General features: G+C 45.3%; 3 protein-coding genes across 4 annotated transcripts; 1 reads left to right on the top strand and 2 right to left on the bottom strand.

Moving 5' to 3' along the window:
• Window positions 1-422: 422 nt before the first annotated feature.
• On the bottom strand, window positions 423-32,497 carry Aqp9 (aquaporin 9). Its single transcript, XM_048332593.1, has 6 exons — window positions 32,337-32,497; window positions 16,825-16,951; window positions 11,221-11,358; window positions 9,170-9,288; window positions 5,592-5,809; window positions 423-990 (listed from the first exon to the last, which is right to left on the bottom strand). The coding sequence occupies exons 1-6, from the start codon at window positions 32,445-32,447 to the stop codon at window positions 816-818; spliced, it is 888 nt and encodes a 295-aa protein (XP_048188550.1). The 5' UTR covers window positions 32,448-32,497; the 3' UTR covers window positions 423-815.
• A 20,287-nt stretch (window positions 32,498-52,784) lies between these two features.
• Aldh1a2 (aldehyde dehydrogenase 1 family member A2) lies at window positions 52,785-112,500 on the top strand. 2 transcript variants are annotated; one of them, XM_048332768.1, is made up of 14 exons: window positions 52,785-52,921; window positions 83,973-84,077; window positions 84,244-84,384; window positions 87,061-87,190; window positions 92,440-92,501; window positions 94,857-94,985; window positions 95,095-95,208; window positions 103,611-103,713; window positions 105,663-105,847; window positions 105,940-106,104; window positions 107,000-107,157; window positions 108,122-108,196; window positions 110,756-110,844; window positions 111,849-112,500. In XM_048332768.1, the coding sequence occupies exons 1-13, from the start codon at window positions 52,805-52,807 to the stop codon at window positions 110,826-110,828; spliced, it is 1,557 nt and encodes a 518-aa protein (XP_048188725.1). In that variant the 5' UTR covers window positions 52,785-52,804; the 3' UTR covers window positions 110,829-110,844; window positions 111,849-112,500. The 2 variants fall into 2 exon arrangements, with proteins under 2 accessions (XP_048188725.1, XP_048188726.1); XM_048332769.1 differs by lacking the exon at window positions 111,849-112,500 and having other exon boundaries at window positions 52,805-52,921; window positions 110,756-110,889.
• On the bottom strand, window positions 60,963-61,342 carry LOC125340883 (60S ribosomal protein L39-like). Its single transcript, XM_048332770.1, has one exon. The coding sequence runs from the start codon at window positions 61,277-61,279 to the stop codon at window positions 61,124-61,126; it is 156 nt and encodes a 51-aa protein (XP_048188727.1). The 5' UTR covers window positions 61,280-61,342; the 3' UTR covers window positions 60,963-61,123.
• Window positions 112,501-143,364: the final 30,864 nt, after the last annotated feature.

Consider the following 143,364-nt stretch of genomic DNA (forward strand, 5'->3'; position numbering starts at 1 on the left):
TTTCACTTGTCAAATGCCTGTCCTCTAGTGTGCAATTAGGAAAACACATTTGAGCTAAAAAGTCAGAGAGATGTATTTTTCATAAGTGAGGTTACAGGTTTTTTTAGGTTATTATATACTAATGACTAGGAAATTAATTGATGTGCCCCCCCCAACATAAAGAAGAGCAAGAGATTAATATGACAAATGGTTTCCATTTAAAAATTCCATTTGGCTTCCCAAATTTATCTTGTGTCTTGAGGCTTCTCAATGCTACAGTGTCCTTTCCCTGGGCTTTCAGTAGCATTCCCTTGCCTTCCATATTTCCTTGGCTTGGAGAATATCAGTTTTTATGCAAGGACAATAGGACAGCTTAGCTCTAGAGTTAACCCTTTAGCTCCCTAGTTCATGGGTGTTAACTAAAACAACTATTTGCTTTTTATTTTCAGTTTTGGTTTATATTTAGAATGCAATATTTGAAGACATTGAGGATGAAGGGATTTTTGTGACATTATTTCATACAGGTAATGCAGCTGGGATAAAGTAAGGCCATGGTCAAAGTATTAGCAATCACCTATAAATAAGAATTCTCACCAGGGATTCAGTAAACAAGGCAGGAGAGAAAGCTGTCAGGACAGTCAGTGCTATTCTGGGGGAGGGAGGTGGCCGGTACAGAGGAAGTCAGTGTTTCTAAACCTTCACACAGGTATCTTCTTACTCTAAACTTTTCCACCAGGAAATTGGGTGGATTCCCTGTCTCACAAAAATACAAGACACTTAGACACCATCTTTCCTGAAGAGTACCAGAGGGTGATTCCTGAAGCAAGCCCCTCCCACTACATGATGACACTCAGTTCATATTTCTCTGGCTTGTCCTCAGATTGTTCTTCCTCGAAGTCTGGGTCGGGGTTGGGATGGTGGATTTCGATGAACAAAACATAGATAAGACCTCCAAGGACGGCACCAACCATAGGGCCCACGACAGGGATCCACCAGAAGTTATTTCCAACTCTGAAATCCAGAAAAAGAATCAGTGAGACATTTGTTGGCCTTCCTCTTGCTTTTTGCTGTCACATTATTCACTCACCAGCTGAGGTTTCTCGTGTTCATAGCTGCCTTTAATGTAGCAGAAGCTAAGTGGTGTTAGGGCACTTGGTGTATCATGGAAACGATCACCCTAGACTTTGCAGCGTACCTGACTCCACATGTTTTATTCCTGTTCTGTGCTAGTGTTAACACCAGTGAGAGAGTAAGTCCTGTTAGTTTTCTTTTTAGAAAAGACAGTGCTGGAACCCATGGTTGAGGACCTCTATGGAAAAGTTCAGATCAGTGATTCAGAAACTGCCTTTCTCTTCCCTAAAAGAATGAAGCCTGGGGCTGATGAAAGAAAGGAGAACTCAGAATGTAGAGAGCTTGTAGAGCAAGCAAAGTAAATGACGAAGGCCCAGGATGGGGGCTCAGGCCAGTAATCCCACATACCTGGAAGGTAGAGATTGAGAGGAGCACGGTCTGAGGCCAGCCCATGCAAAAAAAAGGTAGCCAGTCCCTGTCTCAACAAGTAAGACGAGTATAATGGCATATGCCTGCAGTCCCACTGCCTGGGAGGCATAGAAAGGAGTGTATGGTCCCAGGCTGGCCCTGGACAAAAATGTCAGACTTTATTTGAAAAAATAACAACTCTTCCCCCCACCCCCCCACCAAAAAGGACTGGGACATGGATCAAGTAGTAGAGCATTTGCCTAAGAAGAGAGAGGCCTTGAATTCAAATCCAATAATAAAAGTTAAAAAAATTGAAATCAAAGGTGGATTTCTAAGTTATTACTAAATAGAGGTTAAGTTAGTGCTTATTTTTTGAGGTCATAACCCAAAGGCAATTTTCTGTGATGAGACTCTCTTCCCTCTAAAAATCCTCAACTGGGACCTTCTGCTAAAGGTGGAGTTGAGAGAGAGAGAGAGAGAGAGAGAGAGAGAGAGAGAGAGAGAGAGGCTGGTGAATTATCCATTTGGACAATCCCATACAGTGGCCCGTTTTTATGAGCTTCTAAGCAAATAGAACATACACACTATTATTTGAGGATATACACATACAAGAAAAAATATTTTAAAATCTAGGGGAAATGATTAACACAAAGTGAGAGTGATCCAGGACGGGGCACGCAGGTGCATGTGAAGACTTTGCCGTGCTCAGCTTGGTGTCTAACAGCCTGGTTTTTTTCCCCCCACAATTGTTCCATGTGACTTTCTTCCTTTCTTTAATAGCAAGGATAATGAAGTAAGCAGAAAAAAGAGCCCTGTCCTGGACTCCAGGAGACCCCATTCTGATTGCAGGGAGGTCTTTGGCGGAGGCACCCTCTCTCTGAGCTCAGGTTTCCCCTTTTGTGTAATCCCTTCCACCTGGGTCACTGAAGAACATTGCTGTGTTTTCCGTCTCCAGTGTGGGCTTGAGGGAAGGCTGAACACAGCAGCCACCAGATGTCACCCTCACCGAGTGGGAGAGAGGGGATTGCGGGCTCCCGCTGTCCTGCTAGGAGTGGCCTTGAAGAACTAGAACCTTCTCCACGTGTTGTAACAGTGAAGGTGTTTAGACGCATTACCTGCCTGGACCTGTCTCCAGTACACACAGTGTAGTGATTGCTTCTACTCTTAGTTAGGGGCTCTCACAAACATGTCTGTGTTATCCACTTAAAAGACCATCTTTAAAGATTCTTTACTTGGGGTGAGCTATTTTGTAAATTTAATTATACTTCAAAGATCCTTACTAAGTCATTAACATCCTAGTTTGAAATGCTGGTGAGAACTTTGATGGGGAACTTTTGTGTGTGTGTGTGTGTGTGTGTGTGTGTGTGTGTGTGTGTGTGTGTGTGCCAGTCCTGGGGCTTGGACTTGGCCTGGGCATTGTCCCTGAGCTCCTTTTGCTCACTCTACCACTTGAGTTACAGTGCCACTTCTGACTTTCTTCTGTGAGTAAGTGGAGCTAAGTCTCAGAGGGAGTTTCTTGCCAGTGGCATCAAACCTCAATCCTCAGATCTCAGCCTCCTGAGTAGTTAGGCTTATAGGTGTGAGCCACCAGCTCTTGGTGGGAAACATCTTAATATTTCCTTCCTAAAAGGACTCAGAGACTCTACTTTCTCCTTTTTCAGTTTCATTGTTTATGGTAAATGCCAGGTTAATTTTGCTGAGTACACCGAGCTCTACCTTTGCGGAGTGACCCCCATAATCTGCAGAATAGAGAACCGAAGCCCCCACTGCTCTCATTGTGGGGGCTCCATTGTGGGGTTCACATTATGCTTGATGGGGTGATTGTACTTTCTGACTGCACTACATCACTTGTTAATTTAACGTTCTATCTTCAAATACAGAATCCTTTCAGCATGTTCCACATTCAAGAATACCTCAACACTATAAAATGCTCCTCTTTTTTTTGCCAGTCCTGGGCTTGGACTCAGGGCCTGAGCACTGTCCCTGGCTGCTTTTTTGCTCAAGGCTAGCACTCTACCTCTTGAGCCACACACAGCGCCACTTCTGGCTTTTCCTATATATGTGGTGCTGAGGAATCGAACCCAGGGCTTCATGTATACAAGGCAAGCACTCTACCACTAGGCCATATTCATAACCCCAAATGCTCGCCTCTTTTATCCCCTATCTTCCACATTTGCAGCTGTCAACCCCTTCTCATCTCCTTGGCATTTGCCAAGTCTCAAGTAGAACATAAGTAGTTGAAAGTCATCCACTGGGCTCCTGGCTTTCATTCAGCATGTGACCTTTTGAATGCTAAATGTCCACATGAATGAGTAAGTGAGTATGCAAAGGGAGGAAAGTCCTGATGCTAATGAGAACCAGGGGCTCAGGGGGCTCCAGCATCCTCCCAAAGACTCGGGTTCTGTAAGGCCGGGTGTGATCTCTGTTCTTAGTGCTGTGGTTGAGTCACCAAGGAGAGCCCGCGGGGGGGGGGGGGTGAGGAGGGGAGGGGGGTCGTAGAGGAGGGGAGGGTTTGGGAGGGGAGCAGTGTGATTCCCCAGGCCCCCGCAGGTGGGATTAAAGGAAACAGGCTAATTTGGGGCTCAGAGAATGAAGAGACCTTTTCATGCTCCATTGCAAGAGTACAAAGAAGCCTTCCTAATTGGGGCCTTAGTGTGCTCTACCCTGACCATGATAGGAGTTTCTCAACCACAACCCTGTTAACATCGTGGGCTGCTTGCTTGTTCCTTGTTGTGGGACGTGTCCTGGGTGTTGGAGGATATTTAGCAGCTACTAGATGCCAGCAGCAGTCAGTCCCTTGTGTCCAGATTTCCACATGTCCTTGGGACAAAATTGCCTACCTTTCATTGAGAACCACTGCTCTAGAAACTCCAAATGCAGTAGATCAAGGATAAAGGAACGTCGTCTGATTCTCTGTGTCCTCCAACTCCAAAAAAGATGTCGGGCACATAGAATCTATTCCTCCCTCTAATAGTGTTTCTTTGAGCCTTTACATTCATGAGTCATGCTGTGTTGTAAACATGGTGGTTACAGCAAGGGAAATGCTGGTACTGAGTCTTTCAGGGTCCTCTTGGTACTTAAGACTCTAGAGACTCTTAGTATCTGTGGTGGCAGTCTTGAACAGTGTCAGTTATTGTAAGAGTTTGTTCCTTACACTGGTGATAGGCCCCTCTATCACACTTAACTGAAGTCATGATGTAATCGGGCTCTCTGGCCAGCATCTAATTATGGATGCCATCTGACTATAGGTCAGGTATTAGAAACACAAGTCCTTTATTCTCATGGCAGGCAATCAATTGAGATTTGCTCACTTGTTTTTCCTTTCATCTGTTTCTTCATGAAGCAATGTGAATTCCTTGCCCTTGCCCATGGTGGGGAGGGGGAGGGGGCGCAAGCATGAGTGGGGATGGGGCCCTGTGGTTTCTGAAGAAAAGTCGGAGAGAGTAATTGGACTGTTTGTCCTCAGAGATTGGTGCCAACAGCTAATGCATTCTGGAGTAGACAGTACAGGGTCTTGTCACATCCTGGGAGCGGGCTCTGTTTTTCTGAGTGTTCTGTCAGGAATTTCCTTCTCATACCTCAGCACCTAACTCAGCTAGCTCTCACTTCTTCAGACATGTCTTTCCCAACTTCCCTGGCAGAGTTAGCCAGTCCCTTCTGCCAATTCCCTAAGCATGTTAAGGTTGAAAGAGAACTTCTTAGATTGCTCAGGGCTAGTCTTTGAAATTTCCTTGCTTAGTACAGTGACTACAGAACAAATAGTACCCAATAAAGATGTAAATTACCAATTTAAGGATTATTGCATGGGACAAACCTACCACTACTGAATTTACCTAGAGCCCATCTCCCTTCCCTCTCCCTCCTTCTCCTTTCTTTCCCTCTCTCTCATGGGTCTCCTCCCCTCTCTTCTCCTACTCACCCCATCTTCCTCCTTCTCTCCCTCTCCCTCACTCTCTCCCCCATACATTCACATTGTGTCATAAAACACCAGTGGTGTGTTCCACACTCATGACTAGTGTGTATTAAGCCCTGTCCTCTTAATGTTCCCTCCTGGATTTCCAATTATGGTGCACCCCTACCCCCAGTGAGGGACAGCATGAACCCCTCCTCCTGCTCCCACCATTGGCACTTACGTGAACACCTCAAACCCCCATCCTGCCAAAGCGGTGAAAAGTCTAGGGCTCAGGTCACGAGCTGGGTTCATGGCACAGCCACTGTTGAGTCCCAGAGAAGAAGACAGGACAATGATCAGGAGGCCAATGGCAACAGGCTCCAGGCCTCTGGGGACGCCCATGTTTCTGGAGTCAAATATGGCAAAGACAACCATGAGGAGGAACATGGTGGACAGTACCTAGAGAAGAAGATAAGTGGTAGGTGAGTTTGTGTTCTGCCTATCCACCCACTGCAAAATCCACTCTTCCTTTTCAAAAATAGACCTGGAAATAAGCATCATATATTGGAGGAGCACACAGTGTTTTTTTAATAGAGAAATCCTGGAAATCAATGCTAACAGTGTCCTTCACAGATCATTTAGGGGCCCAGGCCACATACTAAGTGGCAGTAGCCACAGGCCCAGGGGATTCATCTCTAGAGACTGTTACTTGAACTGTTATTATACTATCCTGCCACGCTGCTTGGAAAGGTGAGTTGCAGGCAGGATAAAAAGAACAAAGGGCTCAAATGGGTGAGCAAAACAATGTGAGATAGCCATAGGTAAATGTGCAAAGGAAATGAGCAGAAAATTACTAAGAAAAAAGTCAGATTAGCAAACAAGGGGTAAGAAAAATCCAACTTGTAATTAGAGAGATTGAAAGAAGTGTCAGAGAAGACCAGTCAGTTCCTTCAGGGATTATGGTAGAACTAAGCACACACTACACTGCAGCGACTGGACACTGTAGTGACTTAGCACTATGTTTTGGTTTTTTTTTTGGCCAGTCCTGGGGCTTGAACTCAGGGCCTGAGCACTGTTCCTGGCTTCTTTTTGCTCAAGGCTAGCACTCTGCCACTTGAGCCACAGTGCCACTTCTGGCCATTTTCTGTATATGTGGTGCTGGGGAATTGAACCCAGGGCCTCATGTATAGGAGGCAAGCACTCTTGCCACTAGGCCATATCCCCAGCCCAGCACTATGTGTTTAACACATAAGCCTATGCATATACTTTGATACTGCCGGATGTTGTGCTTTCACTTATACGTTATTTGTAGATTGAAAACTGGAAATCCCCTAAATACGTATTTGGTAAGAGCAGTTCCAGTTAGATGACATTAAAGGAAAGAAAAAGAGTTGCATGTACATTTTTTCATATTTTAAAACACACATAAAAGGAAAACTTTAAGAGATTATACAAAATGGTAACAAGTATTCTGAAGTGGTATGTTATAGCTGATACTTTTCCTCTCTATGTTTTCTTGGCTTTCTAAACTATTATTTTACCTAAATAGCTAAATGATACATATTATGATTATTGGTTGTTGTTTTTTTCCAGTTCTAGGGCTTGAACTCAAGGACCTCCCACTCTTTCTAAGCTTGCTGGTACACAGATGGTGTTCTACCACGTGAACCATGTCCCCATCCTGGCTTTTTGCTTGACTGGTTATTTTGGAGGTGGAATCTTGCAGACTTTTTCATGAACTCTGGCCTAGAACTTCAATGTTCTACATATTAGTTTCCTGAGTAGCTAGGATCACAGGTCAAAGCCACCTGTGCCCAGCTAATGGTGGCTGTTATTCCTTCCTTCCTCCCTCCCTTTCTGACTTCCTTCCTTCCTTCCTCTCTCTCTCTCTCTCTCTCTCTCTCTCTCTCTCTCTCTCTCTCTCTCTCTCTCTCTCTCTCTCTCTCTCTTTCTGCCAGTCCTCAGGCTTGAACTCAGCACCTAATCACTGTCCCTGAGCTTCTTTTGCTCAAGGCTAGCACTTTACCACTTGAGCCACAGCGCCCCTTCAGCATTTTCTTTTCTTTCTTTTTTTTTTTTTTGCCAGTCCTGGGCCTTGGACTCAGGGCCTGAGCACTGTCCCTGGCTTCTTCCTGCTCAAGGCTAGCACTCTGCCACTTGAGCCACAGCGCCGCTTCTGGCCGTTTTCTGTATATGTGGTGCTGGGGAATCGAACCTAGGGCCTCGTGTATCCGAGGCAGGCACTCTTGCCACTAGGCTATATCCCCAGCCCAAGCATTTTCTGTTTATGTGGTACTGAGGAATAAACCCCAGGACTTCATGCATGCTAGGCAAGCACTCTATCACTAATCCATTTTCCCAGCCCAGTGGCTATTATTTACTGAACACTTAAGATGTTTCATATGCACTAAATAGACAACTTGTCTACTTCACCCACAAGCATTCATATGCTTTATCTCATTAAAACATCATAGTTAATCCTGTGAGGTAAATTCTGTTATTGTTCTCAACTTATCCACGAGGAAAGACATTAAGACAGTTGGTCAAGGACTACCTAGCTACCTAAAGCTCATAAGCTGAAGAGTCAGAATGGGAACTGGGTAGTTGATTTTAGCATTTACTCTTTGCTATTCCATCAGCTTTCCAATATAATATTAAGAGAGTTTGTATTCAGAAGGACATTTCTTCCCAAGAGCACCCTTCTCTGCAAACTCTTTCTGGGCAGGGTAGAAACTTCTGCATTCCCATTGCATTCGGTCTTGCATTCTTGTCCTTGCTCTTATCGCCTTTCAAAAGAACTATCTGTTTACTTGTCAAGGCGAACATCTGACCCTGGACTTGAAGTAAGAACAGCTTGGAGCTGTAACAGCCTCCGGAGGTTCCCAATAAATATTTATTGGCTACATGGACAATTGGCTAACTTATTAAATATGTTGGAATAATACTTAGAGCAAATACAATGATCTGGAGATTATGTGGCCCAGAAATATAGTCATAATAGCCAACAGTTGCCCTTTCCCCTCCCTCCCTCCCACCCTTCTGTTTTTCCTTCCTTCTCTTCTTCCTTCCTTTCCTCCCTCCCTCTTTCTCTTTTCCTTCTTCCTTTTCTTCTCTCCCTTCTTTCCTTCCTTTTTTTTTGCTTACCAGCCTATCTCCTTTTTTCTTCTCTCCCATCTTTCCTTCCTTCCTACTTTTTTCCCTAATTGCCTCTGTTTCCTTCTCCCCTACCTGCCTCCCTCCTTCCTTCCTTCCTCCCTATCTGTCTCCTTCCTTTCCTTTCCTTCCATCTTTCTTTTCCTGCCTTTCTTCCCTCCCTCCAGCCTGACAGATGACCAGTCGCCTTCTCAGGACACAACAAGAGAGGAGGAGTCCCCTTGGTAACACTGATCTCACCACAAACTAACCAGCTATTGGCTACATCATCAGTGCTTAGGTACCTACAGCTAGCTAGTTTAGCTGTCTTGAGGGTTTGAGTAAAGCTAGGCTAATAATGTCTCAGGCTCACCTACCATACTTCAGTCTTTGAATTGAAACAGAAATGTTTCACTTGCAGCCTGTACATGCCCAAAAGGGACAACAATAGTGAGGGAAACAACTGTTGCTTCTGTATATTAAAGAGGAAGCAGAATATTCTAGTGACATCTCCTGCTGCAGAGGCAAAATATTGTTTAGAAAAGTTTATTTTAGGTCATACCTCAGTGACCTCTGACTGGCAACATAACCCTTGCTTTCTGCTAGGGCAATAATGTCCCAATATATTTCCCTTCTTCAAAAATCATATCAAAGACCAAGCCAGGCCTTTACTGAATCCACACTTACTTGGTCTGCAAATGCATTCACCAGAGAGAGATACGGAGCTGGGTATGTTGCAAAAATGAATGCTGTTGCATTTTCTCCCATGATGATCAGTTTTCCTCCAGCAAAGGACATGAGTCCATCTATGGAAGACAGAGATTTGACCCATTAGTATTGTTTGGGGAGCATCATGGGAAGCCTAGGCCAGGACTTAGGCTAAACATATCTTGTCCCTCTCCACTTTGGAGTACAATAGTCTTCAAGATGCCCCCAGAAATCCTATGATAGTATGTCATAGGTAAAGTTTGGCTGCCCTGATTGTCCACGTCAAACCTGGATTGATCCTTAGTCAGGGGAGTCTCAAGAATCAATCATTTTTTAGAATTTAGAATTTTCTAAAAAAAGAAAAGAAAAAGAATCAACCCTAGGGGCTAGAGCCATGGTTCAGCTGGTTGAGCGCCTGCAATGGGCAAAACCATCAGACTACTGAGTTCAAGTCCTGGTCTTAGACTGGAAAGAAAAAGAATTTTCAAAATCATCCTAAAGCCAAAGGGGGTGGGATAGGGAGGGATAGACTCGCTCTAGAAAAAGAACAATACATAGTTCCTAGGGGTTTCTTAATAGCTACTTACCAGCATTTAAGAGTGTCTGTAGTGGCTGGGAAGGTAGCTTAGTGGTAGAGTGCTTGCCTGGCATGCATGAAGCCCTAGGTTCTATTCCTTGGTATGACATAAACAGAAAAGGCTGGAAATGGTGCCTGTGACTCAAGTGATAGAGTGCTGGCCTTGAGCAAAAGCAGCTCAGGGACCATGCCCAAGCCCTGAGTTCAAGCCCCAGGACTGACAAAAAGGAGGAAGGGAGGGAGGGAAGGAGGGAAGGAGGGAGGGAGGGAGGGAGGGAGGCAGGCAGGCAGACTCTGTGAGCTGTCTCTTCCCACACCTATTATTCCCAGTTCCAGTTTCTGAGGTCTTCAGTTGAACAGTCATCGTTCATTAAAACTGATTTCATGCAACCCCAAGACTTCTTAGTTTGGAGAGCCTTGGTTGGGGGTGAGCTGGTTCAAGTCCTTCATTTTTCAGAGGAGGAAACAGTGGTCTCTCAGGTCAGATGACCTATTTAAATCACACAGCTCCTGAATGATGCAGCCAGAACTCAAGTCAGAGTCTTTGATCATCAGTACCATGTACCATGTTTCACTGAAGACCTGTGCAGATTGGAAACCCTGGGTGCTGGGTAGAGGTTAGCGAGGCTTCCCGCTCAGCCCCTTTCTCTCTCTGTGCCACTCCTAGGGTTTGGCCTCAGGGCCTTGGCACTGTCCCTGAGCTTCTCAGGTGGTAGCACTCTACCACTTGAGCCACAGCACCACTTCTGGCCTTTTCTATATATGTGGTGCTGAGGAATCGAACCCAGGGCTTCATGCATGCTAGGCAAGCACTCTGCCACTAAGCCACATTCCTAGCCCTTGGCCCCTTTCTCTACATGCTCCTTCCTTTAAAGACCTGGTCCCAAGTTCTAAGTGCCTTTTGGGCATAGTCTTTGCCAGTAGGGAACAGCTCCCTTTTCAAAGCCAATCATAGGGAGCAGCAGAAAAGGCATTGGCCAGTTGCTTGTTTTGTGCGTATTCACAATGTAGTGTAGGTTGTGTTTAAAGATAGGCTTCCTTAAGCAACTCCAACCCCATTTAAGATGCCACTACTTCCTTTTTCTTTTTTCTTCTCTACCAGCAGCTGGATTTTAACTCAAGGCTTGGCATTTGCTTGGCATGCTTGTTCAGATGAGAAAAGTGTCTTGGGCTGTCCTACCTAGGCTAGCTTTGAACTGTGATCATCAGCTCTCAGTCTCCTGAGTAGCTAGGATTATAGAAGTGAGTCACTAGCACCTGGTAGATGTCACCATTTTCGTTAAGAGTCTTCATAAATTTGCTCACCAGATGTTAGCCTGATTACTTAAAAGTTTTCTATTGATTATAGAATGCTTCCTGTTCTTGCTTTACCTCACTTCTTCCTACCAAGTGATTCTGGCTTTCAGATTTAACACCCAGCTCTCCATACCTTTGGGGTAAGGGTCCTACTCACCATAGTAAACACCGAAGACAGTTGCGGACCCCACAAAGGCTCCCAAAAACTGGGCTCCCACGTAAAATGGAAATTTGAACCATCTCATCCTCCCAAAGACACACATTGCAAAAGACACAGCTGGGTTGATGTGACCTCCTGAAAGAGAAAATGGTTAGGGATGTCAGAGGGCAGGCCAGAAACAAGAACATGTTTATCTCTTACACAAAAGCTACAAGTGGAGCTGTGGCTCAAGTGGTAGAGAGCTGCCCTTGAGCACAAAAAACTCAAAAGACAGTGCCCGGGCCCTGAGTTCAAGCCCCAGCAACAACACAAAAACTAAAACCAAAACCAAAAACAACGAAAAAAAAAAACAGTGTTAGCAATGGAAGTCTCTGGAAGCCAAGCCCCAGGTTGCTGCTCTTCACCTCTCCTGAGGTGAGGCCTCTTTTGTTTGGAGCTGGTGGCAGTGTGTGACTGTATTCTCCACTGTGCTTCTACATAGCAAGGCCTTTGTGTCACACAGAAACATAGCCATATTTCCCTCATCCAACCCATATGGCAGCTAGCAAAAGCAGCTACTCATTCTCAGCAGTTCATCAAATCCAGTTGTCTGTGCTCCCCAGAGAAGAGCACCAGTGTCCCCAGTTGGCTTTGGGTGTAATAGCAATGCTTACTGAACACTTGCCATCAAGGGGGAAATATGTGCATTTGATCCACTGAAGAATCTAAGGAAGCTGGGTGGGCGCAACTATTTGGTAGGCAGAGGTAAGATTCCAGAGGCCACCTTTGAATTGAGGTTCAAGGCCAGCCCAGGCAGTTAGCTAGAGATCCTATCTGAAAAGGAAACTAAAACCTAAAGGACTGGGGATGTGGCCCGAGTGGTACAGTGCAATGGCCCAAGGACCTGTGAGTGCCACCCTTAGTATCATTTAAACAAATAAAACGTTCAGGTCCTTGTTACCATGTCTATGAAGCCTTCTCTGTCTTGTGAGCAGGGAAAATAATTTTTAAAACATTTTCTTAGCATTCTTATTTCCTAAAAGAGAAAGCTATTCTTCTGAGGAATACCAGAGGATGCTCTATCTGGAGGGGAACTTGGGGTCCCTCGATGGTGACCACATGAAATGAAATGTAGAACTTCAGGATGTGGGCATAGTCATAAAACAAGCGAGGTGACAAGTGGCCATGACAGTGCTGGTGACTGTTGTGATGGCCACCACAATCCTGTGTCATTTGCTCTTCTCAGAGGGCTGGTGACTTTACATCTGGAAGCCCTTCCCTCATGGAGGAAGCCATGCGTTTCCCTAAATTTCCAAGCCAGAGTGGGCTTGTTAGTGGGTTCTGGCTGCTGGCTAAACCACAAGGGTCCTTTCTTTGCCTGCCTCTGCCATCTTGACAGGCAGTAATTAGTCTAGAGCAATGGAGATTTGCTGCAAAGAGAACCAAAAATGAAGGATTCTTCAAGGCCTCCAGCACTTGGGGATGGATGCGCTTAGGGTAAACATAAGCCACGAGTCAAGGAAATAGAAGAGGGGAAGGGTTACCAAGGCCCACTCTCCAAGCTCCAGCCCAAACTGGTTGGAGTGATCCAAAGTTACTCTTTGGGTCATTAACATGTCATTTTTATCTAGTGGTGATTGTGGGGTTTCTTCTCTCCCTGTGGGTGAGCCTTTCTTAGGTGGTCATGGGAAATCACGTTTGCAGAGTGTTTCTTGAGCCTAGAAATTCTTTCACGACCTTCCTGTCAATCACTCTCTGTGGGCTGGTCTGAGGGCGGGACTTGAAGCCCCAAGCCCATTAATTATGCTTCATTCAAACCTGTGCTGAGCATTCTGAGATGACCCACTTTCACCTCAGAGTATTGTCCTGTTCTTACTCAACGTGACCATTTTCAATAAACTGTGCTTTACTACGCTGTCACACACATCTTGCCTGAAGTCTGGCAAGATTCAGGACAGCTGAATGGACTTTCTGCTAACAACAATAGTGCCTAGATGACTTTCTAGAGCTTCACTGACACCCCGACTGCTTTGGTTTGCTTTTAAATCCAAGACAGCTTCAATTCTGAAGAGTGGTGGGAGACATCTTACTAGCAAAGCTGGAAACACTGGCTAGGACAGGGACACAGTTCCTCTTCTCCTAGGTGAGCCCAGAGGCGGCCCCCATCACTAAAGCCTGAGGCAGGAGGCCCTAGGAAGGCATCTTCAATAGAAGTGGACTCACACCTCCACTGAGTCCTCTTCTAAAACCAAATTGCCATTAGGTAGGTTTCAGTTATGTAGACCCTCCCAAGCACCCCAGGCTAGAAACATTCTTCACACAACGCATGGGACTTCTTAGTACTCCTTTAAGATAAGAAAGTTTGAGGAATAGCTAGGGGCCTTATTTTAGGTAACTTGTAAGGGAAAGGAAAGTTGTTGGGTGGTTTATAAGGGTGGGCCTGAGAGGAAGCTTAGAGGGGCCACCAGGAATGGATCTGATAGTAGAAGGGCTCGGAAAAGGAGACCAACCAAGTAGTATTCTACCCCCTTCTGGCTGGGGGCCAAGTGGTTTCTAGAAATTTCTGCCTGGAGGCTTTCCACGGGGACCTAGCAGAGCAGTGTGGTAGAAAGAACATGAGCACAAGAAGGTCATGTTGATGATCACATTATTCAAATACAGTGTCCCAGGGGGTATAGCTGGATAAAAGTCTTGGGTGAGTAGAATGAACTCTTTGAAGATTCTTTTCTAAGCTCCAAGCAGATCTTCTCCACCCTACTACCCATAGATAATTAAGTGATAGAGGTACCTTATGTTTTATTGACTATAAGCAAAGGCCTTTTTGCTTTTGTGATGAACTTTACTTGCAAAAGTCTGGATCAAAAGAAACTGCCACTACATAATCTACATAAGCATCTAAGCTGTGAGTAATTGCTTCAGATGAACACATTCACAAGAGACTAGGGGCTGAGCTTCTTTACAGTAAGGTGATGTCTTATATTTAAAAACCCAAAGCCTGGAGAAGGGAATGTGGCTTAGTGGTAGAGTGCTTGCCTATCGTGCATGAGGCCTTGAATTCGATTGCTCAGTACCACAAAAATAGAAAAAGCCAGAAGTGGCGCTGTGGCTCAAGTGGTGAAGTACTAGCCTTGAGCAAAAAGAATCTCAGGAACAGGGCCCAGCCCCTGAGTTCAAGTCCCAGAACTGGCAAAACAAAGCAAAAAAAAAAATGCCAGCTGGGCAGTGGTTCAACTATTAGAGCACTTGTCTAACAAGTATGGAATTTTGAGTTCAAATCCCAGTACTATCAAAAGAAAAAGGATCTTAATATATCTGTGTATGCAAATATCACAATGAATTTAACTTCTGTAGTTAATTCAGTCTAACAACAACAACAGTAACAACAACAACAACAACAAAAAACAGATAGAAATGACAGTTGACTTTCCCAGTCAAAATGGATCACATTTCTATTTCTGCATGGTGTATTGGATGTCTCTGTTTTCTCTACGTATTTCTAAGCTACTGGTCCTTAATTAAGGCCAGGTGCTGGTGGCTCACGCCTGTAAGTCTAGCTACTCAGGAGGCTGACATCTGAGGGTTGTTTGAAGCCAGCCAGGGCAGGAAAGACCTTGAATGCTCTTATCTCCAGATAACCACCCAAAGTCCAAAGAGTGCTAGCCTTGAGAGAACAAAAGAAAAAAGCTCAACACCCAGACCTTGAGTTCAATCCCCAGGACCAACAACAACAACACCACACACACACACACACACACTAGGTTCCAAACAGAAATGGGGTGACAGGTGCTCCTGCTCCCATTCCAACTCAATGCTATCTTTTCTTCAGCCAACCTCAGACACTGCCCCCCAAATAGGGGGGTCTCATAGTCTCCGAAGCCACTTGCTCATGCCATCACTCTCATCTCAAAATGCAACCTGTTGTGAACAGTCCCCTTCATGCTGGCCCTCATCCCTCGATCCTGGATTGAAATTCCAGCTCAGTCACAGGTGAGAAGGCTCCATGCCATCGTCTCACTCCTTTATCTTTCCCGCAGTGTCCCACATTTTTCCCTCATGATGACTCCTGAATCTTTAAATACAGCAATGAATGAAAGCAGGTGGTGGTGAAAAATGTTTAGCTGCATTGAAGAGTCTGGTGCCAATGAATCTTAGCCAATTACATGACAGGGCTCAATTCAGATTGTCATTCAGGTAAATTACTCTAAACTCATAAATCAATACCGATGTATATATATATATATATATATATATATATATATATATATATATATGACCATCTCCACACTGCACAGTTTGCAGAAACCACACTTAACTGAGCTAGTAGGAGATAGCACTGGAGCACCCTGCCTGCTAGTTTTCAGACAAGAATGTGTTTTATCTTATGTTCAAGGCCTGCACTCCAATCCAGCCTGGGTATATTCAGAAAAGATCCCTGGTTATCTTGTGCCCAACCTCAAGTTTGCTATTGTGCTGGATTTTATTTCAGAACATAACTCAACAAGGGCTTGTGTGGAGACCGCTCATGCCAGCTCAATAGCATACACTGCAAACTCTTACTGGACCATCCCACTTAGGAGCCTGACTGTGATGTGGGAAGGATGCCAGCCAGAAAAAGAGCATCTGAGGTATCATGCCTCAGGAGGCTCAGGGAGTCCAAACAATCACCACACAGCCCAGGGTAGCCAGCTCACCTGCTCCATCTCTGTCTGGGCCTTTTAAACCACAATAGACCATTGGGAATGTTATGTAAGAATGCAAGCTTTATCATCATGCTGACCTGGGTCAAATCTTTGCTGTGTTTCTTCCTCCCCACCCCACCCCTTACGGGACTGGAGCAATTTACTGATCTCTCAGCCCTAGTAGATATATTTTTTCTTCTGTTGAATGAAGACGGTAATACCTGCCTCAGAGTGCAATTATGAAGGAGAAGGGAGATGAAGGACATCTAGGACCCAGCCCAGTGCCCAGGCAGCATCGGTTTCTTGGTGCCCTTTCTTCCCCTGTCACCAGGAGTCTCAGCACTCAGTATCCACATCAGGCTGTTGAAGGATTCAGAGCTCCTTCTACATTCTCTGCTTCAGTTTCTGGGCTGCATTAAATGTCAACATTTCATTTTGCTTCTCAGAACCTCACAAAAGGCTCTTACTCAGCCTACCCCTCAGGGAAGAATTTGATGAAGACTTTCTAGATCAGATTTACACTTTCATTTTACAAGATTCTGGATTCTCTGGGTTGGGCAATAAAGGTCCAGGGACTTGCCTCTGTTTGCATAACCTTCACAAGCTATTTACAAGGTTTCTGGGAAATGGCTTTACAAGTATAAGATAGAGTGAGTTAAAGACCACATTGACTCCTAAAGACACTGACGCAGTGGTTAGGCTTAGGAACTGATCAATTGTAGGTTCTCACTTCTATTTCTGTCTCTTGCTAAGTGTTGGCTTTATATACAATCATTTATCAATTTCTGGCCATTTTAACTTAACTGCTTGTGAAAAAGGGATCAAATACGTTCTCGTTCTGGACTGTTGTGATAGCTATCAATAAAGGTAAGTGTACTCAGCCCTGTGCCAGCAGATTGGGAAGTGTTGAGTTGATGGATACTACTGTAATTTTGCTGCTTACCTGACACACCTCCAGTCACATAAATGGCCATGACGACTGCCATAGAAAATCCAACATTGATTGTGACAATTCCGCCCAAAGCACCTCGACTGAGGACGGCTTGGGCAACACAGCCACATCCGAGGACCTGGAAGGCAGGAGAGGAGCGCTTACCTCAGCGGGGTGGCCACTGTCAAAGACAACAGACATTCACACTACCAGGAATTCTTTAAGCACATTCATGGTCTGGGCTGCCTCCAATTTTATCCACAGATAGCAAAATGGTAGACCCAAGGCATCTAACATCAGATGTTTTGCTGGGTATGAAAGTCTTCCCTGTGATTTTAAAAAATCGGCCATTTTTGCACAATAATTTAGGTTTCAGGTTTAAAAATTGAACTCTTTGAGATAATTGCAAATTGATGTGAGATTGTAAGAAATAATTCAGAAAGAACCTTATGTCCCCTTGATCTACTGGTCCATTGGTCTCTGAATTAATCAGAAGGTCTGATAGCTTCCAGGGAAATTATCCCCTAGACCACAGGAGCTGTTGGCTTCTCCCTGTAAACAGAGTTTGGCCTTCCGGGTTGGCTTGCCTCTCCTTTATATCATTTCAGACAGTTCTCTGCCTATGGGCATACGAGTTTTGGGTCTCTGCCGCAGTGGTTCCTATTAGAAACAAGATCAGGCATACAAATGTGTGTGTGTGTGTGTGTGTGTGTGTGTGTGTGTGTGTGTGTGTGTGTGTCTGTGTGTCTGTGTATTTGGTGCTGGTCCTGTGGCTTGAACTTAGGGCCTTGTTCCTGAACTTTTGTGCTCAAAGCTAGTGCTCTACCACTTGAAAAAGCCACAACTTCATTTCTAGATTTTTTGGTGGTTGATTGGAGATAAGGGTCTCATGGGCTTTCCTGCCTAGGATGGTTTCAAACCTCAATCCTCAGATCTGTTTCCTGAGTAGCTAGGATTACAGGCATGAGCCACCCAGCACCCAGCCAGACACTTGTATGTAAATCCAGTAGGTAAAGAGGCCATTTGCAGCTTGTATTTAGAGAGACTGTCTGATGGCAAAGAAACTAAAGGAAAACTGTAAGAGGATAGATTTGGCAGCCAGGCCCTCTTTGCCCTTATGTCTTTTGTCCCTAATGAGACTGCAGCGTTGTAGAGAGCCAAGGCTGACAAATGCACTGCTTCTTGTATGTGCTGGGGCACCATACAGTGCCCCTCTCATAGTGGATCTGTGAGCACTTGCCCAGGAAGTACAACAATGATCACTCTGCAATTGCCAGCTGATGGAGGGCATTTGGGAGAATGGAATCAGTATTCAGAAAAGCTTGCATATATTATGGCACATCCATTCAGTAGACTGCTAGACAGCCATACAATAAGAGAGATAGATATGTGCATCACAAAGATGACTCCGAGGTTTAAAAAATATGAAATGGACTGTTAAAAGATGGAGCAGTCACACACAAGTTTGGCAGTGAAATAAGGTAGCAGATGACCATGATGTAGTTTGAAAAGCTACTGTGGTAGTTCTGGCCTGTAGGAATCATTAGATGATTGCTTTTTATGTGTCAAGTTGGCCACCCTGTTCCTTGAACACAGAGTCCAGTTGAAGAGCAACAATCTTAGGCCTTCCCACTTATCTGCAGCGTACACACCAAGACCCACAGTGGATGTCCGGAACCATGGGCTGTACCCAAATTCTATATGTACTGTTTTTATACAGCCTGTGAAAACGTTTAACTTATAAATCAGGAAAGGAAAAGATTATATTATTATAAGGAAGGCTGAGTATAGAACACTATTATATAAGGACAGGAAAATACAAGGTAGAAGAATACTTTCACACACAAATTTTAGGTATGTGAATTTTAGAATGTGAGGTTGTTTTTTTTAATCAAGAGGATCCTAATCAATCATCATGTTTTTTCACATATGGGATGAAAAGGGAAGAGTCCAAGATTAACTATAAAAGTTTGCAGACAATGTAACAGCCCCCCCAAGGGGTTCATCTTGAGTCCCCTCAGAGAAACCAATGTGCAGCTATATAATACATAAAGAAGGATTTCAGTTTATTGCTTCCTGAAGGCCAGGGACATATGACACAAGGACTGATCACCTTTGGATGTCCATCTACCACACAGTTCTGTGACACATCCCCTTCTCTTACTTCCAACTGCTGCAAGAGGAAGTAGGAACTTGGTCTAGAGATTACTTTTACTGGTCTAAGGGTTTAGGAGTCCTTTCATGTATGAAGTTGACAGTTTGCTTCCTATGACTTCCAGGTCTACTTTCGGGGATATGGGGGAACATGGACTCTCCCACCTACCAGGCATCCAGTAAATGGAAATAGCATATTGTCCTCCCTGAGTCCTCTTTTGGACATCTGTGCCTTCATCCCTGGAGGTCCTCAGACTTCCAGTGAGTCTTATCTAGATAAGCTCTAGGTTGTCAAAAATGGACATTAGTGCATCACATTATGACCCATCAACGAATCCGATGTCTCTCATTTATATTTTGCTTATCTTCTGCCAGTCCTTGGGCTTGAACTCAGGGTTGAGCCCTGTCTTGTAGCTTTTTTGCTCAAGTCTAGGCCCCTATCACTTGGACCACAGCTCCATTTCCAGCATTTTAGTAGTCTATTGGAGGTAAGAGTCTCTCAGGCTTCCCTACCCGGGATGGCTTTAAACTGTAATGCTCAGATCTCAGTCTCCTGAGTAGGTAGGATTACAGGTGTGAGCCACCAGCACCCAGCTGATTTATACTTTCTATTGCTATCATGTAGGGAATTTAGCCTGAGGATATACTTTAGTTGTTCACATATTTATTCCTGGCCTTTATAATTTTATAAGGAAACATTTAACATGGTCTAGCCTATTTCCTTGTCTTTGTCATAATTTCTAGTATATTTGAGGGAGTGAAAAAATCAGGTTATAGGGCTGGGAATATGGCCTAGTGGTAGTGTGCTTGCCTTACATACATGAAGCCCTGGGTTCAATTCCCCAGCACCACATATATAGAAAATGGCCAGAAGTGGTGCTATGGCTCAAGTGGCAGAGTGCTAGCCTTGAGCAAAAAGAAGCCAGGGACAGTGCTCAGGCCCTGAGTCCAAGCCCCAGGACTGACAAAAACAAACAAGCAGAAAATCAGGTTATACATATGATGTTTTATCCAGGTATGAAAATATTCTTGGTGACTGGTAAGTGAATATGCTGCTTCTCTATTAAAGAAGTCTCAGATTGCTCTTCTATGAAATGGAAATATATATATATATATATGTATATGTATATGTATGTATGTATGTCAGACTAGCTCTATGGGCCTTTTCAATCAGTGTTCAACTGAGGTAATATTAACAGAGGTACTATTTAAACAGAAACGGGAGCTAATAAGTGCAGGATATTATTGTTTAGAGTGTAAACTCAAAAGAAAAGCTTCAGTTCAGCTTGAGTAACTTTAGAAAATTGCACCCCTGATGAACTTAACCACTAAACTCACTTCCTGGGAATACACATAGGAGATACAAATATAACCATGACAGACAGTAGCCATAGTTACTGCTCCATTCCTGCTGTGGAGGGAGAGGGGAAGTGGGAAAGTGATAAGACCATGGGGCTGTCTTGCCTCTTTGTAATTATTTTCCAAATATGACATATGTTTTATACTTGGTGGAGTTTTGATACTTTGGGTAGTGAAACAACAGAAGAGGGCAGTTACTGTGTTTAATATTGGGTTCCTTGAACTTCAGAGGAAAAGAAAGAAAACGTATAATGCCAGGCACCAGTGGCTCACACCTGTAATCCTAGCTACTCAGGAGACTGAGATCTGAGGATCATGGTTTAAAGTCAGCCAGGGCAGGAAAGTCTGTGATGTTCTTATCTGCAATTAACCACCAGAAGACCAAAAGTGGTACTGTGGCTTGCTTAAGTGGTATGGTAGAGTGCTAGCCTTGAGCTGAAGAGCTCAGAGACAGCCCCCAGGCCCAGAGTTCAAGACCCATGACCAACAAGAAAAAGAAAGAAAAGAAAGAAAGAAAAAGAAAAGGCAGAAATAATGGATCAATCTGCAATGGACATCCCACCATTTCTGATCCCCCAGGCCAAATATTCCAGAGTCATCTGATACCCCTTTCCTGCCTTTTCCTTGGTTGCTCATGTAGCCAGTGTTCCCATGTCTTGCTGAACCTTCTATCTAACCTGTATCCTTACCTCCACTCCATTGCCATCTTTAGACCACACCTGGTTGTCATGACATGAATCATCAGCCAGGTTAAATGCCAGTCACTTGAGTCCTTTGAGCTGCTGTTTGTCATTCCCACCTCTGCCTGTCTGCTCACACTGTCTTTCACTCAGACATATAACAACAACAAATATTTATTGAGTGTTTTTTGTGAGCTAAATACATTCCATACACTAGCCCAAATAGAGACGGTGAGAAAAGCCCTCCTACTGTCTTCACTTTACAGATATGGAAAGGAAGGCTTTCAAACAAGTAGCAAGCAATGGGGTCAAAGTTTGACTGATATCATTTTAACCACTGGGTGGACAAAAGAAGAACCCCAACAGCCTGGCTACCCTGGGCCAGACAGTTCCTCTCCTACATTCCTTCTCATCTCTCCCAATTCTTCACAACCAATGGAAAACTGAAAGCCTGAGTGACTTCACAAAAAGCACATCCAAGGGACATATCTTAAGTGACAGCACTCAAACGCAAGGCAAGTCCTCTGATTCCCGGCGCTGTGCAACTTCCTGGCACTGGGGTTCTACCTGTTCCCGTTACAAGGACATAACGTGTATTTACGCACCGCTTTCCAAGCAGTTAGTTTCCAATCGGAGAATAAAACTTTCTCAGTCAGAACAAAAATAATCACAAAAGAACTGCAAAGACAGCAACTTGGACATTCTGGTGGAAGGTAAATAGTTGGTGGTTGCAACCTGAGGGAAGATTAGGATGTGATCAGTCACCCCTCAAGAACCAGCTGTGCTTGACAGGAGACCATGGTGATCCAGGGTCATAAAGAGGGAAAAATCTGCAGTTTGGAAGCCAGGTAGCTGGGGCTAACAGCCCAGTGCCCCTTCTCCAAAGCAGTATCACAAACTAACACAAGCTCCAGATCTGAGAGGTGGTTAAACTCTATTATCTCTATTATACTGAAAGGAACTATATGCCCTATTTTGACCTGCCTTGGGCCTTCACATCCCTCAAATGCTTAGCTGGACAAAAAGATTTATTGTGATCCTAGGAACCAGAATAACAAACTCATAATTATTTTTAAAGGAGTGTGTGTTTGCATCAGGATGACCACGGGTCTGAGTGGGCACTGTGCAGATGACGTTGCTGAGGGTAGTTTTCTACCCACAGTGCCCAGCAAAACCAAGTACCCCTTGGATCAGACTGAGTCTGGAAGACCCCTGAAAATTAATCAGCACACATAAACCAAACTAATAATAACCAATTAAAACATAATTTTAAGAAGACACCATTCAGGTGGAAAAAAGAGAGCCTTTGCACACTGGAGGGACTGTAAATTAATTATGGAAAGCAGTATGGAGAATTTTCATAGAAATGTAATATATGATCCAACAATGGCACCAGTTGTACTCCTTTGTTTATTGAAGCAATGTTATCAATAGTAAAGATGTAGAGCTAATCTGTCCATAACAGATGAAAAGGACAAATAAAATATGCTACTAAGTCATAAAAAAGAAGGACATTGTGTCATGGTGCCACTCACTGGCAAAAACCTAAGCTATCTATATGTCTACCAAAAGATATATGTGACTAACACAACGTCATAAAACTTTACATAACAAGAAAATCTACTGAGGAAATTAAAAATTCTAAAAATAGGGGCTGGGAATAGGGCCTAGTGGTAAAGTGCTCACCTTGAATACATGAAGCCCTGGGCTCGATTCCTCAGCACCACATATATAGAAAAAGCCAGAAGTGGCGCTGTGGCTCAAGTGGTAGAGTGCTAGTCTTGAGCAAAGAGAAGCCAGGGACAGTGCTCAGGCCCTGAGTTCAAAGCCCCAGGACTGGCAAACAAAGCAAAACAAAACAAAAATTCTAAAAATATCAGCTCTACCCAGAATAATATATAAATGCAATACAATTCCAGCCAATCTTTCTGTGGTGTCCTTTCAGAACTTCATAAACTTATAGTTTACACGGAGGGATTAAAGGCTAAAAACAGCCAAAACAATGTTGAAAGAAATGACAACAAAATATGAGGGGGGAAAAGACATTTAGAAAGTGATATTCAAAAAATATGCATTGCTAAATTAGATCATTGAAACGGAATGTTCTAGATGTAGAAACCCCACATACAAAACTGAACAGTAGAGATGCATTGCAGAGATGAGACAGTGAGTCAGAAACAGGTGACCAGACAATTGTCTATTTCCAGATATAACAGGTACACATTTCATATCATCCATCAAAATAAAGTCTAATGAGTTAAAGTTCTAAATTAAAAAAAGCAAAATACTAAACCCTGAAACACAGTATTTTTTAGCATTTGTTATCTACAAGAAACCTCTACTGTCCTATAACTATTCAGAAAAATGACAAAATAGTGAAGAGAATTCTGTCTAGGGCATGAGTGTAGGCAATCTACAGAGAGAAACCCTAATGATTCAGTGTAACATAGAAAAGAGTTTGTCTGGGGCTGGGAATATGGCCTAGTGGCAAGAGCGCTTGCCTCCTACACATGAAGCTCTCAGTTTGATTCCCCAGCACCACATATATGGAAAACGGCCAGAAGGGGCGCTGTGGCTTAGGTGGCAGAGTGCTAGCCTTGAGCGGGAAGAAGCCAGGGATGGTGCTCAGGCCTTGAGTCCAAGGCCCAGGACTGGTAAAAAAAAAAAAAAAAAGAAAGAAAGAAAGAAAGAAAAGAATTTGTCTGTCAAACAAGCAAAAATAATACAAAAGTTGAGAATACCAAAAGCAGTTGGATGTGTGATAGAAACACTATGTGACTATTGAAACCACATTGGAAAGCAATTATAGATTGTACAGACCAGAAGACCTACATACCTACTCTAGGACCATGAGGCCCAGTTCTAGGGATAATCTCAAGAGAAGCTCTCTTGATTTTTTTTTTTTTTCTCCTCAGCAGTACAGAGGTTTGAATTCCGGGCCTTCAACTTGCTCAGCTTTCTTGCACATGGCTGGTACTTTATCCCTGAAGCCATTCTTCCAGCCTGGCTTTTTACTTAATGGAGATAGTGTTACCAGGGATTTTCTTCCCAGAAAGACTTCAAGCCATGATCATCTAGATCTCAGCCTCCTGAGTAGCTAGGATTGCAAGTGGGAACCCCTGACATCTCCCTGAGAAACTCTTGAACATGCATACAGAGAGACATGCAAAGAGGCACATTGTAGCAATGTAGTTTTTTGTGACCATCAGCTTCCAACATAACAGTTCACCAAGGGGTACGGCTTTACAAACCAGCTACAGCCATACTGCAGGACAGCAGCAATGAATCAACACCTTGTGTGGGTAAATCCCCACATGTGTCTTTGAGGGAAAATCTCGAGAGGTAGAAGATACACAGGGTATATGAAGCCAAGAATGTAAGATTCAAGACAGTAGTGCCAGTGCAGAAGCATACGTGAGAATGTTGACTTCAGCTTTGCAAAGAGAAGCTGGAGAGATTAGATCCCAGCATTGCTGCACACTAGCTGTAGGCAAGTGACTGAACCATACTGACCCTTAATGTCCTCATGCATAAAATGAGAACAATTCCCTTGCCTGTGTTGGTGGTTTTTCTTTAAGGATTAAAGAGTATCTGGTAGAGTATGCTCCATAAATCCACACCTCCTTATCACCACATTTGAAGAAAGACAGCCTGAAACCTTTAACTGCCTGCTTCAGGCTTCCTAACACCCACCACAGCCCTCACCCACCAAAAAAAAATCAGGGCAAAGCTCTTCCACACATTTTTATTTAGATCTTTGGAGTTCTTCTTAAAGGTAAAGAACACCCACAGGCAAAAGGTGCTTATCTCTGGAGGACTTAAGCATGGGACAGAAATTAGGAATACAAAGTAGGTAGGATTGGCCATGGAGGTTCTCACTGAGGTTCTGCTAGGGAGCTGAAGAATATCTGACAGAATTCTGTGAGACTGTGGGGTCTCTTCCTTCATCTGCAAGACGGCAACAGAGCTTGCTGCTGCCCTTCAAAGCCCTCGTGCGAGAATCAGAGCACAATGGAGCCTATCTGTGTCAGTCAGCTTTGAATGATCATAATCCAGAGGCCTATGGTAAATTACTCAAAGGGAGAAAACTTTATCTTGGCTCACAGTTGCAGAGATTCTACCTGGCTTGGGTTGCCTTTGAGCCTGTGGCGAGACAGTACACCATGGTGGGGAGGAGTAGATGGGAGAGGAAGCTGCTCCCCTCATGGCAACCAGGAACCAAATTGAGGAGTGTTCCCCAAGGGCATACCCCCAATGACCTCACTTCCTCCTTAAAGGTTCTACCACCACTGGCACCACAGGCCGAGAACTAAACCCATACAAACACATAGGCCTTGATGTGACATTCAGTATTCAGAAGCCCTGCCTCTGGCGCTGCTGATGGCAGAGGCTTCTGACTCATTATCTATAGGCCAAACCCAAGGTCTTGATCATCCTAGACTTACTTAGAGTAGGAAACGGTTTTGGGAAGCAGTGAAAACTAGGAAACCCAAGCAAAGAAGAAACAAAGAGCAGGGAATTATTGAATCATAAAAGTCTCAGGATCTCTTGATGCCCACTGTCTTATTGGTGCTTTATTCCCGTCCCAAAGGGCAGTCTCTAGGAAAAGAAATCTAGAATATAGCAGCACTAGAAGAAGAAAAAAAAAAAAACAGTGCTATGCAGGGCAGTGTGTTCATCAGGTCCATGAAGTGATGGCTGGACCACCTTAGAATCCTGGTGCTTACAAGAAGCTTGAATACATTTTCAGGCAGCAAGGAGATTGAAATAAAGCACTAAACTGCTAGCCGGTCCCCTAGTAATTAATGTAGTTAATGTCCTTGCCCCGATTATGACTGCTCTATGTAACCATCTCAGCAGCTGTAATACATTTTAGGCTACAAACATGGATCACAGTTCTTGGGCTTCCACATGGGAGGGTTAATTCTCAGCAATGATCACACATTTAGACTCAGACTGGGGTCAGGATATCGTCTAGTGCTTGGGGTCAAGGGCTGGGTGATCTTGGACAAGTCTCTTAAGTATGTTATACCTGTTTCCCTATCTGGAAGAATGGAGTTGGTCAGCAGCTTTTCCCTCTCTTCCAGGAAAGGTATGAACAAAAGCTGAATTTAGATGAGTACCTGCTGTGTTCTCTGGCAGAAAAGCACAGAGGAAGACCAAGAGCCTAAGGCAGGACAGCTGTGCTCTGGGCTAGTTCAGAGGACATAGGATTGCATCAGCCTGAGCCTTGGCTCCTCTATCAATAAAATGAGCCAGTGACATCTGCCCACCCCTATCTCAGGGTTGCCCTACTAGCACCTGGGGACTCAAATAATGAAGTAGACAATTTATGTGTAGCTCAGATCACACCCTACACAAAGCAGATGCCTCTCTTGACTTTAAATGTTGCATATATATTCTCTTTGGATCAGAATGAATGAAATCAAGATTTTTTAAAGACCATAAAATGTCCATAGTTACTATATCTGAGATTCCTTCCAGACTGGAACTGTGAACTCTGTGACCCGGCTAAGGGGAACCTGGTCATGAAGTCTAGGAGGAGAACAAGAACAGGAAGCACAAAATACTGCAGTGTCAGATATACCATCCCCCTCTCTCTTTCCCTCCCTTCTTCTCCTTCCCTTGCTCCCATACCCCCCATTCCCTATCTTCTCTATTCTGCAGTTCCTTTTATTTTTAGTTATTTATTTTTGGTACCAGTACTGGGGCTTGAACTCAGGGCCTGGGCACTGTCCCATTGTTGTTGTTTTTTGCTCAGGGGTAGTACTCTACCACTTGAGACATAGGTTCATTTCTGGCTTTTTAAGAGTCTCATGAACATTCCTGCCCAGGCTGGCTTCAAACCTTGGTCCTCAGATCTCAGCTTCCTGAGGAGCTAGGATGACAGGTACAAGCCATAAGTAACCAAAAACTTCTTGTCAAATAGTATTTCCCACAGGTTTGGGTCAGTGACCCTACATTATGTAACTAAAACCAAACAACTACTCAACATATAAAGGTCAAAAATTGACCTCAGTGGATCACAATAGCTCAAAAGCTATGTATGTACGTTCATATAAGACTATTGTCGACATGTTGTCTATTGTCGACATTACATTTAAAGCCCTAAGTGAATTTTCTTCAGCATAGGCCATGTGGCTATTGTATATGTTCTTGGTACATTGTGTATTGTATATATGTCTACCTGATCTAGGGAAGGGAAAGAAAAACAGGGTGTAAGATATCACAAGAAATGTACACACTGCCTTACTATGTAACTGTACCCTTTTTGCACAACATCTTGTCAAAAAAAACCTTTTCTTTAATTAATAAATAAATTAAAAAAAAAAAAAACAAAACCACCAAGCCATAAGTAGCTGACTCAGAACAGTTCCTTACTCTTCTGTGTCTCTTCAGGACATAGATCAGTGGTCTTGCTCACTTCATAAGATGTTACCTACTTGCAATTCCCACACAGAAGGGTGCTATGCATCTCAGTGGGCTATCCACCCCAGCATTTTCAATATAATGAGCCATGTACGAGAGAGGAACATATATAAAATAAAGAGTGGACATAATCCCTATGAAAAATGACTCAAAATGAGAGGTTCTGGAAAGTTCAGCCCAAGGGAGATATTTGAATTCTGTGCGCATTTTAGGGGGTCGCATTTGTGTTGCCCACAACTCCATGGCAGATGCTGGGGAAAGATACCTTGAGATGGCCAGGAAAAAAGCAGCTGCTGTTTTCAGGTACTAGAATAGAAGGACTCTCACAAGGACAGGGAAAGGCACTAGGAAGCATTTACTAAGCATCTTTTGTCAAAACCTTTGCATGTAACAGGTATTCTCTTACCACAAAGTCACTGTGAAGTGTGAGCTGCTTTTGAGGAATCAAGACACCTAAGGAGAGCTCCATTCATTGCTCAAAGCCATAATTCAGTCAAGTAACATAGGAGCAGGGAAGCGACAGTGTTACTTCCCCTGGGGAAGCTGTCTCAGTGTTAGTTCAGCTTCTATGTCTGCTATCCATCAAGCCCCTGCCAGGTTCTACTCTCCATCTCAACACCTCACACTTTCCCACCCTGCTCCACAGGAAGTGACAGCACTGGTCTCTCCAGCAGGACTTCCAGCACCCGCAGCCACAGGCAAGTTACCAGCTACTTATTTCTCACCTCCCTTCGGTGGCAGGCTGGAGCAGAGGGAGTCTGGCTTGTTCCAGCAATGCATGGGAAATGGGAAGGAATGTGTACATCCTAAATTTAAAAAGAAATCTAATTTGGTGCTTTCTTGGTTTGAGCCAGTTACTTTTATCTCTTTGAACCTTCATTTGTTTTTCATTACAGTTGTTTATGATAATAAAGAAGTCAATGGTCATTTGCTATTATTACTAGTGTAATTATTAGTAGTACAGCCATCACAGAGACTAAACAAACATATTTAAAGAGCCGGGCATATGTTAGATATTTAATCCATGCTCCCTCCCCTGGCATCTCATCCCTTTGAAACTTTCCTATGTGATAAAGGGGAGCCATTGTAGACTTTCTCCCTGACATGAGCACACCCTATCTATTCCAGCATCTGAAAGGCCAGACTAGAGCTAGTGTTTATTGGCCTGTGACTTAATTCTTGTCAGTTTTAGTTGTAGCTTCCAAAGGATTGTTCATGGGCTTTCTCTTCCTTTAGAGACACTAATAACCCACATCAGCCATTTATATCAGAGTGTGAGTGAGGTCTGATGTATTTGCCCCACAAGCTGAGCAAATGAGGAAAACAACATCCTGTCAGGCTTCCAGCATCTGGGGAGAAACTAACCCCATCAACTTAAGGGCATATCCTGGGTCACTGGCTTTCTCCAAGCAGAGAAAGCTTTTGTGCAAGGTGAAATGAACATTCTCAATAAACCAAGGATAACTACTATGGATATCCTCTGAGAAAAACCATGTGGATTAATTGGTTAAATATATATATATCTCCTGCCAAGTACTAGTGGCTCATGCTTGTCCTCGTAGCTACTCAGGAGGCTGAGATATGAGGATCATGGTGTTCAAAGCCAGCCCAAGAGGAAAGTCTATGAGACTCTGCTCTCCAGTTAACTACCAGAAATCCAAAAGTGGAGCTATGACTCAACTCGCCCAGTGAAAAAGTTCAGGGACAGTGCCTAGACCCTGAGTTCAAGCTTAAGACTGACAAATGCAAGCATTGTGTGCACACACACACATACATGCGCGCACACACACACACACACATCTTGTGCTTGTGCAGAAACTTGTCTGTATATCCCCAGAAACCATAACACAATTAAAGATAATAATGACAATTAGAGTTTTCATTAAGGTGCACTTTAGAAAGAGGTACATGCTATAAATAGAAATGAAGCCTTTTATGAAATGATTGATTTATCCAGAGAGTCGAAAGATTAATTTTTCAACAGATAAATATTAAGATTCTGTGTCTTGAACTCCTCCACTTTTGTGTAAGAAAAACCTCTTTCTCTTCTGCTCTCATACTACCATCACCAACACAGAAGATTTGTGACCCCCCCAAAGGTATGGAGTTTTCTCCCTACTAGCAACAACTCTGACAAAATCTACCTGGAGAGCATACCAGGTCTCTAAGCTTGCCTTCTACTTTACACGCCACTAGTAAGCTCCATGTTGTCTTACCCATGCTCTCAGCACATTAGCTACAAAACAGGGTTCCTATAACCCCTTCTATGGGTTTGATTAACTTGCAGTGCAGTTCACAGAACTCAAGGAAGAACAGGTTTATTATAAAGATGAAGAGTTGTCTAGGGAGAGACATAGAGGGCGGGGCCTAAGCTTAGCTTCCAGGACCTCTCTGGACGCACCATCTCCAGAATCTTCCCTTGAGATTTCTGGAGACTTCACGGCATGGACATAGTTGAAGCAAGGACAATCGCGTGCAAAATGTGATTGGAGAAAGACTATGACTTAAGGCTTAAAGACTTCATGAGGCTGTGAGGGTTAGGTTAGTGGGAGAGCACATTTAGCTTACCAGGGCCCCTGGGTTGGCTATTTAGCACCAGAAACAAGAATTAGAAAAGATAGGGTGGGAAAGCCAGAAGCCTACGGCCCACAGCTGGCATCTTAGCTACTCAGGAGGCTGAGATCCGAGGATCAGGTTGGAAGCCAGTCTAGCTAGACAAATGTGTGAGGTTCTTATCGCCAATTAATCAACAAAAAGCTGGAAGCAGGGCTGTGGTTTCAAGTGGTAGAGCACTCTAGTCTTGAGCAAAAAATAAAAATAAAGCTCAGGAACAGGGCCCATGCTCTGAGTTCAAGCCCCCCGAACCACATACATGCACGCGCGCACCTGTACATACACACACACACACACACACACACACACACACACACACACACACACACGGTGGAGGAAAAACAATCAGGCCTGTCTGCTCAGCTTCTTCTAGACCTTTCCATAAAGGATTCCTTCCTACAGAGTAGGCCAGGACCCTTCTAAAATGTGAGTCTTATGACCTTTTATCTGCAGTTTTAGAAACAGCTTGAAGATAAAGGTAGAGAGATTAGAATTTCTAAGACCTGTCTTAGGGAGGGAGAGGTGAGAATAGAGGAGATACCAAAACAACAACAACAGACCAAGTATCATACTCTAAACTGAGGGAGAGCCACCACTAGTCACAGAAATGGAACAGTAATTGGCTGAAAGAAACCTTCAATTTTAAATAGAATGGGATTATGAAAGACATTCTTGTTAAGAAATAAGGCTTTACCTTTTCCAGTTGCAAAAGGATTAGTCTACTTCTTCTTTGCTTTCTGAGGAACACTAAAAATTCACACCAAAATTGCTTCATTTCTTTACAGGTCATCAGAGGACTCAATTTAGGCCAGGGTGACAACTAAGTTCCTTCTTTGGGGCTAGATTATCAAGTATCTTGTCACAGAGTCTCTATGCCACTGAAGGGGACTTTCCAGTAAGCCTACAGTTAGAAGACCCACTGACCTTTATTTCCTCTCTTTCTTTCCTAACTCCCTCTACTTAAGTTCTGAGCGTGTCTGTGATTAGAAACGCTCAGGACTCCTTCAGAGGATGCTGAGGAATAAAAGCAATGATCTATAGCTCTCCCCACCCTCCCCAAAGAAATAGTTGAGCAAATGAAAGGAAAAGAGTCTCTCAGAGATCCAAAAATCCATGAGCCTCTATGTTCTCTATGGCAATTTTTTACTTAGCTGACAAATTCTAAGTTTATTCTTTTAACTTAAAGCAAGAAACTTTTCAATGTATAAAATTTTATGGCCAGCCTCAACAATCTTAAAGAAATGAAATTACTGAAGTAGGAAACCTTTGCTTATTAAAAATAAGTTGAAATCAGCAATTGACACAAGACAGCAATTTTTCCATTCACAGATGGCCAGACTCCAAAATTCAGGATTCAGGGAATGTTAGAATATGCAGAAGCGGTGAAAGACCCTGCTACTTACACAAAGATGCTAGAATTGGCCCCTTCTAGCTAGAAAGTTTTTGCTTTGGTTTTGTCTCAGTACTCAACTTAGCGCCTAGGAGTTGTCCTTAGTTTTTCTGCTCCAGGCTAACGCTAGACCATTTGAGCCATAGCCCCACTTCCACCTTTTTGGTGGTAAATTGGAGATAAGTGTTTCACAGACTTTCCTACCTAGCCTGGCTGCAAACCATAGTCCTCAGATCTCAGCATCCTGAGTAGCTAAGATGATAGCATGAATCACCAGCGCTTGGCTCTCTAGAAAGTTATTTTAAGTGCCTGTTTAACCCTTTAGAGATTTGTTTGAGTTGAATAAAGGGCAAAATGACACAAGACTAAAGCTGGGCTACACCAACCCTACACCTGGCATAATTTCTAATTTATTAAAAGTTTTGTGCTCTAGCAGCATAGTTGCTGTCAAGCCCTCTCCTAGTGAGCTGAGTCAAATTTAGGTAAGGCCACATCAGTCCTTACTCCAAATGACCCCAAGTCACCTCAATGCTTGTGGAAAGCAAGCAGGGTACTGATCAATTATTTCACAAGCAAAATGTCTTAACAATTCACTTTCCATTCCAAAGCCATTTTAGGTTCTGAGTAAGTCAGTCCCCTTAGTGAAGAAAGCACTGGCTCACTTCTTTTATACCCATCCACTATTATGGGGAAAAACAAAACTGCCACAAGTAAATGAAAACTTAATGTATGGCCACTAACTATCCGAACATCCTAGAAGTAATGTATGGCTTCTTGGAAGAGATGAATTGGATAATTTATAAAGAATCGGAGACAAAACTCTTCTCAATAAGTGTGGCGGGGGTGGCGGCTGGGGAAACAGCCCTGGGTCAAAACTCAGGAAAGTAGGAAATACTCACGATCATGATAAACGTGCCCAGGAACTCAGAGAGCGTCTCCTTAGCCAGGCTGCTTTTCAAGGCCAGTCTCTGTGTCAAGCTCTTCCTCTTCTGTTCCTTATCCGGCTGCATCTTGGGGCTTCCCTGAGCCGAACGCTCCGCACTGGTACCTGCTGCTCTGGCTCTTCGCCGTCACTAGCACATGGAAACAGAGGCTTCAGACAATCTCAACAACTCCTCACAGATCCCCTGATTATTCCAAATGCCTTCCCCGTTAAGATTGTGACTTAATCCTCTCCTGGTGACACCTTCATCCCTTCTTCTCTGCTGTTGGTTTCAATTAGAGAGTTCTAACCTGAAGTCCTTAAAACAATCTTTGTGTGTGCCCGTGTGTGTGTGTGTGTGTGTGTGTGTGTGTGTGTGTGTGTGTGTCCAGTAGATTAATGATTACCTTTATTCTCTAGGTAGTTTTTCTTTGCTGGCTTTTTTTTTTTGTTTGTTTCCAGGAGATGAGAAAAGAGATGTTGTGCAGGTTATGTTGCCAAACCACAGCGATGGGCCCTGGTCCAGAAGAGATTTACATGTTACACAATTGCAAGGCTTCTGCTTTTTTCTTTTGGTCCTGTTCAGAAGTGGGCGGTTGGGGTGTCATTTGGAATTTTCAAATGAGATATGGATACCTCCAGTGTAATGATTCTTTACAAGAGAAGAGTTTGATTGTTTTTTAATCCAAGCCAGAGAAAACGAAGAAAACATAAATTCATTGTTCTATCAAAGTTAATCCCTGTCATAGGTGAGAGGTGGTAGTGCTGATCTTGGGGGATCTTGGGGCTTGAACTCGGGGCCTGGGAACATCCCCTGAGCTTCCCCCCCCCCCCTCAAGGCTGGTGTTCTATCCCCTTCAACCACAGCCCACTTAGAGCTTTTTGGTGGTTAATTGGAGATAAGAGTCTCATGGACTACTTTGCTGCCCTGGCTGACTTTGAGCTGTAATCTTCAGATCTCGGCCTTCTGAGTAGCTCAGAGGACGGGCAGGTGTACCAGTGCTTAATGTCCTTAAAGACAAGGCATGTATTTAGGACTAGCTTCCTGTCCAGCCAAATACTCAAGCCTTGTTTTGCAAAGCTGGTGTGTGTGAAGAAAGAGAACCCAGCAGTAGTTTCTGAATACCAAGGCAATCCCATGAAATGAATACCCACACCAAGAACTCCCTTCCAACCCTCCCGCAGAGACTCGGCCATGCCAGGCCCTCCCCTACCTTTGCAGGAGGCCCTCAGTCATTTCCAGCCGAGGAGGCAGGTCGCAAGGAGGGAGAGGAAGATGTAGAGAAAATTCCTGGGAAGATCTCAATGGCAGGAGACACCACCAAATCTGCAGGTAAAATGTAGAATATAGATCTCAAAAATGTTATCAAACTTTCTGGAATCTATCCTGTTAGAGAATCAGGAGACAGCCCAGCACTCCTGCTTAAATGATCATGGCCACTACTGTGCTTGAGGAGTTTCCTCTGACCACACAGCTCCCCATATCCCAGCGGACAGACCAGAGAAACAGGACTTCACTACTGCAACTCAGCTAGCAATACACAAGGGTTGTTCTTAGTTCTATTGTTCACTCATCTGACAAATATTTATGGCATAATCATGGTGTGCCGAGCACTGCCATTTAGCAAAAGCACACAAAATTCTCATTCTTCTCAGTGCCCAGGGGAAAGAGAAAGAGAAGGAGAGGAGATAGAGGGAGAGGAAAGAGAAAGAAGAGAGAGTGAAAGAGCTGAGAGAGAATGAGAACGAAATATAAGAGAACTAGTCATGTAGGTGCAGAGGTACCGTCACCAGTGAGATTCAGTCTATAGAGAAGGTGCCAGATTTCTATGAGCAAATATATAAGAAAGTATTTTACCTTGGCAATGAGATCTCTGAAGGTGTATTCAAGGAAATCCTGTCAGAACTGAAATCAGCTCAGGCAGGATAGATAGGAGCTGAAATGGGGAAGGAAGTGTATGTACAAAGGTTTTGAGGGGCAGGGTGGGGACAGCCTGATACTTATCACAGAATGAAAGCAACACCTACTCCCGTGCGTGCGGGAGCAGAATGAGCCTGGAGCTGTGGGAGGGAGAGGACGGATCAGACTACACTGAGCCTTGTAAATTGAGTTTAGGGTAAGACGTAAGCATCTTAAATCCTTGGAATTGATTTGTCAGGAAGATGACATCACCAGGTCCTTGAGTTTTAAAGAGATTGGCTTAGAGGGCCTTGGAGGGAATCCCAGATGGGTATCGTAGAATCCGAGTATCATAGAATCGCAGAACTGAGTGTCAGCTCCAACAGCAGAGCTGTACAAGGATTGTAGAATCCTTGAATCCTGAAATGGGTGGGTTAGATGTGGAACAGGAGAAGAGACTCAAGGAAGGTGGCACTGAGCCCGGGGAAAGAAACCTCTGGAAGAGGACCAGGATTACAATGGAGGGCCATTAAATTGTTTTTGCATCAAGTTGAGCCTCAGGCAAATAAGAAGGGATGTGGATCCAACTACAGTGAAAATGCTCATGTCATCCTAGAGGTGACAATTGAAGGCATGAGGACAGATTAGAGTCCATCTACAGAGTCTGAAGAGAGCTTGAGCTACCAAATATGCTTTTCATGCTTGAGGAGGGGAGGTAGAATGTATTATTTATTTTCTTTTACCTTCAACCCGTGGTCTTACTTTCTACTTCATTACTGTAAACAACACATCACCAACTTGAGCCTACTCCCATCCCAGCTAGCAGGAAACAAAGCATTCCCCAGGCGCTGGAGGCTCCGGCCTGTAATCGGTCCTAGATGCTCAGCCTCAGATCAGAAGATCAAGGTTGAGACCTAGCCCAGGCGGGAAAGCCTATGAGAATCTTGTCTCCAGTTAACCACAAAAAAAAAAAAAAACAAACAAAACCAGAAGTGGAGCTGTGGCTCAAATAAGAGTGCTAGCTAAGCAAAACAAAACAAAAACAACAACAACAAAATAAAATGGCAACAAAAAAACACCCCAGAGACTGTGCCCAGGCCCTAAGTTCCAGCCCCATAAACACATAAACCAAGCATTCAGTGGCAACTTAAGAGGATAAGCAATGAATGTCAACCTTCTCTCCTTCCACCCAGACACACCCTCCCTCCTACATTCTAATTAGAAGCGGGAGCTTTCATTTATCCACTCTCACAGTAAAAGCTTTCAGTCAAGGCAAATCATGTGTCAGAAACAGGATTAAGCATGAAGGATTTGAAAATAGGTATATATGAACTGTTAAGGACTTAACAGTTTAAGCAGAACAATGAGTTCCACTTGAATACCTCACATAAGTGGAGCTGTGGCTCTCAAGTGGTAGAGTTCTACCCTTGATCACAAAAGCTCAGGGACAGTGCCTAGGCCCTGAGTTCAAGCCCCAGGACAGACAGACAGACACGCACACACAAATAAAAATGTCCAGTTTGGGCTGGGGATATAGCCTAGTGGCAAGAGTGCCTGCCTCGGATACACGAGGCCCTAGGTTCGATTCCCCAGCACCACATATACAGAAAACGGCCAGAAGCGGCGCTGTGGCTCAAGTGGCAAAGTGCTAGCCTTGAGCGGGAAGAAGCCAGGGACAGTGCTCAGGCCCTGAGTCCAAGGCCCAGGACTGGCCAAAAAAAAAAAAAAAAGTCCAGTTTTTCTATGCCACCCAGTCAGACTTTCTGGAATCTGCTTTATCTCCTCATAAATTCCAGTCTCACCTCCCTCACTACCAACAGAGCTGTTACCTTGTGGTTAGCCAGGTTAAATAACAATGTCCTTACCTGCATCTCGGTCCCCCTGACCCAACCATTTCCTTCAACTTCCATGATGATGCCAAAGCTCCATTCTGTGTGTGCTCAACCATCTATTCTTCCCAAGAGTTCTCTTCCCCAACTGCTAGAAGATGCTAAGGAAATTCATATAAATATATTCATTGTCCCTAATGCAGTAATTGTGCTACCAGCTCAGCACTGTTCCCATATATCCTTAGGGAACTTTTTACTGTAAAGGTTCCAGATTTTTATCGTGCATTAGAATCACCACACCCTCGGAGAACAATTCTGAAGATCTGGGATCAAGTTCAGGAGTCTCAGAGATCCCTCTCTTGGCTTTGTGCAGCAACCACATACCTCTTCTGTGTCCCACCCCCAGATTCAGTCATGTTTTTTCTTCCAGTTCATTAGGGGAACAGGGCTATATTGGCTATCATTCCTTTCAACCTCCCCCCTCCTCAAAAAGTGGCCCTACCTTTATGTCTGTCTTCCCCTTTCCATTTCCCCTTCGTTCTAAACCTGGTCCTGTAGTCTAAAGCTTAGTTCCAGCCCCTCAAGACCTTGGTCAATCAACAAGCTTCCCACATGGGCACTTAAATCGGGGCCTAAAGCTCAAGCCCCAACCCCCCGCCCCCCCAGGAATGGGGAAAAAAATGGAGTTCTGCTTTTTTAGTTTGTTTGTTTTTGTTTTTGCAAGGGTGGGGAGAGGAGAAGCAGAACAGTGTTATGGTTTGAATTCATGGCCTAGATGTTAAACCTGAGCTTTTTTTTGCTCAAGACCAGTGCTCTACCACTTGAGCCACACAGCTCTACTTCTGGCTTTCTTAATTAGAGATAAGAGTCTCTTAGATTCGTCTGCCCCTACTGGCTTTGAACCCCTGGTCCCCGGTCTCAGTCTCCTGAGTAGCTAAGATTGTAGGCTTGAGCCATGAACACTGGGCTCTTCCACTTTTTCTTTCATTTCCATTTGGGGAAATGATAGTCTTTCCCCTTCGGTTTAGTAATTACATTTTAAAATGAATATAAATAATTCAAGAGTATTTAAGGTGTATATTCAACTCTTCACAGTTCTTGAACTCTGAGATTATAATTAACAAGCTGTAATATATCCTTCTAGATTATTTTAGTGAGTAGATTTATATAAAAACCTCCTCCCCTTCCCTCTTATATGTATTAGATGATATGGAGGTTTTCTCACTTAAAATGTTCTGTTCAGTTTTCTGTGCCAATATACAATTCTTTTTTTTTGTTTTGTTTTTTTGGTCATGGGACTTAAACTCAGGGCCTGGGCACTGTCCCTGAGCTCTTTTGCTCAAGGCTAGCACTCCACCACCTTGAGCCGCAGTGCCTCTTCCAGTTTTCTGGTGGTTCATTGGAGATAGGAGTCTCACAGACTTCCCCACATGGGCTGGCTTCAAACCGTGATCCTTAGAACTCAGCCTCTAGAGTAGAATTCATTTTTCTTCATGACTCTGTAACAGTCCCTGGTATAAACGTGCCATCTTTTATATCCTCCATGAAGAAGCACTGCAGGCTTCCTGCCTCTGAGCTGCCCATGCCCACATCCTGTGAAGAGGTGGTTGCCATTTACAGTTCTCACCCCATGGATGGCCTCCCCTTCCTCCACCCTGCACCTATGCCGGTCACAGGGCTCCTGTGCCGCCAGATGGGAAGGTCATGGACCTGCCTTTGTCTTAGACACTCAGCACCCAGTGCTGGTCCTCAAAGCCAAGTCACTGTCAGGGAGCATCCGATGCGACCCTGCATCAGTTGTCCTGCGATGCCGGTGCCCTCACATGGCTCTCCTATGGCAGCTTCTGCCAGTTGGGACATCTAGGGACTGCTGCTTCACCCCCTCCGTGTGGGCGCCGGGCAGGATGTGGGCCACTACTGCCCCAGCTGCAAAGCTACTCAGGAGGCTGAAATCTGAGGATTGCAGCTGCAAGCCAGATGAGCAGCAAAGTCCACGAGACTGTTTACCTCCAGTTAACCAACAAGAAGCCAGAAGTGGAGCTGTGGCTCAGTGGTAGAGTGCTAAACTGTTAGCAAAACTAACAAACAAAAAACCAACAACTCAGGCACAGTGTTCAGGCCCTGGGTTCAAGGCCCAAGACCCACACACAAAATAAATAAATGGAAAATAAATTGAAATCACATTTTTTTTTTAACAACCTCCTTCCCCCAAATCACACTTTTAAAAGCCAGTTTGATGGTCTGGGAATATGGCCTAGTGGCAAGAGTGCTTGCCTTGCATACATGAAGCCTGGGGTTTGATTCCTCAGCACCACATATATAGAAAAGGCCAGAAGTGGCGCTGTGGCTCAAGTGGTAGAGTGCTAGCCTTGATCACAAAGAAGCCAGGGACAGTGCTCAGGCCTGAATTCAAGCCTGAGGACTGGCAAAAAGAAAAAAAAAGAAAAAGCTAGTTCGAATGGGATAGTTGTGAATTACAACATTAGAACACACTAATGGCTTGGTTACCTTAGAGTTTTGAAATAGAATAGGATATGAATTTATATGACAGACTTAGTTATCATACTAGTGCCAGCCATTAACAGAACTGTACCATTACCACAAGGCTATAACTGTGGAACAGCTTGAATAGAATGAGAATTATCCATTCCCTCTAAGAAATCTCCAAACAAGTCCCAATGAGTTGAGCTTCTCTCTGGCTAATAAAGCTTTTGAGAATGTTTCTTATCTACCATCATTAGAGTTGCTTAGGTGAATTTTAGTCATGAATGCCTTTTCTAGCTGTGCTTTAGAATTTCAAATTCATACTGGGTGCCAGTGGCTCACACCTGTAATCCCAGCTACTCGGGAGCCTGATCTGGCCATCGTGGTATGAAGCAGGAAAGTCCCTGAGACTCTTTATCTCCAATTAACCAGAAAAAAAAAGCCAGAACTAGAGTTGTGGCCTAAGTGGTAGAGTGCAAAAGTTCAGGGACAGTGCCCAGTTCAAGCCCAAGGACCAGCAAACACACACACACACACACACACACACACACACACACACACACACACACACACACCCCAGATCATAAACATACCTACTTTGACTTAATGCACTATTTTTCCAAAATCCTTTTCTACATTTAAAAAAGTCTTTACTATAAGAACTGAAGTAGCAGATGCTTAGCAATCACGTCACTGCTTATCTGCTAGCTCACCTTCATAGTATGAGGCCATTTCCGGACTTTCAGCTTCTCCACCTTTCCTGATCCTCCTTCAGCATTTCTGACTCCCACACCAGGTGTGTGGAGATTTCATTCATTAATTAAGGGTCCCAGAGTGCTTCTGGAGAACTCCTCTAGCCATCAAGGTTGGAGGCAGCTAGCACTGACTCAGGTTTCGGTAGGTGTTGGCTCACACTCGTAGATTACTGTTTGTGTGGGGAGACTCACACTCACTCCCAAAGTTGTGTAAGGTCAAGTTTCCGAAAGAGATTCCTTTATGTATGTATAGATGAATGTATGTGTGGGTATGTGTCTCCATATGCATGTGCATGCACATATTAATATATATATGTATTTCTGTACGTAGCTTTGTTATGAAAGCTAGCTTTCTCTTGCATGCTTGCTCTGTCTCATCATGTGATACCCTCTGCTTGTTACAGTGCATCTGGAAGACACTTATCAGTAGCCACACAGATGTTTACACCACGTTGCTGGACTCCCCCAGTCCCCAGAAAGGTGAGCTAAACAAACCTGTTTTCTTCATCTATTACTCAGTCTCAGGTGTTTTGTTGCAGCACAGAAAATGGACTAAAGATGCCAGCAAATACAACTTCTCCATCACTGCCCCAAAATGTATCCCAGTATTCTAACTTGAATTTTCATTTCACCTGGAAGTGATTCTTGGGTATTTCTCAACACGTTTCTCTTCTTTCTGCCCACAACTCTTCTCATGTTTTATCTTCTCACTTAAAATGTCCTTCTCCTGCCTGTCTTCAAGTCCAGGTTTACCTCACCTTCTAGGAACTAAGCCTACTTTCTACTTATTTATGAACCCGATCCTCACAATCCTACCAACCAGCAGAAGCTTCCATAAGCAAATGCAGGCAATGCTTGCTGTATGAAATGACTGAAATCCAGCTTCTTTTCTTGGGTACGTGTGTTTCAGCTATCAAATCTGTTCCTGTATTTTGTGCAGCATCAGGAGTGTAATGGATGGTTTGATGACATACCATTTAGGATCAAATGCCACAGGACCTAAGGAAAGATGCAGTCTTTCTGGTTCCTCCCTCTGGTTTCATTTGTCAACATCTCCTCTCTCAGGCATCTTGGCACCATGGATCCCAGGTGCTGGGTACCAGTTTGAGCGACCTCAGCCCATGGCTGAGCTGCAAACTCATCCCTAGCTGTTTGGGGGTGGGGGAATAGGGAGGAGGAGCCAAAATCTTGACTTTTGCTGTGCTCCAGTGCCTCACACCTGTAATCCTAGCTACTCAGGAGGCCGAGATCTGCCAGTCCACGCAGAAAAGTCTGTGAGATTCTTGTCCCAATTAACCACCAAAATCTGGAAGCAGAGCTGTGTCTCAAGTGATAGAGTGTTAACCTTGAGCAAAAAAGCTCAGGGACAGTGCCCAGGTCCTGGGTTCAAGGCCCAGGACTAGGACACACACACACACACACACACACACATACACACACACACAAAAAAAAATCTTGACTTTTAAGGGTACTATAGATGTGGCTGAAATATATTTTGGATGATTATGTTATGAAATATTGAAGCTTACATACATGAATTATTTTTCCACACATTTTCAAAATGACTTGTTCTGAAAGTGCACTTTAAAATAAATAGACAAAAAATGAAAAGTAAAAACTGTTGCTACCGAGTACCTAATGTATCCACAGTGCCTAATCGTTAGGTAAGGTCACATACAGTTACAGAGTGCAGAGAACCATCATTTCACTTCATGCTGGCAGGGCCTGAAAGCAAGAAAGAGCAGAGGCCTGTCCTAAATCAGGCAGTATGGAAATGGGAGAGAGCAGATTCAAACCTAACCCTTTGGACTTGGATCCAGTACACCTCCTACTATTGCTCAAGCCACAGGGGAGAATTCCCCTTTTGCCACGAGGAGGTTGATTCTGTATAACAGGTTGATTTCTGTTCACCTTTCCAGAACTTCTCTGGGATACATGAGCTCACAGAATACACATACTAAGGTTGGGAGAGGTTTCTTAGGTAGGTAACAGCTCCTTGGAACAGTGCAGCTGAGGTCAAAGATTTAGTCCTACCTGTGACATCTTACCTAGATGTGGATGAACTCCACAGCCCAGGCATGAATCCCAGTCACACACTGCTAGTCACACAGGACAGGAGTGATCTGATGCCAATTCATCCTAGAGTAAAAAGAAAACAACAAAGCCAATAAAGAAACAAAAGCCCAAAACAAACAAACAAAATTTATAAAGGCTGAAATCCTACTGGCAAGGCTTTACCAATAGTGATGTACCATGTACTAGGGCAGTAAATACCACCACTGCACTGTCAGTATGTCAGTATTATAGGAACCACATATCTTCAGCAGGTGGGAGATCAAATTGCTCATCTTTAAGCCAGGCACAGGGGGCTCACACCTGTGATCCTAGCTACTCAGGAGGCTGAGATCTGGGGATCCAGGTTTGAAACCCACCTCAACAGAAAAGTCTGTGAGACTCTTATCTCCAGTTAACCACCAGAAAGACAGAAATGGAAGTATAGCTCAAGTGGTAGAGTGCTAGTCTTGAGTGCTCAAGGTCCTGAGTTCAAGCCTTGGGGCTGGCATAAGTTCTTCTGTAGTCCCATACACTCTTCATCTAATGCTGCCTTCTCCTTGCCAGCAGGCATGAACACAAAACTCCTGAGAAAGGCCTGGTTGTCTTAGCAGCTGGGATAGGAGTTCATTGTTCTCTTTTTTTCTCTCTCTACAATGCCATGTATCCCACTCCCCAGGCCTGCTGATGTATGCTGTGCCAATCTGCCCTCCACTCAATCCCAAGAGCCTGGGAATCCCTCACTGTAGCAAGAAACCGTCACTCCTTCAGTCACTCATCACTTAATAATCAAATAAGCAGAACAGGATCATTTTAAAGTCAACTCCATTTCAACTGAGGATCTGAACCAAACCTGCTTGGGGCTATTGTGTTTTTGATTCCTCGACTTTCATGTCCCCTTCTAGCTGAGTTCATTGATCTTCTGAGCTCAAAAATGATGACCATCTGTGTACTCAAACATTTGCTCAGGGAGAATTTGTTTAAAGTGTGTTGACCAAGTGAAGCAAGATTACTTGTGTTGTTCTTCCATGATATCAAAGGATTTCTCGACTATTGAAATTTAGTGTGCTATTAAAGGACATGAAGAAAAAAACATTGCATTTTCAGATGAACATCTTATCTCTAGTTTTTAAAAAAATTATTTATTTATTTATTATTATTTGGCCAGTCCTGGGGCTTAGGACTCAGGGTCTGAGCACTGTCCCTGGCTTCTTTTTGCTCAAGGCTAGCATTCTGCCACGTGAGCCACAGCGCCACTTCTGGCCTTTTCTATATATGTGGTGGTGAGGACTTGAACCCAGGGCCTCATGTATACGAGGCAAGCACTCTACTACTAGGCCACATCTCCAGCCTTATCTCTAGTTTTTAAACAGACTTCATACTAGATACATGGAAAGTGGTAAAAGAGTATCTTCAAAAATGATTTTACCCACTCTCTTAAAACATACTGAGCAAGCATGTTGCCTACATTAACTTTAAAGTATGATTTTTTTTCTTTCCACATTGTTCAGCCAAACTTTATATATGCACATACACGTGTGTGTGCATGTATTTATGTGTATATTTACTATTTGAGCCACATCTCCAGCCCAGTTTTTTTGATCAGCTAGTTGGAAATAAAAATGTCTCATGCTTTTCTGCCCAGCTTAGTTTTGAACTAAGATCCTCAAATCTTAGCCTCCTGATCAGCAAAGATTATAGACATGAGCCATTGTGGTGTAGCACCAGGGTCGCAAATGGTTTTCTGTTTGTTTGTGTAATGAATATATGCCTAACACTGGAGTAGCTCTAGGGTCCAAGAAAGTGAATGGGAAGCAGCGCTGTCTCGCAAGATATTCTCACTCAAAATCGGGAGTCACAGAGAGTTTTGGTAAATTTATAGAACTTTCATTTTACCTGGCTGGTATTAGGCACTTTGCTTGGCATGTCCGTTTCCAAGGCAGTTGAATTGCAGAAGATCACAGAAAACAGAGACTAGAAAAAGTTCTACCATGTGCATATCATGCATAACACAATTTCTCCATCATAAATAAGGTGTAAGAGGCTTGATGACTTCCCAGGAGTTAGCTTGTGAGAGAGTTAGAACGCAAGGCTCAAGGACTCTAATTCCTCGTCTTCCCTCCGGGAATGTGCTGTTCCTTCTGCTCTTCCCCTGATCCTCATCCACAAATAGAGGAAAGCTTGGGGCCAAAAATCTTCTTGCAAGAGTTACTGGGAGACTTGCCTTGGAGTTCTGTGATGATGTGCTGCTGATATGTATGACATGATATAGATCCAATTGATACGATCTGATATAATACATATCAAGAGGAAGGGTTGTTACGTGAAGATACTTTATGTAAAAAAAAATAGACTCATTTGTCCACATATGGTGACACAGTCCTGTAATCCCAGCTATATAATAATTATATTGTTATAACCACTACAATTTACCATCAATCAGCCTACTAACTTAAACCAACACAGATTTTAGCATGTTATAGTTCTGGTGGGCAAACATCCAAACTGTGTCTTACTTCCTCACCTTTTCCAGCTCCCAGGCTTCCTGTGTTCTTGGCTCCTGGTCCCTTCCTCCATCTTCAAAGTACACCAGTCTAACCCGGGCTTTCCTCAACTCTTCTCTCCTCTCCCTGACTCTCCTACAAGTGTGCAATTACATTCCTGTCAGGATGTTCCAGGATATTCCTCTCCACATCCCTAGATCTTTACCTTAACCACACCTGCGTTTTCCTCTCTTTTCCATGGGAGGTTGAAACTCACAGGTTTGGGAAATAGGGTGTGAATGTCTCGCTTGTCTGTCTTCCACAACAAAATGGGATTTCTATCCATACTCAAGTAAGCTCTCTTTCGCCCTCGTCTGGACAAAACTGGCAAAAACCCAAAGCAGTTTACAAGCACCAACTCCTACTGCAGCCACAAATCCAAATGGAATGAGTGGACATCAAAAAGAAGTACAGGCTGCCAGACTCCAGTGGCTCACATCTGTAATCCTAGCTGCTCAGGAGGCTGAGATCTGAGGACTGTGGTTCAAAGCCAGCCCTGGCAGAAAAGTCCACATAAGACTCTTATCTCCAATAAACTACTCCAAAACCAGAAATGTCACTGAGGCTCAAGTGGTAGAGTGCTAGCCTTAAGCACAAAGAGGCTCAGGGACAGTGCCCAGGCCCTGAGTTCAAGTCCCACAACCACCACCACCAGCAGCAACAAAAGTACAGAGTCCAACCCTTGGTTACTTCAACATCTTAGAAGTCAAGGACACAGGCTCCAAGGTATCAAAAGACTTAGTAGAATGATGAGTGCAATCAGACAAGCATTCAGAGGAGAAGTAACTTTTAAAAGTAACAGGAGCTGGGTGCTAGTGGCTCTCTGTAATCGTAGCTACTCAGGAGGCTGAGATCTGAGGATCACAGTTCAAAGCCAGCCCAGGCAGGAAAGTTTGTGAGACTCTACAATATCTACAATAAACTATGCAGAAAAAAAGCTGGAAGTGGCTCTGTGGCTCAAGTGGTAGAGGGCTAGCCTTGAGCACAAAAAGGCTCAGGGACAGCATCCAGACCTTGAGTTCAAGTCCTAGAAGCAGCACAAACACACAAAAATCACAGGGGCTGGGAATATGGCCCAGTGGTAGTGTGCTTGCCTCATATACATGAAACCCTGGGTTTGACTCCTCAGCACCACTTATATAGAAAAAGCCAGAAGTGGCGCTGTGGTTCATGTGGTAGAGTGCTAGCCTTGAGCAAAAAGAAGCCAGGGACAGTACTCAGGCCCTGAGTTCAAGCCCCAGGACTGGCAAAACAAAACAAAAAATCATAGGACATTTTTTTAAAGGATGTTAAAGAACAAATTGAGAAGACAACTTCATCACAATTTGTACCACGTAATTGACAACAGCAATGGACAAACCAGCGTGATTAAAATTTCTAATGCTTGCATGGGTAAAAGTCTTAAAATGGAGAGGGGGCATGGGAAGGAGAGAGGTAAGGAGAGTGAACAACAGAGAGGAGAGAGGGAGGGAGAGGGGAGGGGGAGGAAGAGGGAGAGGGAGAGAGAAGGGTGGAGAGAGTAATCAGAAGGCTGTGGAAAGGACATTCCAATATAAGGGAAATTGCTATATTTCTATGTCTATTAAACAAAACAGAAAAGGCATTCAGGTATAACATGTTTTTTTAAAAAATCTGAATTAAGTGAAAAATTAAGTGACAAAATTATGTTCCATTATTTTCACTTACTTCAGTATCTTCTAACAAAGAAGCCAGTCTACAATCCTGGAGACCTGTCTACTTTTCATGTTTCTTTGGTTTCCTTTATATGTTTCTTTGTAGTTGGTCCTGGGGCTCAAACTCAAGACACTGACCCTGAGCTTCTTTTGCTCAAGGCTGGTGCTCTACTACTTGAGCCACAGCCCCTCTTCTGGCTTTTTTGGTAACTAATTTGATATAAGAGTCTCATGAACTTTTCTGCCCCTGCTGCTCCTCCTATCTCAGCCGCCTCAATAGCTAGAATTACAGAGATGAGCCACCCATTTATATATTTATTTGTTTGTCAGTCCTGAGGCTTGAACTCAGGGCCTGGACACTGTCCCTGAGCTTCTTTTTGCTCAAGGCTAGTGCTCTATCACTTGAGCCACAGCAATACTTCTGGCTTTTTCAGTGTATGTGGTACTGAGGAATCGAACCCAGGGCTTCATGCATACCAGGCAAGCACTCTACCACTGAGCCACAATCCCAGCCCATGAGTCACCCATTTAAAGGCTGCTAGTCAGTCTTCAGCTCCTACAGCTCTTGCTCAGTATGTATCCTCTCTGATCTTTCTGCAATACTACATCATTTGTTTATCCTTAAACATCTGTTTGAGGTGAAAGTCACACACCCTGCAATTCTTTGACTCTCTCACAAACACACCCAGGGTCACTTTTCCACACTGGTATTATTACAAGGGCTAGGTGCCAGCAAAGCCGAGAGACCTGTGATGTGTAAGTCACTGACATTCAACCTTGTAACTAGACAAATGCAGAAGAGGGCCCAAAAGGACCCTTCTGAAATCAAAGGGACCTTAAGGGTGGGAGAAATCCCTAGGGTCCCCTGAAGGTGTTGGCGGGGGGGGGGGGGGGGGGGAGACAGGGTGATGAAAAGGAAAGGGCTGTGAGATGCCACAGGGCGCCACTAAGAAGGAGCTGGCTATGCTACAAGGGTGGCCTTGGGATTAACCCTTTCCTCACCACGCTCTGCATTTCCTACCTTCTACCGCACTGCCCTTCTCCCTGCCTAGACCCTTCCCTCACTCTTAGTGCTGCTTCTCTCCCAGCCTTCAGCATCCTCAAATAGCATAGCAATTAAATGGTACTCGATGAATTCCAGCAGGCGGTGGGCCGTGGGAGTACTTTGAGTCACTGGTGAGAGAGAGGAAGATGAATGGATGGTTGGGATAAAGTTGATCTTTGCCGCTGCTGGTCTCGAACCCCTCCGTCCACTCATTGCACTGATGACCGCGTGGCCTTTCTACATCTTAAATATGATTGTGCCCCCTCTTCTCCTCAATGGCTCCCCATTGCCTCAACCTCTTGACACAGCATCGCCAGGTGTGAGTTGTGGCTTTGGAGGGCGATTCCCAGTGGGCCATTCCGTCCAGTCCAGCATCACCACTTGCAATGAAACAGAGCCCTGCGTTGTACCTTGCTCCACCGGATTCATCTCCTAAGCTGGGGTCCGAGGATCTGGGGTTAGTGATGTTAGCCCCCCACCCCCAAGAGATGTGTTTTTTTGATTAATCTTTGGAGCTCGGTAACTTTCACAACTGATGGGGCACTGGGATACCGAGAAACACATGATTCACAGAAGTGCAGAAAATGAGGGTGTTTACACTGCTTTCAACAATACTTTTCTATTAAAAAAAAATCACACTTAAAAACAAACCTTTAAGTCAGGTAACTGGCAGCTGACGACTATAATCCTAGCTAGTCAGGACGTAGAGATCTGAGGATCATGGTTCAAAGCCAGCCTGGGCAGGAAAGACTTTTATTACCAGTTAATCAACAACAACAAAAAAGGCCAGATACAGAGTTGTGGCCCACGTGGCAGAGTGGCAACTAAGTGAAGCACCTAAGACCTGAGTTCAAGTCCCAGTATTGGCCCAAAAATAAAAAATAAAAAAAGGAAAGTCCATGCTGCTTAAATTATATAATGTATTGTTTCCCCTTTTCCTAGCAGGAAAGACAGTCCTTGTACTCATCATGCAGACACTACTCTGCGCCATCTCCACATTCATTAGCCAATAGTGAATCTATTAATTGAATATGTAGGTAGACTAATTAGATGACTAATTAGATGGACGACACTTCTCCAGATTTAAAGGGTAATAATAAAAAAAATTTAGACTGTACCACCAGACCAAGCATTTAAGAGTTGACAAATGTGAACTGGAAAGTGCACAATTCCAATATAAATTAGTTAATTGCCTTTGTTAATTTAGGTTGAAGTACATTCGCGGGAAGGTCAGCCCATTTTAGGCTTGATGTGTTTTTCAAATACTAAATTAAGAATAGCAAAGCAAGAGCACTAGAGAGTGTGAAGGAATGGAACCCACCAAGCCCGAGGTTGCAGAGGAGCCACCCCACAGTGCGACCCGTGGAGCTAACCGAGGCTCTCGAACCAGGCTGTTGCACAGACGCCAGGAGTGTCCAAGAGTACCAATATGACTGATCAAATGACTGATGGAAGGTTGTAGGTAGGGCCAGACATTGCATATTCATTCTCTCTCTCTCTCTCTCTCTCTCTCTCTCTCTCTCTCTCTCTCTCTGTGTTTGTACTAGGGTTTGAATGCCTCATGCTGCTTCACCCAGCTTTTTCATTCACAGTTGGTACTCTAACACTTGAACCATGCCTCCATTCTAGCATTTTGCTGATTTATTGGAGACAAGAGTCTCTCAGATTTGTCTTCCCAGGCTGGTTCCATTCACAGATCACAGCTTTCTTCTTTTTTTTTTTTTTTTTTTTGGCCAGTCCTGGGCCTTGGACTCAGGGCCTGAGCACTGTCCCTGGCTTCTTCCTGCTCAAGGCTAGCACTCTGCCACTTGAGCCACAGCGCCGCTTCTGGCCGTTTTCTGTATATGTGGTGCTGGGGAATCGAACCTAGGGCCTCGTGTATCCGAGGCAGGCACTCTTGCCACTAGGCTATATCCCCAGCCCCAGATCACAGCTTTCTGAGCGGCTAGGATTGCAGGCATAAGCCACCCACACCCAGCAGCATCCATCTTTTTTTTTTTTTTTTTTTTTTTTTTTTTGCCAGTCCTGGGCCTTGGACTCAGGGCCTGAGCACTGTCCCTGGCTTCTTTTTGCTCAAGGCTAGCACTCTGCCACTTGAGCCACAGCGCCACTTCTGGCCGTTTTCTACATATGTGGTGCTGGGGAATCGAACCCAGGGCCTCATGTATACGAGGCAAACACTCTTGCCACTAGGCCATATCCCCAGCCCCAGCATCCATCTTTTTTAAAGCTCTTTAAATTATTATAATTGGGGCTAAGGTTGGAAACCTTTGCATTATTCCATGAATGTGTGGGTCCCCGCCCGCCCCCACCTAAGCAGGAGCAAGGTGACATCTGTCTGTAGCAGGTTAGGTAAGCATTAGAAAAGTGACACAGTGTCTCACATGTGATGCTTTTACTTGGCTTTGGGGTGGGCAGGGGGCAGACATTTAAGTGCCTTTGGTTTCTCCTCTGTTTTCACATCTTTCTGGGTATCTACCAAAGAGCCACACATTTGAGGTCATATAATTTGGAGTTTAAAAATGGGATGCAATCTCAGTATTCCAAAGCATTTGGGTTTAGAAATCCCCGTTTTATAAACAGTTAACTTGCTGGATAACATAAGTCATCTCCACACTCAAAAATATCCAGGAAGTTGTTCATTGGACCATGTTTCAGAAAACGTCATCTTTGTGTGTTGGAGGGTGAGCGTGGGTTGGGTTTGGCACTGGAGCTTGAACTCAGGGCCTGGGTACCATCTCTTAACTTTTTTTGCTCAAGGCGAATGAATACTCTACCACTTGTGCTGCAGCTCCACTTTTGGCTTTTTGGTGTTTAATTGGAGTGAAGAGTCTCTCAGACTATCCTGCCCAGGCAGGCTCTGAACCATGACCTTTAGTTCTCTGACTCCTGAATAGCCAGGATTGTAGATGTGAGCTACTGGTAGCTGGCTTGTGCTTTATAGCTTCTATGGCACCTAGAAAAGTATAAAGGCCCATGAGAATTAGTGAAGGGGCGGTCTCCTTCCTCACTCTCTTTTGGCATGGATCCCCTTCTTCTGTGTTTCCAGTGGTCCAGTGGCTTTATTCCAGGCTTACTACAGAATGGGCTCTGCTGTGGGCTTTTGTGTTTGTTATACACTCCGTGCCAGTGCTTGGCACAGTACATGTAGTCAGTGATTTTTTTTTTTTATATTGAACTTACTTGATTTGACTTCTGGGGTTGACACCAGCAGCCAAGGACTCACAGACGCCCTAAAGAAAGGGGGCATACACCTGCCTGAAGGACCCCCCCCCCTCCTCCTTTCTTTAGTTCTGGGTGTTCAAACTGGATGCCTGTGTCCCAGCCTTGAATGTCTCCCATTTTTGCCCTATGCTTTTCACACGGCAACTCGTGTGGTTGAGAAGAGGTTCATTTTCCTGGTCTGCTGTCAAGACCTCTGCCCAGTGTTCCTTTCTCATTATCTCCCCCGTTGCAGGGAGACACAAGGACTCCTCATTCACCGTGGTTTTCTGCTTAATAGGAATGTGGGTTCTGTCCCACGAATTCTCACAGAATTATTTATGCCCAAGGGTCCCCCGAGGTGAATGCTTGTATAAGCTTGTATAAGCCATAAGCACACCCCTGCCACTTGCTCAGGGTGCTGACTGCCCATTCCCTGAGCCCCATGAGTGGTACTTAGGTTCTAAGCTCAGGGCTTTCGGTGGCACATTTAACTGTTCAACACTATTGTCCTTTTCTCCCCCCCCCCCCAAATTAAAAGGTTCTTTAGTGAAAGTCTTTCTTATAAACTGACTTCTGTGTAAAACGTAGCTGAATTTCCAAGATGATCCCCCACCCCCAACTCAAATTCAATTTCCTAAGGATTATTTATCACTCTGGGATAAAAATACATCCAACTAAGTAAGCGCTTAGCTTTCAATCTACAACCCTCACTTGTACATACACTCCGTCAGCTGCAGAGGGCGCTAGTGCCTTTCCCTCAGGCCCTGCCGACCGGACTGCATAGCTGGTGCCCTAATCTCTTCCAATCCCTTAAATGTAGTCAGAGATAAAATCCTGAGCTCATCCCTGTACCCAGATAGAAGCCTCTGGAATACAGATGAAGTGGAATCTGGTCCTAGATCAAAGGCAAATTGAGTTCTCACTTTTAAAATAGTTTCCAGGGCGTCCCCCCAAAGTGGAAGATAACAGTTCAAAAGGAAAGAATCCTATTCTGTGACAAGGTGAGGGTTTTGGAATTCTAACCAATTAGTAATCTACTCTGACACTGCAAATATCCCTTAGCATAGAATATAGCGACCAGAGGCTGTGTAAAGGAAAGATGGAGTTAATATCTCAGGAATTTTTATGGTTAATAAATGCCACAATCTCTTACCTCTTTTTCTTTTGGATGTTAAGAGGACAAGGATAATTAAATGAGCATTTGAATCTCAAATAAAAAGTTAATATAGACCTTAAATGAAAAAACAAGTGAATTTATTTTATAGAAAGTATTCATAATGGGTCCCACACACTTTATTATTAAGCATTGCTGGCTGGAAAAAAAATATGGTAAGCTCTTTATAAGCCGTTGTTAATAAATTAAATACAATTTCTCTATAAATACACTTTGCATTAAGCTTGCCTGTTTGCGTTTTCAGGGAGACATCGCAAATAAAGTGGCCGGCGTACCCCATTTGAGATGAATGAGGTCGTTAGAAAACACTTACATCCGCAGTAAAGCACGCAGATGATTCTGCATACAACCTAAGGGCCCTAAATTTTTATTATTATTATTTTTTAATATTTCAAACAACGTGCCTCTTTCAAATCATTAGCCGGAGAGACAGTTAAGGAGCTGATTCAATTAGCCCAGAAGAGAGCAATGCTCTGACGCGTGATTTATTTTGGAGGATAAATTAGAATGCGTGCGGCTGTTGGAAAAGGTAGGGTGTGATGCACACGGGAAGGCCCAACGCAGCCCGCGTGTCTGCGCCCCAAATCCAAGCCGGACATGGCAGCTGCTAAAACCCGAGCGGCGGGGCACTGGCCTGCACCAGCCTGTAGGCCTAGCTGCTCTGGAGGAGGCCGAGGGATTGTGGCTCAAAGCCAGCCCGGCCAGGAAGGGTCTGTGCGACTCATCTCCAGTGAAAAGCTGTAAGTGGAGCTATGAGCAACAAAAGAGCTCAGGGACAGCGCCCCGGCCCCGAGTTCGAGCCCCAGGCCCGGCCCAACGAAACAAAACCTCAAAACCGCGCTTTCCCTGTGGGCCCAGACTTGAGCCCGTCGCTCGGGTCCTGGTGAGCGGGCGCTCCGGGGTCTGGATGGGCACCCCACACCCCCACTCCCCCTTCCCGCCCCCCCCAGGCCGGCCCAGCCGCGAGGGGAGACGCTGCACCGCGGCGCGGGCGAGGCGGGAGCCCGGCCCAGGGCGCGGGGACCGGGGCGAGCAGGGAGCGGCCTGGGCGGGTGCGGGGCCGGGTGCGGGGCCGGGCGAGGCCGGCGAAAAGGGGCTGGGAGGGCGGGGAAGAGACGGCGGGGGAGCTGGAGACCCGGGCCGGGTCCCCGCCGGGCCGCCTCCGCCGGGCCTCCGGGGCCGGGCCGGGCCGGGACGGCAGGGGGGCAGCAGTTGGGCGGAGAAGCCCGGCGAGGGCCGCGCGACTCCCACGGGCGCGGGGAGCAGCGTGGGGCGCCCCACCCCCTCGGCGCCCCGGCCCCGGAGGGGGGGGAGCGGCAGGGGGGGTCGCTGCGGACCCCTGGGGCCCCCTCCGGGGTGGGGAGGACATCTGAGCGCCCCCCTAAAAAGAGACCCGAGGAGCCAAGGGGTCGCGGGGACGGCGGGATGCGGGGCCTCGAGCCCCCCCCCCCCCCCGGCCCGCTCTCCGGGGAGCCGCGGCGGCCCCTCCTCGGGGCGGGCGGCCGTCGGGGAGCGCGCGGCCGTGCGGGGGGCGCGCGGGGGGCGCGGGCTTTATGTAAATCGGGGCGGCCCAGGTGGGACGGCCCGGCCCCCGCGCCCCGGCCCCCCGCTCACGTCCAATAAGAGCCGCCCGGGCCTGACACCTGCCTATAATACCGGCGCCCGGCCGTCCCGCGCGCACCGCCGCCGCTCCGCCCGCGCCCCGCGCCCGCCGCCGCCTCCGCTCCGCCCGCGCCCCGCCGCCCCGCGCCCCGCCGCCCCGCGCCGCCCGCACCGCGGGGCCACCATGACCTCCAGCGAGATCGCGCTGCCCGGAGCGGCGCCGCCCGACGCCGCGGCGCTCATGGCGTCCCTGCAGCTCCGGCCGTCGCCCACGCCCAACCTGGAGATCAAGTACACCCAGGTATACGGCGGGGCCCGCGCCCGCGCCCGCGGGGCCCCGACCCCGCCTCCCGACGGGCGCCCGGGCCGTCCCCGCCCGGACCCGCCGCCGACGTCCCCGCCGCGCGGCCCGGACGCCGCCCGGGACCCGGCCCCGAGCCCGAAGCGGCGTGCGCGGCCGCCGTCAACGGCTCCAGCTCGCTCGGGGCGGGGTGGGGGGTGGGGGGGTGTACGGCTTCGGTTGTCCCGGTGCCCGGCGCCGCCCCGAGGGCGACGGGGACGTCCCGGCGTGCGCGCCCCGCGGGGCCGCCGCCGACCCCGGGGCCGCTGGGCTGAGGGGGCCGAGCCGGGTGCGGACGGCCCCGGGCGCGTTGACAGCGCTCACCCCGGACCGGGCGGAGGGAAAGGGGAGCCGGGGTCGGGAGCCCCGGATTCCGCGAGGGCGCTGCTTAGCCTTCCACGCGCCCCGGGAAAGTGCGAAAGAAAAAGGAATCGGTTGCACGCGTGTGCACACCGGCGAGTTCGCGCGCGCGTGTGTGTGCGTGCATAACGAACTCGGGGTGTGTGGGTTTCTCTGCTGGTTGTCTGGCAAGGGTTTTTTGTTGTTGTTGTTGTGGTGGTCGTTGTTGCACCGCAAGAAAAAGAGAGAAGGGGAGCGGAGAGGAGGGGGGCGCGCAGGGGAACCGTGCACGTCCGCCCTCAGCGCCGGGGGAACCCACGTCCCCTCCACAAACCCCGACCCGGGAGGGCAGAGCCCGGGGGCCCCCACCCACCCCATCGGGGGCTCGCCCCGCCGTTCCTTGCAGGTTTTGTTGTATTTATTTTATTCCCTCGCGCGCCCCCCGCCCCCCTCACCTTCCCGTCCCTTCCCACAAACCCGGGGAGCCGTAAATAAATAGGCGTGCGGGCACAGAAGTTGGCCAAAGCCGTCTTGCTGACTCCTACGGGGACTCCCCGAAGTTGGTGGAGAAGAAGTCAGTCGTGCCGGTGGTGGCTTTCGTGGGTGAAGGAGAAATAACTTCTTTCCCTTCCACCACCACCACCATCACCACCAACACCACCATCACCACCATCACCACCATCACCACCACCACCACCACCCCAAAAAAAAAAAATCCGAAACGTGAAATTGTCACTTTCATTGAGTTTTAGGTCACCCTCAAGACGATTCCTCAGGCGTTTCCAGGGCCGATTGAGAGGGATTTCATGTACCTGTTAGCTCTTTTTAGGTGGTGTGACCAATTTTCTGAAAGCCGCCTTAATGACAGGTCATTAATGGTTATGGCCCTTTAGGCGTTGTTTGCATAACAATGCTGGCTGTGGGGCTTAAAAAACGGGCAGAGAAAGCCCGAGACATAAAAAGTTCACTTTTATGAGGGTCTCTAACCTCTTCAGGGGCTCTTCAGGGGTCTGGGATTGGGGGGGGGGGGATTCTACGTGTCAAAAAGGAGGGCCTGACCCGCCCCAGATTTAGGACGGTTTGCTTAAATCTTACTTTTGATCGGATTTTCCTAATCACCACTGGAAGTCGGTGTTGTGTGTGTGTGTGTGTGTGTGTGTGTGTGTTTAATGGTATTCAGTAGGTGTCTTAATTTCAACGAAAAGTCCATTCCAGTATCCCCCAAACAACAACTATCTCCTTTCTTTTCTCTCCTCTTCACAACTGATTTATAGCTAATTGGAGCCTTCAATGTGGAATCTTTTAGCTCCGGGAAGACTTTTATCCAGTATCCTCTTTCCCTCTTATTACAAAGAAAAACAATCAGAAAATGAAATAATGGATCGTAACTCGATTCTTAAATTTGTGGGGAGGGGGCACCTTATTTTTGTCTTGACAAACAACCCTCATAAACACTGACTGGCACTAAACTAAAATCGGAGCTCTTTCACAAGAACTTGTAAAATCAGGTAATTGTGAACAGTGCCCTCAGTTCTCCTGCCTAGTTCTTTAGTGAGACTTCTAAATTTCCTAAGACAAGAATCTTGGATGCCCAGTTTGGTTTTATTATTTAACATTTGACGGGGAAGCTTGTACTTTTGATAGCCCAAGGTAGTGGCTGGTTTGTTTTGTTTTTACTTGAAAAAGATTGAGAGAAGCTTTGAAATTCACTTATGATAGAAAGGGAGGGAAATTAGTGCCCTTCACACAGAACAAAGAAGGCAGAATTCTCCACCCACATCCCCTTAGACCAACCATGCCATATTATATTAGGGGAAAAAATTAAGGTAGTGGGGTAAAAATATTTAGTATGCCTTAATATTTGTTGGAAAACACATAGGAAACAAACACAGCATCTTCATCAGATAACACGGTTGTTTTAGCATGTACCATTCATGTGTCTTGTTCAGTAGGTCTTTCCTGCAGGATTTTACAGTAGGATGTTCTCCCCGTGTGTTTATAAAGTCATTATTTACAAATAATGCCTCCGATGAGAATTTTAAGCAGTGTGTGCTTGAATACTTTGCTCCCCTTGTCTAGGGAACTTGTCTAGGGAACAGAAGTAAGTGTTACTGCTTTTGCCTGTCAAAGATCCACTGAAATGCCACAGGAGAGTTAAGTCTTCAGCCAGGTGAAGCTTTGTATTGGTTTTTAGGCAATTATACTTCATTGTAAAAAAAAAAAATCTGCTCACGTCTCTCAAGGGCCAGTGTCCATTTTAGACTGAAGGTAAGTGGGAAGAGCACATTTAATGTGTCCATTTCTGATTTTCTGCTATGGTGAGCGAGATCCTAGGCTTTTTTACTATGATGTCTGGTAAAGGAACGTGTGTTTCTTTTTCAAGACTGTGTTAGTGAGCACCATAACTGGCTGGAGCTGTGAAGAGCCTTGATTTGGAACTGAACGTCTGTGAATGCACACCATTGGTTGGTGGTGCCCTAAGGAGATGGAGAAACACAGAACAGCTAGTATACAATTCTGATGGCTTTTAGCTGTGCTTTTATGAATTGAGTTTTTCCTGAGTTGTCTCTGTTTTATCCCATCTGGTTGTTAGAATTTGGTATGGCTGACCAGATTATTACAAGATTGTAAAATCAAGGTTTAGCCATCAACTGACTGTCCCTGATTTCAGAATATCTCTCCTGCAAATTCCTGGGGTCTTTGAAACTCTCTCTCTCTCTCTCTCTCTCTCTCTCTCTCTCTCTCTCTGTCTCTCTGTCTCTCTGTCTCTCTGTCTCTCTCTCTCTGCCAACTTAATTTTTAATTGTCTTTTAAGTAGTTGTACAAAGGACTTTCAATCCCACAGGTCAGTTTATAAGTCCAATGCATCTTGAAATGTGTTCTGTTTATCCTTTTCTAAGGTTGGCTCCATCTTCTGGATCTCCTAGCACCTCCTGACACACACACACACACACACACACACACACACACACTCATTTCAACTTAACAAAGGGTTGCAAGGGTTGCGTGGTCTATGTGGGGAGCTAGGGCACAAGGAGGAAGGGGACCTGGAATGAGTACTTACCTTCTTTAGTAGAAGAGAAGAATGAAAGTCAGTCAGCTGAAAAATCAGAGCTAATATGCATTGGTTGCCTACCGTTTATTCTCTTACGTATTCATTTAACAACTTCTTAGCGCTGACTTTTCTGGGGTGTGAGTGCAATTCAAATGGAAGGGATAATGGTCACATGCTTTCTACCACCCAGACTTGGTCCTACTCCAGTTGGATTTTGGGAACAAATGTCTCTGTGAGCTGAAAGCCATCTGTGCGCGTGCGACTATTAGGGCTCGAACTCAGGCCTCTCCAGCTCACTTGGCTTTTTGCCTCAAGGCTGTAGCTCTGCCACTTGAGCCATACCTCCATTTCTGGTTTTTTTGCTGGTTAATTAATGGACGTAAGAGTATCATGGACTTCCCTGTGTGGGCTGGCTTCAAACCACCATCGTGAGATTTCAGCCTCCCGAGTAGCTGGGAGGAGCTGGTATGAGCCACCAGCTCCTGGCTGGAGCTTAAAGGTCTTTATTGGAAAGACAAGTGCCTAAAACTGACTGTTAGTATGATAATAGTGTAGCTGATGAATTAGTAATAGATAATGGTAATAACCCTTCCATTGTCACTGACAGTTTTATAGGTGCCTATATTTTAAAAATAAGGCTAGCATTTTCATGTATATTTTATTTAATGATGGCAAAACCTTTTGAAGAAAAGAGTAGAAAGAAATAGGAATCATTGATAAGGAATATTGTATTGTGTCTTTGACTTTTTAAAAAATTAGATTTTCTCGCCACATACCTTGCTTTTCTTGTCTTTGATGCATTTTTTAAGAGAATGAGGCTAAATCTTTATGTTTGTGTTATTTCTGTTGCAAACATTAAGGGGTTATGACAGTAATGAACTTCTCTTAAGGAGTTAATTTTCCTGATTTTTAACTCCTTCACTTGATTTTTACTTATTTATATGTATTGATGCTGGTCTTGTGGCTTTAACTCAAGGCCTGGGGGGTACTGTCCATGAGCTTTTTGTGCTCAAGGCTAGGGCTCTGCCACTTGAACCACTTCTGACTTTGCTGCTTTTTGTTTCCCTATGTTATTTTTTTTTAAGTTATGGGGCAAGATTTTTGCCTATCCCAAGCATTATTTTCTTTAACACGATGTGGTGTCAGTCCAAATGTTTCATTTCAAACCTTTATTCATGTTTTGTCCATTTTGATAATAAATTGTGGATCAAATTGCTTGTTTTTAGGGGACTTAGCAGATTTATAAAAAAGTATTTCTAGAGAGATTGAGGGAAGGGGTGACATTGTCCAAAAAGAAATTTACTCTTTACCTGATTTATATAACTAACCCCTTTGTACATCACTTTTGTAGTAACATTAAAAAAAATTTTAAAAAATGTTTTTGTGCTGGGTGCTGGTGGCTCATGCCTGTATTCCTAGCTACTCAGGAAGCTGAGATCTGAGGATCACAGTTCAAAGCCAGCCAGGGCAGGGAAGCCAATGAGACTCTTTATCTCCAATTAATCATCAAAATACTGGAAGTGAAGCTGTGGCTCTGGTTGTAGAGCACTAGCCTTGAGCAGAAAAGCTCAGGGACAGAGCCCAGGTGGAGTTCAAGCCACAGGACCAGCACACGTGCACGTATACACACGCATTTCTGGAGCTAAATATATATCTTTTTGATGTTTCTATGATCTCCATTTAACCCCAGGAAAGCCAGACAATTTCATCCTAAGATTTGGATTCGATCTTTCTCCTGGGACCCCGCCCCAGTGTCTTCTATGACATAGGTTACAGTTACCATATGGAATGCTCATTTGCTAAGACCCTTCTGGTCCTTTCCTTGTATGAAATGATGAAGGATGTTTGTTTGTTTTTTGTGGTTGTTTTTTTTTCTGTTTGAAGGCTGAAGATTCTCTAAGGAGCCTGTTCTGTAAGATTTGCCTTCCCTATAGCCAGGCTCCTCCTCCAGAGGTGCCTCTTCTCCCTCCCGTCATCAATGAAGCGTGATGGCTAAGAGGGCCAAGCCAACAAGCCTCTCAGGCCCCAACACATGCTCTCAGTGCTGAGTCTCTCCCAGTTGGATAATGAAACATAAATGTTTATCTTTTCAGTGATTTTACTGGCAATTTACAAGGGTCAAACCCTAACAGATTGTCTGCCCCATTTTTGTAAAGTTTTATTGTAACAGAGCCACATCCATTCAGTAGCCCATTGTCTATCTGTGGCTTCTTGGGGACTACAATGAGAGAGTTGTTTGTAGCCGAGACCACAGGGCCTGCATTTTAGAGTAAGTTGGCAAGCTCTTGACTACAAAAACAAGAAAGAACCTGCATTGTAAATTAAAACAGGCGTTTGAGCCAGGCACTGGCGGTTCATGCCTGTAATCCTAGCTATTCAGGAGGCTGAGATTAGAAAGTCATGATTTGAAGCCAGCTAGGCCAGAGAAGTCCATTAGACTCTTATTTCGGATTAATGACCAAAAAGCTGAAAGTGAAGCTGTGGCTCAATTGGTAGAGTGACAGCATTAGGTAAAAAAAAGCTTAGAGATGGCACCCAGGCCTTAAACTCAAGCTTAGGACAGGCATTAGATAGATAGATAGATAGATAGATAGATAGATAGATAGATAGATAGATAGATAGATAGATATAGAATGACAAACAGGTGATAGGTAGCTAGGTAAATACATACATAAATAAATAACCAAAGAAACTGCCATTAGTTCTGATTGTGCGAGACAGTGCATGGGATTTGTGAGACCATCACTAGTGGGTACGCAATGAGCGCCAGCCTTGGGGTTTGAACTCAAGGCCTGGATGCTGTCCCCAAGCTTTGTCTCTCAAGGTTAGCACACTACCATTTGAGCCCATAGCTCCACTTCCAGCTTCCCCCCCACCCCCACCCCCGGGTAATTTGAAGATAGGAGTCTCACGGGCTTTCCTTCCCGAGCTGGCTTTGAACTGTGATCCTCAGATCTTGGCTTTCCTTGGTAACTAGGGTTACAGGCAGGAGCCATGGGCGCCCAGCTGCATTTCTTTAATTTCTTTATTCCCCGTGACAGGTCATTTCAGAGTCATTCAATTCTCCAGAAGCACCACATCTAATGCACACAGTTGACTGCCATAATGTCACCTGGGTTAATTTTTAATTGCCTTGCAGAATTATCTTCAAGCTCCATCCCATTGAACTCTTTAGATGCCTGGCATTCTCCAAATCAGAAACTTCTCATCTTTAGCATTTTGCTATAACTTGTCATACTTTTAAGATACGTTTATTATTTAAAACCTTTTTTAAAAAAATACTGTTAGGGGAGCACTGAGTGACCAAAAGACTCTTTCCAGTGTATTTACAGCAAGGCTTTACCAAGTCACAGAATTCGAAAACACTTCAGGCTTTGAAAATGCCCCCTGGAATAATAATGGGGGTGATTGCAGCACCCTGACTTCTGTTGCAGCTCTCAACTTCCCTGGGGGTAAACGGGGAAGGGGGGTTAATTGCCCTCGAAACAATGTGGTTAAAAATTAGAATGTCTGGGAGTAAACACTCTAATTGTAGTCTATTTGCTTCAGTTCAGCTCTATTGCTCCCAGAAGAAGCTATGCCCTGCTTCCTTTCTTCCCCACTGTCTGGCTTTTGGAGAGCCACATGAGCAGATTCTTTATTCTCGGAACCTTTGGCAAGATAAAAACCTCCTTCTGCCCAGGTAGACATGGAAGTACCTGTATCCTGTCTATAAGAATAAAAAAGAAAAAGATAAGGGAGACTGTTCAAAATAATTAAAAAATATGTATGTGGGAATGGAGCTGTGACTCAAGCTGTAGAGTGCTAGCCTTGAGCAAAAAAGTTCAGGGACAGTTTCCAGGCCCTGAGTTCAAGCCCCAGGACCGCACGCGCGCGCACACACACACACACACACACACACACACACACACACACAAATTACAGGCCATTTCTCCTATAAACTCTCTCCATTTTCTTCCTTTCCTCTCTTGCTTTCCTCAGAGGAAGCATTTATCTTTCTAATAGGTATGTACATCCATATATCCATTTAGTACTAATAAACATTAGGTGTTATTGTTTCACATACTATTTCGTTTAAGCAGTACCTGTCATCCATCTATCTCTGCAATGTGCTTTATTTTTCTTAGCATCATATATGTTCAAGGCTAATCCATGTTTACTTATTTTTTTCTTATCTATTGCCATTGTTGCATATTATTCCACTCTATCAGTGTATCCAATTTCAAATCATTCTTCCTTGGACATTGAAGATAATCCCAATGTCTTGCTGTGAATGTTGTTACAGTGATCGTCCCTTTGTGTGTCTCCCTACGTGCCCGGTGCTGCAAGGGATTGCCAACTCATGGAATACATATGTCTGCAACTTAATTAGGGATGGCCAAATTTCTGACCCACACAGCCGTCCTGCTTCCCATCCCTCCTACCGAAACATCAAAGCCCCAGCGTTCTACCTCCTCACTAGGCTTGCAGTTCTTGGACTTAATCAGATTTGCCAATTTGAAAAAATGTGAAGTGATACCTTGCCACTGTTTTTACTTTCATTTCCTATTTGTCTTCCATTTTGCATCCTTCTAAATTGCCTAGTTTATCATTTGCTTATTTATTTTCTTTTTTTTTTAAGGTTTCACATATTTATTACTGTGCCCATTCTTAAAGTAACCAAAGAAAAATCAGTTTAATATGCCCAACTGTCAGTCCAGGCAGTATTGACGTTCCGGCTTGACTGGTTCATGGAAGAGCATAAATATGTGGGCATCTGGTGCAACTCCTTACAGACCCAGCTTGGTTCTCCTCCAGTGTCTTCTCTTGGAGTTGTACCTGATTTTGTTACCAGTTTTCATCCGAATCCACTGGGGAATGGGGCGATTTTGCTTTTCTTTCTTGGCCAGAAACCGCTTGATTCTGAAAGTCTTGTGAGAAGACATGATTAGAAGCACAGATAGGCGCAGTTACCACGATGGCGAACAAAAGCTGAAGAGCTGCTTATTTATTTTCTATGTATGTGCTTTTTTTTTTTTTTAGTGATTTGTAGTGTGTGTGTGTGTGTGTGTGTGTGTGTGTGTGTGTGTGTGTGTGTGTACCAGTTCTAAGGCTTGAATTTAGGGTCTGGGTGTGCTGTCCCTGGGCTTTTCTGCTCAAAGCTAGTTAGTGTTCTGACCACTTGAGCCACTGCTCTGCTTCCAGCTTTTTTGGTGGCTAATTGGAGATAAGTGTCTCATGCATTTTCCTGCCCAGGCTGGCTTTGAATCTCACTCCTCAGATCTCAGCCTCCTGAGTAGCTAGGATGACAGTTGTGAGCCACAGGTGTTGAGCCTGTAGTGATGAAAAAAAATTCAACATTGCAGTCCATTGTCAGTTATACTATACTAACATATGAGTTGTTCATGTGTGTTCTTTGTTTATAAGCATGGAGAAGACACGTATAGGTGACATTCTGAAAAGAAAGAATTCCTTGGAGAAAAGATCTTGAATAACTGATTCCGTGCTGTGCTTTATCCTCTTAGCATCCCAGAGGAATTTCATTATTCCTTATACCAGGCTTGAAATAGCACAGTACTTCGTGTTTTGTTCATGCTGTAACTCCCTGTCGAAGTCAGAGCTGCTGTTACACATTTACCTTTGTGTTTGGATTTCATAGGTGATTTGAGCCAGGTATGTGTTCCTTGAAGTTTACAGAGCTATTGTAGAAGAAGGGCGGCTGCCTTTCTGTGTCTATAGCTCTGTGTGAATAAACGCCTAACAGTGTTGCTTGCGTGACTTGTTTATAAGTGAACTTATATTCTCTGAGTAACTGTAGTAGTTATTTGCATCTACAGATAGTGCAGCTTTTGTTGTGGTGCTTGTATTTTCTGGGTAACTGCCCACTCCTCTGCTAGTACTAGCTTCTGTAAACCACTCATCTGGGTATTTCTGAAGCACCTAGCTCAGTGTCCAGCAGTGGAAATTCTTCAGAAATTCTCCAGTCCATGAATGCTCTGTGTGTGTGGGTTTCTTTGTGTATGTGTGTGCCAGTCTTAGGTTTTGAACTCAGGGCCTCAGGTCTGTCCCTGGGTACTTTTTCTCAAGACTAGTTCTCTACCACTTGAGTCACAGCTCCGCTTCTGGCTTTTTGTTGATTAATTGGAGATAAGAGTTCCACAGTCTTTCCTGCCTGGGCTGGCTTCAAACTTAGATCCTCAGATCTCATCCTCTTGAATAGCTAGGATTACAGCCACCAGGGCCTGACTAATACCTCCCTTTGATAAGGAGAAAATCAAGCATATTAAAGTTTAGTAATTTTTCCAGGGTCAATAATAAAAGGTGGCAATACCAGTATTCAAGCTTTGTTCTTTGCTGTGCTAACAATAAAAGTAAACAAGACAATCATAAGATATCAATAACCTTTAGGTAGTCACCTCTACTGGGTGTTTTTCTCCAGTGGTCTTGCAGTTTGAACTGAGGGCTTTGCACCTGGTAGGAAGGCACTTCACCACTTGAGCTAGGCCCCAAGTCCTTTTTTTGACTTTTAAATCATTTTTCAAATAGAGTAGCCCTTCCTTGGGCCAGTAGCAGTCTCTGATTTTCCTGCCTAAGCCTTCTGTTTTTTTTGTTTGTTTTTGACCAGTCCTGGGGCTTGAACTCAGGGCCTGAGCACTGTCCCTGGCTTCTTTTTTGCTCAAGGCTAGCACTCTGCCACTTGAGCCACAGCGCCACTTCTGGCTGTTTTCTGTATATGTGGTGCTGGGGAATCGAACCCAGGGCCTCATGTATACAAGGCAAGCACTCTTGCCACTAGGCCATATCCCCAGCCCATGCCTAGGCCTTCTGAACCACTACGCCCTGCTTGCTGGTTAAGATGGGTTCTCACTAACCTTTTGCCCTGGTTGGCCTTAAAGTACGATCCTCCCAATAGTCTCTGCCTCCCAAGTAGCCGAGATCACTGCTGAGTCTTTTACCAGGACATCTCACACCTAATTCTTTGCCTACTGCTGCCAAACTGAAGTCAGTATTGTGCGCAACTACCACTAGCAGCAGTGTGAACCATGGAGAAAGGTAGAAGGATTGGGCTAAAGCCATTTGGTACTTGAGGTTTGAATCACCTGGCTAAGTGTGACCAGTTAGTCACACACCATCCCTAATAACACCTGTTGGTTCACTTGTATTGCATTTAAAAAGTGGCTTTCTCCGTTGTGGACATTAAGATTCATGTGGGGTGGTGACGTGTGAGGGTGTTGAATGCAGATACATGCCTTCGAGTCTCCTACCCCCTCCCCTCTGGTAGGCCGACACTGTGTGTGATTTGATTATTACCTACGTGGGAGACACACCTGCCAGCTGAGTGGCCGTAAGTCCTCTGGCGCCCGCCCATTCTGCGCAGTCATCTCTCCCTGTGGCTGAAGAGCTGTCAGGTCCCACTGGCCACGCCGGGAATGCATAGCGGGGAATTCACACCGGCTCCAAAGCTTTTTAAACAAACAGCATTCCAAGGGAGTGGTCACTGGAGTGTATGAATCCCACACAGAAAATAGTGACAGAGTGGGTTTTGTGGTTTTTTTTGTGTGCCAGTCCTGAGGTTTGAACTCAGAGCCTGAGCACTGTCCCTGGCTTCTTTTTGCTCAAAGCACTCTGCCACTTGAGCCACAGCGCCATTTCTGGCTTTTTCTATATATGTGGTGCTGAGGAATCGAACCCAGAGCTTCATATATGCAAGGCAAGCACTCTACCACTAGGCCACACTCCCGGCCCCCAGAGTGTTTTCTTTAAGTTGGATCTTGTAGGCTTCAGATTTCTGTTTTCACTTTCAGAGGAAATACATTTCTCTTTCTCCCTTTACTTCCCACTTGGACTTGCTCCTGTTTTTAATCCTTTCCCTCCCTCCCTCCCTTCCTCCCTCCCTCCCTTCCTCCCTCCCTCCCTCCCTTCCTCCCTCCCTCCCTCCCTCCCTCCCTCCCTCCCTCCCTCCCTCCCTCCCTCCCATCCTTCCTTCCTTCCTTCCTTCCTTCTTCCTTCCTTCCTTCCTTCCTTCCTTCCTTCCTTCCTTCCTTCCTTCCTCTTTCCTCCTCTCCCTTTCTTCCTTCCTTCCTCTTTTTTTAGTGGTGGTACTGGGGTTTGAACTAGGGGCTAAACAAAAGTTCTACCAAGCGCCAAGCCCCCAGCCCTCCATCTCCTTTTTAGTTTTCCCCCAGTGGTATTTGTGTTGTGCCTATCGAGGTGTTCCCCTCAGGACAGGCCCGAGAGGACGCTGCTGGCACCATTAGACTCACCTGCTTCCGTGCAGTGCTTCGGAATGCTTGGGAACCTTGGCCTCCCCTTCCAGCTGTTGGCCTGAGGGGTCCTTAGGGAAACCAGAAGCAGCGAACCTGCAATATCCACATTTGACTTCTGCGATCCCTCTTGAGAATTGAGTAATTACTTAATGGATTGAATCGGTGACACATGCTATTCCAGATAACAGGCTGGGTTGCATTAAATTAACCTTCACAAATGGGTATTTATTGGTGTACTCTTGAAAGACTACATGTGTTGGCTGTAATTGCTCTGGCACGTTTTTTTTCTGTGCTGGTCAGTATTTGTCCTGAGTGCAGTGTTTCTCAGATTGAAGCCTGGGTGGTGGCTTTAGCCATTTAGTGATGTGTGTCGTCGCATTCGACACATTGAGCATAAATCCTGTCTTGTAAACAGCAGGGAGTCTAATGAGATTTGCCCACATTCTGGTGTCATTACCAGGAGCTCCAACCGAGAAAAAGAGAAAGCTTAGGAAAAGCAGAACACAAAGCAGTGGTATTTGCAGCTCTTGATCGTCTGAAGTAAGCCAGTTGTGCCTCCGCATTGGGAATCCATGTGCACACAGTCGTGCGGGTACAGGAGTGCCATTTTATGGTGACAAACCAAACATTTTTGCCTTTAGTGAATGCTCGCAAAGTCACTAGTAACTTAGTTGTAGAGAGCAATGCTATGGGGTTTATTTGTGATTCTAACTCTCCGTTGTAGAAATAGGAAGAGGATTAAAATATAATAGTTACTATATATTAAAAGTATTAACATAAGTTAAAGTGATAGCCTACTACTTTGTGCTTCTTTGGAATTCCTGTGTTTTTTTTTTTTTTATTACTACCATTAAATAATGTCTGTGTTCGATAATGTCACACCCGGGAATATTCTTAATGCTTAGATTAGTTTCCTTCCTGGCCTTGCAGTCTTCCTGAGAGCTGGTAATGATGGCTGCTTCGACACATTGTGTGGTCCATACATCTTGGTTTGGGCAGATGAATAAATGAAGTGTGTGTGTGTGTGTGTGTGTGTGTGTGCATGTGTGTGAATTAGAGAATAAAATCAAGCACAGTAGAGTAGTAGATAAAATGCCTAGACTATTAAGTATTTTGAAGTAACTTCCTTTGAACGTATTTCTGTGAAAGCACACATTTGAAGATGGGAGATACCCCCCCCCACACACACACACCTTGTTCCTCCTTGCTCCTTCCTCTGAACTAGAAACCCCTCAGGATGCTGTGGTCTAAGCACTGGAAGACAAGGGTTCTGGTCCCAGCTCTTCACAATAAATATTTTTATTGAACCAATAACTGAGCACTATCACTCAGTCGTTTATTGAGTGTTGCCTTTGTATTAGGCATCGGAGATTGGAAAATACTTTGTGAGACTGGATAAATTGTTTAAATCCCTTGGACTTAAACTTTTATTACCTATACAATGAAAATATAGAATCAGATGCACCATGCTTAACCCACTTAGACCATGCTTACAAGAAGGGGCCCTGAGCCTGGGATCAGGAAAATGGGCAAGATAACTAGTTGCACTCCTCCTGTGACCCCAGATTTGTATTCAATTTTGTTAAAAATATTTCCCAAGAATATATTGATAATACCATACAGCAGTTCACTGAACTATCCATAAATGATTCTCTTATACGTTACAATTAGTAGTGTCCTAAAGACCCACTGGGAATCAAAATAAAAATGTTTTATGAGTAGGGAGTCAGTAGCATATGCCTGTAATCCTAGCTACAAAGAAGGCTGGGATCTGAAGGTCAAGGTTCAAAGCCAGCCCACGCAGGAAAGTCTTTGAGACTCTTATCTCCAATGAACTACCAAAAAGCCAGAAGTGGACCTGTGGCTTAAGTGATAGAGTGCTAGCCTTGAACCAAAAAAAAAAAGCTCAGGGACAGCACCTAGGCTCTGAGTTCAAGCCCTAGGACTAGCACAAAAACAATAAAAAGTGTTTCATGGGCTGGGGAGATAGCCTAGTGGCTAGAGTGCCTGCCTCGGATACACGAGGCCCTAGGTTCGATTCCCCAGCACCACATATACAGAAAACAGCCAGAAGCGGCGCTGTGGCTCAAGTGGCAGAGTGCTAGCCTTGAGCGGGAAGAAGCCAGGGACAGTGCTCAGGCCCTGAGTCCAAGGCCCAGGACTGGCCAAAAAAAAAAAAAAAAAAGTGTTTCATGATTGTTAGATTTATAGTACTAGAAGTTAGGGCAAGAGAATTCCTTGCTTCAGGAAACACCAACTTTCTTTAACTTGATAACAGGGATAGGAAGGAGAGGTTGGAGGTTGCTTCTCCTCCAAGCTGTTCCAACAGCTTTTCTGCCAAGCTAAGCTAAGCTCATGGCAGCCACGAACGGCTGGGAAAGCCAGAGGCCAGGGAACTTGTCAGGGGCTTTCAGCTTTTCACTGAGTCTAATAGAGACTTAGCACTTGGCAGGTCAGTGCCATGGCTCTTTGTCTCTGACCTAAGAGATCTGGAGTTCTTCACATCAAAACCCCATCTTGCTGAGAGGAGATCAAACGGAAGGCAGGTAAGGATTCTGCCAGTAATTTATCATCCCAGGAAGAGCGAGCAGACCATATGGGGCCACTGGGAATGAAGTTGACATTCGGGCCCTTTTCTCCTATAGGCCTCTCATGTAGTTATGGCTAGTTTTTCTTGTAGAGGAATTCCGGGTCAAGTGGCAGCTTTCAGTGCTATTTCTTAGCAAGACTCAGCGCCAACGGGAGCTTCATTTTGACATCAAATCTTCGTAAGGGTTTTCTAACATTTAATGGTACATAGAGATTTCTTAAACATTAATTAGAGCTTTGCAGTTAGTGTCTGCTTTCCTCCTTTTTCTGGGAAAAGAAAGAGAGAGAAAGATAGAGAGAAGGAAAAAAAGAGAAAGAAAAGAGCAAGAGAGGGAGGAGGGAAGGAGGGAGGGAAGAAAGAAAGGAAGGGAAGAAGAGAAAGAAAAGGAGGAAAAGTGAGCTTTGACATCTACAAAAACAAAACAAAAACACCCCTGCCGCATCATTCTTTAATTCCATGCAATTTTAAATAGACACAGCATACCAGTGGCTCACGCCTGTAAACCTAGCTACTCAGGAAGCTGATCTATGGGGATTGCAGTTCAGAGCCAGCCTAGGAAGGAAAGTCTTGAAACTCTTATCTCCAATGAACCACCAAAAAGCCAGAAATTTAATATTAACCCATCCTCAAAAATGAATGAGTTACATAATACCCGCTTTGTTTTTGGCACCAGTCCCTGGACCTGAACTCAGGGCCCAGGTGCTGTTCCTGAGCTATTTTTGGCTCAAAGCTAGTGCTCTGTCACTTGAGCCACAGCTCCACTTCTAGCCACGCCCCCTCTTTTCTGTGCTTAATTGGAGATAAAAGTCTTATGGCCTTTCCTGTCCAGGCTGGCTTTGAACCATGATCCCCCCACAGCCTAACCTCCTGGGTAGTTAGGGTGGCAGGCATGCACCACTGGCACCAATGTTTAGTCTCCTCTGGAAAAATCCGTTTTTGCTGCAAAGGCCTCTCTCTCTCTTCAACCGGGGACCGGCAGCCTCTTTTCCATAGGACGCTTTTCCATAAGACGCAACATAAATGAAAGATAGTGTTGCATTTTAAACACAGTAGTTCAAGACATGAATTTCTAACTCGGTGGATGATGCCAGTTTGCCTCTGGTGGCTTTGCTTTTGTGTGTGTGTGTAGTGAGAGTTCCACAAGTGGAATATGGTTCCAGTGGCTTTAGAAGCAGCTCTCACCTGTAAGTTAAAAGCTGACTTGATTTCCTGAGGTCTTACTTCATCCGCTCCTACGTTGGGAATTATTCCAAACTGTTGAAACACTGCTCGTCTGTAGTGTTAGGTGTAAAGTGCAACATAAGGAGAAGGAATTGGCCCTGTTTTTCGCTTGGCGTTCTTGGAATGTGTACCACGTCCATGAAAACTGGGTAAGAGTGCCTGTTAAACAAGGATAGAGTATCTAGTTAAATTTGAACTTGTGGAGAAATAAATAACGTTTAGTCTAGTAGATCCCATAATATCCCAATGACTTGAAACATGCATGGGCTGAAATTTTATTTGTTAAAAAAAAAATTCCTGTTGCACTGAGCTTAATGTATTTTTATTTTTGCTTTTTAAAAATCTCTTAGAACTGGCAACTCTAAAGTGTCTGGTGGAGGGTTTGTGGTTTTTGTGACCATCATTTAACATAAAATGAATTGGCATTCAATGAAAGAAGACTCAATCTTTTAGAATTGTTGGGCTGGAATGAGGAACTGACATAGAAAGACTTTTTTTTTTTTTAAACCCTAGCCTAACTATTGTATATAATGGGACAACTAAGCCCATTGTGAAGACAACTTAATCTTCTAAGTGAATTGTTCCAAAACTTCTAATTCAAAATCATACAAACAAAAACAGTCAGATAAGCGGGTGTGCTATTTCAAATGCGGACCCCTGGGACTTTGAAAATAAACACTTCAACCTCCCTCTACCCCAACGCCCCCAGCCTTTCTGAAGTCCTCTATTTGCAAATGAACTGACTGAATGCCGAGAAAGACAGAAGACTAATTAAACCTAGGGGAAGATAGGCAAAGGAACATTGCTTTCTACACAGAACACACAAAAGAAAGCAAGTTACATTCTGCTTTCTCCAGTCTGACAAGAGGGCATTAAACCCCTTTCCCTGAGCTTTCTCCTCAAAGCAAATTTCCCAGAGCCACTTTGGAGACCTTCTTTGGGCTGGCAGCCTGGGTGGGTTGCGGTAGCCTCTCTTTCTTCCTTCATGAGGTCCTAAGAATCATCAAGATTCTCCGAGCCCAGTGAATCTTCTGGAAGGTCTTCACCACCTTCACTTGGCTTCCTCTGTTCTTTTATACTATGTCTGAGGATTCCACAAAGGGTCTTAAATAGCAATTGTGACATGAAAGAATAAACAACACAAACATACACCCAGGGCAGGGGTGATTAGCTTTATAAGAACACTAATAAATTGCCTTGAATGGATTGTTTACATTTAGAATCAGGGCCATTAAAGAGCCTGGCTTTTCAGTAATCCTATAACCCTTATGTAACTCTTGGAACCCTTTGTAAGGTGGTTTTATTATCTTAATTTTACAGGTGAGAAAATTGAGCCATATACCCATCTTTATACATCTAGGGGTTAGACCCATTAGGAAATTATGTGAGCCCAGGCGCCTGCAGCTCACACCCATAATCCTGGCTATTCAGGAGACTGAGACCTGAGAATTACAGTTTGAAGCTAGCTTGGACAGAAAAGTCCGTAAGACTATCTCCAGTGAACCACCAAAAAGCTGGAAATGGAACTGTGGCTCAAGTAGTAGAAGGATAGCCTTGAATGAAGATGCCAAGGGGCCAGCACCCAGGTTCTAAGTTCCAAGTCTCAATATTGGGGAAGAAATTGTTTTAGAGGAAGAGGCAGAACCGGATCTTCAGGTCCTTCATGTGTATTTATGATTCAGGAAGACCAGCAGGGCCTTCAGAAGCCCCAATCCAGGTGTTAGCAGGACATGACATCTACTTAGGGGAGAAGAGGAAAACTGGACCATTGAGATCTGTTGTAGGAATACGGTGGAATTATGAATCAAATGAAACACCGAGTCTTCCTGCAATCAGGAAACCAAGGGCCTGGGGACTTCCCAGGAACCTTTACTGTGACCCATCCAAGAGAGCACTAAGTGGTTAAAGTAGCGTCCTCTCATTTTCAGATATGGCTATGTGAGAATTGGGGTGGATCGTGCTATCTAATCATTGATGTCCTTAGTTATTATCTCTTTACAACATTAACACAATCAAGGGCATTGCACATCGGTGTAATGTGTCAGACCCTGACAAATCTCCTTCAAGAAATGCCTTCAGGGGCTGGGGATATGGCCTAGTGGCAAGAGTGCCTGCCTCATATACATGAGGCCCTGGGTTCGATTCCCCAGCACCACATATACAGAAAATGGCCAGAAGTGGCGCTGTGGCTCAAGTGGCAGGGTGCTAGCCTTGAGCAAAAAGAAGCCAGGGACAGTGCTCAGGCCCTGAGTCCAAGCCCCAGGACTGGCCAAAAAAAAAAAAAAAAATGCCTTCAAGTTACTTGAAAATGTCACCTTGTTTCTCTGGACCACACATGGAGTGCAGGTGCAGTCATTTCTAGTGAGATCTTCTCTTTCTTACCTTTCAATTTAGGTCATAGCACAAGTGCCATCTATGGTATACAGTATTGGGCAGTCCATTATTGAAATTGTTAATTGAGTTAAAATTAGAATTGGTAAATTAGTCTGTGGCAAAGCAAATGGGGAAGTCATGTTTTGTTTGCCAACGGTTACACCTACTGAACAAAGGCTATGCTTTATAATACCAAAACATTATTGAGTTGGTTTTTTTTTTCTGTTTTTTTTTTTTTTTGCCAGTCCTGGGCCTTGGACTCAGGGCCTGAGCACTGTCCCTGGCTTCTTTTTGCTCAAGGCTAGCACTCTGCCACTTGAGCCACAGCACCCCTTCTGGCCGTTTTCTATATATATGGTGCTGGGGAATTGAACCCAGGGCTTCATGTATACGAGGCAAGCCCTCTTGCCACTAGGCCATATCCCCAGCCCCGAAAACATTACCTGAAAGGAAAAAATAGAATCCATCATCTAGATGATTGTCCTGTACGATGCCTTTTTTTTGGTTGGTCATGGGCCTTGAACTCTGGGCTTGGGCACTGTCCCTGAGCTCTTCAGCTCAAGGTTAGCACTCTACCACTTGAGCCACAGCACCCCTTCTGGTTTTCTGGTGGTTATTGGAGATAAGAGTCTCATGGACTTTACTTCCCTGGTCTGGCTTTGAACCTCGATCCTCAGATCTTAGCCTTCTGAGTAGCTAGGATTACAGGCGTGATCCACTGGTGCTTGGTCATTTTTTTTAACTTTTTACTTTTCTTTTTTTGGTACCGGCCCTGGGGTGTGAATTCAAGGTCTAAGTGTTCTTCCTGAACGTTATTGCTCTAGGCTAGCACCCTACCACTTGAGCCCCAGCTCTGCTTCTGGCCTTTTGGTGGTTAATTGGAGATAAGAGTCTTGTGGGGTCTTTCTCGCCTGGGCTGGCTTTGAACCATGATCCTCATAACTCGGTCTTCTGAGGAGCTAGGGCTGCAGATATGAGTCATTGGCACCTGACTTTCTTCATTTTTTAGCCAGATGTGTTGGCTTGAGGTAAAGCACAGAGTGAAAGTCCTCAGAACCCTTAGCTACAGATATTTCAAGAAAGAGCTTGTTCGCCTTCCCTAGAAAGGATCAAACACTTGCTCCATTAGTGTTCTTTCTGTAGCCTTTTACTTAAAAGTAAACGAAGACTGAGGATTTTTTTTCCCCTCAAAGGTAAAGAGTTTAAAAAAATTATACTACTTGAAGTCTACTAGATTTGTAGGATACTATAGTGAGATAGTCATCAATATGATTTTTAAAATTTGATATACTTCAATGGTAGTGCTGTCTGTTGTTCATGAATGTCTTTAAAGATCATCAAGAGAACTACTGAAGTCATCCTGTAAAAGGAGATAAATACCATCTGACAAGTCCTCAAACTATTCTTTGCATATTTAATTAAACATAGCTGAATTTTTTATATTCAATAGATATTGGCTATTGATATGCAACTCAGTACTCTCCTTTGATGACCCAAAAAGCAGTTTAATGGACAGCTGAGTAATATTTAATTCTCCAAGGTACCGCATACTAGAGGGTTTAACACACAAATCATTCCAAACATTTCCTATTAAAATAACAAAACCTTTTATTACAGAAATAAAACATGGCAGCTTTATGCCAAAGATTCATTAAGGATAGGAAATTATTTATACCTAACTTCTATTAATACCTACTGCTTTGAGAATTCCGCAGCGTTAAGATTTCCCAGTTAGAAAATTCATGGCATTTTCTCTGTCTACTGTAGTCAAGGCCACTTTGCTGAGTTGAAGAATTGAATGGCTGAGTCTGATTTCTCCCCTGTTCAACTACTTGCTCCACAAGTGGTCAAGATACAGCCTATATGGCTAAGCTTCACTGCTTTGTGTCTTTATCCAAATACCCTCTGAGATTATAAAGCATCTGAAAGCTTTTGATGAATCTGATCCCTGCTGACAGCCCGTCGGGATTGGCTTTCCTGTCCCTGCCTCTTTCAACAGGAGTGCGGTTTAGTATATCTTCAGAGTATTGACTGCTCGCCCCTTGCTCTGTTAAGCTATAGGAGGAAGAGATAAAGCCAGGAGACTTTTCTTCCAGGAACGTAAGGGAGAGGACAAACTTCTACTAAAAGACTAGGGCGTATGCACATTCTGTCTCATGGCTCTGCAAGATGTGAAGGTCTGATTTGTTTTTTTTATTTAAACTTTCATTTCTTTTATAGAGGAGGCCAGAAAGCTCAGAGAGCTTAAGTTGTTTGCTCAGGACTTGCACAGGTGGGAAAAGGCAGGCTGATCTTTCAATTCTAGCAGCTCTGTCCTACAGTGTTGCATGAGAACATGAAGAAATACTTTCGAGGTTAATCACCTCAGTCCTTAGTGAATTTCCATTTCTTCTTCTTTAAATCTTTAGTTGTTCAAAAGAGTTGCCATTCAACAAATCAGCTTATGAATCCAGCGCGTCTTGATCAGTGTCGTCCCTATCAACATTCTCACCCATCCCCCAACCCACCCTTTTCCTCACTTTTCTTAATTTTGTAGGAGTTCTTGACTGCATTGCCCCCCTTCATTCACTGTCCTATTTCTTTACTTTGTTGTACATACATAGACTCATCCCCCATAATATTTAACGGTCAAACTTGGATGAACTAAGCAACTCTACATTTAACCTGGGCAGGAAATAGGCTTGCATGTTACCTTGTTATCCTGGTGATCTTTTCTTATTTTTTTTTTTTTATTAGTACACTGCACGTTTAGATCCCTTACATGTAACAGAGAACTTCCATAAAGCTTTTGTCTCCGAACACACGCACAGCCTCAGGCATTCTGAATCATAGAACTAGATGGCCCATGACCCTCTATCCTCAACATGGCCCAGACAGTAAGTGGTCCATCTGTTCCATGGATCCTCATGGTCTCTTTCAAGAAAGAAAAATTGAATTGGGCTTCGAAAAACACGCCTGTATAAGCATGCCTGTTTTAATCATATTCTCCTCTCGTGTGTCTGCCCATGTCCCTTGGAGACTATGATGGATCTATGTCTTTACGACTTCTGATTGGTAGAAAGCCTTCACTGGTGTGGAGCGTCCTCTTCGTTAGAGTTCTGGAAGGCATTCCACTGGGAAGGTGGGATTTCCAAGCCAGGCAAAGACTATGTGTGACATTTCCTGCCCAGGTGCTGAGAACATAGGATGCTATGAAATATTTACAGAAGGAAATTATACTTAGGGGTCTTTTTCTTTTTTTTGCAAATGCTTACATGGAGAGTGTCTCTAATAAAGTGGCATTCTGAATTTTAATTTTAATTCCCTGAACTGAGAGAGAAAACTATGATCCAACATCTGTGACTATAAAGTTTCTTTCTTTTAGCCTTGGATACTGAGATTCTACAGAGAAAGGGCCAGATGAAAAACCACTTACTTGAGATGGAATGAAATGGTAACTAGCTCCTAAAGCAGTAGAAGCTGGCAATTCCTTTTCCTCTGCTCATCCAAAGTCAGCCTTCCTGAGAGAAGTCATTAGAAAATGGTTATTTTTTTGGGGGGGGGGTGGAATTAGAAAGGGAGGAAAATGGGAGAAAAATGAGGGAGGAGGTAACAAGTTTGATAAGAAATGTACTCACTGCCTTACGTATGAAACTGTAACCCCTCTGTACATCACTTTGACACTAAATAAATAATTAATTAAAAAAGCCCAAAATGGTTGTTTCGTTTTGCTGTTTACTTTTTGAAGTCCCCCTTCCAGGCCCCTCAGATACAGCCCTGTGGTTGGAAGAGCACAAAACACCTCTTCAGGAAGCCCAGGAAAAGAATGTGCGACTCGAGAATCTGAATAATTTGGCTGCTCTTCTCTGGCACAAGTTCCTGTCCCAGCACCTGCGCACATTGTAGAACAGGTCCCCAGATCTCATCCCGCAGTGACAACACATTACTCCTAGAAATCAACACTGCTTGCTTAACACGGCTTGCCTTCAAGAAAGGAAATGAAAAAAAAAAAAAAAAACCCAAAACACCATCTTTCTACTTACCTGTGTGGATTGTGTTGAAGGAAGAAGGCACTCAACCACAATTTCTCTGCTGAATATGTTCTAGGAAAGCTTGTGAAAAGATGCATTGGAGGTTTCTCACATTCCTGGTCAGCTCTTGAGCCTGCTTTCCAAATGGCAGATAGATAGATAGATAGATAATTGGGATGTGATTCAGGACATGGGGGTTCGAGTTCCTATTCTGCCACTAATTGGGGATGCAAAGCTTTGGCTCTGTCGTTGGATTTCTTTTGTTAAGTTTATGAATTGCGTTACACTGGTTCTGCCCAAGGCCCCTTCTAGCTCTGTGAATCTATCTCTTCCTAACCAAACCAGAAAAATGATTCTTTAGTAGGACTTGGTTGTTAAAGTATAATCTTGGCATACTGAATGCATGCAATCTACCAGGAAACAAATCCCTCCTCGTTTTGCAAAATGGGTTTCTATCTGTTCATGGTAATTACCTTGTATAGATTTTTTTTTTTTTTTTTTTTGGGCCAGTCCTGGGCCTTGGACTCAGGGCCTGAGCACTGTCCCTGGCTTCTTCCCGCTCAAGGCTAGCACTCTGCCTCTTGAGCCACAGTGCCTCTTCTGGCCGTTTTCTGTATATGTGGTGCTGGGGAATCGAACCTAGGGCCTCGTGTATCCGAGGCAGGCACTCTTGCCACTAGGCTATATCCCCAGCCCCCTTGTATAGATTTTGTTTTTGTTTTTGTTTTTTTTTTTGGCCAGTCGTGGGCCTTGGACTCAGGGCCTGAGCACTGTCCCTGGCTTCCTTTTTGCTCAAGGCTAGCACTCTGCCACTTGAGCCACAGCGCCGCTTCTGGCCGTTTTCTGTATATGTGGTGCTGGGGAATTGAACCTAGGGCCTCGTGTATCCGAGGCAGGCACTCTTTCCACTAGGCTATATCCCCAGCCCCCCTTGTATAGATTTTTAAAAAGTGTTTGCTTTAGCACTCTTCTTCCTAAACCTTGCATTTCCATATATTTTGTTTTTAGTACATTCATTGTGCATTAAAATGCTAGACATAGCCAGGGACCTGTGACTCATGTCTATAATCCTAGCGACTCAGGAGACTGAGATCTGAGGATCATGGTTCAAAGCCAGCCTGGGCAGCAAAGTCCATGAGACACTCACTTCCAGTTAACCAACAGAAGAAGCTGGAAATGGACCTGTGGGCTGAAGATGTAGAGCATTAACCTTGGGCCCTTTTAAAAGCTCAGGGGCAAGCACCCATTCTCAAGAGTTCAAACCCCAGGACCAGCAAAACAAAACAAAAAACCATAGCTAGATATAAATGAGAAAGGAGGTCATCATCTGTGGAAGCAGAGGATGGGTTCTGCAGGTGTCAGAGATGCTGTCAATAGCTAGGAGACCTTAAATACACACTTAGTAGGAAAAAACTTACATCACAAACATCTCCGGAGTCACCTTCTTACTGAGCGCCCACTGGTGGTCATGTATGCTATTTGTCCAGGACTTCAGGTATACAGTCTTGGAACTCTGTACAATATATGTAAATGGTATCTTCCATTCAATTCTAAAGTGCCATGTTGAAGAAAGTATTCAGAAGTTCAGTTAGAAAGTGTTACCATTGATTCTTTTTTTTTTTTTTTTTTGCCAGTCCTGGCACTTGAGACTCAGGGCCTGAGCACTGTCCCCTGGCTTCTTTTTGCTCAAGGCTAGCACTCTGCCACTTGAGCCACAGCGCCACTTCTGGCCATTCTCTGTATATGTGGTGCTGGGGAATTGAACCCAGGGTTTCATGTATATGAGGCAAGCACTCTTGCCACTAGGCCATATCCCCAGCCCCTACCATTGATTCCTGATGTCTGTCAAGGACAGGAAGGATTTGTATGAGCAATGTCTACCTCTGGTACATCCTGGAGAAACAGATGGCTGGGAGGCTGAGTGACTTATCAGGCATGCGGCATGAAACCAGGACACAGCGCTTCTCCTCTGCTTCCTCCTCCTCCTTTACTCTCTCCTTGCGCTATAAAAGAGAATACACCTTTAAAGTGCTATCTCCTTATAAAGAAACCTCTAAGATACAGTCACTTGAAATAATAAATGGTAAAATGGCGCCATGACATCCTTGGTAGACGGCAGATGAGGGCCTTCCATGCGGCAGACCACTCAAGAACACTTGGGCGTACGTCCAGTGCCGAAGAGATAAGCAGGGCCTTGCAAACCACCTGTGTTTCTCAGTGGCTTCACAAGGCGCAAGAGGTCTTGCGCCCAGTTAAGAAATAAATGCCATTGTTCTGGGGGTCACTGTCAATGTAAAGCTATATGTTCAATGAAAACTGCCTTAATCCCCTTCCAGACAAGAAAAAAAAGGTAGGAAACACGTAGTGGTTTTCAGTGTAGAGGGAGGGACATCCTCTCCTGGGTAGGAAATGAAGATGGCTCTAGTATTCTCATAACCTTAATTCCTAGGGTTGATTTTTATTTTCTTTTGCTAGTTAGCATCAAGTTGTTCAAATAGTTGTACTCTAACATATCCATTTAAACACATCCATTAAGCCCCTTCCATCATTCTTTCTCCTTTTTTCCCAAACCAGACACAGCAACCTTCATTCTTCCCTTTTCATGCACATATACATTCATATATATATATTTACCATCCTTCGCTTACTCTGTTTGCCCTCTCCCTCCCAGTAGAACCTGTATCACACACAGGATGTACTTCAACTTCCTATATTTATTTTTGTTAAAGTGCCTATTTCCTATTCAAAGGTATCTAATACATGCATATACCATACTTTGATCAGGTTGATCATATCTATACCATATAGGTATGATCTATGTGTATATATCCGCTCATCTTCAGTTTTCCTCAGAGGGCTTTCTCTGGGAAGCCTGAAGCCCCAGGCCTTTCTTTGGAGGAACTTTTGTTGGTTTCTGGCAGGCACGTGTGGTTGTTTTGATCAGATTTCTTTGAGGACCAACCTTTTCTCCCTGGTATTACATAAACTTAAGATCTAAAGTATTTTACTTGGGGAGCATATGCCTAGACACATAGTAGGTATTAAATAAATACTTACTGTGTGTGTCTCAGTACTAGGGCTTGAAGTCAGGGCCCCAGCTTTTACCACTCAAGGCTGATAGTCTACCACTTGAGCCACAGCTCCACTTCCTGCTTTTTCTGTTTATGTGGTACTAAGGAATCAAACCCAGGGCTTCATGTACGCTAGGCAAGCACTCTACCACTAAGCCACATTCCCATCCCTGTATCCGTCTTTTTGATAGCTTTTTGGAGATAAGAGTCTCACAGGCTGGCTTCTAATTCAATCCTTAGATCTCAGCCACCTGAGTAGGTAGGAATACAGGTGTAAGCCACCAGCACCTGACTCTCTTCTTTTTGTTCTCTCTTCCTCTTCCATCTCAGCCCTATCTCCCTCTTTTTTTTCCTTTGTTACTTTACGTCTAGTTTTATTATGATTTTTTTCTCAAATTTTTATTATCAAACTGACGTACAGAGAGGTTACAGTATCATACGCCTATCTCCCTCTTAACACACACACAGTGCTGTGAGTCACTTCTCTTCTCTCACCTTTTTAGAAGATCATATTTCTTTCATTTTTTTCTATCTTCACAAAAATGAAAATTGGCATGGCTCTATTATAAAGAAATGGCCTCAGCCACTTCTGGATTTAAAAAAAAAATCTAGTAGTTAATCAGTTACGTTTTATTTAAATACATATGCTTAATGCTAAATTACCTTGGAAAATCCAGGTTGATTTATGGTTGCCGTCAGCCTTAATGAACATTGATTCTGGGGGAATGGTAAATGGGAATGGCCCTCACAATTGAAGGTGAACAATGAACTCCCTGGGTATTGTCCAATTTGTAGCATGATTTACACAGAAGCAAGCCCTGCCCTTCCCTGGTGACCCCCCCCCCTTTTTTTTTCATCCTGTCTTTAGGGCAGGTTATATATAATCCATAGATGGAACATTTGCTGTCAAATCCTTGGGTTGATTTAGAGCCAGGCCACAAAAATGGTCACTATTAATAAAGATGGAAGGGAGAAGCAGAAGAAGAAGAAAAAAACAAAAACCAAAAACTTAATCTGAGACTTCACAGGGATCCCGAGTTCTTGCTATGTATCATCGCTTGTCCACTCTGTGGCATTTTTATGAAGTGACCATAAATGAAAGTCAGATTCAATGCACAGGATATATACATTTAATCAACAGCCATCGGAGTCTGTGGTTCTGGGAGAGTTTATAAGAGCCTGGCGAATGCAGATTGACTGGGAAAGAATCCGAGGGGTGGGGGCCGGGATGCGTGGTGAGTGGTACTCCCTGACACGGGACACCAAGAACTTTTCCAGAGTGAGCGATTGAAGTGTAAGGGTTGGCTTGTAAAGCTGCCAGCTGCTTGGTTTCAAAACTTGAAACATTTCCAAAACATTGGATGAGGCACTTTACACGCCCACTAGAGTAAATACGCTGGGTTTTACTGCCAATTTAAATGTGCTCAGTTTACAGCAATGAGCTTGTATAGGCATTACCTTGTTTATAGAAAGTGGAACAGGAAGAAATGAACATTAACCATTACCAGTAGCAATTCCACCCCACCCCCCCTTGCCTTTCTCCCACAACACGGATGGAGATGTGTCACCACTGACATGAGTGTGTACGTCGCTTCAACAGAGCAGCCCACGCCGCTATCCAGTGTGTGATCAAGGCAGTGTACTGGCCGACTGTCTCTTGGTATCCTTCCTAAAACAGATGTCAGTAGCACAGATAAAGGAAGAGTGAGACAGTAGAGTGGGTATGTACCCCTGATCGTGTGTGTGTGTGTGTGTGTGTGTGTGTGTATGTGTGTGTGTGTGTGTATAATGATTGGGGGTGTATGTTGATTTAGCCAGGGATGTTTTCTACAAGGGAAACTAGCCACAGCAGTCATTTATTTTCTTTTCAGAAGTATTTAAGTATGCAGTGGGCTTTGTGTCTTGGGGTGACCACCCCGGGAACCCTCTTTTATTGCTGAGATCATATACTAGATTCATGTTTAGACTGAAAGACATAATGGAGAGAAGAAAGAAAATTAAATATTCTAGGGGGGTCCCAGAAAGCACTTTGTCTAGAAGAAAGTAGACACTCAGCAAATATTGTTACAGGGATGAGAGAAAGAGAAGGAGGGAAGAGGGAAGGCGAGTGTTAATAAGAAGAGAGCATTAGAAGTCAGTGTCTTAAGAGACATGTCCTCATGAATTTAGCTGTGTTTAGATTTCAAGAGGCAGAAGGACAGAGAAGAAAGCAGAGGCCACATACAGAACACAAGTTAATAGGCGTGAGCGAGCATGGACAGAAAGACATTGCTGTGGAGGAAGATATAGTGATTAGGGTCACGTTAGAAAGTAGAGAGTCTCTTTGTGTGTGTGTGTGTGTGTGTGTGTGTGTGTGTGTGCGCGCGCGCGCGTGCTGGGGCTTGAACTCAGGACCTAGGAACTATTCTGAGCTTTTTTGTTCAAGGCTAGCACTCTACCACTTGAGCCATAACTCCACTTCCAGCGTTTTATTTGGACTTTTCTGCCTGAGCTGGCTTGGAACTGATTCTCAGATCCCAGTCTCCTGAGTAACCAGGATGACAGACATGAGCCACCAGCACCTGGCCCCAAAGTCTTTTTAATACACTGTCTAGGGGAACCCCAAGATTGCTGATCTCCAGCGATGAAGTCTTTGTTCTTTTTTGCTTGGCTTCTCAGAACCCTTTGAGCCCCAATACACATGCATGTGAGTTCTAGAATGACTACAAGGACTCCCGCATTGTCTCTACAACACCATTCCTTCTCCATAGTGTAGGGTTCTAGCCCAATGCAGAAACTTACTACAACCGAGAACATGATACATGTCTGCAGATAAAGCATTCAGATGACCCAAGTGTATGCATTAGACTAGTTGTGTTTTCTGGCTGCTTGCTTTAATATTTTTACAACAGTATGCATATGTATATATGTAGATGTATATATGTAGATGTGCATGCTGGTCCTGGGGCTTCAACTCTGTGCATGCATGTAGTATAGTTCCTGGCATCTTTTTGCTCAAGGCTATCACTCTACCACTTTGAGCCACAGCGCCACTTTCGGCTTTTAGGCTGGCTTTAAACCACGATCCGAAGATCTCAGCTTCCTGAGTAGCTAGGATTACAGACATGAGCCCCCAGCACCCAGCTTACAACAATATTTTTAATGGGAAAAAGCAAAAGAAAGCTAATGCTTCAGCATTCAACAGTGCAAACTGTCAAATGCCTGCATCTTGAACTTCTGTGGGAAGTGAGAGCTCCCTCTTCCCTCTTCCCTCAGCTCCCATTCCTGTTCTTGAGTCCCTCCACCCCTTAAATCATTAACATGAAATCCACAAGGCTCCCCCCCTTTTTAGTCACATCTATTTGAACAGAACTAACTAACAGAACTAACTAATTCCCAGCCCCTCCTTTTATTTTTAATCACTATTAAAAACACACATAAGTTTTCTTCTTAAATATGTGGTTAGTTTATAACATCTCTTAATAAATCATCTTCCTCGGGCTGGGAATATGGCCTAGTGGCAAGAGTGCTTGCCTCGTATACATGAAGCCCTGGGTTCAATTCCCTAGCACCACATATACAGAAAATGGCCTAGAAGTGGCGCTGTGTGTGGCTCAAGTGGCAGAGTGCTAGCCTTGAGCAAAAAGAAGCCAGGGACAGTGCTCAGGCCCCGAGTCCAAGGCCCAGGACTGGCAAAAAAAACCCCAAACAAACATTATCTTTCTCTCTTTTTTTAGTGTCTTCCTTCTTTCTATAACTCTGCTTTCTGATTTGCCTACTCTCATTTCCGAGACATCTCTGTCATTTTCTAGCCTCGATCTCCCAAATGGGCTCAGCTTGCTCTGAAGACAAGTCAGGGCAGCTCCATCATCTGCGCTTTGTGTAGCGTCAGAGGAACTTGTACACGGGAGGGAGAGAGCCTCGCCTCGTGTTTCTTTCTTCTCCGTCACACTTCTGCAACCAGGGTATCAGATGATCTTCAGAAAGGAGTTAATGTCAAGGAAAAGAGGCCGATCAGGCCAGCAGAATGGTTTTATTAGGGATAGAGTTTCTTTCTTCTGCCTTCTCCTCTCTCTACCCCAGGTCACACTCCCTCATTATTTCTCGTTTTTCTGAAGTGTTCTTTTAACATGTCAGCCACACCACACCAAAGCCCTCCCTTTTCCGAAGCAAACTCCAGCAACTCTTATCTCTACCATCCATCTAGGCACTAAATCACAATGTCTTACCTCATTTAACTTTCCTGAAAGTAATCTTGTCTTTGAAATATTATCACACGTTCCAGAACAGCGGTACGCACATAGTCTGTGGGTTTTCAGTAGTGCCTACAAGCCATTCCTTGCTTAGACTGGGCCCTGCATAAATATTATATGGGTTTATTTCTGTAAAACCCAATTTCTGCTCAGATACTCCCTTTCCTCTTCTTTGCAATGTCTGCTATTTATGTTCTAGAAACTTTTCTACAAAGGAAGATGAGGAGGGAGTCTTTCCAGTTCCTTTAATCTTACAAGGGGCTTGTAAGGAAACCAAGGCTGATAGGTCTTCATTAGACTTTTCTGTGGGCTATTATTTTTAATCTTTCTGTTTTCAAAGGTTAGTTGCAGCCAAATGTTGCTGCACACAATTCTCATTTTTGGCAATAAATTACCGACTTTTAAAGATCCTTGTGTCATAATATACTAGATCTTAGAGATTCACTTATGTGTGTGTTGTGTGTGTGTCTGTAAATATTTGTTTATCAGCACACTTTGAAGTTTCATTTTTTGTGACTTATAGTACATTGGTTATCTATTGGTGTTATATTCAGTGACTGTCACATTTGTATTTCTAGTAATTTTAAAAAATAGATTTCTAGGGGGGAGGCAGGGATAAAATGAGGGCGGAGGTAACAAGTTGCCTTGCGTATGAAACTGTAACCCCTCTATACATCACTTTAACAATAAAGAAATGAAAAAAATAGATTTCCACATGGGTATGGTATCATCTGGAAAACAAAGAGACCTATCCTTTATTTCTAAGCTGTTCACTTGCTCTCTAGTGCTGTCTCTTTCTCTCTCTTCCTTCCTCCTTTCCTTCCTTCTTGTTACATTACAATATCAAATATTGCAATATTAAGTAGGAACAGTGAGGACATATAACTTTATATATTTTACTTCTACTATATTAAAAAAGAGCAATGATCTCAAAATGAATAGGAAGCTGAATGAAAACACAAATCCTGAATTTTCTCTAGAGGATAGTGCCAATATTAGTTTCAGGAATTGTAAAACTAAGTCTCCAGCAGCATGTTCATTTTTTCTGAATATTCTCACAGAATATTCTCCAAGATATAGACCACATTCTGGGCTGTAAAACACATGCTACCAATGTGGACTGGTAGATATCATATAAAAATATGTTCTTTGGCCCTATAGAATTAAACTAGAACTAAAAGCAACCTGGAGACCCCTCTACAACATTTGGATATTAAATCACATATTTATAAGTAACACATTTTCCAATGAATAAGCCTCAATCTAAAGATATTTAGAATTAAATAAAAACAAAACTTACTTTGTTTTAGGAAACTTGTAGAAAACAAATAATCTAGAGTAGAAGAAAATCACAAATATTCAAGCAGAAATTAAATTGAGAATAGTTAAGACTAGAGAATTACAAACTGAAAGGACAATGAGTTTCTACTCTAAAGCGATTGGAATGGCTAAAATCCGAAAAGCTGAGACTACGGAGCAAAAGCAGCACTCTTTAATTGGTGGTAGGAATGTAAAGTGACACAGTCACTGATCTTACGTGTTTCTTCGTGTGTCGTATCAGGAGCACTTGGTGTCTATTTGTCCCAGTGCTGATCAGAGACCCCATCTCTCTCACTGGCTGACACGCTCAACTAAAGCTAAGCACACTCAAGTCTTTGGACAACACTGAAACCAAAATAACATGGAAGGCATTCCTGAATTGAGAGCAAGTGGGGCCAAACAGGATCTGTTTAGAGTATCGTGCAATGCTTCAAGTTCTACACTTGTGTTACACACTCACCAAGTGTACATCTCTAGTATTATTACCACGTGGGGTCCACATGGCTTGTCTGATCACCCTCATCACAGATCCCACTGTATTGTCTCCTTTCCTAGATCTTCATTAACAATGAGTGGCAGAACTCAGACAGTGGGCGAGCGTTCCCGGTCTACAACCCGGCCACAGGGGAGCAGCTGTGTGAAGTCCAAGAGGCCGACAAGGTATGTATTTCCAGATTCTTCTCTACACAATAACCGCTATCAATCAGTGGGGCAGTAGACATGCGCTCCCCCAGACACCATCGCTTACGTTCGGAGCTTGAGAGCCCGTGGCTCCCCTTCTTTTTGGTGTGTTTCTCTCCCTTTCATTGTGCCTCTTCCCTAACAGGCAGACATAGACAAAGCAGTGCAGGCAGCCCGCCTGGCTTTCTCCCTTGGTTCGGTGTGGAGAAGGATGGATGCTTCAGAAAGAGGACGTCTGTTGGACAAGCTTGCAGATTTGGTGGAACGAGACAGGGCAGTTCTTGCAGTAAGTAGCCTGAGAATGAGTCTTCACTCCAGATTTACAGTTCCTCTGTCTCTAGGAAAGTGGGCTGGGAGGCAGGCCTGCGGGAAAGATGGGAGAACACACTGAAGAAATGGGAACTGTGTGCATTTGGGAAGGTTGGGAAGTAGAGAATCGGCTGAGTACTTCTCCTCTTTGCGTTCTCAAGACCCATGTCACTGTGTGACTGGTAAGTACCATCTTTTCTTCTACCTGCTTGACTAAGAAAGCAAAACCCACCAGCTTGCAGAAACCCATCCCCGGTGATTCTTTGGAGGACCTGCCCTTGCTACTGGTTAACCTTCAGCCTCAGAAGCAGAGGGGTGCAGGCCTTTGCTTCCTTCTGCTTCCTTTGTCCTGTCATTCCCTAGATACATGAGTAAGGACTGACACTAACTTCTTTCCACTAGAGCAATTAGAGCAATCTCCCAGGACCTTCTCCTACCCTAGACAGTTTTTGTTGTTGTTGTTGTTGTTGTTGTTATTGTTGGTTATAGGGCTTGAACTCAGGGCCTGGGCGCTGTCCCTGAGCTCTTTTGCTCAAGACGAGCACTCTACCATTCTGAGCCCACAGCTCTGCTTGTGGTTTTTGAGTGGTTAATTAAGAATCTCACAGGGGGGCTGGGGATATAGCCTAGTGGCAAGAGTGCCTGCCTCGGATACACGAGGCCCTAGGTTCGATTCCCCAGCACCACATGTACAGAAAACGGCCAGAAGCGGCGCTGTGGCTCAAGTGGCAGAGTGCTAGCCTTGAGCGGGAAGAAGCCAGGGACAGTGCTCAGGCCCGGAGTCCAAGGCCCAGGACTGGCCAAAAAAAAAAAAAAAAAAAAAAAAGAATCTCACAGGGACTTTTCTGCCTGGCCTGGCTTCAAACTGCAATCCTCAGATCTCAGCCACGTGAGTAGCTAGCATTACAGGTGTGAGCCACGAGGGCCTGGACCTAGAGGGCTTCGTTATTGCTGCTCTTTAAGTAAATGTCAGCTTTTAGAGCATTCAGAGTTTGGGGGAGAGGAAACTTATCTCCTGGTTGACTTGTACTTCATTCTGTGCTGTGTACAGCTTGGCTCTATGCTAACTGCACAGAGAATGTAATGCCCATCTTTTCTTTTCATTTTTTATTTTGTCCTGTTTCTGGGGCTTGAACTCCAGGCCTGGGCACTGTACCTGAGCTTCTTTTGCCCAAGGCTTAGCACTCTACCACTTGAGCCACAGCTCTGTTTCCAGCTTTTGGACAGTTTTTTGGAGATTAGAGTCTCACGAACTTTCCTACCCAGGCTGGCTTTAAACCTCCATCCTCAGATCTCAGCCTCCTGAGTAGCTAAAATGACTGGCTCACACCTGTAATGCAGCTTGTAATGCCATCTTGAAAACATATGAATGTCCTAAAAATACCAGTGAATGGTAGACACATGACACTCGATGATGAGTTTCATCTTGTTCATTTAATAAATAAATTGCACTGTAAATAATGAGTGGGAGACATTTCAATTGTAGCTTTGTCAGTAATCTGATCGTTTTGACACCAGGATGTGTTATAAAATGTCCATAGAGGGGAAACCACAAAAGTTACTAAAAATATACTTAGGTTTGTTTCACTTGTTAAACTTCTAATACCTCTAATCTATCTCAAGTCAAAAGAGTCCCAGGCTCCTTCTATTTGTTTCTCATTGCTTTCCTTATAGGATTAATCTGTTTAGGAACATGTCATCAAAAAAAATCATGTTTGGAATGTAAAGCTGCTTAATATTGCTATTTTTCTTAATTAAATGGACCAGATACTTTACTCTTAATATATAATGGTTGTTAACCTAAATGTTTACTTGAAACCAGCCTTTAAGTTGTTAAAAGTGTGGGCTTCCCTAGAGGCGATCTTGTTTATTTGATGGTAATAAATAAACTTGCTGTGCACTGTGAGTATTCTTTCTCTCAGTGGGGGTCCTGGCAGCTGTGGAGAACATTTTATTTTCTCCTCCATTACATAAAAAAGTCTATGTCCCCATTCCTCTTTATGGATTCAGGTTACTAGTGTAGACTCCAAAACAAGAAATCCCTCTTCAGCTCTGGTTATTAATATACCAGAAGGTAGTTTGACAAGCCGAACATTTCCTTCTTGTCCATTAAAGAAGAACCACGCTTATGTATTTGGACAGTAGTCACTGAAAATACCCAGACATGAGCACGTATGTTCTCATTGTGGACTTTACTAGCAACTCAAACCACACTTGCATACTAGATATCTCTATTTGGGAAATCAGAGTTGACTGAGCATGCCTCATCATTTATAGTCACTTGCACTCTCTCCTCTTTTCGTGTGTGTGTGTGTGTGTGTGTGTGTGTGTGTGTGTGAATTCTGGGATGTGAACTCAGGGCCTGGGTACTGTCCCTGTGCATTGCTGAGCCTAGCGCTCTACCCCTTGAAGCACAGCTCCACTTCTAGCTTTTTGGTGGTTGATTGGAGATAAGAGTTTCACAGATTTTCCTGCCTGGACTCGGCTGGCTTTGGACCTCGATCCTCAGATCTCAGCCTCCTGAGTAGCTAGGATGACAGGTGTGAGCCACCAGCACCTGGCTTTTCCCTCCTTTTTTTGCTCCAGAAACTCTTTTGCGTATCCCTAGAAAAAATTGACATGATTTAATTCCTCTTCCTTTCTTTTCCTACAGACTATGGAATCCTTAAATGGTGGCAAACCATTCCTGCAAGCCTTTTATGTGGATTTACAGGGTGTCGTCAAGACCCTGCGGTATTATGCAGGTTGGGCTGATAAGATCCATGGAATGACCATTCCTGTAGGTATGTGAAACACGACTGCGTCAGAAAGGGAGCAGAAATAAACACACTCATCACCCCAACACAGTCAGTAGCCACTCAGTGTAGCTCTCAGATGAGTCTAGCAACTTGAGCTGCGCCTAGAGCCAAAGTATTGCTGACTCTGACATGGTCCCTCCTTTTGTGTTTAGACACTGTACAGGTATGTGTAGGGACAAGTGACTTCAGTCCATCTAAGGAATAGGTCTGTCTCTATTAACCATTAAGTGCTTGGCTAGGTGCTGGGAGTTTGAAAATATGGTGGTCAAGGGGGTGTCAGAGAAAATTCTGAGACTTGGCTTTGCCCTCCTGAACTGTAACATCCACTCCTTGGAAAGAAATCTTCCACAGTGCACTGCTGGCTCTGAGAGCATAGTCACAGCCTAGGTCAGCCCTGCTACAAGTTTTATTTCACAATCAATGCTGAGGCACTGAATTGCTTCAAACAGACGAATGCTTTGATCAAAAATCACTTAGAAAAGGCACTTTGACTGCCAAAGGGGTAATCTGCGTAAATCTGTCTGTTTTTTGTTCCCCTGAAAGAACTTCCAACTCAAAAGTCTTTGAAAGAGGAGGCAGGATGCTCTTTTTGAACTCAAGACCTCATACTTGCTCAGCTTGCATGCTTAGCTGGTGTTCTACTTCTTGAGCCATGCCTCCAAGCTTCTCTTTTGCTGGCTATCTTGGAGATAGAGTCTCAAAGACTTATTTGCCCTGCCTGGCTTTGAACCACAGTCCTCAGGATCTCAGGCTCCAGAGTAGCTAGGATTACAGGTGTAAGCCACTGGCACCTGGCTAGGATCCTCACTTTTGAGCCACTTACTAGTGGCTTCCTCCTCGAAATTGGGAGTTTCTCCTGCCTCTGTCTGTTCCAACCTACTACGGGATGTGATTGCAGAATTAGGCAACATCAACTTGATTCACAAGGGTCTTGATGTTATTTCCTTTACTACACTATCCATTATTTCCTGCCATTACCCAATGGAGCCATTCTCCCTGACCATAAATCCTGAGCTTTGACCCTTTACTACGGCAAGTCCCAGTTATGATGATAAATATTAACCATTACTATGATTTATGGAATGCTTTCTTAGTGCTCATTTGTAGCTCACAGCAGTCCCAATGAGAAGTATTTTCTCATTTTGATGATTCGTATTACTATTTTACCTATGTCAGAATCTGCAGCTTCCTTATAATGGAGGGAAGAGTCAAAGCTTGTGTTCAGTTTTTTGGAGGGAGAAATGGAAGCTAATGGACTTGTATCGCCTTAGATTTTTCTCTGTGTTGAGTGCTAATTTTATTGATTTTGAAGGGTATGCTTTATGTTGAACATCAAAATAACCTCAGGATATACCACTAAACAAAAAGAAGTTGAAAACGACTCAGGTCACATTTCATTATTTATCTTGCAGCTTTTTCCACTTTTACCTGTTATGCTGAAGAACAGGCTAAAAATGGACAGAGCTATTGGCTTAGGTCTTCAGGCTTTGCCTGCAGTCTGCTCGCCCTGGTTTAGTGCTCCCGACAGTGAAGGGGCAGTGGAAAAACCTAGAGTCAGGACAGAAGTGGGGGGTTTGGGGGCTGCCTCCACCCTGCCTTAAACCAAGGGGCATCAGTGGGATCTGAATTGTTGGTGACAGGAGGCTGTAAAGTCAGGCCCCCAGGAAGCCTCTGTGAGAGGCTACATGGGACCCCAGGAACACGGAAGGCTCCAGGGAGCGGAGATGACTTTCCTCAAGACCATGTCATGGAACAGTGGTAAAACTCAGATAGCTTAAGGAGCTGGGAATATGGCCTAGTGGCAAGAGTGCTTGCCCTCATATACATGAAGCCCTGGGTTCGATTCCCCAGCATCATACATATAGAAAACGGCCAGAAGAGGCACTGTGGCTCAAGTGGCAGAGTGCTAGCCTTGAGCAAAAAGAAGCCAGGGACAGTGCTCAGGGCCTGAGTTCAAGGCCCAGGACTGGCAAAAACAACAACAACAACAAAAAACTCAGATAGCTTAAAAGGCAGATATGGGCGAGTTTTAATATTCAGCCAGACCCAGTCTATACACACACACACACACACACACACACACACACACACATCAAGTGTGATGGCACAGGCCTGTAATTACAGCCGGCAGGAGGTAGAAACGGAGGGTCACAGGCCAAGGCTAGCCCAGGGAGATGTGAGATGTTATCTGAAATACAAACTCAAAATAAGAAAGGTGGAGATGGGGCTCAAATGGTAGGGTGCAATTTAAGTCCCAAGACAGCCAAGGAAATGTTCTGCTTGTGATACTTATTCATTTACTCCTGGGTCTTGAACTCAGGCCCGGGCACTGTCCCTAAGCTCCTTTTGCTCATGGCTAGCACTGTACCACACGAGCTACAGCACCACTTTCAGCTTTTTCTATGATTAATCGGAGCTAAAAGAATCACAGACTTTCTTGCTTTGGCTGGCTTCAAACCACGATCCTCAGATCTCATGTCTCCTATGATTATAGGCGTGAGCCACCAGCACCCGGCCACGATACTTACTTTTAGAGTTATTTCAAGTGTACAGTGAAATAAGGATGCGAAAGCAGTTTTATAAGATTCTACAGAAATAAGTGGTGGTATTCTTAATTTAGCATTTAAAAAGCATTAAGGACAATGTTGAAACTGGGCTAGATGTCACACCCTTGTCATCCTAGCTACTCAAGAAGTAGAGGGAGGAAGATCTCAAATTTAAGGACGGTCAAGGCCAAAGTTAGTGAGACTTGACCTCAAAAAAAAAAAAAAGACAAACAGAAGGACTGGCGGTGTGTCTCAGGCAGTAGAGGCTCCAACCCCTTCCCAGGCCTGTGGAGTCTGAGTCTGCATCTGGAACACTGTCAGATGCTTCAGGTGCTCTTGTGAGTTTGAGAAGCACCAGGCAGCTCCCACATAACACTGGCAACATGCCAGGTGGAACGAAAGAGTAAACTAGTAAGCATTTCCCCCACTCCTTGGATTTGAAGAATGTAAAAGGAAGCATAACTTAGCCCTTGAAATCTGTTTCCTAGATTTTCTAGATTTCCTAGATTTTCTTAGAGTGAGCCTAACAAGTAGCTACATGTTCATATATGCCAAAGATGAGTTGATTTAACAGAGGGTTTCGTGCAAGCGGAAGTGTAGGTGATATTTGGATATGGCAAAAAATTCTCAGTGTGAGTCTTGGGCTGACTTGGTCCCTTGTGTGCACTTCCTCAACTCAGCGTTTGCCAAATCGGAGAACAGATTTCCCTGGAAGAAGTCTTCTCCCCCATAGTTCAGTTTCTGTTGGGATACTATTCCAAAGTCAAGTTCAATTCCTCATAGAGGCCAGCTTTTTGAAGATTTTTGTCTACATTTTTTGAAATATGCATGTACTTTGTTCAAGAAATTTCACAGTTATATATAAAGCAATGGTCCTTGCAGCATTGTCTATACTAGGCAATACTGAAAGTTACCTTGACGATCTTGAGGAGATGGACAAGATTACCATTACTTGTTGAGCCAGTGCAATAACATGCAGCCATTATAAAGATGTGCTAGCTATATGGAAAGGAGAGAAGGATGAAATATAAGACTAGATACCACGATTCCATTTGTATTTAGAAAAAGAAAAGAGAGGGGTGTTAAAGGGCTTGTCTGTGAACAGAAGTTCCTTGAAAGTATGTACCAGCAACAGACAATGGTTAATACTGGGAAGAGGAATCAGAGATCTGAAGCCAAAGAGAGGAATAGAGAGAGGGAGTTGAGTACCTTAATTTAACTTGTATAATATTTAAATGGATAAGCTTTAACTCATTTTAAATAGCCCTGGGTGGTCAATGTTAGCAATTAAGATGCCTTGAGAGACAATATGGACCTCATCTGTCTTTCCCAAACCCACACACTCCTGTCTCCACTTCCATCCTCAGTCCTAACAATTGTACTTCTCTGAGTATTAGTTGAGTATCTTCATGTTCCCTGAGGGGAGGGGGGGGTGAAGGAGAGGAGAGGAGAGGAGAGAGAGAGAGAGAGAGAGAGAGAGAGAGAGAGAGAGAGAGAGAGAGAGAGAGAGAGAGAGAGAGAGAACACTCTAGTGGCCAAAGGGCCAGCAATAGAGGAATTTTTTTTTTTTTTGCCAGTTCCAGAAACAAAAAGCCATGGCCTAAAAACAAAAAAATCAATTCTGCAGTCCCTTCAGTTAGCTTTGTGAACTTGTTCAGAGAAAGGACATACTGCTCTTCTAAACCAGAAGAATTGTGGTTTGGACTTACTGTGGCTGATGATTCCAATTGCCTATGACGCCAATAAGAAAAACACAGTTATGAAATTCCTGTCCAGCGCTTCTCCTGCTAGCCCCCTGGGACCCACGCGCAGGTCCGCATTTCTGTGTGCAACGCGGGGTGGTGGCTTTGGGTTATTGATGGAGTTCTCCTTTGAAGTGGACTTCGGCTTTCTTTAAATAGCCCTGGGCCTGCCTATGTTCCGCCCAACATGCAGGAAGTGCATTTTGACAGCTGGATTGAGTTATGGCATGTATCTTACTTTTTACTCCACATCTTTTTTTTCCCAGTTGCCCAGCATTTTAAATTTGCTCAGTAATATTTCCCTTGCCATTGAAAAGCAAAACTATTTAGAAACTTATTTAAAGGTTTCAGGCTCTCCTGTTTTTAAATCAAGACCTGTCCTACTGATTATTTTAATATTAATATAAAATTAAGTTTTTAGGGTTGTGTGTGTGTGTGTGTGTGTGTGTATGCGTGTGTACATGAGTGCACTCTGGTCCTGGAGCTTGAACTCGGGGCCTGGATGCTGTCCCTGAGCTTTTTTGCTCAAGGCTAGCGCTCTACCACTAGAACCACAGCTCCACATCTGGCGTTTTGGTGGTTAATTGGAGATAATGGACTTTCCTGCCCAGGCTGGCTTGAACTGTGATCCTCAGATCTCAACCTGGAAGCCATAGGCACCTGGCTGAGTTCTGAGTAGTTCCAGTGCTCATCTGTCCTTGACTCCCAAGGCTTCTTCTAGGGTCCATAAACCAATGTGTCCTTCATTTGTCTCAGAGGTCTCATTACTCGGGCTGTGTGAGACACACCCCAAGGTCCCTTAGGCATAGCGATAGCTCTTCTACCAGCTTTCGTGAGTGGCTCAGTAGGATGGTTGTTGTCAACAGCATTTCTGATTTTTATGCTTACCAAAGTTCTCCCTCTTCCTTCTCCTTGATTCTTACCCTTTCACGCTTATTTCTTTCAGATGGGGATTACTTCACCTTTACAAGACATGAGCCCATCGGAGTGTGTGGACAGATCATCCCGGTGAGCGTATCTCCTCGCACCTCCTATTTATTTTCATTTGACTCAGTTCCCTTAAAGACACACAAAACATGGTTCTCAACAAATGTGTGTTTTCCATTACTGGGAAGACAAGAACTGAGCTCATGTTGTTGACATATCTTTAACAGCCTCCCTGCGAATGCTTATTTGAACAGGTTCTTAGGGTTTCAGCTCTGTTACCAGGAGTTGAGTTCTCCACTCATGGAATTCTCATGATTAAAATAAGCCAAGCCCCCACGTGTATTAATAACCTACCCTTGGTTGTGTGTGTCTACTCTGCTTATGGAAAATTAGTGCTTTGCTGTGTTTGCTTGTTTAGTTTTAAGGTCTGTGACTTGCCTTTTTCCCCCCAGGCATGCATGTATATATGGTGTTTTTTGTTTTTGTTTTAGTATGGTTTTCCCCACTGTTTCTTCTCACAAGAATCTAGATAGAAGACACTACAGAAGATGCAGCCGTACCATTAATGTCACGGTTGTAATTGAAACCATGCCGGGCTGTTGTCTGTCTTGTAAAGGGAAATAGATGTAGTGCTTCGTGTTTGGGTTGGAACATTAAACATTGTCCTTTGTGCTGCGCTTGCTCTCTTTCTCACACACATCCTTGGCATGATATAAAACATCACTGTATCTTCTAACAGTCCTAGTTAATAGTACTAGCTGGGGATTCCAAAAGGGAGGCTCAAAGCTTTGGGGAGGGATACAGGGGTTTTATGGAGTTAGTAATATTTTCTCAAATGATCAATATATCAATTCATTAGGGTATGAAATGGAGGGAAATAAGAAGGTTGGCTAACATTCTTGTGCTTCTACACACACACACACACACACACACACACACACACACACACGAGCGCGGAAGTCCCCCTTAGGTCTGCTCAGGGGTGGGTCTGTCACCTTCATTGCAAGGCCCAAACCTGCCCCTCTCTCTCGCTCTGCCCCAGAACCGTCAGAGCTGCAGCTTCCTGACAGGGCAAGAGCCTGTCAGCTAGCTCAGCTCAATTACTGCACTCGCAAGATTTATACACTGTAGATGGAATGAAAACATCACCGAGAACTCCCAAGTTTATAAACAACTACAGGGAAAAGAAATTGGGTGTTTGGTGAAGGCAAGACACTTGTATATTTTTGCAGCCTTGCCAGAGCCGGTAAGAATCCTTCAAGGATGGCAGCTGAGGTGCTTCAGGCAGAAACACGGTGCAGTCAAGGGCCGTAGCCAGGGAACCAGGAATGTTCTTTTCTTCTTTAATGAAATTATCAATGACACCTGATAGTAACAAGTCTCATCCCCAAGCTTATAACAGTACAAGGGTAATAACCCTAAAATCAGCTTTCATCATTTTAGGTCCCAGATTGACATGCTCCTATAAATATAGTTTCGTTTTCTTGAGCTCCTTTTGACGTGAGAAGGAGGCAGATGACATTTTTTTCCATACTTGCCAGTAGATGCATTTGATTGTAATCATGTGTTTTATGACAATACACCTATGAAGACATGCTGCTTTGAAATACACATTGATTTAAATAGAATTTGCAGCTAGAATTTTCTTCTCTAGTTTTCCCACATTGAATGGCTTTTACATCAGTGTGAAAATCCTGGTGTAAAAGAAAAAAATCTCAAATTCAAGACAAAATTTTCCCACCTAAGAACTTATTAGAAGGAAATTCCAATTATAGAAAATATGTAAAATCGCAGCCATGATAAAACTAAACCAAAATAAAGGAAAAGGAAGTGGAGCTTTGGCTCAAGTGATAGAGCAATAGACTTGAGCATAAAAACGACACACACACACACACGAAAAGAAAAGAACCCCAGAAACTCTCTTATGTCATGAGATTTCTTTAGATGGGTAGTTGGAATATAGCAATTTTGTGGAAGAGAAAGAAAAGGAGAGATTTTTTTTTCAAGGTCAGCATTATTCTATTCTCTTGTTGTTGTTAATCATAGGGCTTGAACTCAGGGCCTGGGCACTGCCTCTGAGCTCTTTCACTCAAGGTTAGTGCCCTACCACTTTGAGCCATAGTACTACTTTTAGTTGGAGATAAGGGTCTCATGGACTTGCCTGCCCTGGCTAGCTTTGAACCACGATCCTCGGGTTTCAGCCTCCTGAGTAGCTTGGATTATAGGCGTGAGCCACTGGTACCCAGCTAGCACTATTCTATTCTTAATGAAATCATTAAGGTAACTCCAACCCAAACATCTAGACTTCATGGCAGACAAGATTTATGCTGAGGACTGGTTTGAGAAATCTTAAGAAGTCACAGCTTGAAAACATAATCGTGGAGAAATATTTTTTCCATCTATCAACCTTGGTTTTTTGTTTTTCTTCCCTTTCAGTGGAACTTCCCCCTGCTGATGTTTGCCTGGAAAATCGCCCCTGCTCTGTGCTGCGGTAACACAGTGGTTATTAAGCCAGCAGAGCAGACACCACTAAGTGCACTCTACATGGGAGCCCTCATCAAGGAGGTAGGAGACACTGACTTCATCCCCGCTCGTAGAGCCTGTAGGCCATAACCTTGCTAACATGATGCACAAGCTTACGTGAAACCCGTCTCCTCCAATTCTGTTTTCTCAGGCTGGCTTCCCACCTGGAGTCGTTAATATTCTGCCAGGATTTGGGCCAACAGCCGGGGCAGCCATAGCTTCTCACACTGGCATAGACAAGATCGCATTCACAGGCTCTACTGAGGTAGGTCCACTGACAGACCGGAACTCTCAAGGTAGCGAGCGAGTTCCCAGGTCCTCAAAGGATAACACTGGTAGAACACCAGGGAACGGGAAGGCAGAGGTGTCCATGGACCCCTTGATGGCAGATGTCTCTGAGTGTTTTGCTTTTATTTTTATGTAGATCCTGGGCTGTACTCAGGGCTTGGATATTGTCTCTGAGCTTTTGTGCTCAAGGCTAGCACTCTACCACTTGAGCCTCACCTCCATTTCCAGCTTTTGGTGGTTAGTTGGAGATAAGAGTCTTTCACGTTTGTCTGCTCAGACTGGCTTTGAACTACAATCCTCAGACCTCAGCTTCCCGAGTAGCCAGGACTACAGGCATGAGCCTCTGGCACCAGCTTTCAGCTTGCTTTTTGATGACAACCCTCTATAAGCATTTGTCTCAAATACCTAGGAATGGATGGCTAGATCACACAGCATGTTTTCCAAAGTGGTTCTACCATTTGTCATTCATACAAGCAAAGTCAAAGACTGCCAACTCATCCACATTCTCACCAACATTAGGTGTGGGCAGTATTCTTTAAGTTCAGTCACTGAAATATGTGTACAGCGTTCTATGAGTTATATAACTGGGTTATTTCCAGTTCTCTGTTATTGAGCATCTTTTCATTAGTGGATCTTGCCACTGTTGTTTTCTTTGGTGGGGTATCTTTTAATCTTTGCCCTTGGGAGTGGCATTTTTTGTTTCCATACTGCTGAAAGATCTTTGTGTTTTTTGGATGCAAGTCCTTTGTGATTTGCAAATATTTTTCTCCAAGACTTGTGGCTCCTCTTGTCTTTCTCTCAATAGTGTCTTTTGAAGACCAGATGTTCTTAATTTGTCACTATCTAGTTCATCAGTATTTTCTCTTGTGGACCAAGGTTTTTGTGCTGTGTCTAGAAAATCTTTGCCTAATTTGAAAGCTCCAAGATTGCCTAGTTTTCCTTCTAGGAACCTTATGGGGTATTTCCGTTTTTGTTTTGTTTTACATTTAGGCATATAATCTACTTTGAGCTAATTTTGTATACGTTCTGAGGCAAAGATAGGGTGCTTTTTTCAAATATGGGTGACTGTCATTTGGTACCATTTCTTGAAAAGACTCATTGCCACTGAATTGCCATTGTATCTTGGTGAAGCTTGAGTTGTGTCCATGGTCATGTGAGTTTAGTTCTTTTTCTGGTTCACTTAACCTGGGCACCTGCTGATTCATCTCTACCTCACCCTTTGTTTGTTTTGTGGGTTTTTTTTGCCAGTCCTGGGCCTTGGACTCAGGGCCTGAGCACTGTCCCTGGCTTCTTTTGCTCAAGGCTAGCACTCTGCCACTTGAGCCATAGCGCCACTTCTGGCCATTTTCTGTATATGTGGTGCTGGGGAATCAAACCCAGGGCTTCAAGTATACAAAGCAAGCGCTCTTGCCACTAGGCCATATCCCCAGCCCCACTACCTCACTCTTTGGATCACTGTAGCCTTCTATTAACACAAGGAATTCTCTAGCTTCATAAGAAGAACACTGACAACTAAGCATGTACTCTTTAAAAATGACTGTGTCCAACAGGGAAAAGGAAAAAGAGGAAGAGATGGAGGGAGGGAGGAAACAAGAAAGGAAGGGAGAGAGGAAGGGAGAGAGAAAGGGAAGGAGGAAAAGAGGAAGAGAGGATAAAGAAAAGGAGAAGGAAGAGGGAAGAGGAAGGGAAAGGAAGAAGAGGAAGGGAGAAATTTGGGGAGGATGGGGTGGAAGGTGTTCTATTAAAAGTGTTTCTCTGTCAGGAATAATCACAAGAGTGAGGCAGCTTTACTACGGTATGCATAGATGCAGTCTCAGCTAAATTTTCCAATGTACACATTCCCATACTTCCTTCAAGAGGAGAGGAACCCTTCCTGTAGTGTTTGAGACAGGAATCTTCTGGTTTCTTTCTTTGTATGACATAAATGGCAGATGCTAGAGGACCTGAGAGAGAAACATCTGTCTAGCATATGAAAAACAACTGGTCATTATACGTATTTGTAGTGGCAGGTGAAGTAATTTCACATGCAAACTGAATGATCCCAAGCCTTTTGAGTTCATAGTTGTTTACTTTTCTGTCCATCTATTCTTTTCTAACTTCTGTCAGCTACTTGGGAAATTACATTGCTACTTCTAGATCGAACATTTCCCTTCCATGAGGATTTGAATCTGCTGCTGGTTTGATTACTCTGGAGAGAGGAAAGCTATTGGTACTGTACAGAATGCCTGGCAGTCAGCAGCAAGAAGCCGTTCTGAGGTGGCTGCTTTCCATTTTATTTCAGCCAAAGGTCTTCAGAAAGCAAACAAAGTCACTAAGATTAAAGATAGGATTAACTTCTCCTTATTGCAGCTACATGCACAAACGATACATGTAAATATTTAATAAGTGGCTATGAAAGGGCTCTTATAAACACAGGATCAATAAGCAACCTCCATAAAGTACAGGGAAGTAGTTTGTATTTCGCTTGCGGTATAGTGTTTTGTTTTATTTATTTTTTATTCAGTTAGATGAACAAACCATGATCTCACCATTAGTCAACAAGATAGTAGAGAGACCATCAAAGCAAACGACAGGAGGGGCCGGACTGATTCATGCCAAGAAAATGTTTGTAGCTAGCAGCTGTGTCATCATGGAGCTGAATTGTCCCAGGGGCTCTCTCCTTTCCTCGCCCCAGTGAGATGAGTGTCCTGGCGCCTGGCACAGGCCCGCCCCTCTTGGAGAATGGAGGAAGTGGCTTGCTGCGGTTTTAGCCCTTTCCTAAAGCTCTGGAACCCACCAGTGAGCCATGGGCCAGTTTCATGGGAGAGAACTTTATAGATATATGCACTTCGGATTTTGAGCTTTCTTTCCCTTTTTTTCCTAATACTCAAAAACATGGATACTGAAGAGTAAGAATGCCACTCTTCTGTCTGCTAGATGAGAGGCTTACTTTTCCTTTCTTACTCTGCCCAGTCAAGGATTTTACAGTAGTTTGGCTCCGCTGAGCTCATAGGTCCTGACTCTTACCAGGTTCTAGTGGTACCTGACCCTTAGCTTGCTGACGTGAGTACTCCATGTATCTTCCTATCAAAACAGATTTAAGAAATCAAAATCGTGTCCCTGATCTCTGCTGCCAGAGCCACGGCTCCATTTCCGGTGTTTCTGATGGCTAATTGGAGATCAGTGTCTCATGGAATTTTCTGCCTGGGCTACCTTTGAACCGTGATCCTCAGATCTCATCCTCCTGAGTAGCTGGGATTACAGGCGTGAATCACTGGTGCCTGGTTTTCGTTTTGTTTTTTGTTTTTATTCTCCCTCACATTCTTGCCTCTCAGGATTGTGGTGAAGATTCAGATGTTGATGAGAACAAGTAGCACTCACTAGCACTAGGAAATGTGCAGTCAGGGACAACATTAAGCAGCCTGGAGAACAAAGCCAGCGATGAAGTTGGTTAATTAGATAAGTACGTGACACGTGCCCTTTTTGACACCATGGTTCTCAACACTAGCAGCACTTTTGAATAATCTTGGAAACTTTGTGAGAAATAACGGTGACTGTCAGGATCTCTGGGAGTAGAGTCCAAACAACAACAACAAAGTGTTTACATGTCCTGGAATTCCAGTGGACACCCAGTGCTCAAATTAAAACCAAAGATAAAGAAGAGAGAAACTGAGGACTCTCCTGCTCCCTGCAGCAAAGCCACGCCAGGAATGGACATGTTGTGTTCTCTCCCCTCTGCTGCCTTCGTTTCCAGAGGCCTGAAGAGCAGCTGCCTTGCACTGCCTCACTGACTTGGCAAACATTCTTGAAGTCTTCTCTTGTACAAATGCATATAAAAACAACTCAGAAGCCAGGCATGAGTGACTCGTGCCTGTAATCCTATCTAGTTAGGAGGCTGAGAATTGGAGCATCGCCACACGAGGCCCACCAAGGCAGAAAAGTTTGCAAGATTCCTTCCCAACCCATAGCTAGATATGGCAGTCCATGCCTGTCATGCTAGCTACCCGAGAGTTTGGGATTGGTGGGGGCTCAGTTGCATCTCAACCGAAGAAACTGACCATGGTAGCATGTCCTTGACAGTCCAGCTAAAAAGGTGGGGCATGACCCTGGTGTGGTCCCTGGCAGGAAGGGAGAGCCCATCTCAACATAACCAGCACAAAACAGCCGGAGCTACAAGCACGGCTCAGGGGGGCGCGCGTAAGCCCTGCGTCCAAACTCCATACTGCAAAGGAAATCAGATGAAGTGTCTCCACTAACAAACTCAGTCTAGTGATGAAGATAAACAGCCAGAAAAAAAAGGCAGTAGAGGGTATGAGGTATGGGCATAGCACAACCTGGGTAGAAGGAGCCAGAATCTAGAAAGGAGAATAGCTAGCATTTCAGAGGAGGTGTGGAGAGACAGGTGTGAGAAAAGGAGGAGCTACAGAGACTATTTGAGGAAAGGCACGTGGTTTCCTGTGGCTGGAGCGGTGGTGTGCCTGGTGGTGGGAGTGGCGTGGAAATAGGCTGAAGACATAGTTTGTGCTTAGATGGATGTTCAGCCTGGTGCTGGTGGCGCCCACCGATAATCCCAGCTACTCAGGAAGCTGAGACCTGAGGGTCACAGGTTGAAGCCAGCCCGGGCAGAAAAGCCCATGAGATTCTTATGTTCAATTAACTACCAAAAAGCTGTGGCTCAATGGGCAGAGTGCCGGTCTTGAGCCAAAAAGCTAAGCAAGAACTCAAGATTTTGAGTTCCAACCCCAGTTCCAGATTGACGTTCATAATCTGAGTTTTCCAGATGATGTTTTGAGATTGCTCTTACCACATCAAGGTCCTGTTGTGTTCTAGTGTGAGAACGTGAGCAGGGCTTGGAGGCGTGGTTCAGATGGTAAGGTGCCTGCCAATGAGTATAAAGCTTCAGTTAGTGAGTTAGAGTCTCAATCTCCAATGTGAGTGTGTGTGTGTGTGTGTGTGTGTGAGAGAGAGAGAGAGAGAGAGACAGACAGAGAGAGAGAGAGAGAAGAGAGAGAGAGAGAGAGAGATCCAAACCAAGATGATTTGGCCTCTTTCTGGAAATGTTTCAGAAAGACAAGAAATATGCATTTGAATTTCCATCTCGGTAGGAACCAGCAAATACAATGCTGAAAATGAAGGAAGTAGAGGGAAGACACTTAGACTCCTTCAATTTGGAGTTTAGCTTCAGAAATGGAAAACTGCACAAAACAATTATCTCAGCCAGTGCACTGAGATCTCCAGGAGAGATTTATTTTCCTGTTTCTAAAAGGGCATCATATCTCTGAGAAGGAATCCATTCTAATTTTGCCCCTACTTAATAAACAGAAAAAGTTTCAGAAACTACTCAGCCACCTGCCTTGAATAAAGAAGGCATGAAAAGCCTCTTGTGTTCTGTTTTGTCTTGTATAACAAATTATTTTCCTTGCAAAGATCCAAATTACTTTCCCCCCGCACGGCTGGGCCTTGCTCTCTGCATAGTTCAGGCACACTGAGGCTCTTGCAAGGACACTCCAGATATCAATCTTGATGCCTTTTCAAACAAGGATGGGAGGCAGCGTTGGTCCGCGCCAACATTCCTGCTGAGAATTAGCCCCGTTTCAGATGTGTGGGGGAGCCCCCCCCCCAGTGCACCAGTCTTGCCTGTTTGGGGTGCACCAAGCGAGCTGAATCTCAGCAGGGAGTGCAGCGGTTAAGGAACTGCTATCATCTACTCTTTCATAACGAGCTGTGGGGAAACTATAAACAGAGCAAGTCCTCTACAGTTCCAAGCAGCTGCGGTGCTCCTTGAGAAAAGATACCTCTGCTCCACAAGGCAGCACAAACACAGGATGGTAGACTGGCTCTCAGAGCGAGCTGGGGCCTGGGAGACTCCCTCCGTTCCCACCCCCCAACCTGTCCTTCCTAACTTTCCCAGTTCATCCAAGTACTAACAGATGAGCGGCTGCTTGGCTCTGGGCCTTCACTCTGCACATGAAGAAGCTGAGACCCAGGAAAGATGAAGTGGCTTTCTTAAATTTTCAATATTCACTAGGAACTAAGCCAGAGTTTGTAGTGCCACAGGAGGTCTCCCGACTAGAATCATCCAGGTTGTTCTGCAAGACCAAGTTGTCAGTGACGAGAGGGGAGGAATCATAGGAACTTATTGTGAAACTCTGTGTGTGTGTGTGTGTGTGTGTGTGTGTGTGTGTGTGTGTGTGTGTGTGTGTATGGCTTAGTGGTAGAGTGCTTGCCGCGCATGCATGAAGCCCGGGTTTGATTCCTCAGTACCACATACACAGATAAAGCCAGAAGCGGTGTTGTGGCTCAACTGGTAGAGTGCTAGCCTTGAGCAAAAGAAATTCAGGGACAGTGCCCATGCCCTAAGTTCAAGCCCCAGGACTGGAAAAGAGCGTGCGTGCACGTGTGTGTGTGTGTGTGTGTGTGTGTGTGTGTGTGTGTGAAAGAGAAAGAGAGAGAGCGAGAGAATTATCTGCTTGGGAATTACATCTATCCCCCCTCTACCCTTTCAAACACTTTCTTTTGGGGTCACTTAACCATTCTCAGGGAGGATTCATAAACAGGAATAATATATTCTCCAAAAAGAATTATGACTAGAAACTTAGGATGGCAAATGCCCCCTACCTAGCCCTGTAATTAATGGAGGGGGTGCCTCCCCTCTTCCGTAGGTAAGGATAGGAGGGTCTGACTGCGGCCATAGTGCAATACTACAGAGCTACAATCTAGATCTGATCTTACATTAGACACCAATTTCTTTCCTTGTTTTTTTTTTTTCTTAAGTGAAATGCAAAGCCGGCCACACTTGTTAAGCACCTGTTGTGTTAGCTGTGATTTCTTGTTGATTAGGGACAAAGTCCAGCATCCCACCTGCTTGCATTACGGGGCTGTGAAAATGTTGAATGAGGGAGATTGATGAAAACTGGGGATTTGGGCAGTGTTCTCTGCTGAGACCACTCCAGATGGAAGTGGCTCCCCCCACCCCCCACCCCCCCGGGGCAACACGGCCACGTCTTGTGAGGCTGAGCTTCAACGTGACCTTTTCTAGACTTGAAGGGGAAAGGCATTCATCTGAGGTTTGCCTTGCAGTGTTTAACATCAGTTTAGTTTTCTAGGGAAAGGATGGCAAAGCTGGACACAGGGGAAAAAAAAATCTTCGTAAGTACTCATCTCTGATGATCATAGACTGGGTGAAACTGTTGTATAGTTACTGGAGCCATGCAAAGAATTACTGGACTTTTCAGGTAGCAAACAAACTGAAAACTCAATACAAAACATACAATGAACCAATAGGATCATCTAATACATGTTGAGGAGATGAGCTGAGCTCTCACAATGTGTGAAACCCATGATTTCTCCTTGCTTTTGCTTGTTTCTTAAATGTAAATCTTAGGGCATAAGATAGATTGTATAGCTGGCGATTCATGAACACAAGTGGTTCTTCCTTTTCCTTTCCTACTGCATTTCAAATCAATGTAGAGAACAGGAATAAGATTTGATATTATGAGACACTAACTGGATGCTCAGCAGATATACAAGGGGTGGGGGGGGGCGCAGAAAGGAGGACAGAATTCGGGAAGGAAGGAAGGGAAGGGGAGGGGGTGATCCAGGCATTGCCTCCTAGGGTTGCCTGTAAGGAAGGAGGCTGACGCATTTTGCCATTGGCCAACTGGGTAACCTGGTAATTTTCATTATGCTAAGTCTTCAATCTGCTCTTGGGGTTGGGGGTTTGGCTCAGTGGAAGAGCACGTGCCTGGCAAGTGCAAGGCCCTGAGTTTGGTCCTCAGCTCTGGAAAGAAAAAAACCTGTTCTTGTGTAAAATGAGCAACTCTCTACTTCCGAGAGTTTTTCAGACCATGCAATTGAGAACCACATCGCCTGGCATTTTTGGAGAACCTTGAACAGTTTGCTTTACCTTCACCGTGTCTTTCAAGTGGAGCCAGTGGCTTCTGTTTTCTGCAGGGCAGAGTCTGAAAGGCCACCGTGCAGTGGTGGAAGTCTGAGTCGCCTCTGCTTTGCCATTTATCTTTAGAGATCTTTGAGGGTTGCTTTCATTGTTGTTGTTGGAGACCAGGACTTGAACTGGGTATCTGATGCTTTTGATCACTAGCTGGCACTCTACCACCTGAGCCATGCCTCCAACCCCATCAGGCTTGACTCTAGAGAAGTCACCTTCTCTTGTACCTTCCACGACGAGGTGAACGTGGGTACCCACTGCATCCATCCGCCTCAAACCTCATCCACCCGGCTTGACCGCCGGAGGCCTCGCAGGTCCTGCAGCGGGTTCTTTCTGCCCTTCTGGGCCAGCTACACCATGTCCTCATTCTTGCCCAGAGTGGGCTTTGACTACAGACTGCCCCAGCCCCAAGGTGTGCCATTTCTCTCCCCTTCCATCTCTTTCCTTTACAGGTTGGAAAGCTTATCCAGGAAGCCGCCGGAAGAAGTAACTTGAAGAGAGTGACTCTGGAACTTGGAGGGAAAAGCCCCAATATTATTTTTGCAGATGCAGATCGTAAGTCAGCCTCAGAGCTCCTGCAGGGCCCAGCACCCCTCCCTTCAGTGCCCCCCTTACATGCACCCCCTCTTGATAGGCCACCAGGAAAAAGCGCTTTGAAGCAAGAGCCATCAAGAAAGCCTTCGGAGGAGAAACTAGTTTCATTTAAAAGACATAGCACTTACCAGTTGATTTCTTTTTGTTGTTGTTGTTTTAAAGCATTTTTATTATCTTAAAGCGCTGTTCAAAGGAGTTGCCACTCAGCAAAGCAGTTTATGAATGCAATGCATCCCGGTCAGGGTCACCTTGTCAACATTCTCATCAGTTGATTTCTGAACACTAATGAGCCATCTTGACTGTGACGTAGGAAAGAGTTGAAGGGGAGGCTTGCCGGGAGTGGAAAGAGCAATTCTCTAAGCCTCTGAACACCTGCATTATAGTCTCTGCCCACATTCAAGAAAACTAAAACTTCTCTAACTGGCCTTGGCAGCTAGCAGATCACTCGGAAGAAATCCTCCATCACCACATCCGTAAAGCTTTCCCTGGTTAGTTATTCCAACCCCTTTCTGCCGCTTCCAAGATTCTCAGCTAGGATGACAGCTCACACGGGTGGTTCTGTGTAAATAGACTTTGCCAGGAGAACTTTACAGAGACTTAGAACAGTCACCCCAGGAGCCCTTTGTCTCCAGGAAGGAAAGGCCACCTCGTCCATGTTGCCTGGTGTGTGTCCTCTGCCTTAGAAAGCTCTCCAGGAAAGGAAATTCCAAAAACTCCTCAGGTATCTCTGCCACTGGAGAGGCAGGAAGAGAAAAAGCAAGTGGCACGGCTTGCTTCTCCAGCTTGGGATTTGCAGAGTTCCATTTTGGCTTGGTATTGGTTGACAAGCTCAACACTCTCTCTCTCTCTCTCTCTCTCTCTCTCTCTCTCTCTCTCTCTCTCTCTCTTTCTCTCTCCCTCTCTCCCTCCCTCCCTCCCTCTGTCTCTCCCTTCTTCCCTCCTTCTTTGCCAGTTCTAGGGCTTGAACTCAGGGCCTGGCCTCTGGTCCCTGAGCTCTTTTTGCTCAAGGCTTGAATACTACCACTTGAGCCATAGCTCCACTTTTGGCTTTTTGACAGTTTATTGGAGATAAGAGTCTCATGGACTTTCCTGCCTGGGCTAGCTTGGAACTATAATCCTCAGATCTCAGCCTCCTGAGTAGGTGGGATTATAGGCCTGAGTCACTGGCATCTGGTTAAGATCAAACTCTTATACTTATCCCTTTTAAGATGGGCACTCTCCAGTGCCATGCCAATGATTCAGCCAGTTATTAGTCATTAGCACGCACCAGATGTAGCCAAAGTATAAGATAGGACATGAAAATGAAAGAATTACCTTCTGATGCTATCAACTCAGTATCAACATAGAGGCAATTTAGTTTCTTCAGAGTGATCTGCTGCTGTTACAGTTTAATCACCGAAATGCTAATGACACCTGTAATGACAAGATCCTACAGATGGCAGGGCTATGACTGGCTGTCACAGACAAAATGGAGAGCAGGCACAAGTTGACTTGTGCCAACATTACACCTTACCTAGAAAACAAAAGCCGCCTGTGAAAACGATGGTCCCTTTCCTTTAAATCAGAAAGATGTGGCGAGCGCCGAGCTTTCTATTCCCACATGTCCACAGTCGGATGTGGTGGCTCCTCACCCTAAGCCATAGCCTCCATCACCCGACTAGATTCGCCCTGGACACCGTCTCCCTATCCCCCCCGTGTAATGAGGTGTGTGACCTCTGATATGGAGGACTTGGGCCAGTCCCTCTGATCGCAGAATGAGGAACTGACCATGTGAGTAACACAGCAAGTGATGTCTGGGTCTAGCTAGCACTCAGCTAGAGTTTTGTGCTCCCTCCAGAGCTCTTGGGGCGAAGGCCGTAGTCCGCAGGGTCTCCTCTCGGTGCTCAGCGCGCGCTGCTCTCCTCTTGCAGTGGATTACGCCGTGGAGCAGGCCCACCAGGGCGTGTTCTTCAACCAAGGCCAGTGCTGCACCGCCGGCTCCCGCATCTTCGTGGAGGAGTCCATCTACGAGGAGTTCGTGAGGAGAAGCGTGGAGCGGGCCAAGAGGCGCGTCGTGGGGAGCCCCTTTGACCCCACCACGGAACAGGGCCCTCAGGTAGAGAATTCGCGACCCGGCCTCTGCCCCCTTCACGCCAGCGGTTGTCGACTCTTAGTGGGACCCAACCAGATGTTTCTTCCCTCTGGTAGATCGATAAGAAACAGTACAACAAGATCCTGGAACTCATCCAGAGTGGCGTGGCCGAGGGAGCCAAGCTGGAGTGTGGCGGCAAAGGCCTGGGCCGAAAGGGCTTCTTCATCGAGCCCACCGTGTTCTCCAACGTCACGGACGACATGCGCATCGCCAAGGAAGAGGTACCCAACATGGCAGCCCCGCCATGCCACATCCTCTCTGGGAGTGGTTCCCAGAGAATCATCGCTAGGGGATAGACTTAGGGCTTCAGCATGTGCTATCTTACATTCATACATCCCACAATAACCATTAATTATTTTAAAATAAATAGCTGTAGAAACCACAGTTCTGAGACCAGAGGGAGATTGTGAGGATCATTAGCCAATAGAGCAGTTGTAATGGCCAGTCCTGGCCATAGTTCAGCTCTCCTCATCCCCGCCTCCCCCAACCCCAACATAGTTCACTCCGCTGTTAAGAAAAGAGGAAACCGGGGCTGGGGATATAGCCTAGTGGCAAGAGTGCCTGCCTCGGATACATGAGGCCCTAGGTTCGATTCCCCAGCACCACATATACAGAAAACGGCCAGAAGCGGCGCTGTGGCTCAAGTGGCAGAGTGCTAGCCTTGAGCGGGAAGAAGCCAGGGACAGTGCTCAGGCCCTGAGTCCAAGGCCCAGGACTGGCCAAAAAAAAAGAAAAGAGGAAACCTTCAAGGGTCCTCAGAAGCATGCAGGTGAGAACCAGGGACAGGTGTCAGCCAGCACTCCCAAGCAGCCCTCTTCGGTTCAGGAGCAGTGTTTGGGAATGATGGAGAACGGATGCCACTTACTCTTGTAGACCCAAGGAACACCCCACTCCAAGCACGCACAGGGCCACCCAGGGATGTCAGGGAGCAGGAGAGAGGCAGATAGAAGTTAAATTCCTCCAGAGCCTTATCCTGGAAAAGTTGGAGGTAGTGTACAGATTCGCGCTGCTAAATTTAAATATCAGGGAAACAATCCAGGCAGAGCAAACTCACGTTAAAAGGCAAAAGGAGGACGCTAGCACCACCGCCACCTTAAGTCAGACTGTCTGTTGCAGATCTTTGGTCCTGTACAGGAAATTCTGAGGTTTAAGACCATGGATGAGGTCATTGAAAGAGCCAATAACTCGGACTTTGGATTGGTGGCAGCTGTGTTTACTAACGACATCAACAAGGCCCTGACCATCTCTTCTGCAATGCAAGCCGGGACTGTCTGGTAAGATCAGAGACACAATCACTGTTCCATTCCCCATAAATTCCATACATGGCATACAGGCCTAGATTAGTTCGTTTTTCTTTACTGTAATAAAATACCTGAGGCTGACTATTTTTTAAGAAGGTTTACTTAGCCCCACAGTTCTGGAGGCTAGAAGTCCAACCAGCATAGTACAGACTCTGGCAAGGGAACCCTCCCGGCCCACATCGCCTCATAGCAGGTGGTAAATGTGGCAGTGTCCACGGAAGGAGAAAGCTCACCAAGCAAGAAGCCAGAGAGGAAAACTCAGGGGTTGGGATTGTTCTTAGAACGGCTTACTCCCACCAGAGCTCATGGGTCCCATTCCTTGTGAAGGCAGCTCCCCCCAGTGACCAGAGGGACTCCCACCTGCTAAACATCGCCACGCTGGGGACCACGCCTTCAACACAGGAATCGTTGAGAGAAACCCCCATTCAAAATATTCCAGGGCCTTGTACTTGTTAGGGGCCAGGGTAAAACAGATACTCCAGGGACTGGTGGCTCACATCTGTAATTCTAGCTACTCAGGAGGCTGAGATCTGAGGATCACGGTTCAAAGCCAGCCTGGCAGGAAAGTCCATGAGACTCTCATCTCTAAAGCAAAAAAGCTGGAAATGGAGCTCTGGCTCAAGTGGTAGAGGGCTAGCCTTGAGGAAAAGAAGCTTAGTGACAGGACCCCAGGACTGGAGATAGAGATAGATAGATAGATAGAGAGAGAGAGAGAGAGAGAGAGAGAGAGAGAGAGAGAGAGAGAGATACCCTCTGTAAAGTAGGGAGGACCAAAGGCCACCCTGACCTCATCTTTAGAAGGGTTATAAACTGTAAATTCAATTTTTTTTTCATGTGGAAAAATAAAAGAAAATCACTCTTGAAACTAAAGCATGACAACTATTACTTGTGTGCAGGTGGAAGTCACACTGTCTCACAGTACTGCTTCTCATTTCAGGATCAATTGCTACAACGCCTTAAATGCCCAGAGCCCCTTTGGAGGGTTCAAGATGTCTGGAAACGGGAGAGAAATGTAAGTGTGAAAGTTGTTGATGCTGGCAGAGAAGTGGGGAATAATGAATACCACCACTCACAACACAGCTTAATTCCCCTTCACCCCCTCCATTCATTAGACTAATACGTTGTTGAGCACATCCTACCATAGGTGTTACATGGGCAAAAACGACTGAGACACAACTCCCTTTGTAACAAGGGAAGAAACACTAACGTGCTGTGATTGCAGTCTGTGGGAGGATGAGGCAGCTCCCAAAGACACTTAGAGTGGGTTAAATAAATGGATTACGTCACCTTCGATGAGAAGAGGGTCAGGAACTGCACTCAAGCAGTAGCTGCTGTGTGTGCCGAGGGCGGGCACTGCTGCCAGGAGTGGCTGGCCCCAAAGGACAGGAGTGACTTGTCCCTGGGGCTTGAACTCAGGGCTTGGGTGCTGTTCCTAGGCTTTTGTGCTCAAGGCTAGTGCTCCACCACTTGAGTCACAGCTCCACTTCCGGCTTTTTGGTGATTAACTAGAGATACGAGTCTTACAGTCTTTCCTGCACAGGCTGGCTTTGAACCATGATCCTCGATTCTCAGCCTGAGTAGCTCAGATCACGGGCATGAGTCACAATGCCTGGCTGGCCTCCTCTGTCTTGGATTCCCCTGAGGGCATCTACCCCTGCCCAGGATCTAGGAGGAGAGCACCCCAGGCCAGTAGGATGTCCCCCCTTCTTCACCCCTAGGACTCAGGGGGTCCCACTGGGAAGCACCCACACCACAGGGTTCAGGACTCACTCCTTCACAACTTCACAGCTGGAGTGGAGCGAGTGGGCGGGAAGTGTGGTCAGGAAATGAGCTTGGGGGGGGGGGGGAGGGCAGTGACCTCACTTCTAGCAGAGGCACATGGTGGCCTTGGTGAAGAGGCACATTCAGAATTGCCCCAGGGCAGGGGCAACTCCAGAGAGCCAGAGCTGAGCAGACTGTCCAGAGGCGCCCTGTAATGAGAGGGCGGTCCCCACGGATGGAAAGCAGCAGGCTGCCAGGCCCCCCCCCCCCGGATGTCCTGCCAGTGGCGTCAGCTCTGGTGCCCAGTGGTGCTCACAGTTGCACAGTTGCTGCTCACAAAGCCACCCGAACCCCAGTCCTGCGTGGAGCGGTGGGGACCCTTTCCCTCCGCTTCCCTGTGTGCCCAGTCTCAGGAGCGCTTCCCCTTCAGATCTCCTGGTTGCTTTTCTTTTCCTCCCATGGAGACAGGGAGACAGCAGAGTGGACCTGGGGGCAGGGCAGGTGGGCAGGAATGCCCAGGAGACTCTTAGCTCCCATTAGCTACCAAAAAAAGCCAGAAGAGGAGCTGTGGCTCAAGTAGTAGAGCGATAGCTTTGGGCGGGGGGGAGAAAACAAACTCAGGGACAGCGCCCAAAGTTTAAGGATCAGCACAACACAAAAAGAAAAATAAATAGAAAGGAAGAAGAAAAATTCTTCCTGTACTTTAAAAAAGGAAATTAGAACAGCCTTGGATTTTATAACAAGATTGACTCGAAGGAACAACTATAATTGGGGTCAAAAATGAGGAGGAGAGCCAGGCACCGGTAGCTCACGCCTGTAATCCCAGCTTACCCAGGAGGCTGAGATCTGAGGATGGCAGTTCAAAGCCAGCCCGGGCAGAAGGGTACCCATGAGACTCTTTATCTCCAATAAACCACTCAAAAAACTGGAAGGAGCACTGTGGCCCCAAGTGGTAGAGCGCTAGCCTTGAGCAAAGGAGCTCAGAGCCAGAGCCCAGGCCCTGACTTCAAGCCCCATGCCTGACTAAAAAAAAAAAGGGGGGGGATAGGAAAGAGCAGGGCTTTGATTCCTGGAAGCCCCTTTGCCCCTGGAGAAGGTGTGGGGGGAGACACTGGCCGGACTCCCACTCTTCCTCTCTGCGAGGCCCAGCTCCTCATCCCGAGCCCAGCCCAGCGCCACCCTGTAGACATGCCTCAATACCTGTTCACTGACCAAAACACCATCTCTGATCGTGACCAAGTTCCCCAATGGAAGTGGCCAAAGGAGAACCTTGAGGAGGAAGTTTACTAACCATTTCCGGTGCATTTTAGTCAGTTATGATTGTTTTCTGTACTTTTCCTCCAGCCGTGGAGTTGGGGACCGTGCTTCTTCACAACAGTGGGCTACGGTACTGCAGCCGTGTCTGCTTCCCCCTGAGGCAGTCTAGGGAATGAAGAGCCTAGGCTACCAGAGGAGGGGAGCCTGGCTGCGTCTCAGCTCTTTGCTGACCCCTCAGAAAAGATCTCCCAGGTCTGCAGAGGCAGGAGCTGGGTTCCGGAGGGCGACAGCAGGCGACAGTCCTAATGGACCCCGCTTGCAGGTGGCCACAAGGCCCAGGTGGCCACAGGTGGGAGGCCCGGCTCCCTGCTGCCATGGCGCTGGGCCTGGAAGCATGGGCGCCTGCATCTCCGCGGAGGGCCCGGCTGTCCACGGGCTCAGCCACTGCATAGGAGAGCTCTGGTGGTGGTAACGGGCCCCACCTTCTGCCGGAGGGCTCAGCCCCCCCTGGGGCGCGGGGCCCCGGTGTCTGATGCCCGCTTCTGTGTTCCAGGGGAGAGTTTGGCTTGCGAGAGTACTCGGAGGTGAAGACGGTGACGGTGAAGATCCCCCAGAAGAACTCGTAAGCCTGCGGAGGAGAAGGTGAAGTGGCGCATGGCTCCCTCCTCCGCCCCCCAGGGCCCGGGACCACAGTGGGGCCCTGGCCTTCCTACTGAGGTGGAAACGATGTCCTAGCACGGGTAGCACATCAGCTGGGCAGGGGTTCTGCCATTCCGGAAGGGTTCACCTCCGTGGCACCAAATATGGGGGGGGGGGGACAAAGTAACTGCGGGGTGCCCAGGACAGAGAAGAGAGCTACATCCCTTGACACTTTTGATGCAGGAGGAGAGGGGGCTTGGGGCTGTCTTCATTTCCCCCCAGCTCACCACCCCTCCCTCTCACCCAAGAAGAAGTCAGCTGAGCTCATTTGGGGCAGATGTTTGGGCCGGGAACAATTTTCCAAAGTTTTGCAGCCAAATTACCATTTCATGTTATCCATTGCTTCAAAGCAAAACATGCAATGGTTTTAGTTAGAGCCAGACCAGACAACACCGGCCAGGAGCTGGTACCCTGCACATGTTCTACGCAGTCAGAACTGGGGCCCGGCCTGACCTGGCCTTGCTTTCTCATGCCCGTAAATAACACGAGTGCAGCGAAACACCAGAGTGATGGAGATCAGAGGTCAGCTTCTGAGCTTTGCTGTGTGTGTATGCGTGTGTGTGTGTGTGCATGTGTGTGTGTGCATGTGTGTGTGTGTGTGTGTGAACCTTTCTTGGTTATTCTAGAATAAAGCAGAGGCCATAGCCCTTGTTTTTCATAGATGGATCTTTCCCAAAGCTAATCATAAAACCAACCCCCCAAAGAATCTTAAGGAGCTTTGAGAAGCTGGTGAGCCCAGGTACCCCGCAGAAAGCACCCAGTGTCCAATGCTGGCTGACAGTTCCTAAGTGAATTATTTCTATGCCTTCCTCTGCACCTGTCTCCACGAGACCAGCACCTGCCACTCCCAGCACTGTGGTGCCACTCCCACCTATCATTCCCAAATTCGGCTACCCTAAATCCCGGAGAAGCTGGCTGAGCCTGTGGATTTCCTTCTGCATTCGCAGGGTTGCAGTGCGCCACGACTGGCGCGCGCCAGCAGAGCCGGGTCACGCGCAGGGCCTCGTCCACGCACATTCTAGAACGCCTCCACAAGTGAGCTCCAGCCTGCGGGAGAGGCGTGAAACAAGCGGTCTCCCTTCCCTCCCAGCCTCGCTCCTCCGCTTTCCAGTGAACCCCTAGTTTGATGTGGGCAGTATTAGCACCCTCCCCTCTTCTCTCCCCACCTGCCACATCCATACCAACCCCTAATCCAGATGAAGATCAGCTATTTAAAAAGGACCTAAGGTAACCTCCAGTATGTGGAATTTATATGCATATGTATAGCCTTCTGTATTTAATGGTTTCCCGCTTTCTAACCATACAGGTTTGCTATTTATAACCCGTGTTTATCCACAGTGTTTTAAAGGACTCGCCCCTCCCCCCGGCCGCCCTCCCCCCCCATCTTCTCTACAAACGACAGTGCACTGGGCAGCCAATGGCTTTGGGCATGCGCGCTCCAAGCTCTCCCACGCGTGCCCTCCTTCCTCAGTGGGGCCCAGTGCTTCCACCACTAACCAACTAGTTACTTTGAACTACAATATACAATGTGAAAATGAAGATTTATTTCTTTTAATTTACTTCAAAAGAAACCTCTGTGCTAGCAATAAAGCATTTATATTGTGTATCCCTTGGGAGTACTGGACTGTGTTTGTTATGTCTGTGTCACGCAGAATTCATGTGGGCCCCTTCCTCATCTGCTAGGTGTTGTGCTGGGCCACTGGAGTAGGGTGCATGTGTGTGCATGTGTGTGTGTGTGTATGTGTGTGTGCTGGTCCTGGGGGGGGGGTGAACTCAGGGCTTGGATGCTTTCCCTGAACTTTTCTTTTCCCCCCTCTCTCAAGGCTAGTGCTCTACCACTTGAGCCACAGCTCCACCTCCAGCTTTTGGGTGGTTAATTGAAAATAAAGATTCTCGGGCTCTTTCTCCCCCAGCTGGCTTCCACCCTTCAGTCCTCAGATCTTGGCTTCCTGTCTGGTTAGGATTGCAGGCATGAACCACCAGCGTCCAGGTTTTGGGGGTGGGGGTGGGGATTTTTTAGTAGAATGCATTCAGGTCAGTGGTCATTTAAAATCCATGTGCACTCAGTTTTTGGGTTTTTTTTCCGCTTTTTTTTTGGCCAGTCCTGGGGCTTGGACTCAGGGCCTGAGCACTGTCCCTGGCTTCTTTTTTGCTCAAGGCTAGCACTCTGCCACTTGAGCCACAGCGCCACTTCTGGCCGTTTTCTGTATATGTGGTGCTGGGGAATTGAACCCAGGGCCTCATGTATACAAGGCACGCTCTCTTGCCACTAGGCCATATCCCCAGCCCCTGCACTCAGTTTTGTGTGGCAAATGTAACTCCATATACGATTGACAAGCGTCATTCAAAGTGCCTCCTGGGAGACTGAGGGGCGGGGTTGGCGAGGCCTGTTGTCAGTGCTCTGGGCAGCATCTCCCGAGCTGGAGAGACTCAGGGCCTCCCGCAGCAGCTCTGCTCCTAGTTAATTTAAGTGGAGTCCAAGGCTGAGAGCCTTACTAGAATCGGCCCTGCAAGGTCAGCCATCACTTACTGTCCTCTTACTGGGGAGTGGTCCCCACATTTTGAGCCAGCACATCCCCATTTGCAATCTTTGCAGTTTCCGTCCAAATTCTGGTCCAGCAACACAACACCTTCTTGCCATTGAGAAATTGATATTTTTTGAATGGGCTTGGCTTGCCTAATTTACAGCATGGCTTTCCCAGTCCTTTTGGGGGAGGGCGGGGAAGTGTGCATCTGGATCCATATTTTTCTATTCTGGACATTATTAAAAGTACATCAACTTTACCTGGGTGCTGGTGGCTGACACCTATAACCCTAGCTATTCAGGAGCCTGAGATCTGAAGATCACTGTTCAAAGACAGCCTGGACAGGAAAGTCTATGAGACTCTTTATCTCCAGTTAACCACCAAAAAGCTGGAAGTAGAGCTGTGGCTCAAATGGTACAGTGCTAGCCTTGAACAGAAAAGCTCAAGGAGAGTGCCAAGGCCCTGAGTTCAAGCCCCAGGACCTACACATACACACCACTTTACCAACGCAAACATTCCTGGGCTACAAAGTATAATAGTCCTCCAGTCCCTGTTCAAACTGCAACTAAATGTAGGGGTTCTGGGGGTCCTGGGAAGGCCTCTTTCTGATTCCAGATAAATGCATCCAACTTATGAACTGATGATAGTGTACTTTCTCCAGATCTTCTGGGTGGGAAACATAGAGCAACAACTCACAAGACCCCCACAGAGGGAGCTGACTAGTAAGGCACAAGAACCTATAGTGCTTGGCTTGTCAGAGTTTGGAAAACCCAAAGGGAGTGTCTTGTTTGTTGAACAACTGAGGCCCCAGTCTCCATTCCTGAAGTTGGCTTCCTTCATACACAACAGGATCCATGTAAGCTGGAATCAAATCCACATGGCACTTATTCATAGCATTAGCTCATGTTCCCTGGTGGCCCTGAGGGAAGTGTGATACCCACAAACCCCAGCAGAGCCTGAAGCATTGTCCCCTCCCAGCCTTGGGCTGTGCCCACACAGGGGAGGCGGAGATGAGCTTGTTAGACAAAGGCTGGGGGTTGGGTGTGGAGATGGAGTCATCCGTCTCCTAGCTTCAGATCCCATGCGCTCTTCCTTCTGGAGAGAAGAACATGTCCATGAAGAGTTTCCCAGTGGAACCATGAAAAGAGTTCCACAGTGCTTTGCCTCTGTCTAGTCAGATGCCCTGTCTAGTCGGATTCACCAATGGAAATCCTTAAATTTTGGTGACAGAATTACCTACCTCACGCACGGGTGTTGGGACCTTCCTCCTACTGTAAGCCCAAACAAATGATCACAACAAATAAATAGATATCACATTTCCTTGGGGATCACATAGATGGCGGGCAGGGGGGTGACCTACATTCAGATACACTTAGAACTGAGATTGGAACCAGTAATGTGGCAAATGCTGGCAAGTTAAAAGCATTCTGACCATTAAAAAACAACCACCTTGGGGCTGGGAATATGGCCTAGTGGTAGAGTGCCTGCCTCCTATACATGAAGCCCTGGGTTCAATTCCTCAGCACCACATATACAGAAAATGGCCAGAAGTGGCGCTGTGGCTCAAGTGGCAGAGTGCTAGCCTTGAGCAAAAAGAAGCCAGGGACAGTACTCAGGCTCTGGGTCCCAAGCCCCAGCACTGGCTAAGTAAATAAATAAGCTTGTTTTAGAGAAGTTATACTGTAAATAAATAAAATTAAAAAATTTAAAAACCCTGTGCCTCATCAGTTCAGCTCTACCCGCCCGTGTGCGGAGCTTTCTTAACAGACAAGATATTGTTGAGGAACATGGTAGCCCTTTGTTTGGGGGGGGGGCGGGCGGTAATGACTTGTCCGGTTTGACTGTTCAAATTGAACCATGACAGTCCTTAGGACGGTGTCTGGGTGATTCTTTTTTTTAAAAAAAACAACTTACTTTATTACTATCAAGGTGATGTGCATAAGTAGTTATATTTCTTTTTATACAATGCCTTTCCCAGTCCCTTCCTCCTGTCTATGCCTACCATTTGTATAGTTCACTTTCATCCATGTCCAGTGAGTTCCACAGGTACACTTTTTCACCCTTTTTCCTTCAAGTTCTGTACCCTCTCCCTCCAATCCTCCTGAAAATATACACTTGAATAGAAAACAGAATCATAAAAAAATAAATAAGATAGATGTCTTGTTTTCACATCTTGGAGTTGCATTTCTCTCTATATAATTTTATATAAATATGAAGAGGCACAAAGGCGTTGCGCGCCTTTGTGCTTCTCTGCTAAGATTGCCCTCTTTTAGTCTGGGTGATTCTTTTGGAGAAAGAATATTCTGAAAGAGAACCGGGCATCCACAAAGCCAGAGGAGCAACTCAGCAGAAGCCGAGGGATTCCTGAGCCACAGGTTGAAGCCGGGACCTTCTCCCCAGCTGAAGTGAAGTCACGTGAGCCATTACCTAACGCACAATAGATAGCAAAGCTAAAAAGTGGCCGGGACAGTTCTCTTGCTTGTTTCTTTGATTTCCTTCCCACAAGAAACTGTTATTCTTACAAACTAGACACAAGGCTTGTCCACAGGACTAATTGATAACCTTTCAAAACCTAGGGAAAATAAACTCACATTGGAAACTTACTCCATTTTTGAGGGCTTGCCTTGGAGGCGTGATCACCCAAGATTGTGATTTGGCATTTTATCCCCCCCCTAAAGATAACAAATATATTAGTGCCAAAACCACATACATATTAGAAACACTTGTCTTATTTTCCCCCTTCCTTCCTCTCAGTGATATGAAGGGCTTTGTCATAAATAAACTGGTCAGGAATTCTTTTCAGGAAACTTAAACCACAGTTTCAGTCTTGTCAATTCGACACATTTTCCAGAAATGTTTGGGTAACCTTCCGAGCCTGTTTCTCTAGTAGAGGTGTTCCCAGACCACCCAATAAAATGCTTTCCGGCGCTGAAGGTCATTATGACCTTGAGAGGTGGGGCTTACTTCCACTGGTTTCAGGCACACCTCTGTGTGACAGAAAGGGCTCTGCAGTGCCACCAAACTGGGCTGGGAGGAAAGGGGAGCCCGTGTGGGGGTCAGCCAGCACTGCCCACTAGGGGGCGTCCCAGGGGGTGGGAGGGCTCAGCCTGCAGGCCCAGGCCAAGGTGTGAACTAGGCAGCCAGAAGGGTGGAAGGCTGCGCAGAACCCTGGAGCTCAGGAATTTGTCCTGTGTCCCAGCCTGTCAGATGTGATCCAACCACATCTGTGGCTCAAGTGGTAGAGTGCTAGCCTTGAGCAAAAAGAAGCCAGGGACAGTGCTCAGGCCCTGAGTTCAAGCCTCAGGAGTGTGTGTGTAGGGGGGGGGGGAACCACAAAAAACAGTGTCCTGACTGGGCAGGAGGCACCATCTTGATAGGCAGTGTTTTTGGAATTAGAATCCCTTTGGCCTCAAGCCCTAGTTCCTCTCTGGATATTTGGATTCGGTTGGTTAGGGTAGGATCCTGAAAGGTATACTTGCCATTTATTGAGTGTAAATGTTATTGCTGAATAGTTAATTGTATCCATTGGCGTCAAAGTTCAGCAGAGAAATCCATCATGTTTCAAGCCTACAGTAATCCTAGCTACTTAGGAGGCAGAGATCTGGGGATTGAGGTTCAAGACCATCCTGGGCAAAAAGAACAAAGTTTGTGAGACTCCATGTCCTCCACTGCTAAGATGTGGTGGCATGAGGTGTCTGCCATCTCAGTGATACAGGGACATACAAATAGGAAGATCACAGTCCTGGCCATCCTAGCTACAAACCAAGACCCAAGCTCAATAGCCAACCTGAAAAGGGACTGGTGGAGCCAGTCAAAAAGCTAGATGATCTGCCTAGAAAGCACAAAGCCCCGAGTTCAATACCCAGCATGGCCGCAAAAAAATTTCTTTTTACGGAAATAAAATGTATTTGTGCATTTGTAGCCTGTCCTTGTCCATTGGTTCTCTTTCTAGAAGCAAACCTCCGATCAGTCCTGGGTATCTTTCCAAAGATACCATCTGCATTTAGATCCTTGAACACAGTACTTGTGCTATAGCTGGTCTTGAGTCAGGCCTGGGGCCTGCCCCCAATCTCCTCTAACAGGCCAGGCACGGAGGCTTGGTGGGTTTGGGAAATGACAGCACTTGTGGTACCCAGTGCCTTGGGACAGAGTTCGGCTGGCATGGCTTTGCTGAAGGCCAGTCCTGTTCAGGGCCTAGAGGAGGACAGCTGTGCGCATGCCCAGAGCTGCTCTCCTCCCACAGGCAAAAGCTCTCAGGTGGAACTGAGCTGCCGAGGCCCCTGAGTTCAAGGATGGTGGGTGAACTTCAGAAGGAAAGTGGTCAAAGGGGAAAGGCACCTTGGAGGGCAGAAACTACTTCCCACACTTGACTGCTTAACTCGCAGGAGCCGGGGGGGGGGGGGGGTTGTAGAGAGGACAGGCTCTTTGTGCGTGGGGTTTGAGTTCATTAAATGGCCTTGCAGCTCTTCTGGTAATGCTCCCAGCACCCCCTTGCATGTCCACATTCTCCTCCCCTTAGCTAATACCCCAGTGAAGCTGCAGCCGGGGTCTGGTTTGGGAACAGATTATCTTTTCAGCACTTGGATCCATTGACTTCCTGTGTGTCTCCGCATCCAGTTGGCTCGCCTCGAGCTGGACCTGAGTGTGGGCTTTGTGTGTGGTTGCAGGAAGAATTCCTTTGCATTGCTGAAAACCCCAGCGTCCCTCCATCTACAGCCTCCCTGGTGTGTGTGTGGGGGGGGTGGGGGGGAGACTGGGAAGGTGGGCGCCCCCAGATGCTGCTGGATTCTGGGCTGGGAGATCAAGCACCTGGCTTCCCCTCCCAGCTGTGCGCAGACTCCTCGCCCTTGGCCCAGCAATTGAAGCCTCCACGCTGGCTGCCTCCTCTTCCTCCTCCTTTCACTCCCGGCCATCCCAACGCCTCCTCACTCCCCTGGGAGAGAGGTGGCACTGACTGACCCCATCGAGCGGACAGCAAGCAAGATTCCAGAGGATCGCAGAAGTGACCATAGAAGGGCGAGGATCCCGTGTTCTATTTGTGGCCTGGGGGGGGGGGGTGGTGGTGAAGATCAGGGGAGGGCATCAGGAAAGGGAGTGGACCCCTCCATCTTTGGTCGCTGCCAGACCACTTCCCTCTCGAACCCATGCCTGGATTTCTTCCCTCTCGCCATTCCTTCCCCTGTCCTCCCGCTAGGGAGGAGCTGTCCCCTGCCCAGGGCTGTCCAGGGACGGGGTGCATGGACTGCAGTGACTCGGTCCTCAGGGGGCCCCAGATGGACGTGGGACACAGAAAGGGGGATCGTGTGACAAGGGCTGCGTCAGCAATGAGAAGCACGGGGAGGAAGAACGTGAGCGACGTGGGTCAGCAGGCAGAGGCCGAGTGGAAGGAAATCCCATAGAGCAGTTGGCCTTGGAGTGGCTGCTTACCTTCTTGCTTCCTAAAAGGAATGTAGAAGGAGGCATGGAGGTCAGAGCTGAGAGGCTGAGAACTCTCTGGCCGGCTCCATAACCTATTACGTAGCAGGCAGATCTTATTTGCCCAGTGGCACAGACCTAGAGTCAAAAGCAATTCCAGTGGCACAGACCTAGAGTCAAAAGCAATTCCAGAGATCAGAGTTCTTAACCCTGTGTGAATTTCCTCGAGGACCGGTGATTTCTATATCTTAAAACAAAACAAAACATTTTAACACATTATTATTATTATATGATTGTACAAAGAGGTTACAATTCCATAAACCAGGTTTCCCCCAAAACAAACCAATAAATAAATTACAGGTAAACTAAAAAAGAAAACCCTAAAGTAAAAGACACAGAATCCACTTCAAAAGGAAAGCATCCAGCCAGGTCCCAGTGGCTCACACCTGTATTCCTAGCTACTTGGGAGCCTGAGTTCTGAGAATCATGGCTTGAAGCCAGCTCAAAGAGCCGGAAGTGGTAGAGCACTAGCCTTGAGCAAAAGAAGCTTAGGGACAGTGCCTAGGCCCTGAGTTCAAGCCCCAGGACACACACACACACACACACACACACACACACACACGAAATTTTTCACTAGCCAAGGGCAGATAATCAGAAGTGCCATGAAGATAAATCCCACAAGTAGGGAAAAGGGTGGCCCGGAGTATTTTATGACAATGAACAGAGTACAACTCCAGTGCTCTCTGAGGAAATTCTGAATGAGCCTTACATGGGGGTGAATAAATGCCCTCCGGAAGTAGAGCTCTTGAAAGTCATCTCCGTGACAATTGGCTTTTGTGTGTGTGTGTCACCATAAGACACTGGCGTCTGCCAAGGCTTCTCCCGTGTGCCAGCTGGAGTCCCGCGGGAGCAGGGAGTCATGAAGAGGAGAACGGGAGGGTCTGCAGGATTGGCCACACAGCCCTCAGCCCAGGGAAGGGGCGTGGGGACAAGGGGTCGCTAGTGGAGGACAGGTGGGGACAGGTATTCCCCAGAGACACTGGAGAACACAGATCCCTGCCTGGCCACCAACACCGGGCAAGCAGAAGCCTCCCTGTGAGAGGCCAGACCTCCTGCCTCATTGACTCCCAGCCCACCCTGGCCTTGGCCTTGCAGGGGGGGCTCTGGGAACAAGATTTCGCTCCTGCCTCTCTGGGTCTTAGGGTTTGATTTCTACTCCCTATATGTCTATTGCATGTGGTCACGCCAAATGACATTCGTGGAAAATAGATAATTTATGAGTGGAAATTAATAAGTTTCTTGTTAAAGTCTTATCATACAATGATTTGGGACTTGAAGCAATCACTCTTGCATTTGGCCTAGTGGCATCATGAGAGCAGACAGAGGTCAGGAATCAACCTATTCTTAGTGGCCTGGAGTCTGACAGGCAGGCTTCAAATCTGTCTCAGTCATTTATGTGAGACTTGGAACAGTGTGTTTGGCCTAGGCATCTAATATTCTTTTCCTCTAAAATGGAGAAAAAGCGCATTACACAGTGCTAGTATGCAGGTCAGGGCCAAAAATATGTAAGCTTTTGATAGAAGACATTAAAAAAAGGGGATGTACACAAGACCAGAAGAATATATTTGTAACCTGTGTAGCAAATTATCAGTATTGAGAATAAGTAAAGAGCTCCCAGCAACCAATAAGAAAAAAACAAGACAGGCAAGAGAAAACTGAACAAAGAATACAGATAAGGTGATTTATGGGAGAATGAATGTAAAAGATCTAAACTATGAGCTAAATTATGAGCAGATTCTCACCCTATTCATCACAGCTGCACAGATGTTTTTCCTTTTTAGTTTTGTGGTAGTGCTGGGATTTGAACTCCAGGATTTTTTTTTTCTTGTAGGCAGAAGCTTTATTGCTTTTGAGCCATGTCTCCAGTCCCTGTATACATGAGGATATTTTTGAGGTAATGCTCTTGCTTTGTATCTGAGCAGCTTGGATGGCAATTTTCCTACTTACCCTTCCACCACAGCTGAGATGCAAGACACACATCGCCACACCCAGTTTTATTTTCTGTTGAGATGAGGGGGAGGCTCATAAATATTTTATCCAGGCTGGTCTGGAAATGTTTCCCTTTTGATCTCAGCCTTCTGCTTAGCAGAGATGACAGGCAAGTGCCACAGAACCCAACCCAGTGCTTCAAAGGGGGAAAAAAATCACTAACACCTATCATTTATATTTCAGAGAACTTTTACACATTATCTCATTGGTCTCCCAGACCTGGTAAGATAGGTCTTGTTCTTTGTCTCCAAGCTTCAGAGGAAAAACTGAGACCCAGAGCGCTGAAGGAGCTTGCCCAAATAGTTTTAGAGAGAGCTTAGGTGTTTTTCTGTAATTAAATTTAATACCAAGCTTAAAATTAATTGAAAAAATAAACAATTAAACAAGTTCGGACCCAGGCACCAGTGGTTTATACTTACAATCCTAGCTACTCAGGAGGCTGAGTTCCAGAGGATCAAGGTTTGAAACTAGCCTAGGTAGAAAAGTCCATGAAAGTCCATCTCCAAAATAATCAGCACAAAGCAGGGCTGTTCAACTGGTCAAACCCCAGCAGAATAAAGTCAGCACAAAGCCCTGAGTTCGAATCCCAGAATTTCCCTCTCCCCTCTCCCTCCACAATTTTTTTTTGGAATAGTATTTCTTTTCCTTTGCTGGGGTTGGCATACAGACAAGTCCAAATATCTATTGTGGCAATTAATTTACATATGTCTAGCAGCATATCTATCTAAAATATTCTATCACAAACACACTCCCAAACATTTTCTCTTATTACATGGCATGGGTTCTGATGTTTGTTGCAAACATATATATGATGTTTTCGTGGGGGACAATGTTTTCATGCAAGGTATATTAAAAGTTAAAAGCAACTTACAATGTCATACTCATTTTGGGTGGAGGGAAAGTCTAACTTGATAAATACGGCCTTGGTACCTTTTAAGAAAAGCTTCAAAAACTCATCCAAACAGCCCACGAACTATGTCTGGGGCCCATCTACACAGGGGGTCCATCTGTAGATACGGCGTGAGATGACATAGAAATATTAAAGAAAAATACTCCTCTCCGTGGGAGTCAGTGCTCACTGCCTCAGGAAGAAAACCCCGGGAACAAAACCTCTCCACTCTCAAATGCTGGCCGTGGGTAGCTGCATAGACATGTGGATTCACCCCCATCGATCCACACAGGCCCCCTGCCCATCTGTAAGCTTGTGCGATTCAAGTCAGGCATTGAACAAGGTTAAAGTGACAAGTGTGGCACATAGGTAGCCAAGGAAGCAGAAATGATTGGGTTAACCATTGCTCTCCTTGAGCCTTCCCCTCAGGAAAGCTTGGGACTGGGAGAAGAGTGGTATGGGAAACCGGGAGAGTCTTCCATTTGGAGAAGGATGCTTCTCTGGCTGGGATATTTTAATAAGCACTTACCTTTGGGCCCAGCAGGTGGTAAAGTGCAAACTGCAAACATTGCAACAAAGCCATGCAAATGGCATGTCTGTTTGCCCAGCAGCCCACCCCAGGAGAGAGACCCTGCTCAGGATGCTGCTTTGAAGGTGATGGATGGAGCCTAGGCCTGCAGCCCAGCCAGCTCCAGACTCCCAACTGCCTCCTGGAGGACTTGGGGTGGTGAGATTCTCACAGTTGCCTCTGAGCAGTTTTGTTATTTTTCTAGATTTAGCATCTCCCCAGCACAGCTGGGAGCATGTAAGTGGCACGTCTTCCTTCCTCCACGTCTCAGGGCTTGTAGACATGGAGGCGCGCACACGTTGGTTCTCAGTTTCCTGCCAACATCACTCTCGTAAACGCAGAGCGCTTAATGGAGGAGGTCAGTAGATATCATGGGATCTTTTGTTTTGAAAAGTTGCTGTAAGAAAGACTTGCACAGCTGGGTGCTGGTGGCTCCCACCTAGAATCCTAGCTACTCAGGAGGCTGAGATCTGAGGATGTCTGTTCAAAACCAACCTGGGCAGTCCATGAGACTCCTATCTCCAATAAACCACCAGAAAATCAGAAGTGGCACTGTGGCTCAAGTAGAGCCTTAGCCTTGAGCTGAAGAGCTCAGGGACAGCGCCAAGGCCCGGGGTTCGAGCCTCATGACCAAAAAAACCCCCAAAACAAAACAAAACAAAAAAAAAAAAAGAGAAAGACTTGCACAAACACATTCACTGTTACACCATTCACCCTAGCCAAATTATGGAAATCACTTCAATGGACAAATGAATCAAGAAAATGGGAGATATATGTATATGTGTGTGTGCATATACATGTATATGTGTCTATACATACATATGTGTAGACACATATATATACATGTGCACATATATATGTATATGTGCATATGTAAATATATGCATTAATATGTGTAAACTTTGCTCATCCTTCAAAAATGATATTATAAATGGACTTGCAGAAAACGATGTTCTGTGAAATAGATCAGGCTCAGAGAGACAAAAGGTACAAGTTCTCTCTCACATGTGGAAGTTAGATCTAAATAATAAATATGTCTGCAAACATACACAGGGTTATATTCCTATATGTACAAACATATCAGCAAAAGTAGAGTATATTCAGGCGAGGATTCTGCTGGTGTAAGTCATTTGAAGGATGAACTCACAGTTCAACAAAATGACTAGCATGATGCTGGAATCTGTGGTGTCAAGGAGGGAATCAAGGGCAGGAGGCAGACGAATGGAGAGGGGAAGGGTGGGAAGATGCACTCATAGTATTCAGTATATATATGTGAAAATAGACCTAGGAAAATGGAGGGGATGGGGGGGGGTTGGGGGAGAATGATGGAAGAAGCATGCTATTCATAAATTGGCATACTGAAATTCCTTTGTGGAACTAATTAAAGATATAGATTTTAAAAATTAACAGTTTATAAAAAAGAGACCTGGATACCCTTGTAATAAATAACCAGTGAAAGCCAGCAGTGCCGGTAGATCTTTTAGAAGCTTGTTAATGCAGTGAATTCTCTTTGGGCCTGATGGAGAACCCACATATTGTGCTTGTGGCTTGCACCCCAAGACCCATGAGGGAATCTACCCATGAGGGAATCCATCACAGGATAAGGTGCTAAGAAGTGAAAAGAAAGAGTACGACAGAGAGGGTCCGGAGGCAAAGGTGTGCTAGGCAACCACAGATGGAATCTCACCAAATGACACACACCGTAGAAAGAATGCTCGCCAAGTTCATGGGGGAAGCCACACGCTACCAACTCTAGACATGAAACTCAGCTGGCAACGTGTCCTGTCAGTGGCTGACATGGCTGTTCTTGTGGGAAGGTGGAAGGGAGGAAAGAAGAAGAGAGAGAAAGCCACAGAAGGAAAGGGGAGAGAGGGAGTGAGGAAATACAATAGCTTTAATATTGACCATCCCCTGGAAGCTCCTGTGTGGAAGACTAGATCCCTAAGATGGCTAGTGGGAGAAGATGGCACTTGGAGCTCATGGGACTTGTGGGAAGACCTTAGTTCACGGGGTCCATCTGGAGAGCTCCCGGCTTTGAACCTGGCACAAGGCAAGAGCTAATGGTGAAGTTCAGAGACGTGCATGGTGACAGCACAGGTAAGGTGCGCAGATACCTGCTTTGAGCAGAGTTTTCATCTCTTGCCCCAGGGTTAACCAGTCACCGTTGAGGAAGATGAGACAGTTGCTCAGGTGTGTTGTCGCTGTCCGAGTTCCAAAGCCACCCCAGCCATGGTGGCAGGAGCCAACACACATCTCCGGGCTTTGGCATCTCAGCTGTAAACTCCGGGATGGATGAGCAGCTTGCCATCAAGATTCGTCTTAAGCTGGGCAGTGGTGGCTCACTGCCTGTCATCCTAGCTATCAGGAGGCTGAGATCTGAGGATCGAAGTTCAAAGCCAGCCCAGGCAGGAAAGTCCATGAGACTCTTATCTCCAATTAACCACCAGAAAACCAGAAAACCACCAGAAAACCACCAGAAAACCACCAGAAAAGTGGTGCTATGGCTCAAAGTGGTAGGGTTCTAGCTTTGAGCTGAAAAGCTCAGGGACAGCGCCCAGGTCCTGAGTTCAAGCCCCATGCCCCTCACCCCCAAAAAAGATCCAATTTGCTTTTGCGTTGAAGAACAAATGCCTCTTGAACACAACTCTATATCATTTTAGAAATATCAGGGATAGGGGGAAGATGGAGGGGGGAGGGGAGGTTTGAAATGGTGGCTACCATTAGTTCAATTATGCGTAGTAGTTCTTCTCTTCTTATTGAATCCCAAGCCCATTCATGCACTCTTGGTCTGCTTAAGCTGTAGTCTAGGATAGCACTTCAAAAATCATCTTTCGAGATCCACAGGCCGCATGCCCTTTCATGGTCCTTGGTTGGTATCTGGGAACCACTGACTAGGGTCATTATTCTTAGCATAGTAAGTTTCCTGAAAATAAGTTGACTTCTTCTGGAAATCTGGGCTTAGCCCAAGAAATATTTCTAGGGAGAGGCTTTCTGGAAAATTCTTCACTTGAACTTGGCTCCATTGTTTCTATTGCTTTCAGCCCTATATGAATGAATCCCCATTTGTAATGAGATTACTGAAAAATAAGTAAAATTGGTTCTATCTATATGTAGGCTCTCATATATGCTAGTTTGATGATGGAAACCCTGAAGAGAATTAATACATAAATTGATGAAGCTGAGTTAATTGGAATAATCGATATGTCTATGACATCTTGGCTTTGGAGTTGCATACTTAATACAGCATATCTCCCAAATAGCTGTGGTTAACTCCACTACAGTGGAGGTTTTCCTGAAAAAATAATAATAATGGAAATGTGCCTGTGCTTGCCGAACTTGCGTTGAAAAAGGATAGCTCTCAATATCATTCCTTTGAAGAATAAGATGTTGTCTACAACATTCCAGCCCTCTCTGCTGAACCAATGGGAAGTGTAGAGTAAGGAGGTGTGGAGGTTTGTTCCCCTGGATTCGTTCACTGGAAGAGATCTTGTTCAAACCTTGTGCTGAAACACAATCTTTTCTGAGGTTCTCAAGGGTTCAAGTAAAAGTGTTTGCTTGAATAAAAACTTCAACTTAAAAGAAAAAAAATTGTGTTGTTTGCTTGCCGTCAGCTGTTTTACATACCACACCAGTTCTCCAATTTGGGAAGAAATCCAAAGTAGCCTTACCATGCCATGAAGCAAAGAATACAATCTCTGCCGCTGTCAGACATGCAAACTTCAGAGCTCAGCCAGCCACTGAGCCCAGTTCCACACAGAGAGGGTCACTCAGCGTCTTTCACACAATCCATGAGTGTTTTCTATGCATCAGACACCAAGACCTGGGATTCATAGATGACTAGCAGACGTCTAAGGCATCCCAAAGAACAGGTATCAGGTCCGAAGTAATGGCAATGTTACCAGTTAATTTGAACACGAGGTAATGAGAATATGCTGAAGAACAGATGGGAATCGGATTTTGCAGGAAGCAAGCAGAGGTAATTCGATCTGCAGCCACCCCCCCCCACCCTTTCCATGATATGATCACCAGCCTGTGACACGAGTGGGAGGCGGGGCTACCTTCAGGAAGGTGGAGCCTGGTGGAAGGAAGTTAGGTCATTGGGAGGTAGGAAGTGTCCTTCAAGAGGTTATCAGGACACTGGTTTCTTCCTCTGCCCTTTACTTCCTGGCCACCATGGGGTGAACAGGTATCTTCCACCAAGTTGTCCCACAAGGATGTCCCGGGCTGCCACAGACCCAACGCAATAGGATCATTTAAGGATCTTTTAAGGATCCTTTCAGTCTCACAACCACTCCTGTCTGCAGGAAAGACCAAGGCTTCCATCGCAGAGAGGAAATAGCCCACCGCTAAGGAAGTGGTGTCTATCAGCCTCTAAAGCCCGGCTCACCCATCCCAGAATTCCCACTTTCATCCCCAGTTTCCCACTTGCATCCCCTGGGACTGTGGACCTATTATCTCAAATGTCCCTGTGTCGATTCCACCTGTGAAACTGGGACAAAGTATTTGCTTTGTGAGCCTTGGCTCAGACAGGGAGACATTTCAATAAATGCCTGCCATTGCTATAACAGGTCTTCTAGCTCCCAAATCCCAGCTTACCCTGTGTTGTCACAGTGACTCTTGCTTCTGGAGAGGAGAATTTATCTTCAGAAGTTTGTATTTGCCTTAAGATCACTGGATGAGTTTCCCCTTGGTGCAGAGAAAATGTCCAAATGAAACAGAATTGTTCACCAACATTGTTCATCAGAATTGTTCGTCCAATAGCCACAACTGAAGATACTTCAACTATAGAGTAGAACCTGGTGCCAGCAGCTCACACCTGTAATCGTAGCTACTCAGGAGGCTGAGATCTGAGGATTGTGGTTCAAAGCCAGCCTGGGCAAGAGGCTCTTATCTCCAATTAACCACCAAAAAACATCCAGAAGTGGAGCTGTGGCTCAAGTGGTAGAGTGTTAGCCTTGAGCAAAATGGCCCAGGGACAGATCTAGGCCTTGAGTTCAAGACCTGAGACAGGAGAACACCAAAAATATGTGGTATAGCTAGTGTCCCTGGATAGTGCCTTTTTTTGTTGTTGTTGTTGTTGGTCCTGGGGCTTGAACTCTGGGCCTGGGTGCTCCCTGAGCTTCTTTTGCTCAAGGTTAGGACTCTATCACAGGGCCACTTCTGGCTTTTTTTTTTTTGGAATAGTTTATTGGAGATAAGAGCCTCACAGACTTTCTTGCCTGGATTGGCTTTGAACCATGATCCTCAGATCTCAGCCTCCTGAGTAGCTAGGATTATAGGCGCAGGCCACTGGTGCCCAGCAGATAGACCCTCCTGGGTCTCAAGTAGCTTTCTTCTGTCTTTTTGGAGGCAGCCAAAGACAGATAGAGAACTAGTAGAATGCCTCAGTGTCTTTCAGGAGGCCAGCTACTGCGCTGGGCAGAGGTTTGCTTTGTAATGTGTGACAGTTCAGAGGAACGAACTGACAGAACCTTTAGAACCTAAATAAGGTCTCAAAGAACACCCAGTGTCTGCATTGATGAGGAGGCCAACGCACAACCAGTGCGTTCTCCAAACGTCCACTGACCCGATGAATTCTTCTTCCACATCTCCAGTTCCCTCCTCACACTCAAGCCTCACCAACATGGCTGTTCTTCTTACTTCACCCTTGCATCTAAAGTTCCACAAGGAACAGTACGGAGATGGCGGGGTCGGAGAGGACTGGAGGACCGGTCCATTATTCAGAGGCATGATGGGGAAAGATAGCTTAGGGAAAACAATTCAAGAAGAAAGGAAGTTGCCTTTCCATTCTGCCTGGCTGGCTGGAATACATGTTTGAGAAAATGTTCTGTCCAGCTGGGAAAAAGGCCAAGACTAATTTAACCTTTGGTCAAATGGCTGGGAGTTAACTAGTTTCCTCTTTCCTCTTACCTCACTCTTAGAGATTCGGACAAAAAAATAACACGGTCCCGATTACATGACATTATGGTTTCTGAAAATACACCAGGGAGGATGGTGTTGAAACCCCTCAGAGACGAATTAATCCTAGCAAAGCAACAGCTGTAAAATTGATACAAACAGGAGAAACAACAGCATCTCGGGGCCAGGCTTGCTTGAAAGTTGATTTTAATCCAAGTAATTTTATTTTAAAAAAAAAAAAAAAGGACGGAGGGGGTGGTTAAAAGTGCTAACTTGGTACTTTAGGGCAGGGTTTTATTATTATTGATCCTCTATATGTGGTGGTTGGCAATTGGGCACACTTCGGGATTTAGTTCTTAAACTCTGGGGTACTGTTTTTTCTTTTTCTTTTTAACTTTGGTTGTTTAAGATTGAGATGTGCTGAAAGAGATCTTAGTGCTTCCAGATCAGAGTTTCAGCAGCATCAGCTCTGCGTGGAGGAAGTTAAGGTTCGGACTGTACCCCTGCCTGGACCCCATGCCCAGCCCACCTGGCAGACAGGAACCGGGCACCAGCCCCTCCTCCCTGGATGGAGTCTGAGTCCAGGACGGACACTTGAGCGTTTCCTGAAAACACAGCCTGTAGCCCCCGGAGGACAATTTGCAGAACTTGTATGCACCATTTGCACTCAAAAAAAGTCAAAATATTTCCTCTCCCTGGGACACAGCTGCCCTCTCCACACTGCCTGCTTTGCAATTGGGCATCATGTAGGGACCCACTAGGAACCCTTGCCTAGAAATCTTTACAGCTGGAGCACAAGGAGGCTGCCAAGAACGGACTCTGAGGGAATCTATAGCCTTGGTTACCCGCATGGGCTCCATACTCAAGAGTTCCTGGATGCAAATCTAAAGCCCACTGCTGTTGGTTTGCTTGGACCAGTTCCTTCTGTGCCTTGGGCCCTTGACTGGGAAATAGAAAAGTGGAAATGGGGGAAAAACAATGGTGTCTACCTCACTGGGTGGTGGGGAAGGTGAATGGTTTGGGAAACACTGGTCGGCTGCAGTGGTCTCAAAAGTCTTGGCAAACTGAGTCCAGAAACAGAGTGCTAGCTGGTGTCCCAGGCAACGTTTAGAAATGCACCAGTATTTCCAGAGTGTTTTATGCATAAATGTTAGGATAGCAGCTAGGTGCTGGTGGCTCAGACATATAATTCTAGCTACTCAGGAGGCTGAGATCTGAGGATCATGGTTCAAAGCCAGCCTGGCAGGAAAGCCCGTGAGACTCTTATCCACAATGCCACCAGAAAACAGGAAGTGGCACTGTGGCTCAAAGTGGTAGGGCACTGGCCTTGAGCTGAAGAGCTCAGGGACAGTGTCCAGGCCCTCAGTTCAAGCCCTACTACCTACAAACAAAATGATCCATTATTGGGCCTATTAGTGCTAACACCTTCAGAATGATACTTGCTGTGGCTCATGTTGGGTTGTATTGTGATATCCTGGCTTTCTGGTGTGGCCTCAGAGTCAGAGGAAAGAGAGACTTCTAAATACCTCTTCCTCATTTGTCAACCGTTTGCTAGCTCAGCAGATAGCTAGATCAACTCAGATCTTTTGATTCCAAACCCAGTGCTTTTCCACTCCAGCATGAGAAGCTTAGTAACCAGTTCTGTTTGGGATTCGTGAAGCTTGGAGGTTCAAATGGTGAGTCCCATGGGGGGTTGGAGCAAGGCAGATGGTCACAAATGTATTCAACAAACCCTTGCTAGATGCCAGCAAGTCCAGCCTTGCAGACTTCCTGGTGAATAAAACGAATTCAAGTCCCTCGTGAAACGAATCACTTTCCTGGGCATTTAAATACTAAACACAAAGTTACTGGAATAGTGATGAACGTAACAGGGCCTAAGCACTGTCCCTGAGCTCTTCAGCTCAAGGCTAGCGCTCGACCACTGTGAGTCACAGCCCTACTTCTGGTTTTCTGGTGGTTCATTGGAGATTAGATTCTCATGGCCTTTCCTGCTGGCTTTGCACCATAATCCTCAGATCTCAGCCTCTGGAGCAGCTGGGATTACAGACGTGCACCACCAGTGCCCAGCTCACTTTTCATCATTTTCTACTAGTAATTCTAGTTATCGTGGTGGGTTCTGACTCTACTCGCATCTGCATTGGACCCTACCATCCATTCTCCACAGGGCAGCCACTGTCCTGTTATGGGCTGGAGGTAAGGCCCAAGTGGTAGAGAACCTACTTAGCAAGTGAGAAGTGTGAGTTCCAACCCCAGTACTAGTCCCAAGGAAGGAAGAGAGGAAAGAAGGGAAGGAAGGGAAGAAAGGAGGAAGGGAGGGAGGGAGGGAGGAAGAAGGGGAGGGAGGGAGGGGGAGGTAATAAAGGAAGAATAAAGCATTACATTAAACTTGTCAAACAAATGCCTAAGAAGGGCAAGCTAACTTTGTTGTCTTTTCCCAGCTCTGAGCCAGAACTCTTTATTTTGTCCCCCATTCTAGCTGAACAGCATCCCTGGTACCCACTCTTTCTCTTGGAGCATCGTCCATTCCTCTGTACGTATTCGTGCTCCATCCTACATCATCCCTTGCTCACTTCCGGCTTCTTCCCTGGTTTCCCCCCTCCTCCTCCTCTCTCGCTCTCTCCTGCTCTCTTTCTCCCCTTGTCATCATTTGTTCTCTGTCACCCTCCTCCCTGGCTGGCTGAAGCTGGAAACATTTCAGGAATTTTTCATTGACCATAGCATGAGAACTGTTATCACCCCTGGCTCACCGGGGAGGGAGCTGGGGGCTCGGGTGGATGATGGGTGGCCCCCGGGGTGGGTTTAATATCTCACCTAGGTTAATTGGGGCAGCCAGCTCTGTGAACCCAGGTCCTGAGATGGAATGTGAGAAATGAGGTACAGTCTGAGGGAAACGAGGGTGTAGTGGATAACGCAGAATTCCTAGGTGGGAGAGGCAGAAGGGATGAGAAATCAGATGGAAAAAAAAAAAAAAAACCAAGCAGGAGTTCTGCCATCTTCTCTCTCCATCTCCTAATGCCAAGGATAAAAGAACAAGGACTGGAGCTCTAGCCACTCAGGAAATTGAGATCCAGGTTCGAAGCCAACCAGGGCAGCAAAGTCTGTGAGACTCTTAGGTCAAATGAGCTAGCAAAACACCAGAAATGAAGCTGTGGCTCAAGTGGTAGAGCATCAGCCTTGAGTACAAAACCTCAGAGACAGAGCCCAGGACAGACACAAAAACAAACAACAACAAAGGCTGGGAAGGAAATCAGGGCGCACCTGAAACCCCAATCCAGAGCCTCCTTCCTCCTCTCTATGTTCTTGCAGCTGTCAGGGCCTCTGGGTGGGATGAGCTTGGCCTCCTTTGATCTCCTCCCCTGTGAGGCCACCAGACACACACACACACACGGCCTTCTCCAGGGTGGCTTGCACATCTACCAGAGGCTGGGAAGCAGGGTGCCTGAGGACGAAGGCCACATCCTCAGCTAGCAGGGCTGGGCTGGCCCGCCTCTCGAGTGATGCCACCCCAATCAAAGGGTCCTCTTTCCAGCAAGCTCCTGGTCCATCAAAAGGGCCATTTGGGGAGGCTGGGATAACGGGGCAAGAAGGCCACACCATGCTTGCTTCTTTAAATGGAGCGGTGGCCATGTGTGCTAACACCATTAGAAGTGGAACTCTTCACCCTCCAGTCCTTCACTTGGGCCCAGGTCAGGGTTTGGGGAGCAAATGTCTCAAGCCCCTTGAACCCGGGAACTCAATCACTCTTGTGTGTTTCCTACTACCATGAGGTCACGGCTGCAAGGTTTTGAGTACAGGATCCCACGGCTGAAAAAATAAAGAAGAATTTGAAATCCACAGAGGTAGTCCAAGCCTTTCATGTTTTATTTATGAATAAACTTAAGCTTCACGAAGTGGAATGATGAGCCAAAATAATACGTAGCAATGGTGCAGTGGGCTCTTCCTGGGTTCCAGACCCGCTGCTTGTTTTCCTTGTGATGGGAGGGGGGGCACCGCGTGAGCTCATTTGGGAAGGGGGGTGAACCTGTCCTTCCCTCTGATTCTCACACTCATGGGGGACTTGAGGCCCAGAAAACCTGCTTTAGCTTTCTGGAACATAAAGATATTCCTTTTCTGTTCCAGAGCCCAGGGGTCCAATGACCTTTGGGATAAATACGGTTGATATTGTCCTCTAAACTGCTGGGGTGACAAAGCCACCCCAGATACAGATAGACATCCCTTATCCCCAGAGCTAAGCGTGCTGCACAGAAGAGAGGAAGGAAGGAAGGAAGGAAGGAAGGAAGGAAGGAAGGAAGGAAGGAAGGAAGGAAGGAAGGAAGGAAGGAAGGAAGGGGAAGGGAAGGGAAGGAGGGAGGGAGGGAGGGCTGAAGGGAGGGTTTAAGGGAAGGGGGAGGGAGGGAAGGGAGGAGGTGAGGGAGGGAGGGAGGGAGAGAAAGAGGGTTAGGGAGGGAGAGAAGAAGGAAGGAAGGAAGTGAGGGAGGGAGGGGGGAGGAAGGAGGGGGAAAACACCTTTTCTAAGGAAGGGGGGAAAACCACATTTTCTAAGTAGGACAAGTGACTGTCTTTTTCCTGAAGAATGTTCTGAACAATGTAACGTGAAGGAGAGGAGACTCAACCAGCTTCATCCCGTGTCAGAGTTAAATCCTGACCTCTTGTGATACCTTTTGTTTTCTCTGATCTTTTTTTTTTTTTTTATTTTGCCAGTCCTGGGCCTTGGACTCAGGGCCTGAGCACTGTCCCTGGCTTCTTCCCGCTCAAGGCTAGCACTCTGCCACTTGAGCCACAGCGCCACTTCTGGCCATTTTCTATATATGTGGTGCTGGGGAATCGAACCCAGGGCTTCATGTATACGAGGCAAACACTCTTGCCACTAGGCCATGTTCCCAGCCCCTCTCTGATCATTTTTTAAAAGGAGACCAGGGACATGCAAGCCCAGGCCTGTGTGCTGTGGAAAGAAGTGTCAGGATAAAGCAACCACTTGGGCCTCTGGGGAGATACCAGCAAGGACTCCCCAAGTACCTGACCAGGAAGGGTGAGGTCTCTCCCCTAGACCTTGGGGCCAACCCAGGGCAGCCCTCCTCCCCAGATGGTCCTCACCCGGCCCATGCGTGAGCAACTCTGCTGAGCACATGGTGTTTTCTTTTTCCTGAAATAAAATATCATCACCCGATCTTAGCTAAGTAACTGTGAACTTGTAAAAGTCTCTTTGTGGTTCCCGAGAGAGCCCTTCGAGTGCTTTTCTCAGATGAGTTTGTGCGTGCAAACACGGTGCGAGGTTTCTCTAATTGTTTCTCACAGGCCCATGGCGAGGAGTAATGATTCCAGTGCCCTGACTCAGCCCTGCTGCAGGTGAATCAGTCGAGACTCATAAAAGGGGTGACGAGAGAGGCAGAACCCTCCAGAGCTCATCCTTCTAGCCCTTGGACAAACGGTGGTGGTGGGGAAGGGCATTTTCCAAGGACAGAATTCTCGCAGAACCCTCAGACGGACTTTTTCCGCTAACCCCCGGCTTGTCGTTGGTGCCTGTTTGGTGAGATCCTTTTATAACATGTCAGCAGCTCATACATTTCAGTTTCAAACCTCATTTCAGGACTGAAGCGGAGCTGTGGTTCAAGTGGTAGAGTGCTAGCCTTGAGCAAAAGAGCTCAAGGATGGTGCCCAGGCTCTGAGTTCAAGCCCCAGGACCAGCATCAAACAATAAGAATAATTAGCTGTCCAAAAACTGGTTCGGAGAACCAAAGAGAAAAAGAGTGCCAAGGAGTCTTTAAAATATTGAAGACTTTTTAAAAAAAAAAGGAAATAAATATAAAAAGCAGCCAGGCACCGGCGGCTCATGCCTATAATCCTAGCTACTCAGAAGTCTGAGATCTGACAATGGCAGTTCGAAGCCAACCCTGGCAGTAAAGTCCATGACACTCTTATCTACAATGAACCACCAGAATACCAGAAGTGGCACTGTGGCTCAAAGTGGTAGAGCACTAGCCTTGAGCAAAAGAGCTCAGGGACAGTGTCCAGGCCCCAAGTTCAAACCCCACAATGGACTAAATAAATAAATAAATAAAAAGCATCATGGGAAATATTCTTGAGATTTAGCTTTCTTTTTCCTAACAAATATGGTATATTACCCAGGGTCTTTGTCTCCCTTGAGGGTTGGTCCTACACAAACCAGCAGGGATGTTGGTATTTTTTAGTCAAGTCAATTTATACCCCAGAATATGTAATATAATAAAGGTAGAGTAGCCATTATCTGAAACACTTTGGATCCCAAGTGTTTATTTTGGACTTTTTTTTTCCTTTCAGAGTTGGGGATATTTGTATTGATAAGATAAGGTGTTTAGGGTCATGGGAGTCAAGTCTTAACATGAAATTCATTTGTGTTACATACACATCACTTACACATGGCTTGAAGGCAATTTGGGGAGCACATTTGTTTGGGATGCCCATGTCCCCCAACCCCCATACGCCAACCCCAACACGCCATAGCTATTTACTCTGGTGATTAACTGTCAGCTCTTTCCAGGCAAGAATTTCCAGAAGGAAGAGTTGAGTCTCCTCCCAAGTCAACCTCCTCTCTTTCTGCCTTCCTAGCATCACATGGTATTTTACCCATAATGCCCTTGTTCCCCCCCCCCCCCCACAGCCCAACACCATGCACACTGACTATGAATGGATTCAAGTTTGTAAGATTCCTCAGGTTGGTTTCCTGCAGGAGGAGGTGGGGTTGGCGGAATCTGCTCATTTCTACACTCATTCTTTTGCTCCACTTGATTCTAGCCGGCTCCTGCTGGCTTTAATTAAGCCTGTGGAGCCTCCCCGAGGGCTGGCCCTCATGAAATGAGGTGACCCAGCTTACGGGGTCTGCTCCCCAGAGGCCCCCAAAGCTCTGGGCTTATCACAACAATTTCTGCTTCACATTTTCCACAGAACACTGCAACCTGCACAGGAAAATATTGTCTGCAAGTGCAGAGCCAGCCTGGGCACGAGATCTCAAACAAGAAGGCTCTGGATGCGCTTGTAGACCAAAGGGCCCAGCCTTTGGAGAGACTGCCGGTGAGGAATGTAGCTTTTTTTTTCAGTACCAAGGAAAATGGCTTCTGGGCAGAGCCATAGGGGCCAAGTCTGAGTCGGCACAGTGTTACAACTGGGCTATTGCCTTTCCATGCTTTACGACTGCCTCCCAGCTGTCCAGCAATGGAGAAGGCCCATTTACCAAGTTCAGTGCAGTCTAATTCTCGGAGTCTGGGATGTAAAATCCTTAACAACTCTCTCCTCTGTATAGTTCCAGGAGGATAACCCAAAGTTCTTCCATACACCCTTGGGTCTTGGAAACAGAAGCTACTGAGGAAGGCAGGACAGTGGTTGTATCATTCAGCACAGGATATGTTCTGCTGCAATAACAAACAGCCTCACAATCCCAGTGGCTTAATAAGCAAAGGTTTGTTCCATACCTGCTACTTGGCCCACATGAGTTGGTGGGGCCACAGGCCCTAAGAAACTCAGACTGCTAGAGGCTCCACTGTATTGGTGTGATCTCATATCACACGCACAACTTCATGAAAATAAGAAAGGCTGGGGGACCTGGCATGGAAATGCCAATTGTCACATGCCAACTTTGAGATCAGATGGAACTCAAATGCTACAACTCACTAGCTATAGATTTGGGTTGATGCCTCTGACTTGTTTCACTTTTAAAAAAGAGAGATACTATGCATATAATAAGTGAATCCTCCTTAGTACATAGTTCTGTATGTGTTCACAAGTTCAGATCACTATAATTTGAATATAAAGCTTGTCTATCCCCTGTAAAGATCCCCCTCACTTTAGTATAACTGACTCTTCCTCAAATCTTGGCTCCTGACAACTATTGTCTTGTCTTGATCATTTCTATTATAAGAATGTCATATGGGTAAAGTCATACACTGTAGAGTTGAGTTTGGAGTTGGGATAACACACCAAAAGACCCACTCCTGCTGTCCTATCCATAACTTACTCCTTTTATTACTCCATAGTGTTCCTTCCTAGTGTGCATATTCATTCACCATTTTTGGCCAATTATATATGAAGCTGTTGTAAACATTTGCATCTACATTAATTGTGTGGATGTCAATCATTGTTTCACACCAGTAATTATCAAGATAAATATGTCTGGGATAACAGACTGTTGGGTAGCCTAAGCCTAAGAAATGAGACATCAACCAACTAGGAGACACGAGCCCTAGAGGTCCCCTGTTGAGACAAGCCATTTAATACACCAGTCTCTGTGTAATAAATATACACTACTGGAAGCTTAAAAGTTTGGTAGAATATCTTGCAGTGGAAGATACTGATAGCTTGGTGAGTGGGTAGATATCAGACTGTGGAAAATGCAAGATAGTTTCTAGTATCCCAGATGCAGAGAATAGAAGGCCCCACCTTCAGCTTGACTAGTTCTGCCTAGTTTTAGGGCTGGGATGCTCAAGACAGACCTTACTGAGAGCGAACTGAACAGGTGTGTCCTGACTGGTCAGTTGTCTTATGCCTCATTTGATTAGAGCTGGCCAATCAGAGTGCAGTCCAGGGTATCAAAACCCCTAGACCCAGCCACTTGAGGGCAGAGATTCAATAGCCTTCAACCAAGAGATACTTGCCTCTGGAGTAAAGTTCTTCATACTCACACTTTGTTGTCCGTGGACCTCATTCATTTAGAACTTGAAAAGGCCAGAATAGCTAGTGGTCCACTATTGGCTGTGTAGCCAGAAAGGATGTAATTTGAATGGGCTTTGCCCACAGTAGGCACATCAGAAATAAACAGTGTCATTATTGGCCACTGCTTATCCCATAAGCTTGGGGTGGGGGGGCGGGGTGGAGGGGAATAACTCTTGAGACAATATACAGAAGAGCATGAGTAAGGAATATAAGACATGGTTTGCTTTTATTTAATAACATTCTTCTTTCTTGTTACTAAGTGGGAAACTTTTTGGAAACAAAATGGTTCAATCTGCAATCTTCAATGGTTAGGCGTTGTACTACCTAAAGGCAGAGAGGTCAACCAGATGACCTTGGGCGGGGGCGGGGGGGGGGGGGAACGTTGGGCTGGGAGTCCTTTCCTGCACATAGCTCCTCTGAACTCAGGATAGCACAGAGTGAGGGAACCTACCAGAAGAAGGTGAGAACACAACGGAGAAACCAGGAAGTGACTTCAGGTTATGTTTTTTCTTTTCTGTCCATTTTGTATCCACGTGTTAGCTCCGATTTCACAGTCTGAGGAGGCAGGAAGCTCCCTGGCCACGTGAGTGGTTTTCTTCCCTCCCCTTCCCTTTCTGGTTTCTTACCCTCTTGCCTCTGGCACTGTAAAATCTTGGCAGGCCCTGGAGTCACGTTTATTTGGTTTGAATAAAGAGTTTCCTGGAGTTTTATTTCTTACTTCTGTACTGAATTGGAGGAAAGGGAGCTGCAATGTCAAGCTGGCCTCTTAGGAAGCTATGACATAATTCTGCTATTCCTCTAGAAGAGGTTTTACAAATAACCTTTAGGGACAATAAATCATCAAGATATGGAGGAAAGTCAGAAGGTCATCTCATGTAGAAAAAAATGAGTAGCCAGGGCCGGTGGCTCACACCTGTAATCCTAACTACTCAGGAGGCTGAGCTCTTAAGATGGCAGTTCAAAGCCAGCCTGGGCAGGAAAATCCAGGAGACTCTTATCTCCAATTAACTATCAAAAAGCCGGTGTGGAGCTATTGTTCAAGTGGTGGAGCACGATCCTTGAGGGAAGAAATGAAAAGCTCAGAGACAGCATCCAGGCTCCTGAATTCAATCCCCAGGACCAGCACCCAAAGTAAACAAACAAACAAGTAAATAAATAAGCAAACTGAATGCGATGAATCTAAGACTCAAATTGGGAGAGTGTCACATGTCTCTCTTGCCCCAACAGCTATCCCGAACTCTCTACTTTGCCCCTTTTTCTGATGTGGAAAAACGACATTGAAAGAATCATCATTGGGCCAGGCATGATTCATCATGGTGGTGGAGTTTTGCAACACATCACGGATGGCTTTTAATCCACCAAGGTAGACTGGGCTCAGTGGCGCATACCTGCAGTTCCAGCTAGGTGAGAATCATAGGCAGGAACATCTGAAGCCACCCAAGGCCTGGGACTCCATCTGAAAGAAAAAATCACATGACTCAAGTGGTAGGAGACAAGGGCAAGGCCTTTTGTTCAATACCAGTGGTGGTATTTATTTTTGCTATTGGGGTTTGTTTGGCTTTTTCCTTTTTGGTGGAGAGCAAGAAGGGAGGGAAGAAGGGTGAACAAAAATGCAATCATGCATCCATGTGGAAAATGTGGGCAGGAATGGGAGGGGAAAACTAGAGGAAAGCAAAGGAAGGAAGGAGTGACATTGTCCAAAATAAGAAATATACTCATTACCTGACTTATGAAATGGCAATTCCTTAGTATGATACCTTAATAATAACAATAAAATGATATATCTTTAAAAAAAAACATACAATAGCCACTTACCAGCACAGTGACTTAGGAGTTATCTCTGGGCAAGCACCTATTCATTAACCAGATTTGGTTTTTAATTATAATTTAAATAAATTTTTAAAAAGCAATAGTCATCAAAGTCTCAAAGGGTTAGGGATATATTCCAGAATAATTCTAGCTACTAGGCCCCAGGTGACCATTCTGTGTGCACATTTTTTAAATGACTGAGTGGAAAATGGAGGCAGACAATGCCACCTTGGATTTATGCCATATCAAGGAAACCACGTAAGAAAGAGTCAAACACGTATCCTTCCATACATCACTTTTCTTCAGAAAGGATAAAGAAAACGCTACAATTCTTTCCAGTCTTCCTCAAGTCATACCACCTAGAGGATTTTCAGTAAAGTTCACTCATCACAATTCTTCTGTCTTCAAAGAAGGGGTTGAGGATCTGTTTCCCAAATATTTACATTACATTAGATAAGGGATTGTAGAGAGAAGGCAAAGTAAGGGCCAAAGTGAAGGACTATGGAGTCATTGAAAAATAGAAAGCCAGTTAGGAAATTACCTTCTTTACCAGGGAAGGGAGAAAGTGGAGCTGTCAAAGGTAGATATCCACAAGCTAATGTGCTGCCATGTTCCTTGGGCTGCCATTCTGTCCTCAACGGAGAGGGGAGAGGGGGAGATTTGGGCTTTGCTATCCCTAAAAAGTGTCCTCTTGTGCTAGCACAGGGCTTCAACAAATAGTCAAGCCTAGAGAGCTTGTCATTTCCGTGCAGAAGAAATGACGGAAACTACCCATTACTATTCTATTACTTCAATTGCCAATCATTGCTCTTGGAGAAGCAATTGCAAATGTTATCTCATCTACCTGGCCGAGAGCCACCCAACAGAGCTACCAGCCCACACTGATTTTCTGTTTCAACCTTTGGACAACAGACCTGGATCAAATGGATCAATGTTAGATCCAACCCACTCAGGATCACAAAAATCCTTCTCCCAGGATCCCATCCTGCGATCCCATCAACAAAACAACCCAAACCCCCAATATCCAATACCTCGGGTGACAATGACTCAGAAATTCTCCCAGGAGACAGGAAAAGCACCTGTGCCCCAGCTCAATTCTCTCATGGATCCTGGATTCACGCTGTCCTGGGTCACCCTGTCCTCTTGCCTCTGGAGAACGAGACAGGAGAATTCTATTAAAGGTGATTAAAGAAAAAAACAATAATAAGAAGAACGTTATCTCATCTAACCTGGCTGAGGAAAGAAACAAACAGCAACCGCCCTCTATCCTCTGCTTTCCAAATTTAGTCCCATCTGTCCCAAGAGTATTTTTTTTTGCAAAAAAAAAAAAAATTCTATTAATGTCTCCTCGATTGTGTCCAATAATAATGATGGTAATGATAATGATAATGTAATTATCCCACTTTATTGATGTCAAGTGCATGTTGATTACAAATGGAACAGGAAGTATTTACTTGCCTCCTGCTTCTCCAAGCTGGTTGTGAAATCAGAGCTCGGCTTTAGAGCAAGCATGAAACCTGCACCTTTCATAATTGTAATGGGGTCCAGATGTGGCTGGGTCCCATGAAGGCAAGTGATGAAAGCAGTAAATGGGTCCCATGCACATGTGCTCTGCCCAGGTGGGACCTGCTCTCAGCTCCTCCTGGAGCCAATACTGTTCTGCATTTCCTCCAATTAACTGTGATGATGTAAAAGGACCGAAATGCATCCGCCTATGGCAGTTTGCACATAGTGTGTGTATTCTCCTTCTATTCCAGAAAATGATGAGGTTATCTCCACAAAGGTCATCCAAGGCATTGAAAGCATACAATACTTGCAGGGTGGGGCGGGGGAAGGTGAAGATTTACTGATAGACAACTGAGCCAATAGGGGGAGAGGGATGCCCCAGCGAAGGAGATGCTTTAAGAACCAAGGCTGCAGGATGCTAAGGACTGAGCTCAGGGAGGGGGTGCTAAGGACAGAACTCTGGCTTGATAAGTTGCAAGATGGAAGAATACAAACTCTGGAAGTCAGGAGGTGACAGTACCTGGAGGGACACAATATTCTGAGCTCCATGGTCAAAGAAGTCTTCTATGTGATCCAAAGCTCAACAGTGTTTCTTCTTCCATTGTATCAGGTTCTCTGTGGGAGACAGAGAAGGAATGGTTTTGATCTTGCTCCTCTGTTTCTTTTTCTCGGCATTCATTGTCTCTTTCTCTCCTTTCCATGCGATTCCCTCACAACATAGACATGTTATGCTTACCATTAAAAAAAAATTGCAGGCTGGGAATGTGGTTAGTGGTAGAGTGCTTGCCCAGCATGCAGGAAGCCCTGGGTTCGATTCTTCAGTACACATAAACAGAAAAAGCTGGAAGTGGCACTGTGGCTCAAGCGGCAGAGTGCTAGCCTTGAGCAAAAGAAGCTCAAGGACAGTGCTCGGGCCCTAGGACTGGCAAAAAATAAATAAAAATAAATCATTTTCATTTCTAAAGCTAAATCAAATGAGAAAATACTGTTTTTTAAAACTCACCTATAATAATTCACAACCCAAACTTAACCTAAGAAAATCAATATACTTAATAAGCTAGCTTGTTTACTTATGAATCTCAGAGATGCCCACTTACAGGGTAAGAAAGAAGAGGTGTGATTTCAAAACCATGCTCCACTGTGATTTGCAATTATTTTTTAACCAGTCCTGGGGCTTGAACTCAGGGCCTGAGCACTGTCCCTGGCTTCTTTTTGCTCAAGGCTAGCACTCTACCACTTGAGCCATAGCACCACTTCTGGCTTTTTCTATATATGTGGTGCTGAGGAATCGAACCCAGGTCTTCATGTATGTGAGGCAAGCACTCTACCACCAGGCCAAATTCCCAGCCACTGTGATTTGCATTTTTTAAAATCCACAATTCTCATTTTTACTGTAGTATTCTAAAGTATTTTAAAATTTTCATGTACATTGGATTTTGACAAAAATTCTGTGTTTTGGAGATAAATTGCCATGTGCAGATTATTACCAGGAAATGAAAAGAATGATGTAACCAAGTATTATGGATTATTGAAGGCGATTTGGGCAAAAAAAACCAACCCAATTTTTGTTTTTTAATCTTAAAAATACCACAAAGCATCCATTTTCCCATTACACAGAGGCACAAGTTCCTTGTTCAAATTTTAGCAAATGTAGACAAATCACTAAGAAGAAAATAAAAGCAAAGCCATAAACACATTCATAAATTATTTATTCACAACTTTGTGATATTGGAGCCCCAGAATTGACAATGAAAGGGAATGGTAAGGGGGCTGGGTGTACATGGAGGGTTCTGGAACAACCAGCACACATGGTCGTCTATTGATCAAACATCTACTTTGCCTTCAAATTGTTGGTAGTGTCCAGACAAATGCATTGAACAAAACACGGAAAAGTCTGGTGTAAACATTGACCAGACAACAAATGGGTCATGTTTGACTAGTCATATATACAGGCATACGCTTTTCTTTTGCAAAAATGTCATATTTTCATAATTTTAATAAAGATGTTCCTAGATACTCTTTAGATATACATTCTCCTTCCTTCCTTCCTTCCTTCCTTCCTTCCTTCCTTCCTTCCTTCCTTCCTTCCTTCCTTCCTTCCTTCTTTCCTTCCTTCCTTTCTTTTCTTTTTTTCTTTTCTTTCTTTCTTTTGTTGTTGTTGGTGGTGGTGGTTGTGGGGCTTGAACTCAGGGCCTAGGTGCTGTCCCTGAGACTCTTTGTGCTCAAGATTAGCACTCTACCACTTGAGCCACAGTGCCACTTCCAGTTTTTGAGTGGTTAACTGGAGATAAGAGTCTCATTGGGGACTTTTTTGCCTGGGCTGGTTTCAAACCATGACCCCCCAGATCTTAGCCTCCTGAGTACCTAAGGTTACAGTACCTGGCTCTGTGTTTTCTTAACTGTGTTTTTCTTTTGTCTTTTCTTTTTTGGTACTGAGGATTGAACCCAGGACATTGCACTTGCTAGGCAAGCACTTTGCCACTGAGCTACATCCCAACCCAAGGGTCTGTGTTTTCTAAGGAGGTAATGAAGCACACCAGTAAGACAAGAGAACCCTGTACATCACCTCTATAATAACAATAAAGTAAATTAAAAGAAAAATAAAAAAGAAGTAAGCTGGATGCTGGTGGCTCATACCTGTAATCCTAGCTGCTCAGGAGGCTAAGATCTGAAGATCATGGTTCAAAGTCAGCTCAGGTAGGAAAGGCCATGAGGCGCTTATCTCCAACAAGCTACTCAGAAAAACGATAGAAATGGCGCTGTGGCCCAAGTGGTAGGAAACTGGACTTCAGCAAAAGAAGCTCAGGGACAGCACCTAGGACCAGGACACCCCCCCCCACACACACACCCAGAGACAGAGACAGAGGCAGAGACAGATAGACAGACAGACAGACACACACACACACACACACACACACACACACACACACACAGAGAGAGAGAGAGAGAGAGAGAGAGAACAACAAACCAAATAAAAAGCCAAGCACGTTATTCTTCAGTCCTCATAGACACAAACTAGGGAGACACACAAGCCATTGCAGTATCTGATTATTATGATATTTCCAACAAAGAAGGGCAGACTTTGCTGGCTGAACCTAACTCTGAGCTGGAAGGGCAGCTAA

This window comes from Perognathus longimembris, chromosome 23 (genome assembly GCF_023159225.1).
Source record: "Perognathus longimembris pacificus isolate PPM17 chromosome 23, ASM2315922v1, whole genome shotgun sequence".
Lineage (NCBI taxonomy): Eukaryota > Metazoa > Chordata > Mammalia > Rodentia > Heteromyidae > Perognathus > Perognathus longimembris.

Excerpts from the sequence above, each read along its gene's own strand:
- Aldh1a2 (XM_048332768.1), top strand. The coding sequence starts at position 52,805 with ATGACCTCCAGCGAGATCGCGCTGCCCGGAGCGGCGCCGCCCGACGCC. Across the intron at positions 52,922-83,972 it reads TGGAGATCAAGTACACCCAG|ATCTTCATTAACAATGAGTG; the intron begins GTATACGGCGGG and ends CTCCTTTCCTAG. Across the intron at positions 106,105-106,999 it reads TGCGCATCGCCAAGGAAGAG|ATCTTTGGTCCTGTACAGGA; the intron begins GTACCCAACATG and ends TGTCTGTTGCAG.
- Aqp9 (XM_048332593.1), bottom strand. The coding sequence starts at position 32,447 with ATGCAGCCGGATAAGGAACAGAAGAGGAAGAGCTTGACACAGAGACTG. Across the intron at positions 16,952-32,336 it reads TGGGCACGTTTATCATGATC|GTCCTCGGATGTGGCTGTGT; the intron begins GTGAGTATTTCC and ends CCTGCCTTCCAG. Across the intron at positions 11,359-16,824 it reads TGTGACTGGAGGTGTGTCAG|GAGGTCACATCAACCCAGCT; the intron begins GTAAGCAGCAAA and ends TTTCTCTTTCAG.
- LOC125340883 (XM_048332770.1), bottom strand. The coding sequence starts at position 61,279 with ATGTCTTCTCACAAGACTTTCAGAATCAAGCGGTTTCTGGCCAAGAAA.